This window comes from Onychostruthus taczanowskii, unplaced genomic scaffold (assembly GCF_017590055.1).
Source record: "Onychostruthus taczanowskii isolate IOZ18803 unplaced genomic scaffold, ASM1759005v1 scaffold11, whole genome shotgun sequence".
NCBI classification, from domain to species: domain Eukaryota; kingdom Metazoa; phylum Chordata; class Aves; order Passeriformes; family Passeridae; genus Onychostruthus; species Onychostruthus taczanowskii.
This window is the reverse complement of record NW_024497629.1, coordinates 355,955-500,133: the sequence shown is the minus strand read 5'-3', so window position 1 is coordinate 500,133 and position 144,179 is coordinate 355,955. Positions and strand designations below refer to the sequence as shown.

Genomic DNA, 144,179 nt, shown 5'->3' with positions numbered 1-144,179 from the left:
CTCATCATTTCACAAATTTATGATAAATGAAAAAGCTGTAAGATTCAGATTTTAAACTTTCTTTTCACACATTGTTGTTGACAGCTCTGATGACCTTATTTCCTGCCACCGCCCTGTGATTTCAATTCGAACCTGAGCATTTAGAAAAAAAAAATTCACTTGGATAACTCTGCAAATAACTTTGTATACTTCTCTATGTTTTTTCCATATTTGCATGATTCCACTAATTTCAGTGAGTGCTCACACAGCTTTGCAAACTTAGGCGCAAATTAATTAGGACCAGAGCTCAGCTCATGAAGTGCTCCAAATGACTTATGAAAGTTGATGACAGTGTGATGCAGTTTGACAGAGCAAGATGAAAAACTCAGGAGGCTTGGTGGATGCCTAGACCAGTACCACCCAGTGTAGCTTGATTTAATTCAGCACCCAAACTTGTCTGTTTAAAGACAGCTCAGTTAACAACAGCCTGCTCTGTGCTGCTGGTGAAAGAGGAACAGCAGTATCCTGCAGCATCAGCAAGATTCAAAGAGCAAGAGAAACAAGCAAAGGGACTTTGCTTGAATTGTTAATGAGTTATGGAAATTCTGATGTTACAGAAGGAGCAGAGATAAAATGGATCATTCTCACAACCAAAGAGAGGAGAAAAAGCTGAAGACTCTGCATTTATCAGAAGAGTTGATTCTGCTGCTGAGAACATTTTGCCAATGTAAAAATCAAATGCCCCGAATTATGGAGATTGTTTAATGTATGTGACTGCTCTGAATAGAAGAAGGTACAAAGGCATGTCAAAAGAGTGGGAAAATTAGCAGCTGAATTTGGCAGCTAGAGAGGAAAGAAGGCCATGTGCAAGTCCTCATGACAGCATAAACCAGTAAACAGCCAGGGAGGGCTGAGACATGCTTTGATGCAGTAAGAGAAGACTGGATGTGTATGTGGTGAAAAAGCCTCTCAGAAGAATGAACAGAGAAACTGTGCTCTGAAGAGGCTGGGAGCTGTGGGAGAAGTCTATCAGAAAGCTGCAGGTCTACAAAAAATGGGTCTAGAACAGAGCTCATTCAGCTCATGGCTGAAATTAAAAGATTTGAAGGATTTGGGGTATTGTTCTTACAATGGTTTTGGTGCGAAAACATTACCTTGTTTTATATTTTCCATTAAAAAATTTTAGCACAAATTCTAATACCACCAGATGTTCGCCTCAAAGTTAAGTCTTCTGTGTGAGAAATAATGTTATGCTTCCTCAGAGAAGTAATAATGTGACTGATTTAAATCCTTCTCTCCTTTGTAGGTAGATCTTTTGTTTAAGCTTCATCCCCATGAGCTACCACAATGTTCCTTCTTGCACAAGCTATACCCCCAAGGAATTGTAAGCCAGCCATGTAGCTGAGCTTGGGAAGAGGAACATGAGGCTACTGATGCAATATTCCCATGGGACAGTATAAAAGTAAAATCACTGAGTTCCAGGGCATTCAGGTTTTCAACTTTGCAGACTTATCTTTAAAAGAAACCTTCCCATTTTTATGGGAAAAAAATAGCTCTAATCAGCAATCCAGTCTTGGTGAAAAAAAAATCAGCATAAATTCCACAGATATTTCTGGAAAAGAGTGAGAAATATCAAGACCCAGGTGGTTTGAAATGAGAGGAGGCTGGAGTCACTACCAGAGGCCAGGTGTTGTGGTTGATCAATGAGATGGAAAATGATGAAACCAGGGGCAGTGGGTAAGCAGGGCTGAGCAGAAGAAGAATGAAGATGAGGAGAAGGGGAAAAAACTCAGCATTTCATGTAGTGGATGGGGTTCAAAAGAGAGGGCACAGGGAAAAGAGCTGTGAGCAAACCATTGTAACTTGAACAAAGTCCAAAAGATTTTTCCTTCCTTCTCTCCGCTTTCAGAAGCCAGAAGATCCCATGTCTCCAAGGCACCTAATCAGAGTTAAAAGCAAAACATTTTGAAAAATAAAATAGGGGGAAAAACCCCATAAATTCCATTCATGGATAAACAAAGCTATATCCTCCTGTATCCACAGATTTATTAGTGTAAGTACTTAAATTTAGTTAATGCTTTGGTCATAACTTCTCAGTGTGGCATGAAAGTAATTCAAATAAAGGGGTCTGCTGAGGCATCAAACTCCATTCTCCCAGCTGTGTTGTGAAGTTTAAAGATAGTTACATCCATAGACCAAGCACTGAAGTTTGCTAGACATTTATTTCTTATCTGTATTAAAAAAAAGAAAAAAGTACCTTTTTCTTACCCTCACAGAAAAAAGTCCTTGTGTCTAATTCTGTCAGTGGGATACCTTTGAACCTAAACCCTTATTTTATAGAACCATTTTTATTCATAATTGTAGCTATGGGGCCTGTTCCTATTTTCACACTAGAAAATGCAGTTGATTTCAATCCAGCCAGTCGTGGTCAGACTTCTGTAAATGAGATTAGAATTGAGCCTATGTCAAACACAGTGGAGCCAGAAAAAGATTTATTTCTCTCATTGAACTCTTCGGGTGAGGATTTGTCCAATGAAAATATATTATCTATTATACTTTGGACAGCATGACCATACTAGACTAACACTCAAAATTGGATGTTTGGAAGGGACAGGTTTCTGTTTTTCTTTTTCAACATAAGATCATTTGAGAGTTTTTGATCTGGGAACTTTTTGTAAGAGCCAAAGACACAATTTTTAGGGCAGGAAGATGCGCCCTAGCACCTTTGGCAAAAGGCTTGGGCTGTTTTCTGAAGAAATGAGTGGGTGTTGTTCTGCAGGGTGCTCTGCATTTGAGGCTTCACACCCTTTTGTAGCCATTGGTGCATTGGCTCAAAAATTTATTTCATTCCCATGCCTTCAGGAGATCTGTGTTTGTGCAGTGAGCAGGGGCTGGTTTTTACTTCAGGTTTGGGAAACTGATCTGCCAAAACTTGGCCTGATCCCCACTGAACAGTAATCAAATAATCACCCTTCTCCAGCTCTAATGAACCACGAGATGTAGTCAAAACAGCCAACCTCACCCACAGGAGTGCATCTCCCCACTTTACCAAACACCTGAAACTTACCACAGCAACTATTGCAAACTTCCAGTGCCACCCCCAAAATATCCTTGGGTGAAACCATCTCAGGCATGGTTTTCCATAACTGTGTCTGTGTCTGCCAGCAATTTCCACAGAGGATTCCCTGGAGCCATGCTCCCATTGCCAGGCCAGTCTGTGGATTTTCAAGTTTGACCTTGAAGATTCCCATTCCATCTCTGAGGGAGGTGGCTGCTGTGCATCCCACCATTTATAGGATAGCAATGCCTGGACAACCACAGTAAGGGTCTCAATAGGTGCCTAAATGCCCAGGGAAGTCCAAGAGACATTATTTGTTTCAAGATATTCTAGACATCCAAATATCTTTGAGAATTTGAGAGAGGGTTTTCGTTCTTCATTTTATTTCTGTTGACCTTTGTTATTTTCTCTTGGCTTTTCCTCTGTTCCTTCTATTTCTTGAGGTTTCTGTGATGCTCCACAGAAACCCTGTGGAGTAGGGTTTGGCCCTGTCTCTCAAGAGACACAAAAATGCTGATCCTGTGGTGCTCCCCCATCTTTTGCAGATCTCTTCTGCTTCCACCGAAGCCTTAAAATAAAATTTCTTTTCATTACACTTTGGCATCAGTTTTTGGATATGATATTAGGATAGTGGCAGTATTTATCAAAACTATAAAAAGAACATGAATAGATGATGTGATGAAGGAAGAAAATAAAAAGGAACACAATACTCCTTAAACTAGACCCTTTTGAACTTAGCTATTGCATTCTAAAGGTGCCAGCAGTGCAGATAAAAAGGAATCACATCAAGAAACGTGAACCACAACCCCATTCAAAGGGCTGCTCTGTAATTAGGTTTTTTTCCTCTTGGCAGACTCACTGAATGACTGTTGAAAGAACCACTGATGGCATTGGGAGCATGGATCCAGAGCCCCTGCCACCACAGCACCGTGGTCATCCTGAGACCGTTCTGCAGGGTCCTCAGGTCACATCAATGCACTGATACCCACTCTGAAAGGCAGATTTTGGTGTGAAATCTGTCATTCTTTTGTGGATCTAAGAATAGTTAAAGAGGTCACTGAACCTCAAGCTCTCTGCTACCTATTCTAGCTGAGAAACGATAAGTGATCATTAAAGCAGTCCTAAATCCATGCCAGTGCAAAGTGAAATGGGTTTCATAAAGAAAAGCCCTCAGTCTTTTCAGTCCATATCTCACTCAACTCAATTAAGAACCATTTTTTCAGCACAGGGTAGGAAACAGCTCTGGAGGCTGAAGGGGGTGAGTGGTGACAGTCACCTCATTTACTGCTCACACAGAGCCTGGGATGTACCTCAGGAACTGACAATTGCTGCTGCCAGCTGCCCCTTACAGGGCAATTTCAGGACAGTTAGCATTTGCATAGGCAAATATTAATTATTTATATTTACTGCTGCTTCAATAAGATTAATGGAGCTTTTTAGGCTGTGCACAGTGACTTCCAGATATGAGCTAGAAATGAAGGAAGTCAGGAAATACTGTTGGTTAGAAATATAAATGGACATTAGCTGTGTTTAAATAGGATATATTACAATATTAGTAGGCATTCATTATTAGTCATATGACATATTTTAAGCAGTATTTACAGGGATAATTAGTTTGAGACAGTTTACTTTCACAATTCCATGTTTACCTGAGCAGGCAGTACTGGGAAGAAACCTTAGCTAGTGTACCTGTGTTCAGAGGTGAATTCTGGGAGCTTTCAGGACACCTGGGAAAAGGAGCCAACCTATGACAGGGCCTCAGTTTAATCACAAGCTCAGTACCAGGGAATGGCAGCTCAGCACAGAAACTTTCTATTATTAGTGTATCACCTAGTACACAATCTTCTGTACGAGTACTTCTCTGTACAAGTTTCAGGTGAGTTTTGTATTCAATTATTTTAATTCATATAAAGTAAGTAACTGCAGACATTGGTTTTCTGAACAGTTTAAGCAAGTGCATCTCATTCAAGCTGACTTTCTGATCAGTGTAGGAAAGGACCCAACCCTTTACTTATTTTTTAATATTCTTCCCACATTTTCTCATGCTCTTTATTTCCTAATAGCTCTTCTTTCTTGACATTTTATCAAGCAGTTTTCATACTGTTTTGTTAGACATTATGCAGCTGAAATATTGAAGTATACTAAATGAAAATGTTTAAATGATAGGCTTGATACACTGCATCACAAAATTTACTTGTAGCTAAGTGCATTTTTAAAATGGAAAGCTAAAGCAAAAAACTAGTCAGCTCTTCTCTGCCAGTGAGAAACAGGGTTTCAAAAATACTTTATGTAGAGGCCTGGTTGATGGGAGAGCACGTGGTCCTCCCTGGGCTGAATATGCATCCTGCTTTCATTGCTTGGGGGATGAACAATGTAGATCTCTATTAATCATTATAAGGATTGCAATAAATCATAGCAAGGATTCTGTCCCAACCAAGGAAGGAAACAAATTCTGAATCTGGGGCTGAATGCAGAGACAAGTTAATTCACCAGTGAATTGTCAACAAAGAATGTGCCTTAATCTTAATTACTGGTAGACCACCATGTGGAGCCCTGAACATGTCTCAGTGCTAATACAAAGAGCAAACAAGGTGTCAGCAGGGAGTGATGTGCTAATCTCCCATCCTGAGGTGGTGCTGGATGCAAACAACAATTCTGCCTAAACTTTCAGGCACCTCAGAGCTATCAAACTCTCCTTGATGTGCTTGCCCCAGATGTAACATAGGAGGCAACAGAAAAATACTTCTCTGCCTTCCATATTAGAAGCTTTGGGATTTCAGGATCCCATGGACATGGTATTTTTAAATGTGTCTTTGTGCATGATGGGGAGAACATTCAGTTTCTTGCACTCAGACAAGGTAATCTGGGCAATCTTGTGGTCAGGACTCTGGTGGGATATTAAGACAAATATAGCTGACAATCATCAAATATTGATGATTTTAATATGTGGCAGAGCTGTCCAAATTCCATTTATAATAATGGAGAAAGGATTAGATGCCTCTAAGTTAAATTGCATTTTATCCTAAGACAGACATTACATGATTAATTTCTTTAAAGTCCAGAGGAGGCTCCAAAGATGATCAAGGGGCTGAAGCATCTCTCCTACAAAGACAGGCTGAGCTTTGGCTAATTGAGACAGGAGAGAAGGCTCTGGGAACATCTCATTGCAGCCTTCCAGTTCTTAAAGAGTGAGAGAAATTTTCTACACAGGTAGATAGGGGTAGGACAGGAGGCAATAGCATTAAACTAAAAGTGGAATTATTTAGATTAGATATTAGAAAGAAATAATTTACTCAGAGTGTGGTGAGATCCTGGCACAGGCTGTCCAGAGAAGCTGTGGCTGCCCCATCCCTAGAGTGTTCCAGGCCAGGTTGGACAGGGCTCTGAGTGACCTGGGATAGTGGAAGGTGTCCCTGCCCATGGCAGGGGGGTGGAACAAGATGATTTACAAGACTTCTAACTTAAAGCATGCCATGAGTCTATGACAGTTTTTATTCAAGTGAGAGAATTTCCTTGAACTGTGATGTTGAATAAAGTTTTGCAAGTTATCCCGAGATGAAAAATCCATGAATTTGAGTGTGTTAAGAGCCTGACCTGTCACAGACACCAGCTAGTACTAGTTTCTGGTCACACTTAAGAATGTTTATTTAAGAAAAAGTAAGAAGTAATCAGTCAAAAACATTCTGTGCTTTCTTGCCAAGATCTTTGCCTCTAAATAAGTGCCATCCTCAGCAGTGTATTGTCAATGTCATTTATTTCTTTGTCTAATTCCTATGTCTGAAACTTGTCTATCACTTCAGATTTTCATCTTCAAACATATTCAAGCAATCTGTCTTTTCCTATCAATTTCTGCCATCGTTATTTCCTTCTGTTGGATATTAAAGCCTGGAAGCTCATGCAAAGCAATTATTGCTCTTTTTTCCAACTTGGCAGCTTTTATTTGTAGTTCACAGTGTTTTCCTTTCAAACTTGTTTCCTCCCAAACTTTTTTTCTTCTTACTGCACTTCTTATTTTACTTTTGGTGCCTGTGAGCTTTTCCTTTCTAAGGTGACCTACAAAGGATTTTTTTTTTTTAAATTGGACTTATAGTTTGTCTCTTTATGGAATACAAAGATATTCTTTATTTTTGTTTGTTTATTCATAGCAATTATTTTTTTCTTGGCTATTTCAGGAACGTCAGTGCTGGCCTTTTCTGATTTTTTCTGGATGCTACTTTGAATCTTCCCAAGGACATTTATTATTAGCTCTTACATTGCAGCTGACTGGATATGGGTGTTGAAAGTTTAATCTGTTATCTCCATAAAATATAATTACTTGTACCCACCAACCTTGAAACAAGCCCATATTTATATAAAAAACCCTAACTATTTCTCAGTGAAAGCAAAATTTACTAGCTACCTCATGCCTTCTGGAAATGTTCTCCCAAACTGCTTGCTTCATTAGATATATATCATCATCTTCCCTTTATCTCAGCTCAGTTTTCATATCTATGTACATGTGCCTAATATTAATAAAGTAAAATCTTACAACCTCTCACTCCCTGTCCCAGGAAGAAACATGTACCTGATTTCCTTCAAAACTTCCTGAAGAAGATTTCACTGACACTGTGTACTTCTCTAGTTTTTAGTTTGTTATCCCAACATTAGTACCTGTAACAGGTTCAGGTGAATCAAACCTTAAATGCCTATTTCTGTTCGCTGAGTGTAAAGACCAGAAACTCTTGCAATAATACAAATTGCATCTCAAACACAAATAAAATTGTTAGGCTCCATGTCTTGTTTCCATCCTCTGTTTTCCCTTTCCCTCTCATCCTTCCTGGGCAAGGATTTGTGGTTTGCACCAGACCTCACCCCATGCCAAGCACACCATGGATCTCTGCTCTCAGGAGCAGCAGTCGACTTTGTGTGACCTTGAAAACTGCACACAGTTTATGCCTGGACCTACAGGGACCACATGTAATTTTTGACACTGAAACTCTATAAAACATGTGGCAGTGACTTCTGCCAGCCCTAAGGGGATGCAGCCTGAGCTGGAAGGTACCCCTGCCACCACAACAAAGCCCGCCCAAAAGAAAAGCTCCTTGTGTCCCTTTCGTTTACGTTTTCTACAGCTGATTTTAAAATATTTTTTGTGATTATCAGGACCTTTATGTTTTTTAACTCTTCTTGCTTCCCAGGTTTATTTTTTGGCTAGTGGATTCTCTGTCTCTCTTTTTGCAGTTTTATTACACTGTGTAGACCAAGATCATTTACTCCTCTCTTAAGAGCAAAACCTTTTTCCTTGTAGACCTCAGTAATTTCTCTTCCTTGGTGATGAACAGTCAGGAGAGTATTAGATATAAGTCCTTTACAGTGCCTTTTTGCAGGGCCATTAATAAGAAATCCCTCTAAATGGATACTAATACTTAACAGGTAGGAAACTGCACATCGGGAAATTCACAGAACTATTTCACTCTGTGAAATATCTCTCCTCAAATTTTGCTATTATGGCTTTCATCGTAAAACCATTTGGGTTAAAAAAGACCCATAAGATCATTGAGTCCAACCACTGAGTCTGACTGTTGCCATTTGCTGGAATAAACAGCAATCCTGTGTTAAAATAAAGGGATCTGGGGTTTGAACACCAGTGAAGTAGCTGTTGAATTGTGTCCTCTCCTGCCGTGGCCAACAAGCTCAATGACAGAGATAAATGTGTGCTGGCAGCGTTACTGGATCCATATTTTAAGCAAAAAATTGAAGCCTCCCTTCTAGAAAATGCTGACAAGGCGATCTAGAAAGATGAACCATTAAGTGCAGGATCCATTCTCCCTCCCTTATCTGCTGTGCTGAGTGCTCTGCAAGTTGATATTTCACGTATCAGTGGAAAGATCCATCTGATGAAGTTAGGAAAGTCTTCTGAGTGGAAAAAATTACCCTAAAATGAATCTCAGCCCTGTGCCAGTGTTTTTAGGTGTTCTATTGCATCTCATATATCCCCAGGCACTTATGTGCTGATAAACAAGCTGGTCTCCTAATGCACTGAGCCCCTAAATGTAAACTGTTGGATGCATTTGTCTTCAGCTCAAGCTGAATCCCACCTTCATATTTGGTCAGCTGAATTCCCCCATGTCTCTGTCCTTGCAAGGAAAGGCTGTGGGCAGACCTGAAGGTGTGGGAGCAGGACAGGAAATTAAGACCTCTTTGCTGTCCCCTTGGAGGACATAGACACAGTCCCTGAGACCAAAATAATTGCCATTTATTATTTCTTGGTTACTTAGTCCTAACTGAAAGGAACACATCATTTGTTTCTATATAGCTCAGCAAATATTTGTGAACAAGACTCTGGTTACTTTAATCCTGTCCATTCTAAGAACAGGTTGATGAGAAAATCACTTATTTTGTACTATAATTAATCTCTGTTTTGCCTTAGAGATTCCTCCATCCATCAGGAGCAATTTCCAGATTTGTCCTACATTTCCAGGAAATCCTGTCTGACTTGAAGTAAGTGGTTGACTGCTATGTGACAGCCACTTGTAGATGCCAGCACCTTCAGTCAGATTTCTCAGTGATCAACTATTTTGAAAATCAGGCACATTTTGTCTGAAGAAATAATTCCTGCCTCCTGTGCACAAAATGCAATATCAGGGTAGTCTTTGCAGTCCATGTTTCCTATGTTTTTATCCCTACCCCACCATTTTCATGGAGGATTTGGCCACATTTCATATGTGCTAGCTGTTCAATTGCTTATACTGGTAATGCTGATATTAAATTATTTGGAAAAGGCAAACTTATTTCACTGTTTAATATCACATTTAGGAAAGCCCAGAAGAAAAATTCTGGGGATTAATCTAAAGAAGTATCTTGATTAAGCCTTTGTATTGAATTAGAGTGGATTGGAGCTGTAGGGCTGATACAGCCACGATTTCCCAACATTTCCCAAAGCCAGTGTCCTTTTGTGCTGCCTGCTGGGTGATTCTTCAGGATTATGTATTGCCTTCAGCTCTATTTAATTTGCTCCCATACGAGGGGTGACAACAACAAAAAAGTGTGCTCTTAAAAGCATAGCCATTATAGTATCTTCTTTTATTGTCTGGTGGTTACACTGTGTTCTATTACATTACCTGAAAAATAGAGTGTCTCTTCTCTGATTAGATAAGGAGGAAAGATGGGCACTGTATTTTGTCAGAATTTACAGCAAGTGATAGGGGTAAATGAATAAAATATTCTAAGTCAGTGTTTACTTTGTGTCCTCCTTTGCTGACTATTGAGATCTCTTCATATTTTTTCCTTTTATATAACAACCTTAGCCAGAAGCACATTTTTCTTTTTTTTTTCTTTTTTCCTGATCTTCATAATTTTTTTAGTGAATGCTGGAACTTATGACAGTGATTCCTGGTCGTGCAGCAGACGGCAGTTTTCTGAGAGGGCTGGCAGGAGGATTTTTCTTGCACTCCCTAAAATGTGGCATTTAATAAAAGGGTGAGTGATGTTGACCCCTAAAATCTTCTAAAATTAACACTATGAATTGTTTACTCTTTTGCTCTGTTCATGTGTGTGGAAGTGAAGAAGTTCTGTGATGGATAAATCTAAATCAAAAACCAGAATTGCAGATTTCTCTCCCCAGAAGTTTAGCCTTTAGTGCATGTATTTGTCTCCTTTTTCCCAGCAGGGTGTGGAGATCTTTCACATGAAAGCTGCCATTAGAAAAACCAACCTATGAGTGAAGAATTCCCATCTATTACTTAGTATCTATTGATAGCTCTACAAAAAACTATCCCAGTGGAAGAATATCATGGCTTACATCTCTAAAGGAGGCTGGTAGTTTTGAGGAGCCTAATTTCCAAAGTAATTAAGTTACCAAAAAAGAAGGAAAATCCCCTTAGAGCCGTTCTTGACAATTCACAGTCAAGTCATGAATCTTCCTTTTCTCATGATAGGTTGGTTTGTTGTTTTTTTGCAATCCTGAAAATCAGAGACAACTTTGGAAGTTTGTGTCATTTAGGAGAGAAGGAATTTTATTCATGCAAAGCAAAGAAAAATGAAACACTTCTCTATAAATGAGCTCTAATCCATCTCCCATGCCCAATTAAGATGCCAATACATGTCTTGCCTGACTTATGCTTCCATTCAAACTTGACATTGGTAAAACAACATTCCCAATCTCCACCCCTTCCCTGAAGTTGCATTCTTCTCTCCATTTCAGTCATTCTGAAAAATAACACTATCACGCTCATCAGTCAAGCTTATCATTTGGGCATGATATTTACACAGATGGATTTCTCTCCGCTGCATCAAGCTGTTTCTAAATCTCACTGACACTTCCTGACAAAAAGCTGCAAGTATTCTAATCCATGGAAGGAGTTAAATTGTACCCAGGCTCTTGCCACCTGATGTCTCAAGCTTCAATAAACATAGTTCTTCCCATTTCCTTTTCTCATCTCTTTTGCAATGTCTATAAAAACTCGATAACATTCAGATTAGGTGGGTTTTGCGAACTACTCCCTGTAATATCCTCAGGTTCTTTACAACTGCTATTTTATTTATCTATTAGAAATTATCTGCTTAAAGAGTTTTGAAGGAAACCCTTTTTATTTTATATATGTACAGTAGCTGCAGAAACTTCAGTGAGATTAATAAATATGGCTATTACCTTTAAATAAAATTATTCAAACCATTTCTAAAAGTGAATGGCTTTAAAAAATACATTAAAACATCTAGCTCAATTCTAGCCATATATCTGAGCAATCTTGTGAGAGTCACCCCCATCTTTATTGAAAATAATGACCTGAAATAAAGGTAAATCTGAAAACATTTGGAGCTATCCTTCTCTATATGACTCCAAGGCACACATTTAAATGGGATAAGTGTTTACTTCTCATCTTCACTGAATTGATAATTTACTTTATTCCAGTTTGGTTACTCTACAAAATGAAGCTAATGCCTTCTAATAATGGCTGGCACAGAATGCTGTGCTACTTGGACATGTTTACATGAATTTTACATAAATGAATATGTAAAGTAATGGTGTCTGTCACTACAATATTTATCATTACTTACTGAATTGAAGTGCATAGTTTAAAGGCCACAGCTTGCTAGCAGTGAGAATCTGCACAGGTTGCTCAAGCAACTGCAATTTTTTCTGTGATTTTAGTTTCAGCTGCAACCTAGTGGCCAGCTGTATTAGCTGTGATTCAGCTGTCAGCAAAACAGAGCTGTGCCAGTGTAAAGCACCTGCAGCCTCACTGCTCCTCTGGGCTGTGTTACTGTGAGCTGTGCCAGCCCCATTCAGACAGGTACAACTGACCAGGGACTTTTGGGGAGCTCCAGGAGGGAGGTGCAGGAAGGCACAGGTGTCCCACAGGATCCCTGTCCCCTCTGCCAGAGCCAGGAGGGAATTTCAGATGTTCTGGTGCATCTCTAAAGGATTAAAGTCTGATGTGAGAGCTGTGATGAGTCCCTGGGTCATGTATAAACGTTCCTGTTTAAACAGCCTGCCATAGCTGTGAATCGAGACTGAAATACCATTCAAGGTGTCTGTGTAGCAGACAGACTGACAGACAGACAGAGGTGAAAGGGACATTCCCTGAAAGTCAATCAGCTCAGCTTAAGACACAGAGAATTAAATGACCCCTGAATATGCCTTGAAGACTATTTCGTCCAATTGGCCAGGCTAAAGAAATGTCATAACATTAGACTTATAAAGTTTGTGGAAATGATTCCTGTCCCAAAATGAAAAATAAGGAAATAACAAGGAATTGGAGCTCAGGATTTTTACTTAATGTAAATCTGTCTGCTGACAGAGAACACGAGTTGAAGAGGGTGGTTTATCAGCACTGAAAGCACATGACCCTGTCACACAAGCTGCAGAAATAGTTCCTAAGGGTTGGTAGACATCAACCTGAATAGTCTGAGGTTGTGCTTTAGAAACATCCCTGCTTGTGCCAAACCCCAACATAATATTCCTGTATTTAGTTCTTATTGTTACCATGTACTTGCAGAGATTGAAAAGAAATCAGAATCACCTCACAATCCAGTCCTGATAGACTGAAAAGGTGAAAAATCAACCTTAAGGAGTTTATTTCTGAATCTACATGTGCAGAATTCGAGGATGAGCGAAATACCGGAACAAGCCCAGCAAGAGGCGGCAGGAATTGGCAGCTGAACCAAACCCAAGCTCCAGGAAGGCAGTTAAACTCACTCCAGAGGAAAATGTTCTTACTAAGGATAGCCAACTCTCCCCAGCTTTTTGTTTCTTTATTTTCAGTTTGCCTGTTTGCTGCTTTGTAGCCAGTATAAGAGAGGTGGCACATTCCCCAGATCCCAGAGGGCTTTCAGGACATGGTTCATAGGAATATGGATAGATTCACAGGAATAAGATTTCCTTTGGCATATTTCCAAAGTGCACAGGCTAACATGGATTCCAGCCTTATGAGGGGAAGAAAGTGGTTTTTTTTGGTTACATTTCAGCTTCCCAACATCCTGTGCAACACCCCTACATCTGCATTCAGCCTTATTGCTCAGGTTTAAATTGGCTTAATTAGCAGCATTGATTGAAGTGAGAGTCGTGGGAGTGGGGCGAACTTCCATAACAATTTTTCAGTACTTTTTGCTAATTTAATTCTGAGTTGTCAAACACTGGAACAATTGTCAAGGGTTGCCAGCCGTGGAGTGGATATTGTATTGGAGCTTGGGCCAAGTTCTTCCCTACCCCAAGCTACTTCTAATATTAACTGAGGTAGTTAGGAGAGCAGAAACAGTGTTTTAAACCAGTTTTATCTGAACAGCTCGTTATGACTGATGCCTGAGAGCAATTCCTGATGGCTGCCTGAGCTGGAGCCACCCTGGATGCAAGTCAGTGCCACGCTGGGTGCTGAGCTGGTCTCAGCTGGCCACTGAGAGGATGTTTGCAGCCATTCAGAGCTTACATCCTCCTAAGATTTCGACTTGGCGAGGTTTTAGCAGATGATTCCCTCATATCAATAGATTTCACAGTGTCATTTTTTAACCTATGGACAAAATCACCATGATTGTAAGTTTTTTGAGCTCTAGCTTCAATTCACACATGAAATGTGCCTGGGGCAGGTTGACCACAATTCTCAAAGAGAAGAGGAGATAAAAAGACCTGGCCCATCAACAGACTCTCTTTAATTTCCTTTGCATTTAAAGTGATCTGTTCCAAGTTATTTTAGCTGAGAGATCACATTCAACATGCAGAGCTGAGATTTCATTACACAGTTTATCACACCCCTGAGTTTAAATCAGGAGTAACACTCCCTAGCGCTTATCATGGCCACTGTGCTGCATATAAAACCTACCAAAGCCCCTCCTCCATGAAGTGAAGGGGATCCACACAAACATCAGCAATCAAGGTGGCAGACCCTTCTGTGCCTCAGTGCCCAGATTATATATATAATTATAGCTGTAATATAGTTATAATTATATAAATATAACATTACATATCAATTAAATGCACTGTAATTATAGATGTATAATAGAGCTGTATTGCATGTATGATTTTATCTGTGCAAGAAAGGGTATAAATATAAATATATATAAATGAAAATCATACCTTATGCTCTTTCATGCATAGGTAAGTACTGAATCAGGTCTTGCTGTGTATCTAATGCAATGCAAATAATGTCTCCACCAGCTTTTTTATCAACTTACCTACACACTTCCTGTGTGCTCTGTTCCTGGAGGGACAACCATGTGAGTGTGGGTGTAATCTCCACAAGGTGTATGGCCTGCACTGCAGTGTGCAGCAGTTCCCTCCCCCAGAGATTGCATTTTGGTTATGATTTTCTCTCTGGATAACACAGGAAGCATCCTATTTGAGATTCTCTGACTACTGCTTCCACAAGGAGCAGGATTGCAATGTCTCTATTTCTCCCAGTGATCCCTCAGGCAGCTGCATTCCCTTAAACACCTGGATGTTCCACATTATGCAGGCTGTTTTCTGTAAAGGGCTGGGATAAATGATGAGATTCAACTGCTGGGGGAGTAACCTAATCAACATACAAGGTCACATTCAAAAGCTTGAATGTTGCTTCCCAATTAGAGCTATGTATCAGATGGAAGGCAAGGGATGAAATATTGATGAATTTTCACTGGGTTAGTGATTTTTTTCAGGGAAGCAGTTGCAGTTTCTCAGCCTATATCCATGTGCCAGATGCATACTTCCACTAGGGTTTTGGGATTTTTTTTTCCTTAAATCAGAAGAATAAATCTGAAATAAAAATTGAAAAAATACCCTGCAGTGAAGACAAATTCAGAGGTGTTTTGTTTGGTTTTTTCCCCCCGTTATTCTTTCACATTCTGGATAGAAATGGCAAAGGTAATTAGCCATATTCCATTTCCAATTACTCCAGTTTCCTGATCCAAATTCTACTCTGTATCATTAGGGACTGCATAGATACTGCAGAGCAGATTTAAGTTCACACATGTTCAAGGCAGTGGGTGCTCCCAGGTGATGGGTAGGGTCTCCAACAGGAGATGCTTCTGGATGAGATCCAGAGTGCACTGGTGCAGATCCTTGGTGCACTGAAACAGCTGAATCTGACCACTGTGAGAGATGTTCAGGACAAGGGACTTGGATCACTGGCACTGACTAGGTCTTCTTCCCTCTTCTGCTTGTAAAAAGTGACGTAGCAAAATATTTCAGTGACCAGAAGAGATTTTCAGCTGCGTCTTTCACAATGACAGTTCCAGGGCTGTAGCTGTCACCACACTGCGCAGCCAGAGCTCTCTGTGCACCATTTCCTTATTTACTGAATCACACAGAGGCTGGGCTTGGAAGGGATCTTTAGAGCTCCTCTGGTCATGAGCAGGGACATCTTCAGCTACATCAGGTTGCTCCATGCCCTGTCCTACCTGACCTTAATTGTTCCTTACCTTTTTTACCAATGATTCATTGCCTCCACAGCATCACACATTTGTGCTGTGGAAGAACTGGGTGCAATTTTTCAGTGATTTGTAGATTTGCACAAAGGCTCCAGAGCAGTTAGAAAGTTGTTCTCCAACAACTTGAGTAAATACTGACATTTACTCAGAAGTGTTTATTTTCAAACTGAAATATTCACTTCCTCCCCCAATTAAAAAAAAAAAAAAAAAAAGTCCCACATCACCTGGTCTTATCACAGAATTACAGAATATTTCTGTTGGAAAGGACCCTTAAAGGTCATCCAGCTCAACTCCCCTGCAATGAGCAGGGTCATCTTCAACTGGACCAGTCTGGACAGTGCTCAAATGAATGTTTCCAGGAATGTGACATCCACCGCCTCTCTGGGCACCTGCTCCAATGCTTTACCACCCTCATTGTCTAAAAATTCTATTTTATGCCTAATCTAAATCAAATGTCTTTCAGTTTAAAAGCACTACCCCTTGTTCTATTGCAACAGACCCTGACAAAATCTTTCTTCTAGGCCCCCTGAAAGTCAAAAAGGCCATGATAAAGTTTCTCTGGAGCCTTCTCCTCTCCAGGCTGAACAACTCCTTATAAAATGATCTGAAGATAATGGAAGGGGGAAAAAAAAACCCCAAACAAACACTTTCATTTCAAGGTCATGAAGTCCATCATATCCTGAAAATACTTTTTTTGTCAGCTCCCTCTGCTTAGACTCTTAACCTTCCTTGATCACTGGATATTTTTGCTGTAATAACTGCCTCATTGTATAATTAATTTCACTGGAGAATTCATTTGTAAAGTCATTGCTTTGCATTTCTCAATAATTAATTCCCTGCAAGCAGGTTCATATTTTTTGTATACTCCCTGTAATATTCCTGACTTGTCTTTAAGGTCACTGAACCAATCTTCTCCCCAGATATTCTCTCTGTCTTTTTCTTGTCTCCCTTCCTCTGTCCGTGAGTCCTGCAGCACCCTGCAGTCCTCCCACAGCAATGACAATCTTTGTTCCTTTCTTTGAGAGCAAATGAACCCGGTTGCAGGATACACACAAAAATAAAATAAATTGTGGATGGATGAGGCAGTTACAAGGCTTTTTGGAGAACAATTCAAACTAATGCCTGGCTAGCTCTGACCTTGGCAGTGTTAGGGTAATGCCAGGGCCAGCAGGGTGGGCTGGAAGTGGCCAGTGAGGGTTTCTGAGGTCTCGTGTTGAGGACTTGGGGGACTTTAAAGGACTTTATGAGGTTCCAAAAACTTGGAGTGAGTAAAAGAACCCAAGAGGAGATTTCAAGGTGCCTAGGGAGAGAAACATGTGATGAGGCCATTTAAGGGTGTTTTGGAGGGCTTTTGGTAAAAGGAGGGGTTTTTTTCTCTCTTCTTATGGGGAATAATAAATAGAGCAAGTTTGGCAACTCTTGGGAGTTTCAGGAAATATTCTGTGTATTTCTGGATCACAGTGCTCAAGCCTTTCTCATTTTTGCTTCATTTCAGATGCTGTCATTCACAAAGTTTGTGTTTCTTCCCAGGATGGTTGTTTCCAAAAAAACTGTTGATCTCAATACCTCTTTCACAATTTCACAGAAAGTGATTTTTTTACTAGTTTGTGTCCCCACATTTGAGTTTTCTGATGAAACAAATCAGTGTTAGGGTAACAGTGCTTTGGGGTTTTTTTATCTGTATGATACAAGGTACTGATCACTGTTAATAAGTAAATGGCTTCTTGTAACAACTTTGTTTTTGCAAAACTGATCCTGACTCCAGACTTTTTAATCTTATACTGGAGTGATGTCACTGTTACACAGTGTTATACCCCTTAATTAAATACAGTCAGTGAGATGGATCCCTCACATAGTTTCTAAGAAGTATTTAAGTGAATTTTTATTCTTCCAGGTTTGTAAATTTGGAAATATTTAAATTATTGGAAATATTCTCTATTTTCTTCTTTATTTTTTTTTCTTCCAAGTAAAATTTCTGCCACAAAACTTAATTACTCTCTAAAGGAGGTGAAAAAAAGAAAACTCAAAAAAATTAAAGCAACATATTATCTGGCTCCTTTGCTCAGTCCAGAGGATGCAATCCAAACTTTCCTGATGACTTTGTTTGACTTTGGATTAAGTTCTGGCTGCAAAGTTTGGGTTTTAGGCACATTTCTAAAGCACAAAATACTGTTCAAATCATCAGCCCCAAAGGGATCTGTGCTTCAGGGGAAAGCAGGCAGAGGACAATTAAATGATGATATCTGCACTTGTCAGGCTTATCGAGACTTTTTGTATCAGAGCAGAACTCACATCTTAATATGTCAGGGCTCATCTACCTTAAATAGTCCATGATGTTCCAAATATTAGGTTCTAAGTTGCATCTGAAATATTATCAGCAACCATTGTTAGAAAAGTGATACACTCTTTAGGGATTAATCCAAATATCACCAGAGTTGATAGCTTTACTTTAAATACATTGGATTGGAGATACACCTGACTTTTTTTTTTTAATCCACTTTTAATCTGCTGATTTCATGGCCTTTTGCAGCCTGGTATGAGTTCACTCAACCCACAATCTGCAGTGGCTAGAAGCTATTCATAATGGCAGCATAACACTGACTTTGAATTATGAAATCCTTTTTCCCAGTGCAGCATCAGAGCTGGCTTTTCACCACTTGTGACTCCTCAACTCCTCCTCATCTTGGACACTGGAGGAGCTCAGGTGTGCACACAGACCCTGAGATTGGCTCAGCTGGTCACAGCCTGGTGCTAAAATCCCCAAAGCTGTGGCTTTAATCCCCGTATGGGCCGTTTACCTAAGAGCTGGACATGGTGATCCTTGTGTGTCCCTTCCAATTCAGAATATTCCATGAATTTGTGAATAGATCAGATCCTTGGCCCTACTAGAAGCACAAAACCTTTGCTGTTGGAGCTCCTTATGCAGGCACAGCACATCAGGATTAGCACATTAGATGGACTCAAGATGCTCAGGAACTGTGCCCTTGCTTATCCCTCATTAAAACAAGATTTAATATGAACTTTATTTGAATACATTAGCATACATATATTACCATTATTTCTTAATATTTCATTGTGAAAACATATTAAGATGGCTATATATGGGAAATGAGTCTCTGCTGGATGACATTTGCCTGCATAATACGCTCACACAGGATTCAAGCTTTCCCTCAAGACTGCCAGAAGAAGGTATTGTTAATAACATTAAAATAAAATTTTAAAAACTGTGAAGACAGAGGTGTACATGGTTCATTGCCATGGAAAAGGAAATTAAATTTACAGATCAGAAAATTTAAATTATAAAAAAAATTTTAAAAAGAGAAAATAATTTAGATTTAACATTTCACTGTGAAATGTCAATTCCAAATTGAAAAAGTTATGAGTTATGTGATATATTTGTTAAAATTTTCATTCTAGTTGAGAATGGAAACATTTTGGAAAATTGTTTCCAGTTGTGCAAAACTCAGTGTTTCCCTCAGGGCCGAACCTCTCATTTGCTATTGAGTTGCAGACACCACAAATATTATGTACAAATTGTGGCAAAGACCATGTCCTTCACTGGAGAAAAGAGAAAATATTCTCACTTGGCTCAAGGTCTCCCCACACTCAGTGAATGCCTGCAGCAGATCTCCAGTGCCCCAGCATTTCTTGCTTCTTCCTGCAATGAGCTGTGTCCATGATCCATGTGCCCTGTAACCCTGACCAGGGTTTCTCCCATGAGCCTAATCTGTGAACCAATAATGGTGTTAATTTTGATCATTAAAATGAGAATGCAGTTTTCTGGTAGCATCCTAATCACAAAGAGTAAATATTTGTAACTATGATTTTCTTGTCATTTCAAGGAGATTTTTCAATGAGATTGAAACTCTGAATTAATGCACTTCACAAACTCATATCAGCTTTAATCTGAGAGGACTGCAGAGCGTTTATGCTCAGCCATCTCTTGTCACCAGTTGCTGCTGCAGAATTTACAGGCTCCATAGGTTCTAACTTTCTAATATAGAGGTAAGTGTAGGCTCTATAAAGCTGACAAACTTTGGATGAAGTTTTCTCCTATTGGGGAAACTTGTGGTTTCTTCAGCAATTTTGAACCTCTGCTATTTTCAATAAAGAACTCTTTTCTTCACAGAAATTGATTCCTGGGACAATCTGCATTAAGATTAATTCCATTTGGTCATATGTTATTTTTACAAAGCCACATATTAAAAAAAAAATCTTTTAATCTCTGTATATCTTTCAGATCTAATTGTTAATTCACCCTACCACCCAATCACACTGAAGCTAGGAAGAGCTGTTGTGACCTCCAAGAATATCAACACGTGTTGCAGCTTAGTTATTAAAATAACCCAAACAAGCACCTTCCCTCCTCCTCAAAAAAACCCACAGCTATTTACTTCTTGCTTTAATTCCCTTTAATTTTAGTGGTAGCTTAATAAGATATTTTTTTAGATGTAAAGAAAAAATACATTTTACACTCTTTGAGGCATTCTCCAACATTTATTTCAAGCAGTCATATTCCCTTTCCTCCGTTTTCTTTCTGTCTTACATCTTTGTGCTCTTCATTTGCTGTCACACGACAAACTCATGGGATTTGTTACAGTTATGATCAGCACCAAGTTATAAGGACAGATCATGTTTACATTTTTGGCTAAAATACCCACGAAATTTTAAATCTGATGTTTTTTGACATGTACGGATCTGTGAAACTTGTTAATGCAATCATGCCAAAAAACTTAAAACAGAAACTGGTGACTGAAAGTTAAATTATTTTCTTCCCCACCCTCCTCCATCAGATATATCTTTTATTATGTATTGGGGTTTTTTTTAAATGCACATACTCTTTAATGTTACTGGAAAGTTAGGGAAGAAGCAAAAGGGAATGTGTTTCAATGTTGAATTCCAGCCAAACTTTCTTTGGCAGGTCTGAGTGAACAAAGAAACAGCGAAGTTTTCAGAAATCTCCTTTAAAGAGAGATCTTTACCAGAGAAAAAGGGAAAAAAATTAAATTGCCTTAGCATATTAAAAAACACTAAAAATTTTAGGAGTGAAATCCTGACTTCATTGAAATCCCTGGCAAAACTCCAGCTTGTTTCAATGAGACAAAAGTATTTGTTGTAAACTCTCTGAACTTGGAAGATTTTGGCTGACGGAAGTAATTGCAGATGATGTAATTTGGACAAGGAACAATCAATTAAATGATGAGGGATGCCACAATGTTTAGCAGCCCACTGAAGAAAACAATCTTATCCTGAAAGGTCAAATATCAAGTCAGGCAGGGTTTACCATAAAGAACAAAATTAGGCTCACCCAACATTTGTTCTCCTAACTCTGCTTCTTCTCTGAGCTTGTGGAGGCTGAGACTCAGCTCCAGCTTCAGACATCTCCATGCTGACACCCACAACTAGGTGGATTCCTGAAAGTGTTTAAATTGCTAATAGGATCAGAGAGAAGCTGGTCAAGCAACCTGCAAAGCAATTTGACTCATGCTACACTCAGCGTCACGATTCTGTTCCCATTCACTCAGGGAGGAAAGCTGCTCCTCTGGAAGGAAATTTATCTCACTGATTTTCAGACAAGATGGACTGTGCTCCCCTACAGGCCATTTGACTCCTCATTGACCACAGAGAGGGCCCAGAAAATGAAAATAATTGAGCTTAGACCTCTGAATTGTCTTTCAAATAAAAGAATCTTGTAACAGGAGGGCTTTTGCAAATATTTGTGGCAGGCTGGCGTGTCAATCAAATTGATCCCTAATCATTACAGACATCTACTTGACTCCAGGAGCTTCTTGGCAGACAGAGGATGCGGATGGGATAATAACCCAGGGAGAAATTTCTGGCTAGGAAAATAAAAGTCAGCAAACTAGTGGCAATGAAACTTTGGGATCAATAAGGTGCTTAAAATTTCTGTGGAGGAAATACACATGAATGTTTATACCAGCCCTGAGCAGCACCATCACCATGTAACATCATAATTTCTGCATAAAAAGATGTTTATTTTTAAATAAAAATAAAGAGGAGCATTTAAATAAAAATAAGGGGGAGAATTTACCCCTCTTGGCATGAAGCTTTTTTTGACATCTGACTCCTTCTTAGGCATGAATCCTTAGTGTGCTTCAGAAGGGAAGGTGGCTGAAAATAGAATCATTGCTGTTTTAAAAATAGGAAAGCTATTAAAAATAGGACACTACAGTTTGAAAAAAAAAATTTATAAGTAAAAGCTACTGTGAAAAAGGCAATTCCAGGAGTCTAGCATTCACAAACTAGAAAATGACAGGGATGTAGTGTAAAAAAGCTATGCATTTGGAACTGGAGATAAGGAAAAAATGTAAATTAGATAAATACATACCTGTCATTGGAAAACAGGACAGATATTCATGTCTCTTTTGGTGGCTCTACACAAGTGTTGTCTGATATCCATCAGGAGCTGTGCACACTTGCCAGAGTCAGGCAGGACCACAATGCCCTTCGTGCCAAACTTTCCCCTTCTGTACAGTTAAGCAATTTGGAAGTTGTCAAATACCCTGAGGAACTGGAAAGTGGAAATTATGGAGGCAACATGGCAAGATCGGCATCCCTGCAAGCAGGAAGCAGCATGAAACCCGAAAGAGAAGAGACTGTAAAGCTGCCAAATTAATATCCACAGCCTCCTTACCAGGGCTGCACATCTCACACTAGAAACTTAGTCCCTCAGTGGGAAGGGAAGTCTTCTTTTAAAACTAAAAATATTGCCTCTGCTTCTAATGAACATCAAAATCCTAAAGGTAGAGCTCATGTTCTCTGGGTGAAGGCTGCAAGGAAGCCTCTGTGAGGGGTAACAGAAGCAGGAAACTTAGGCTGAAGGCAAAACATAAGTGAAAGTGGTCAAACTGGAGAAAGAACAGCTTTGCAAAGGTTTATATCAGATGATGAAGGAGGAAGGAATTTCTGTACAGGCACTACCATGCATTTTATAAATGAAATTAACCTAGATGGTCAAAATGCTGCTACAGACTCTCAACACCCAAAAAGTCTGTGAATGTTATTAATTAGCTACAAATGGCTATGTTCTCTGCTTTTTATGGATTCCTGCTTATTACAACATGAGAAATCATCAGTGAAGCTAATAAGAGGGATGGTTTTCAGGGGTCTCATGACAGAGATGTCAATTCTTATAAAACTATACATCCTTGAGATACTGGAAAATTTCCGTATTTTTGGTATTGGAAACACTACAAATCCTTATGGCAAGAATGAGCATAATTTGCCTGTTGCACTGGGTCAGTTTTGTCAGGAACCATGTCTGGCCAATCTCAGAATCTTTTACCTTCATGCAGAAGTAAATTGATGCAAATTAACAATGTGGGTTTTTTACATTCTATTTTAAAATTTCATTACTGGGCACGTGGTTAGGGTGATAATTCCCCATAAGAAACCTGGTACTACCAGGTTCCTCTCTCGTTTGTTCCCAGCACAGCAGATGAATTACTGGCATCCATGGAGAGGTTGTAATTCTGCAGTGACATCTTGCTCCATGCCCTTCATGCATGTAGGGGGCCCTGCTCCAGAGAAAAGAAGGAAATAGGTCCCCTGTCCATCCAGCTGCCAGGACTTTTCCCACGTCTTTACCCACTCTGATCCATCCATGAGCCTTGATGCAGCCCATCAGCTGTGTGCTCTGACCTGCCCTACTTTGCTTGGAGCCTTCGGTGGTGTGAGACTGGGAATGCCCACAGAACTGTAAATTCTGTACCAAAATTTGCCTAAGGGATAATGTCAGTGCAATACAGTGCTGTGACAGGATAATGGTCTCCTGGCACAATAAAACTGCCAAAAAGAAGCCAAGCAGTTTATGGATAATAAATGTCAAACGGAGGTAGATGTTTATTTTCAGAACATCACAAGCCTATTATCCTGTCAGACCCTCCTGTTTCGATTTCTTTATTTCTGTTACAGTAAATGAATAAAGAAAAATAAGGAATGAGGTGTCCTGCAGGCCAATCACAAGCTGGTTCAGCCTGAAAGCTCCAGTAAGGCATTAGTTTACTTCGACATACATTTTTTTGAGCAGCTGCCTTGCTCTGGTTCACTGACACATGAGCTTCAGACAGACAGGAATCCCCCCACCTCTTCCAGGAGGTGTTTGTGTTCCAGTCTTGTAGTTCTTGCTTCTCTTAAAACTTTTAGTCCTGTTAATTTTCATTCCAGTGAAGGGGGATACAAAGAGGGGAAACAAGGAGAAAACATTTGTTCCTGCATCACTGCTGGCATCTGAATCAGCTTGGCAGGGATGAGCACTACTGGTCTTTAGAGGGGGTCAATGAGGGTTGTGTTTATGGGGGTATGATCACCCTGAGCTTCTAGAAGTGGCTAACAGGTATCTCCATTTATGTCTGTATTGCAAATAGATGTGGGTTGAGTAAATCCAAAGTCATCTTTTATCATAGAATCACAGAAATCTCAGAATGGTTTGAGTTGGAGGAGTGCTTAAAGTTCCAAATCCCCTACCATGGGCAGGGACACCTTCCACGGATCCAGGTTGCTCCAATCACCATGCAACCTTGGACATTTCCAGGGAAGGGGCATCCACAACCTGTGAAACCTGTGCCAGTGCTTCACCATGCTCATAATAAGGAATTTTTTTTACATATGTTCCTTCAGATGAGTATTTTGCACTCTTTACTTTTTTAGTTGTTGTTTTTATTGGTGGTGACAGTATTTATTAATTTTTCATTATCTGTATTTTAATATTTTATATTGGTGTTTACCAGTTAAATAATCACTACATTACTATTAATTTTTGTTAGTATTAATCAATAAGTATGGTAAAAATAATCTGTGCCCCAAAGTAAAACACCAGTAAAAATAACTAGTAAAAAAACAATCTGTGCCCCAATAGATGGCACAGTCTGTTGCTGAACAAAAAAAGGAAGTAGAAGAGGAGGAGCTGGTTGTGCTTTTATTTGCTCCTGCATATAACAAAACTCAGAGCTGCTGTAGTGGGCAGGGTGTCATGGGTCTGGAGAGTGGATATAAAGGGAAGCAAGCAGGAGTACCTGAAATGGGGTGAAAAAGGTGTTTCCAATGGAAAATACACTGAAGTAAAGACCATCATGCAAGAAGAATGCTGTGGTGACATTTGATCTCACAAACATTATTTATTTTGTGTGCAGCTTTCCATTCACCGTCTAAGTAATGTCAAAAGGCCTCCAGAAAAAAAGCAGCATGACTAAGGGAACTCTTGGCAGCTTTCCTGTGCAGAGAATGCCAAGGACACAATATTAACATTCAGACTTCACTCTGGTCCCTTTCTCTTCCTTCACTGCTTTTCTGAGATTGCTCCACCTTCTCCTGGGGGAATGGTACTGCATTAAGATTTTTTTTACTCACCTTTTTTCTTTATGGCTGAAATAAAGACACCCAAGACAAAAGCTCTCCACAGAGGAGTGATCTGGGCATAAGCTCTAATATTCCATGGAGGAATATTCAGTCAGGACTTCAGCACATGTATTGCCTAGGAATGACTGAACATCCAAGGATCAGCATTTGAAAACAGCATTTCCAGGGGGAAGAGGGATCTGGGCACCAAGGGAAAGGCAGGAGCGTCGTGATAAGGCTGTTGCAGGATTATCTCATGGTAGATGGATGCAATTCTTTGAGCTTGCTGTGATTCTTAATTGCATCTGTCCACAGAGACTTATTCATTAACATTGATACGTGTTAAAGGGAATAGAATTACTGAAACATTCCACAATTTCTGCCCATTGGGGTCCTTCCATGCCCTTTCTCACTGGGTTTTTCTTCCCAGTTGCAAGGAGTGATGTCTTGGGTAAACAGCCTGGATGGCTGATGGCACCTGGAAGCACAAGTGACACTTGGACTCTCTAAGAGCGAGGTCATCTCACCTGATTCAACCACCTAACACAGGCAGGTAGTGACAGGACAAGAGGGAACAGCTTTAAGATAAGAGGCAGGTTTAGATTAGATTTTAGAAAAAACCTTTTACTGTAGAGGATGGTGAGGCTGTCACACAGGCTGCCCAGAGAAGTTGTGGCTGCCCCTGGATCCCTGGAAGTGTCCAAGGCCAGGATGGATCGGGCTTGGAGCAACCTGGGATAGTGGAAGATGTCCCTGCCCAAGGCAGGGGGTGGAATGAGATAAGCTCTAAGGTCCTTTCCAACCCAAACCACTCTGTGATTCTCTGATCTGAATGTCAGGGGTCTGGTCTGAACACGCCATCAAGGAGCCATCAATAGTACCTGGGGGCAGACAGTCACATCCAAAGGCTGTTTCATCCCCATCTAAAAAGAGTTAAAAGTCTAAGATGAACCCTCTGGTGAAGATGTATTTTTGATGATTATTAAGGGACCTACCTAAACTGATAAGACTAGGCACATATTTTCAACAGCCAAAGTTATGTGAGCTGTAGCCCATCCCAAAATAAATTTCATTACTTCTTATTGCGTATTATTTAAATATTGCAATACAAAATGAGCTCTGCAAACTGAAATCAGAGGAAAAATGAATAGGTGATAAAATTATGAAAGTTAATTATATCAGATGAAATGATGGGATTTTCAATTATGTTTTTATTTCAATATTAACAGTCCTTAATATTTAATTTTAAATTCTGACACCTCTGTTAATCTCCTTAAAATAAGCTGGGACTGAGATATTACTTCCATTTATATAAATAATTTAAACTAATTTCAAGAAGTTTGGGATTCTTACCAACGTTATAAAAACGTGAAATCATTTAAACTGTGAAAAGCACTGAGCAAGTAGCAAGAAGCTGGAATTTAGGAATCAAAAAGGTGGGAAATTCTTTATTTCTGTCTGGAAGGATGGCATTTGCTATAGTGATATTATGATAAAATCTTATGGAGTTCTAAAACTATCTGTTCAATTTATTTGTACATATTAAAGTTTAGCTTCATCACAGATGCAAATCATGTCATTAAAAGCTCTCCAACCCTGTTTATGCATCTAGGACATATAAGATAATTTTATTTAACTAATAAAAATGATTTTTAAAACCCTTGGTTTCTGTACTTTAATTAAATTCCTGGATCCATGTGCAAGTCATTTGGCACCTATTATGCAGGGGGAGGGGAAGTTAATTACATCTTTAGAAAATAAGAAATTTATCATTCACACTTTTTTCAGCAAAAGAGACACAAAATCCAGAGAACCCAAACAAGGATATTCTGTGTTATTCTATATATTTTGTTATGTAAATGCATGCAGATAAAATATCCAATATTTGAAAAAGTATGTCCCAGATTCTGCCAGCCATGGAAGGTGAACATAAGAATAGATAGATAGATAGATAGATAGATAGATAGATAGATAGATATGTTAAAAGTATTTATTCCTTTCTCTTTTTGCTTTAGGAAAATAAACCCCACCGTTCATGTTTTCACTTTTTTTCAACTCTGATGAGGGTAAGGTTGGAGAAATATGATCTGCTCCAAAGCTGATGAGTTTTGCATCTGCAGTTCTTTGCATCTGCAAGACAATGAATATTAAGAAATTCATAGCAGGCTCCTAAAACCTTCTGATGATGGAGGTTGGGCCCTTCTCCACTTGGCTGGTGCCAGCACTTACCTGTCCTGTGTTAGAAGGTCTTGGTGCAATGTCCGACAACCTGCTTAAAGAAGTTTCCTGTTATCCCAGTCGCCAAGGTCATGCAAAACACACTAATTCTTTCTTCTTTTATATCTGCTTTCCATATATTTGGAAAAGACCATTGTGTCCTCTTTGTTCTTTGCATTTGCATCCACGTTCTGCAAGAAATATCCTCAGAGAGCTGGTGCTGTCCCAAGAAGATAGAAAATAGGTAAAGCATGAAGAACTGAAAAGTTTGCAGAGGGGAGATGGTTTTGGATTAGGGACAAGTCTCATAAACACTTGGGAAGGGCAGGGAGTGTGATATTGGGGGTGAGACACTGGCACAGGCTGCCCAGGGAAGCTGGGGATGCCCCATCCCTGGGAATGCTCAAGGCCAGGCTGAGCAGGGCTTGAAGCAGCCTGGGATAGTGGAAGGTGCCCATGGCAGGAAGGTGATCTGGGTGATCTTTAAGGTCACTTCCTACCTAAACCTTTCATGGTTCTATGATGATTCCGTGATTCTCAGGGTATCACATCATGTTCAATAACTTGGTCCTAATATGCAAAGTGCTTCATGATCTTGGCATGGCATTCCTCAAAGACAAATTAATTCATCTCCTCTTGGCAGGACAGAGCCATTCACAAAAAAGACAGGGCAATCAGGTTGACTTATAGCAGAGCTCTGTGTAATTAGTTTACTGAAATTCTACTTCATAATCCCTCCCCATGGGAGAGTGTGTCACTGAAATCAGCTCAGCAAAGATAAAAGAGGTTCTTCATGGGTTTCATAACCAATTCAGCAGGGCAACAACTTTATGGGAGATAGAAACAGAAATATTTGAACAGAGGTAAATTTGCTTTTGAAAAGTTTTGTTTATCTTTTTATTGCAATTTAATTAAAAGCCACTGATAGCAAATCATGAGATTTCTGCTGCAAGAAGTTGCTCAGACAATCGTTTTCATGTTGATGATAAAATATTGGAGTCAAATCCAATAATTAAGCTCAGCAAAGAATGTCAGAGGAAAATTATTTACTGAGGCATCAATTCATGATTTGTTGAGGTATGGCATCTCATGACAGAGCCTGCTTGTTGTGAAGTTGGTCTGATGCATTTTGAGGCTGTTTCTTGGATAAATGGCATGAGGCAAGTGGGCACTGATTCCTGAAACTTGCTCTCATGCAGATACAATTTTGCAAAGAAGATAGAAAGAGAACTGCAATGACAGAGTTCTCTCCACCTCAGGGAAAGTTCAGAGGCTGTGATTATTTATGCCCCCTTTGGGATGGGAGTAGAAGATGACAGTCACATTATACCAACCCTGACTTATCTTGTCTCCTTTTGGCTTCTCATGAAGAAGCAATGGAAATGGTCCTTCAACAAATGAAGCAGAGGTGACCTTTTTAGTCCAAAAATAGAAATCAAAGTTTAGAGTACGCTGTAACACAGCATTGAGACAGGATCTTTCAAACAGCAATTTATTCTTGAGCCATTCATTCAGAATTAAAATTTCAACTCTGGACCACACTTGCCCAAATCAAGTCTGTTTCTGGCTCATCTCTTTACAACTTCCAGCAGCACTGATGTTAAACCAAATCAGGCCTTAAGGTGTAAGCAACAGGATAAAGTGACATGACTTGGAGACACATTCCATGTGATGTTGGACTATTTTGGGGTTTTGGGGTTTTTTTGGAAGCATGCTCAGGTTGTAAAGAAGTGAAAACTCATTCTCCCTGTTTGATCTTAATCATAATTCAAACTACTTTGTGATAGTAGACCAAAGAAAGAGTCTTGACAAATCTGCCACAGTACATCCATTTGGAAAATGAACCCATGCATGATAATTACTTTCAGACAGTCATTTTCTAACCAGTTTTCCATCCATCTTACTTTAGAATTAGAATGATCATCTTTCTCCAGTTTGTTATTCGTGATAAAGCAACATTAAACAATATTAGCAGACACCCTACAGTCTAATAGTTAGCAACTGCTTTTAGCTATACTGAAGCCTGCTGCAGAAGCAGCTGACACTTTTTTCTTTACAAAACAACATTTCTGCTCATTTCCTTCGGTGAGCTTTCAGATAGTTTTTGTTTCATTTCCTCTGGTTGAATGGTCAGTGGCCTTTGCCTTACTATTACTCCTTTATCTTTCTAAAAATTTCCACTTTAGTTGCTTTATCCTCTCTTATGGGACCTTGACATCTTGGAGTTCACAGACATCAGACAAAAATTCCATGATATTTTTTGATTTATCTGGGAATCTGATTTAACTTCATCAAAGTGTTCTCAGAACCTCTTCTACTTTTGTTCTGCTTTAATTTGCATTCCTCTGTATCTGGCATCACTTTTTTAGCCATGTGATTTGATCACACCTCAACCTCTTGTTGAAAATAGAATCAAAAATGTTATCAAATATTTATATTGCCCTGATTAAGAGTCAAGACGATCCAGTCTAAAAAAAATGTTAATGTGATGTACCACATTGTCCATTCCCTCATGGAATGATCTAAAACATCACGCACCTGAGGTCTTTGGTGGGGGATAAGATCCATCAAAGGCAAAAGAAATTGCTTAAAGGAGAGAGTTTTAGAGAACCACTAAATGCAAATGGAGAAGGAGGGGGGAAAGCAGAGGGGGATGCATTTGGGTAATGGGGGAGGCTGTAGTGACAGTGTCAAACTTTCAAGGAACAGGTGGGGTTTGTGTCAGGTCAGAATTTCCTGTTTATCTCTCTGTTCTGTACTAATTCCGACATTTCAAGATTAACAGGTTCATTTGGGACTGGGGTTTTTTATGCTGCAGTTGCTACCTCTCTCCTTTCCTCTGTATTCCTCCCATTCCTCCCATTAAAGTTGTCTGAAATTACACCTCTGACAGAGTTACTGAACACAATCACAAAAAAAAGAGAGGCTCTGAAAACACAGGAAGATTTACATACAGGCCAAAGTATCTTGAGTTTCTAGAGGAATGTATTCCAAAAACCCAGAATCCAGAGCATGTTCCAAATATGTGTCAATAATATGTGTCAATAATAAACAACAAATGATATCTCCTTGGAAAGCCACAGCAGCATCAATAACTGAACTGACTGGGGGGGTGGGGGTGGGGAGGGGAAAGGCAAAATTAATGAAGACTAAATAAGTAAGAGGGAATGTAATTAATTAATACAAGTCACCAAAATTTTACAGAAAACATCTCATAAAACAAATGCAATTTAAATTTTTGATGATTTTCCAAGGGTAGCTAATTAAGGTAATAACAAAGCTATAATCTATTTAGAGTTCCATCTGATGTTTGGCTTTTTGCTGCATAACATTTAGATTAAAAAATTGGCTCCACATCATATTTATAAGGCAAATCATAGGATATTAAGGAGAGGGTAATGCACAAACCTGCAAGAGGATTTGTCAAGATGGGAAACTGATGGAGAGAAGATGCTCTTAGTAGGGCTCTGCACAAGCTGTTACTTGGTCTGATGCTGTCCCATGTTTCTGGAAGGCTGGTTACAATTGCCATTGCTTGGACTCAATGATCTTAGTGGTTTTTCAGTTTTAATGATTCTCTGATTGTTCTTACATATCTTTTCCTTAGGAGGGATGCAGTTTTCCTGGGTTGTTTCTCTAACCAGCAGCTGTATTTTTGGCTCCTATCAGAGCAGTTCTATGGTAAGCACCCAAGCTCCCAGGCAAGAAGTGATGACAGGTGACTTGAAACCCTTGTAACAATCCACTTTGTCTAATTTAGGTGATTGAATTTAGGCAGGCAAGATTTCTCCTTGGAGGCCTCCAGAGCACCCTGTCTATTTCCACTGACCCTGTTGGGAATACAGCTCTTCTTTTGGGAGGAGCTTGACACTGAGTCAGATAAACTGGATCAGGTCCCCTTGGATCACTTGGCCTATATAAATCTACAGTCTCAATTGATAGGGAAATCTGTATCATTCACCCAGCCCTTCTTGCTTTTAAATTCATTAAATTAGTCCAGTGTGACAAAAACCTGATGCCACACGTGGGAATCACCTTTACTCTCTGTAGTGCATGTGCTGTGTCAAGAGTTAAGAGTATCCAGGGTTTTCATTAAGGACAAAATATGACCTGAATGAAATTCATGCTTTGCCAGGAATTTAGGGCATGAAAATTGAATATCCAGCTGGTGTAAGTGGAGACAAATTCACCAAGTTCCTGGTTTTATGAAGAAATAACAGTCTCTCCTTTTTCTAACACTCTGTTTTTCTTTTCTCTTTGCCTATGTCTTAGTTCCAGTCATTCATAATCCACTCTTCTATTTTTCTATTTTACAGCCATCCCACAGGGATAATGTGAAATATAACCAATCAGTATTTGTAAAGCACTTTGAGGCTATCAGGTGGAAGGAAGTGTATAAATGCAAATTGTTACTATTGCTCTTACATTGCTGCCAAGGGACCTGCAAACAGAATCAGGTCCCCATATATTCAGATATGCACAGGCTTAGTCACATCTGTGAAAGCCTCAGAAGATACAAGCTGCAGAAGCATAAGAGGATAGAAGTTTAATAAAATATAGGAAAAGGTCGTTCAGGGATTGTTTATGAGTTCAAGACTGAATCACTGTTCTATCACAGATTTTTGCTCCATTTTGCTCCTAGCATTGTCCTCAATACCTGCTTTTGGAATATGATTACTGTGTTGTTTATACTGGTGTAATCTCATACAGCTTTTATGAAGCAATCCTCGTGACTGTGGTTAGACATTCACTTAGTGACAAGTAGATCTCATATGATGAGAAATTATGGCCAAGTGCTTCTTGTCACTGACTATACATTGTCGGGGGCAGACCCAGACAAATGTCCCAGATGTTGGCATCTACATTTGATTAGGCAAATCCCATCCTATAATTACCTCTGTCAGTAGATTAAACACTGCCAGGGAACATTCCCAAGCACTGGAATGAAATCATGTATATTCTTCAGTTTCAGAATGGCGCCTGGAACTGTTCTGGCCTGAAAGAACAAGCACTTTCCCAATGCATTCCTGAGAGTGGCTCAGGATCCAGCACCAGCCAGGGACCATTCCAAGTGGCTGGTTTGGCTGCAGCTGCCCTATTCCAGAAATATCCAGGGATATTTCATGTCTATAGACACTGACAGGCTGTGCCAGCTGGACCCAGAGCTAGAAACTGGACCCTGGCACTTCTTGGTTTACTGGGGGAGTCATACCCACAGCTCGACACCCATCACAAGTGTGACTGGGAACATTCAGTGGTTCACAAAAATGTGTCCTGATGTCCAAGGCTGACAGAACATTTAGTGCCCTAATGGATCAGAGCCTTTTCAGTACCACTCCATGGGAACAATGTGGCAAAGGCGGGAAAAAGACCATATTCCCTGCAGGCAGATTTCAAATGCTTCACACTCCTGAAGCCACAGTCACGCAGGGTTTGGATTTTTGATTGTTTTTTTTCTCCTGTTTGTGTTTCTGGGGGATTGTTTGTTGTTGGTTTCAGATTGTTCATTTGTTTGCTCTTTGTTAGTTTTGGTGTGGTTCTGTATTTTTAGTTTTGGTATGGGTTTTTTGATCTGGGATTTTTTCAAATGCTGCATTACTCTGTAAAGGATAGAAAGAAAGAAGCTGAGCTGATACATTTTGCATGGACTCATGACCATGCAGGTTTGTTATTCATGAAACAATTTTTCTGGCTCCCCATTATAAATATCTTAAAGCAATGCAGCTTTTAGGAGTAATAAAGTACTTTAACTTCAGCCTCCTTTCCTAGGTAATAAATTAATTAGTTAATTCTTTTTTACTTCTTATTGAAACCACCATGTCTTCATGATATCACAAGGAGAGTTATTGTATATCTCTTGATTTCATGACAGTCCAAAGGAGTAAATTCCTGGATCTGGCTGCTCTTGCTCTTCCTGATCTGTTTCTCTCACCACACTCACCTCTGTCCTCACAGGATTCACAGCAAAGGCCATCTCAGGCCACCTCCAAAACAGCAGACTGAGGGGGACAGAATTAGCAGAGGCAGCTGCAATGAAGGAGAAGCAAGAAGCCTCTTGGGAGGATGTTTTATGAAGGTGGTCTCTTCTGCAAGATCTATGGTATTGCCTTTCAATCCTGAACCCACTGTTGTAAACAGAAAATAACATTGCTGTGATCAGAGCATCACCCTCTGATTTGGGCTAAGGACAACACTGCCCTCCATCCTCCATAAGGAGGTGAAATAGCACAAGGCAAGAATCCAAGATGTTGTCAGACCAAGAATTAAAACCATCTATTTTCTTACTGGGATCCTTGTGCTTAGGAGAGGATTTCCACCTTCCTCTGGAGCCACAACATTAAAAATACATTGCAGTACTTTCCCCAGTCAGTTTGAAAACTCACAGCACAGATTTGGTGTCTGTGTAAAACCCTTATGGAGGACGTGGGGAGCAGGAGTAATTGACAGTGCCACAGATCTCCATCTAGGGATGGGTTGTAGCAGACACCTTTGTTTCAAAGTACTTTTCTAAATAGCCAGAGACATGAGAATCAAGTCATATGGTGACAGAAGAAATGAATATTCATTGTTTGCCTTTTATGATAGTAGGAAGCACAGCAGCAAGAGCTGAAAAGATGGGGTTTAATTGTTGCAGAAATGATAAGGAACGCACGTGGGAATGCATTCATTTGATTTTTTTCATTCCTATGAGGTAGCTCCCTCAGTCATTTCCATTTTCTCCAGATGAATCAATATTTTCTCTCTAACAAAAGAAAACAAAGCCACAACTTAACCTCCCACCCACACAGAACATATTACTTAACTGCCTGCTGCTCCTAGCTATCTTCACAAGCTGTGTTCTTGCAGCATTTTAATTTTTCAGTCCTCTCAAGAAATATAATAACATTAACATTATGCATTTTATGATGCTCTTACTTCTTACAGATCTTGTAGCTCTTTTCTAACATTGGAGCTTTTATCAGGTTACAGTGTAAATTAGCTGTAAAAGATTAGAAAATGGCAAGAATGGATTTGCAACCAAAAAAATCCCCATAAACAGCAGAAAAACCTGTCTATATCTTTCTAATAAATGTCCAAGAAAGCTTCTAATTTTTTTAAAAAACCCTCACATTTAATAGCATTTTCAGAATTAATCAGGGGGGAAAAAATAAAACCTGCTCTCAAAAGCTGGATTGGCAAATTTCAAAACTAAACTTGTTGTAGGAAAGACAAAACAATCTTCTCAATGTGGAATAAAGCACCTTGTTTACACAAAATATTTTTCAAAATCTGCTTTTCATATGTGAAAGAATGGGCCATGTTTATCCAACAAACATTAACTCTTTGAAAACCCTGTCTTGTCATTCTTTACTTATGTTAGCAGTATTTTAGCAACTTCCCCAACAGCTCTGCAGCTCCTTAAGGAAATAAAACCCAACTGCAGGAATAAAACTTCCACAAAAAATCTAAATACTTGAAAATATATCAATATATAATCCAATACTTGTTTCTTCCCATACCAGAGATTCAAAGGCTCTTCAGCTTTTACCTATTACCACTACAGCCTCCTGTGCCTCTTCTGACAGCCTGGCTGTCCAGACTTTTCAGCGGTGTTTCTGTATAAAATCTCCAAAGCCAATGGGTGCAGGTTTCTGGTCCTGCAGGGCCTGACATTCTCCCTAAAAGGCACCTCAGTGTTTCATTCCCTTCCCTTCAGCTGGAAGGGTTTTCTCAACTATTTTCAAGACCACCACATAGCACAGAAACAAAACAGCCAATTCAAACACAGTAACCACAGGTTTTGCTTTGGATTATTTTCCCTGAAGGGTCACCCCAGTTCTTACATCCTTTCTCCACTGCACACATCCCCCAGTAGGATAAACAAACCTCCTCTGTCTCCCCCTTCCCATCCCTGCTCTCCCTGTGCAGTGCTGGCCCTGCTGTTCGGTAAAGTTCAGAACTGAATCAAGTCCAGGGATTTTTTTCTTATGATCCATATTTCTAAAACTAAACTCTATAGCACATAAGAGTGTTTCTTTCCCAGTTTGAGGTAGAAAATCATAAAAGTGTATGAACATGAACTAGTTGGTCTGAAGTTTGTTTTATTTGCTTCAATGTACACAGCCTCTGTTGCTATTCTGAATTATCCCTCCACATTATTTCTTCACTCTTTAATGTCTTTTTACACCATTAATTTTTACTATATCCACCCAGCTATTAAACCACAACAACTTAAAATCACTATGTCAGTAGGCCTTTTGTGCCTTTACTCATTTTTGAATCTCCATATGTCAATCTGGCTCCTGGGCACCCAACATGCCTTTTTTCAGTATCTAATCGGTGCACTTATGCCAACCCCTCAAGCCTGTTCATAATTCTTATTCAAACTATTGTGTCTCAGTAGCTCTTTGATCTGAACACAGTCCACCAGTGCGGCCTCATCAGAGAATCAGAGGGACTGTTCCAGACCTCCTTGCTTTAGGTTGCTCTGCAAGTAAATTTGGTTTGCTTTGACTTTCTGCTCTTTTCCAAAGCTTTTTCCAAAACCATGTCTACTTTGCCTTGTGCTGTAATCCCATTATTTTCTTTGTGCTGAATCATTTGTTTCCAAAGTTGTCTCCTTTCTGGGAATAGGCAACTTCAATTATTTTCCTCAGACAGACCTGCACTTTTTCCAAGCTGAATAGTCTCAAATATTTTGGAGTGTTTTTAGTTTCTCTCTATGGTTTGCTGTTTCTCTGAGCTCCAGACTCTGTGAACCATCACTCAGCTCCCCCAGCTAACATCCCTGACATGTCTGTTATTCCACTTTAAAGAGGATTCATTTGGATGACACCAGGGAGGATATAAATATCAGCATATCCCAGCACTGTTCTCAGAAAAGGTGCTGATGCCCTGCTTGTTTCTGAGACGTACTTCAAGCTGACTTTTTAGATCCTCCATCGATTTTGCCATTTGGGATGACCAATATAATGCACTGCTCACTTTTTCAACCACGTTACCTGCAGGGTAACCCTTGCAGGCACCTTCAGATCAGCAGTATCTGGGCTTAAAACCATCCTGAATTTGAAAGGCACAATGTGCTTGCAGCACCCATTCAAGCATCTAAGAATTAAGCCAGTTTTACCTGCACTAATGCTGGGTTACACGTTGTTACTGTGTACTCCCAGGGACAGGCAGGACCAGCTGGCAGTGCCCCTTGGCACTATTCTTTACCTTCCTTCTCAGGAAGAAATCAGCACAGTCCCACCTGTCACTGCACAGCTTTCATTGCCCCCTCTTTGTCTGCTCCATGTTTCAGCCATGCCGTGCAGGAATGCTCCACTGCAGCATCCTGACGGTTATTGTCCTGGTGTTGTCCTGGTGTGTACCAAGACCTCGAGAAGCTGCAGTAAAAAATCATCCTTTGCCATATCTTATTCAGGCACTAGAGGGACATGCCTGTCCCAGGGTGGTCCAGTCAGTTTGTGCTGTGTTCCTGGACTGTTCCTGTGGTCACTGGCTGTAATGAATCATCTCAACTACTGTCTGCAACCTAACAGGTCAATGGAGAATGGCTTTCAGCTTAAAAATGTGCAGGTTTAGATTAGATATTAGGAAGGAATTCTTTACTGTGAGGGTGATGAGTCACTGGATCAAGTTGTTCAGAGACATTGTGGACCCCCATCCCTGGAAGTCCAAGGCCAGGTTCGATGGGACTTTGAGCAACCTGATCTAGAGGAAGGTGTCCTTACCCATGGCAAGGAGTTGGAATTGGATGTTCTTTAAGGTCCTTTAGAACCCAAACCATTCTGTCATTTTATGATCTGGCCAAGCTCCTGAGCTCCTCTGCTCTGTGAAGGACACACTGGACAAGGCCACAGCAACCAAGAGAAGTGATTCCTAGTTTCTCCCTGCCAGACCAGCTCCCAACACCATCTCAGTCACAGGAGCAATAAGTGCCAAGGATCCAAAGGCTCCAGGCCCACAGCATCCAGGTATCTCTGCCACCTACAGCTTAGACATGGTCACAGTACTTTGTCAAGGGCTGTTACAAGCCTGCACGTGTAGAAATTAGGAATCAGGCTCTGGCTTCCCACTCAAGGTCTCCCTTCTGTGTGTAAGTACAAAGGCTCAGTAAAGCCGCTACATTTAGACTTTATACTCTGGGAGCACTCAACCACTGGCATAAGTACATCATAAAATAGACAAAGAGCTGTACTAGGTACCAATGGAGCTTAGCATTTCTGGAGGTTATTGAGGAAGGCAGTACCTTAAGATGTGAAGAGTGATGGCTGACAGGGTCTTTTCTGCAGAACTTCTCACCTTAGACCTCTCCTTGTTGCCTGTAAGAATTCCAATCTGCATTTGCAGATCAACTATATCTAGGCCACTGAATAAAAACAGCCTGAATTTGAAAGCCATGATGTGCTGGCAGCACCCAATCAAATACCTAAACATTAGACAGCTTTACCAATGCAGTTGTTTCCACACTTCTGAAAGGCTTCTAGCTCCCAAACTGAATCACTGCCTCTACAACCTAGCACAGGCCCTCCAAAGCCATCTCAGTTTGGCTCCTTCTCCACCAGTCCTGTTCATCCACACACAGTCATAGAGCCACAGGATGGTTAAATTGGAAAAGACTTCAAAGGTCACCAAGTCCAACTGCTAGTAGCAGCAGAAGCATGTGTAGAAGGAGTGTAGAAGCATGAAAGGGATTGCTGAATATGCTGTTTCTTCTCCAAAACACTGATAAATACTTCAAGCTGAGTGCAGATTGCTGTTTGTCTAGTACTGAATCTCACAGAGGCTACTAATATTTTTTTAGCTCCTCCATTTCCACTCACTCTCTTGTTCTCTCAGACTTTTCAGTGTCCTTGGTCCCATCTTAAAATCAATAATTTCTGCTTGACAAAACTCACTAAATCATAGCAGAAATTTGGTGAAAGGGGAGACACCAAGCAAAGAGCTGCATTTTGGGGGGTTTGCTTTTTAATTACGCTTCTGTGATTTAAAATTACAAACTAAGTACAAAGCTCCGGAAAAGCCAGCCTGCCTTTCCTCCTGCCTTTCCTGCAATGGGCTGTCAGCTCTGCTGGGGCTGGACCTGCTGTCCCAGGCAGTCCTGGCTTAGGCTCCCAGAGGAGCAGAGCTTTCTGTCTGGAGAGTTGGTGGGCAGCTCGCCTGCTGCAAATGCATTTCTCTGCTGCTCTCCTTTGGTCCGAAGGAGCTGCAGAATTCTCCTCCTCTTATGTAATGGCCTGCTGGTGTCTTTGCTTGGAAAGCCTCTTTTCAGCTGGAGGTTGTCAGGAGCTGTGTCCTACCTCTCTTGGGTCACTGCTGAGAGAGCAGCTGGCTGAGGGAGATGTGCCAGGGTGTGGGCAGAAAGGAGCAGCTCCTCTCCCCTTCCTCCCCTTGTGTCCAGCACTTCCCGGGGTCGCCCTGTTCCTCACAGGAGCATGGGGCAGCTCCGTCTGGGCCACCCGGGGCAGCAAATGGGGGAAAGGGGAAATTTGGGCTGGGAGCTTTGCCTGGAGCACTGTGTACTTTGTGTCGCGTTACCCCCGCCCCCGAGAGCCACAGCGCGGATGGGGCAGAGCCGGGAGCGGGGGGGATGCGGTGGGACAGCGGGATGAGAGCGGAGCGCTGCGGGGGATGCGGTGGGACAGCGGGATGAGAGCGGAGCGCTGCGGGGGATGAGGTGGGACAGCGGGATGAGAGCGGAGCGCGGCCAGGAGACGCAGCAGCCGCGGGACCGGAGGATGGAGAGAGGAGTGCGGCGCGGGGATGCTGCTGCTGCTGCTGTGGGAAGCGGATCGCCAAGTCTCCGGGCCGAGCTCTCCCTCCTCCGGCAACCGGCGGGGTTGGGGAGGGGGAGCGAGGGAGGGGCACGGAGGGGTCGGGGGACGTTAAAATGCAGCATCATCCTCCGGCCCCGGCGAATTCCGCGTGTGTGTGTGTGTGTGTGTGTGTGTGTAAAGGGGCGGAGGGGGGAAAGCGGCAGCTCTGCCCGCAGCTCCCGGAGCAGCGGGGCCGGGCGCGGGGCTGCGCGGGGCGCGGAGCGGAGCGGGCACTGCGGAGCCGGCAGCGCTCCCGGCGCAACGCCCGAGCCTCGCCGGAGAAAGGGGGGCACCGGGCGGGAGGGGAGGGACGGGAAGGGGGGCGGCGATGCTGCCTGGCTTGGGGGAGGGAGGAGAGCGGGGGGGAAAAAAAGGAGAGAAAGAGGGAAAAAAAGGCAAGGAACCCCCCCCTTTCCTCCCTCCCCTGCCCGGTCCCTTCCATCTCCGGCACACACACACACCCGCACGCACACACACACCCCATTGATCAATATTTGGCTGTCTTGCTGCAACTTGCTGCAGTCTTTTAAAGGAGTAGTAGAGAGAGAGGGAGAGAGAAAGGGAAACTGGCAGGAAGGGGTAAGGAGCTACACATGTCACATGTGCTTTCTAAGACGGCCAGGAGCATCTGCAGGCTGGATCTGGTGGAGGATGCTGCGGCAGGTGATACACAGAGGGCTCCAGTCGTTTTTCTACAAGCTGGGCTTATTCGTGAGCAGGCATCCGGTGTTTTTCCTCACTGTGCCCGCAGTCCTGACCATCATCTTCGGCTTCAGCCTGCTCAACCGCTTCCAGCCTGACACTGACCTGGAGAGCCTGGTAGCCCCCAGCCACAGCCTGGCCAAGATCGAGAGGAGCTTAGCCAGCAGCCTTTTCTCCCTCGATCAATCCAAAAGCCAGCTGTATTCGGACTTGCACACCCCGGGGAGGTATGGCAGGGTGATTCTCCTCTCCAAACCCGGAGGCAATATTTTGCATCAGGCTGATGTGATCCTGCAGATACACCGAGCCGTGCTGGAAATGAAGGTGAACTACAAAGGCTATAATTATACTTTTTCCCATCTGTGTGTGTTGAGAAATCAGGATAAGAAATGCGTGCTGGATGATATTATTTCAGTGCTAGAGGATCTGAGGCAGGCTGCCCTCTCCAATAAGACAACAGCCAGGGTGCAAGTGAGCTATCCCAACACTAAATTAAAGGTATGCTCTTACTGCATGCTTTTGCCAATTAAAGAGGCAGCACTTCATTTCTTGTCCTAAACAGCAAAGAGAAATATAATCATATCTATCTCTCTCTATCGAAATGTGTGTGATCTGGGCTTTCCTCGTGAAGCAGCTGAATCCGGTGCCTTGCTTTTGCTCTGGGCGAGGAGGGAGGGTGGGGAACAGGACGCTGCTGCCGGAGCAGGAGAAGAAGGGAGCGGAGAAGAGCCTGAGCACCGGGAGACCTTGCAATGCCTTCAAGGTTCAATTCATGGGGGGAAAGGGACAGGAGGTCGGTGGGAGGTTGAGAGCTGGTTTGCACTATCACCTTTTCCAGCCTCTCTGCTGTGGTGGGATAATTTGTCTTTAATGTGGCCAGGAAAATCTTTCTTCAAAGGCACAGTGAGGTCCTGTGTCTCCCTGCCCCTGCCAGGGCTGTAAGAGCAGCAGAAGCAGGCCAGAAGCAATTTCAGGTGTCCTGCCTTCTTTACCTGCATGCAAAGAAGGTGAAGGGAGGTGGGATTTTTTTTTTCCTCTCTCAGTGTAAAAATTATTAACTCTGTCACTGATGGATGGGCTGGAGTTTTGGGATGGATCCCATCAACTAGAGGCTTCCAGCAAAGTTGAAACAAGGTAAAAGGTGAAAGAAGTTTCAGTCCTCCTGATTAAAAGAACAAACAATTTGGCACAAATTATCTCAGGACTATTTCCCTGGCACACAAGCACCCATCTGCTTTCCCTCCCATCTGGAGAAATTCTGCTCATCAGGACTAATCTGCTGTGAGTAAATAAGGTACAAAGTTTGCAGGTAGCTCATGAAAGAAGTTTTTTGTGGATTACAGTACCTCTGCATGCTCCCCTGGGCATTGCACCAGAGGCAGGATTTATTTAACATAGTGTAACAAACTCCCTAAGACACTATTTACTCATGGCTCAGGTCATAGGGGAGAGGACATGCTCCTCCTTGTAAACCAGAGATCTCTGGGATTACCTCTCCCCCTTTTTCCAAGAGTTCCTTGGGGATAAGGGACATGCTCTTGCAAGTACCAGCACTAAGATCCTGAAGTTATAATTTGTTTCTTACTGTACATTTACCAGAAAAAGATCCCATAAAGTCAGTCCCTGTTCTGAAATCTGAAGCAGAGACACAGATTGATTTTATTTTATTGTCTTTTTCCTTCAATAAAAGTGCCAGGTGGAGCAGCTTGGATTTGGTCCCGTGGCTGTAGATGTTACAGTAATTGCTTTGTACAGAGTTGTGGCTGCCTGAGTGGAGTATGTGGAAATGAAAAGGTGTCCTTGCTACTGCTGGAAAGTCCTGAGTGCAAAGAGTGCTCGGAAAAACAAGTTATTCTGGATTAAATATCCCTGAACAAATTTTATTTTCTAGTGTGCTGCAAAGACAATCCCGCTACTGCAGAATTAAAGTGAATCCTTTACATTTTGCTTATTTTTAGAATTAAAATTTAGGTAGTTCAGTGGAGAACATTGATAATCTAGACTAACAGTGTTATAAAGCAGCTTTATACAGAAATAGTCACCCTACTCTCTCAATCCAGGTTAATTTTCTTCTCTAGACAAACCCTAACTGATCTTATCAAAACTAGGATGCAGTCACTTGCAATGTGTTTTTTTCATTAGAAGATTGCCTACAGCTCCTCCTTTTTTTTTTTTTTTTTTAAAGATAAAAGCAAAGGAAAAGATAATGTGGTCTGGATTAACTACATATTGGATTGCCAGATAATGCACACACAGAGAAAGGTTTTCCCAAAACATAGAAGTCTAACTCTGAGCACTGCCAAATACTATCCCAGTACCTTCAATCCCCCAAGGAGTTGTTGTGTTTCATCTTCTGGGTGAGGTAATAAACACCCTTAAGTAACTCAAGTTTAAAGCTGGACAGAGCAGGGAGCTTTCTGTCCTCTTGCCAGTGGGAGAAGGTAAAGCCACCAAAGCCTGTGACTGCACTTCAGAGAAAAGCCAGCAATTACAACCCATTTCTGTAGGTCCTGCTTTTACTGAGAAAGAGAAACACACTTTGCCACAATTTTCCTTCTTCTTGTGTATTGAGGACTCTATCATGGATCTGTGGTCAGCCCTGAACCTGGGTTGGTCTTCAGCAGTGGTGTGTCTGCAGAGACTCAGCTTCTCTGGTCTCTTTGGCTCCAGCTGCTGGGATTAAATTACTGTTTTGTATGAAATAATTCCCTAGTTTATCTCTGTCATCTTTGTTGTCCCATCTACCAAGGGTTAGGAAATTGTGAGCAACATCTTGTGAACTCCTTCAAACCATGGGCAAGATCTTGGTTTAATCCTGGCTCTCAGGCTGTTTACTGTCCTTCCTCTCTTTGCACCTCTGAGCAAAGGCTGTGGAAACTCAGGTCTGTATTTCTTGTTTTGAGGTGTCTCATTGTGTTTAAACAGGAACATTTCATGCCGCACCCATTTGGGTAGATGAGTTTCTGGATGTTCAGCAAAGGGAAACCTCTGTGGCTGTGTCTGTGAGGTTTTGTATTTCTTCACACTTGAGTTGTGACATTAAGGAAAAGTTGTGGCTAAACCTCATGGGGCTGCAAACAAGAGAACAAAATCTGCCTGCTCTTATTCAGTGTGGGCCAGTGTTCATCACCTTCACTGGTCCATGCCCTTAGGATCCTTCTCAGCTAAACTTTCCTGCACCACTAGGACCCACTAGGATCTTCTAGGCTGCCTCACTTTCCCAAAGGTCATATTGCTTGGTTAATACTGGTAGGTTTTGCTCTTTTCATAGTGACCTCAAATTAAAAAAAATTCTTCTAAAAACAATATGGAGATTTACAAACCATGAAGGTACCCCATATGTGTTCAGTTTACAACACAGTTTAGTTTACTTAGCATGGATCAAGTGTCAAACTGTGCTGGTCTGGGACACAATGACAGTGTTGAGCTGTTCCACTCCTGCTCCATCTGGGAGCTGCAAAAACATCTTGTAGTTTTTTATTTCCCTCAAGCCTTTTGAGAAGCTTTCGCTTTGTCTCTCTTCTCATCTCCTGATGGAGGCCAAATAAGTTCAAACCTCTCAGGTGAGGCTGGCTGAAGGCTGACAGGGGGTGAGTTCTTGGCAGGTTTCCCACAGGACTTTGTGGGAACCACTCAAGCAGGTTTCAGCAAACTGCTCCAGTTTTGAAGCAGCTGTTATCGGGCTGCAAAATCTGATGAAACTGCTTGGCTTTTCCTGAGGAAATCTGGATGTGAAGGATAATTGTTTAACCCTTACTTGCTGTAGTGTTGGAAGAATTTATAGCCCTAAATACTTCTACTTTCATTACACCAACATAAATCAGGAACTTGGTCTCTCCACTCACCAGAGAAGGAGCAGACACAGCATTCACATTCAGAGCACAGACTGCAGGGTGGTTTCAAGTGCCTGAGATGGGTTTAAAATCCAGTCTGGCTACTTAGGGGTGATTGTAGGCAAGTGCAGGTGAACCAGGCTGAAGGAAAATACCAGCTCCCATTGCTTTGGGGACAGAGTAGCCTGCTCACTGCAGTCTGCAGCCCAGCCAGAGAGTGACTTGCCCAAGGTCATGCAGATAGACCATGGCAGAGCAGGAAAACAAAGCTGGATATATGAAGTCTTGATGAAGATTTTTGAGACACTTCCTAGAGAAACATTGCTCATGCTTTCCTCAGTTCAGGACATAAAAAAGATGTTCCTATGCTTGGGGTCTGGACTGTGCCCTAACTTGCACAAACTGGGCAAATCTATGCCGAGCACTCACTGTCAGTCATCAAACTGTTAAATCTCAAGTTTTGGCAAATATTAGCTTTGTTTTTGTCAGTTGAGACTTCCAGAACAGTGACTGGGCATGACTTGGGAGACAGCATGGGAAAGAATCCACTCCGGCTTGGTAAATCCACTCCATCCTGCTGATAACAGTGTGTGGTGTTCTTAGAAGTAAGCACATTGTGCCCCTGCCTCCAGGGCTAAAATGTGGTCTGAGGCACAGTTCATTTGTTGGTATAAACAGAATTATTGATTACCTGAGGATTACTGTTTGTGTACTATGAAATATGAGGGAAGAGATTGCTTTTTGACCCTGATTCGCCTATAACCACAGAAAATTTGCTGTCCTGTTCCAGAAAAAGCCCAAATAAAACCCAAATAAAAGTAATGAAAGCTATTTCTAACATAGTTTTTATATGGAAGGAAAAAAAAAAAACATAAAAACATTTTTTCAGGTATTTCATCTTTATTGTTTCTTTGTTGCTTTTCATGTTTATTTGGTACTTTGTCTGAGAAAAGATAGTAGCTGAGAACTTGCCTGTCTGAGATCAAAATAAATATGACAACTGCTGGTTTAAATAAACCTTTTCAGCAGATTGGTTCCTGTAATATTGCCTTCAATTAATTAAGTATCAGTCATTTATGAACACTAGGCGAAATAGGAGCCAATAAACCAGAAATCTCTATTACCACATTTGTGATAAACACATCAGCTGGATATTGAATCTGCTTTTGCTTAGGCTGAAGCATTACTTGCATTCACTTAACATCTTGAAACCTCTAATTGCAGTTTTGCTACTGGCCAGATTCTCAATTTTTCTCACATTAACAGCTGTACTTTTAAACGAGTCTCGCTCCATTTGCATTTGTGGAGTCTTTCTGGCTGCTCTAAGATTAATCCATCCTCAGATGCCCCTGAGGGGGACACCTCTATGGGACAGAGAAGATTTGAAACCAGAGCCCATCTCCATCAGAGTAGGAATCTATGCACTGATAATATCCACAAAGTGATTATCCCTTCATAAAACCACTTAAGAGTGTAAGATTGCCCTAACTCCAACGAGCAGATGCTTCCTCAGAAGCAGTGTGGCTCTGCACCCATTTGTGCCACCACCTGTCCCAATCCAAGCATGTGCTTCAGGATTTTGTGAAGTGCTCTGTGGCTGGAAAAAGCTACCAAGTCAAAGCAAAATAATAAAACATGTGCAGGGAGAAGATCAGAAGAGGGAGGCTGGAGGCTGCAGATAGTTTTAATCTCGCAGATGAAGACAGGATGGGGCAGACTGAGCTCAGAATAGCTGCTCAGTAGCATGAAAGCAAGTGGAAAATGTTTGAAGCCTAGAAGCATCTTCTGGCTCACAGATTAGGAAAGTAATTTGGGGGGAAAAACACACTTTTACCCTTCCAACTGTGTTTCCATACTGTCCAGCAGCACTGGGGATGGCTCCTGACCCTCCTCACCTGGATGGGCTGCTGGAGCTGTGCCTTTGCTGGGAGATGTCTCTGCGGATATCAGCTTTTGAGGATGTGATCAGGCACCTGTCTGTTCAGTTTGGGCAAGAAAATAAGTGTTTCCTTGCATTTTTAGGAGAATTCTCCATTCCTCCCTTTGCTTAAGTATATTAGGAAAGGTCTCTGCCTTGCCTCTGATAGACCAAGTATTAAGATAACTCTCCTCCTGTAAAGGAAGGCCAGACTATGAGCCCTGACTGCACTGGGAGCATGAAACTGGGTTAACATGTACCAGGACAAGCCACTCCAAGGAAACAAACAGCAGAAAGGCAGCAGAGACCTAACAAAACGAGTGTTTGGGTGTTCTTTTTCAGTTGCCATTCCTCAGTTCAGAACTTAGTTCCTTGTCAGTCTCTGAGGGACATTCCACCTTCAGCTGACAGGGGTGTAGAGAGCAAGTTCCTTGGCTGTGGGGCTCATTCCTTCCCATCCAGCAGCTGAGAGCTCTGACCATGTAGAAGACTGCAAAGAAAGTATTCTCCATTGACCTTTTGGATGACCTTGGTTGTCTGCTTCCTGCCTTTCCCTCCCAGATATTCCACTTTTAGTTTTGTCAGCACTTGCAGGGGGACATGGCCTTTTGTGCAGTGCCAGGCCTTGATGTGAATAATAATAAAGAAGCAATTGGAAGGTTGTTTAGGAGGAGAGAAGAGCAAGATGCAATTACAAACCCCTTCTGCTAGTGATAATGGCTCATCCCTGGGGATATGGGATGGATGTCATCTGCTTGACAAAGGGAGAAAGCCCAGCAGAACTTTGCCATTTTCCTAAAAAAGACAGTTCTCTGTGGACATAAAAACCCATTTATTTCCTTTACTAAATATTTGGTTAAGGCTTGTCAATGTTTCTGCACTGACATGGTATCTTCTTCTAACAGTCATCCCTATGTTTTTCCAAAAGGTCTTTGTAGCCCCTTACTGCACTGGCTGTGTGAGCTCTTGGAGGGATCTGAACTTCTGTCTTCAGATTACAGCAGATGGGTATTCTTGGTATCTGTAACAAGAATTAAACAAATTCACCCAGCAAGCCAGGAGAATAAAATTTATTAACGTTTGTAAAGAAGGCATAACATATTCTCAGAGAAGGAGAGGAGAGGAGAGGAGAGGAGAGGAGAGGAGATCCTTATATGCGGTAGAAGTGACAGGAACCTTGTAAGGACAAAATTAGATTGATAAATACGGCCAAGAAGAAGTTCTTAGATTATTTGTCATCCTTTTTATATATGTGGGTATGCATTTACAGGAATATCTTAGCTGGTAAACAATGATGTAGGTAAGGCTGGGGTAGGCATTTGGAAAACAGTAATCTCAGAGCAAAACCCATATTAAACCTTTTCAGACATTGAGATAAAAGACCTCTATGCATTGGTTGTTACAAAAGGACCTGCTGGCTGGTTTTCTAAGAGAAGTGAATTGAGTTGGGAAAATCGTGATCTTGCATTTGTATTGAAAGCTTTTAATTTATGCAGGCCCCACATCCACTGCCCCTTCATACTGCAAACAGTGAGACGTAGCTGGAACTTGAGCTGTAAAACAGCTTTAAATACAAATGAAAATCTTCAACAATGTAGGAAAGCAGATACTCTGAGTGATGGAGAGGGGAAGAAAACTAGAGGCCGAAGGAGCAAGCTATGAAGTCTCCTATACCTCTTTTTCTCACTGTATGTGTCCTGTTCTCTGTTTTCCCACCTGCCAAGGGGTGAGGTGCTCGTGTGGGGAACAGGCAGAAAAAGAAGTTCTTGGAAGTGAGGCTGTGAAGCATCCTACAAAGGGAGAGAGCAGTGACCAAGCTCCTGAGCATTGCAGAGATGATCACATGTCACTGCCCTAGCCCTGGACCCAGTGGGAGTGAATTGGCCTCACTTTTACACTGGTCAGGCCACTCAAGAGCAGGAGCTTAAGGTGACGTGCTGGAGATCTCTGATGACACTCACAAAGGTGAACTGGTGGCAGTGGGAAGATTTCCATCTAAAAAGGTTCACTGTGGGATCAGCTCAAGGGCAAACTGGCAATCGCTTTTTTGGTGGCAGCTCTGGTATGAAATTTTGCTGAAGTTCTTTTTCTTCTCCTTAGCACTGCTCATACATTGGTAGGCAATTCCAACTCAACAATATTCCTGCATGCCCAGCAGCAGCTCTGCAAGACACCAGACAGCCTTCACAGCTGTGAGCTGGCCAGATCAGCTTTTCTCCCCGGTTTTATGTTTTGCCACCAAGCACACCCTCCTCCAGTCCACTCTTGCCAGCAAACTGGCATCACAGACAGGGTGAGCATGAGCTGTGAGACTGGCATGTCACTACCTGGCTAATTTGCAGAAAGTTTTGGTCTGATAATGATCTCTAGCTAAAAAATTAGTTGGCACTACATGCATGTGACATTTCCTGAGTATGCATGATGGCAAATATTTTGGTGTCTTGCAGACCAATTAGTCTTTAAAAATTACACAAGCCCTTAAAGCTGGCTTGCCTGTCCAGAGGGCATCTGAAAAGGTAAAGGGCAGTCCTGCCTTCCTGCCCCCACACCTTTGAAGGCAACAGACACCACTGAGACTCCTAGTGCAATGCAGTGTAAGCAAAGAGGATTAAAGATCCATCTCCGCCCTGCCACAGTTATTTCCTTGTGCTAATTGTGGGACACCTTGGAGGGCCCATTAAATACTTCCACAGGGAAGCCCAAACACCTGACACGTATCTCCCACAACATGTAAGGATTAACACCACCTACATGGCCGGTTCTGGGGCACCAAAGCCTTGTGCCCAAGTTTGGCCCTGAAACAAGAAAGAAAAGCTTCTGTTACACTTTGTGTAATTGCTTCCCTCAGCATTACACGGGCGTTGTCATCCTGATGGGCCGGTGTTATTCTTGCCACATGCATGGTGCATTTTTGCACATGTGCCAACATCTTCCTAAAGGGTGTTATGATTCAGCAGTGGCCATGGAGGGTTTTGGTGCTTCTGTTCTAAATGCTGAATTACCTGGACTAAATTATGCATTACCTGGATGGCCCAAAAATCTTCAGCTGCATCGTTTTCTATCTGAACTTACAGTACTCTTGAAACCAAAAGCATTTTTGAAACAATGTCCACCCTGCCCCTAATTTTGTTTCAAAGCACGGAAAGATAAAAGCAGGTTCCTACAGTCTCTTTTTGACATGCCTCTAACAAAATGTTCCCAGTTTTTTGTATTAAAAGGGGTCATTCTAGGTAGTCTTCAAAATTATTTCAAAAATATTTTTCTGTCACGTTATGCTTTAGATTAGAAAATAAAGGAGGAAAAAAACCAAAGTCACTTTAAGAGGAAATTTTTCCTATATTCAAACTCTAGGGAAGGAAAATCACAGCAAAATAAATTCAGCTGGCTGGCTGAGGACACAGCCCAGTGCCCCTGCACATGAATTTACCCACCAGGAGGGTGCTCTGGCTCTCATTAATGCAGTTTTACACTGAAGACCAAGGCGCTGTATCTATGAGACAAGTGATCCTGGCTTCCAGTTTTCCAAGCCCGTCTAGTTTGTAAAAAATTGTGCCGTTCATTAGGAAGAAAGATGTTGTTAGCAGTATTTCATTATGCAATTCCATCTCTTTGACAGAATCTGTGACTTAAATATAAATCAAGCCATTTTTCAGGATGATTTCATAGTGCAGATTTAAATACATTAAATAAATACATTAACAAAGTTGGTGCTGAGTAGATGCAACATGGAAATATTCATGCGCGTTTTTCCCTTAAAATTCACAGTTTGGTTTGTTCATGTTCTTGACTCTTTGAGTGAGGTTTTATTCACAGATAAGCACAAAACACCCCCCAAAAGAGATTTTACCATATAAACTTTTGCATCCAGATGACAAACCCGCTTCTCTTCAGGAATGCCTGGAATACGTGATAATAAATATTCTTACAGTGGTGTTTCTTTGTTAACTAACCTTAATTGTCCTGTCCATAACTGATTTTCCCGCTGTAGAAAACATTGGTCACCCTGTTGGTGCACAACAGATTTGTCATTGTAAATGGCATAGAAATTTGAGACAACCGCAGAGAAATGTGAACATTTCTGAAGACTTACAAATGACTCTCCACTCTTTTCTATCCCCAGGCTTCAAGATTAGCACGAGCATTAGGTTTTAGGTAGATACCCTAAAATAAATTTCACAAGCTTGACAAGCTTAAGAGCTCCCCTGGTCTCATAAAGCATTTCATTCTTGGTTTTGGGAATTCAATTTTAAAGAAAAGGGTGGCTTTCTTTTTTTTTTTTTTAATACTCCTAAAAGAATAAAGCCTGTATCCGTACAACTTTTACAATCTTCTTGCCTTAATGATTAGATTTTGGAAGTGGGAGAAGGAGGACATCCTTGAAGGGAAATTTGTCTCATATAAATGTCAAATGCTGTAATTGCATATGATCCATGTTTTTTTCATCACAACATTCACCTCAAAAGGCAAGTTAAAACAGATCATTTGTCACTACTTAACAGATCTGAACAAAGCTCCTTTAGGAGCTATTCTGATACTTCCATTGTGGAAAACCCGACTGCATTTTAAAACAGTAAAAATAACAAAGAAAAATAAGGAAGAATGGGTTATGTTTTCATTTCCTTTACAGCAGCTAAAGAAAAGATAACCAGCATAGGGAATAGTCCAGGATGAAGCTCAAAAAACTCAGGTTCATGCCTAAACTATTTGAACTGTCTTTTCCCACAGCCTCTTCAATGAGGATATAACAAACACAAAGGAGAAAATTCCAGATGTTTGGTAAAGGAGCAGTTTGGTGTGTGGAATGGCGATTTTGGTGCAGGGCATTCAGGAATTCATATTCTGCTGTGACTTCTCCTTTACAATGATTTTTCCCATCATAAAGGAGGGCTGTGGTGCTGCTGGAGAAATTCAAAGAGCTGTTGGAGTTTTATGAGACTCTTCCATGTAACATCAAGAGGTCAAATACATAAAAGGTTTATAAGGTCAGTCTAAACCATTCCCTGGCCTGTGCAGGATTATGAGGAAACCCTAATAGAGAAATTAATTCAGATTGGCTTGGATGGGAAATCAGTCATGTGGGTTGGAAACTGGCTGAAAGATTGTAAACGAGGAATCATGATAAATGATAATGTAATAAGTTTATGGAAGGTATCTTGCAGGGTATCTGGAGAATTTGTGTTAGGTCTGGTCTCATCTAACATCTCTATTAATTATCAGGAAATGGAATTGAATTGCACAGGAATGAAGTTCACAGATAATATAAGGCAAGGAGGACATGTCAGCAGCAACTGAATCACAGAATTTACACAGACAGATCCAGAGCAGTTAGAAAGCTGAGCAGAAAATAATACCATTTGCTGAAGAGCTTTGTTTGCATTCTGGTGCCTAAAGGGCAACATAGGGTCTTCCTTTGGAACTGATTCATGTTAGCTGAGTTCTGCCAATCTCCAAGTGAAGCTGCAGCACTTAAATGACATGACCAAGGTCAAACACAAAGTTGATGTTGAAGTTGGAGTTTTGCAGCCCCCAGAGAAAAGGCGCTTGCTTTTACCTTTGACTCTGACACTGCTTTGCAAGTACAGACATTTCAGTACTCTATGTTCTCCTTCCTCCTTCACCTTCTTGCAGATCAAGCCCAGCAGGACACACACAGCTCCCTGTGTAGAGCTTGAACAGTGCTTTGGAGGCTGCAGAGGATGTGTGAAATCATCAGGGAAGCCTTGATGGAATTTTGCTTCTCTTTGTTCCTTTTGTTTTGTTCCTTTCTAGAATGAAACAAGTCCTCTTCTGGAGTTTTGTGCTGACTGTGGATTTTTAATGCGTGATTTGATTTGGATTTGGATGATTTGTAAAAGTCCTTTTGCCATGTTCTGCATTGTTTGATTGTTCCCCAGCACTTCAAATTTGAAAATCCTCATACCCCTAATGTCATAAATTGGCTTCATTTTGTCCCTGTTGAATTTTGCAATTTCTTAATTGTATTCTGGTTGTGCCAGTGGAAAATTATGGTAGCAGACAGTCCCAAAACTTAGTTGAACAGGATAGTTATGAAGTATTCAGCTGGATCATATCCTGTTTCTTGTCCAACTTGAGTGTGATTGCAGAACGATTGTCTAGGAAATGGCTGCAGATGTTTGTGAAAAGAATTGTGGGGTCAGGCCATTTCTTCTCCTCTTTTTGTCCACAATGTCAGGGCGTTTGCTGCAGAGGATGGGGCCTGGTCTGGTCTTCAGGGTCAGGCTGGGACCCTTCCAATGAGGGTCTGTGGTGGAGCAATTTGTGGGTGCTCATGCAGAGAGTCACAATAGCAACACATCTGTTTCCTCTAATATGAGCCCTTTCCTATCCAGCATCTCATCTAAACTGAGCCCAGTGTTCAATCAGAGGATAGAAGGGTGAACTTCCAGGAATAATTAATTTCAGTTTTTCTAAACGTCTACATCAGGACAGGAGAAACTCACCACTCGAAGACATTATGGACCAGAGAAATAATAGTCATATTATGTATTAATCTTTCAGATGGTTAAAATTAGGTGAGGTGAATGCCACTATACTTTTATTTCAAATCACCCAAAAAAAAAAAGTTCTGTGATTTCTGTAAGCATGAGGATATGCTAAATCTAGAGATCTTTACAGAAAAGGCTCATGTCAGATGAAGATTTTCCAAAAAATCCAAGGGAATAATCTGTATTTGCACTAACATGAGAAAAAACCTACCAGAATAATTTCACAAGGAAAATCAAGGCTCCTTCTCAAGTCCATTGCAACTTTTTCTCACTCTAAATCTCTGATAGGGCTTTGAAAAACTCTTTTTGGAAATTATTATTAGACAGTTGCAAAAGAACTAAAATACATTAATCTGAATAAGGAATTAGCTCCCATTGAAGGAACTGGAATTAAATGCCATCCTCATCCAAAATAGATTGCCAGATATTGGCAGTTTATTGCAGCAGGGAGACAGAGATTTTGCAGAGTACTAAGAAGACAAATGCTGAAATTCCATCATCTGGAAGTGCTTTACCATCTGATTACTCTTTGGCTTACACTACCAGAATTTTTCCCTAAATATTTGCTTGAAATCCAAAGGTGGTTAGATACCACAAGGTCCCACTATCTGCAACATTTTTGTTTTAGAATTAAAAGTCCAATCCTTCCTGTTCTGCCAGAACCAAAACCTTTCCAAATAGACTATATTAATATAAGATTGAAAAATCACTTTGCACAGCAGGTGATTTTGAAAAAAACTTTTTTGTTTTTTAATAGATATGGCATTACAGTAACTGTAAAATGTATATTTTTTTTTTGAGAAAAGCTTTGATGTATTCTAAGGAAACATCTGAAATAAGTTGAAAATATGTTTATTAATACTAATATTATTTACAGAGAATTTCTGCATTTCTCCAGAAGTGCTTATACACAGTAATTAAATATTAATCTCACTTTGTATCTTGAGCTCATTCTTAACAGCAGCACTACATTAATGTATACATCTAGGAATACACATAAACTAACTTCAAGTATTTTATGAAGGTACATAAACTAAGCTTTGGGGCATTGTAGGCTTTAGGAGGACTAAAATCCCTAACAATGAGATTCAGTCCATTTAAGATAAAAATTGCCCTCCAGAGGTGCCCTGTTTTCCTGCAGCAGCCAGTGAAGTAGTCCTGACATTTTCACAGTAGTCCTGACATTCCCAACCTGGTGCCTTGGTCAGGCAGCCTCGCTCAGGAACTCAGAGCCTCAGTTGTGGCTTCTCATGCTTTGTTCTGGCTGAAGAGGCACATCCAAATCAGAAACTCTCCTTGAAGATAACAGGGATTGTGTATCCAGAGTAAGGACAAATACTCAGCTGTAAAATATAGCCACCTTCAGGTGTGGCACAGCTGATATCACCACCAGACTGGGGGGTCTGAGCAGAGAAAATTAAAGAAACCTTCTGCCAGATGGCAGCAAGGAGGGCACGAGGGGATTAAATGTTTGGTTTTCCATTTTTTGGGTTTTTTCTCTTTTTCACCTCCTGTTCAGTTTGCATAAACCTGGATTATTTTTCCAATCCATTTCACCACACACCACATGAGCAGCTGCTCCCAGGCTTGGCAGGGAGGAGATGCAAGCTTAGGACAGAGAGGAAAGGGCCGTCTCCTTTGGCAGCAACACCAGTTCACACTGAGAAATACAGCTACTAAAGAAAGTCCAGCACCAGAATGGGAAGATTTGTGGAGCACAGGCAGATTCTCCAGCTGTGTGTTTGCACACCTTGCACAGCAGAGTCCTGGGCCAGAACCTCACTGGTGACCAATGATTATGGTCTGAACCAAGACCTCGGCATCTGCTGGACTTTTGTTGTGTCATCCCAGTCCTCCACAGCACAGAGGCTGCATTGAGATAATTTTCCAGGCATGCAGACCTTGTTCAGTGGCACCCCCTGCAATCTCTAGGTGAAGGGTTTGGGGTGATGTAAAATTTCCTGATTGTCTCACACTGTTGTGTATCACGGGCATATCACTGCAATGTACCCTGTGCTGAGATGGTGCAGGTAACCCTCTTCCACAGAGTATGACTGAGAAAATACAGAAATCCAACCCTCCTAATGTCAGTGAACTTCCAGTGGAAGAGCTCTGCAGTCATCAGAGGCAATGGGAAGCCTAAAGTGGAGAATCATAGAATTATTTGGGTTGGAAAGAACAACAAGTCCAACAATTAACCCAACACTGCCACGTCCACCACTAAACCATGTCCTCAGATAGCACACCTACAATTCCACATTGATGCCATGGCATGATGTGGCATTCCATGCCATGATGCTGTGGGCTTTACTTTTTTAACTGGGATAGGAATTAAAGAAGACCTGCTAGAGGATTGCACGACACCACCTTCATCTCTATGGGCTACTAAGAACACAAGATTTTACCATGAAGGTACACATTACAAGGTGATCTTGAGACAGAATTTACAAATATAAAAGCCACCTGCTGATGTTCAAATGTGGGTGTCAAAAATCTCTATGAATGTACTGAGTTAAAAAGTACCCTGGGTGGGAGTTAGCAGAACCCCAGCTTTAGTTAGATTTTAATGCATAAACACAGGCTTACTTAAATGCCTCATTCCCACTCCCCCTTCCCAGATCCTTGTCCAGCACCATGAAAAAAGAAAAAAGAATAAAAAGGAAAGCATCTGAAAGTAGACATTTTTTTGGCTCTCTCCAGCTAACAAATGGCCAAACTCATTAAAACCCAGTGTGTGCTGGAGAGAAGGGAGGGATGCTTCACGGTAGAGAAATTGCTGCACAATGCCAAATTTGAGAATAATAAAAAAAGAGGGGAAACTGATTAATTATCTCTTAGAAAAGAGGAATTTTCAGTTAGAAGTGTTAAGTGTCCTCAGCTGTATCTGCTTTGTGCAGTGCCTTGTTATATCTTACTGAGCATTGTGAGAGTAGAAGTCCCTGCTAGGACTTGGATAAGAGCACAGCAGCATCTTGTATTCAAAGGCTGGTTTTAGCTAATCCAGTTACCTGTAAATTAACCTCAAAACCATTCTAACCTCAAAATCTTTCCACATCATACTTGGCTCTGTCTGATTCTCAGTTACTCCTTTTCTTCCTGCCTTTGATAGAACATTTTTGCAGTGTTTCAGTACTTTGGCTGCTGGTCCCTGGAGAAAAGAGGATGAGCAGAGACAGATAAAATTAAAGAGATGTTTGCCAACATAAAACATAATTTAAAAAGAAAAAAGCACTCTTTTTGATGTCATTATTGAAACTTCAGATTGTAAAAGCTTAAATGATTCCTGTGGATCTACTTTACTGCTCACTTTTTATTCTCTGCTATTTGTTTTTTAACATTTCCTTTAAATGGAGTAATAAAACCAGGCAAATCCAATCCCTTTCACTTTCTGGCAGGTTTCCTTCCTATTTCTTCTGTGTATTGGACTTCAAGTGATGTAAAGAAAGCAATTAGAAGAGGCACACAGTGGGATGCTCACAATGCAAGAGGGCCCACAAATATGTCAGTGAAAATCTGTATCCTCTCTTTAGAATCTCCTGTTAGGGACAGTCACTGGATCCCATTCTCATCCCCCCAGATCTCTTTAGCTTGGGCTTATGGAGTATAGGATGAAGTTTTTCATGCTATTTTATGTCTTTTGCTTTTGCTGATATGGAAAGAAGGCAAGAAAGAAGGCTTTCTGGTGTATTCTGCTGTCTTTTTTAATTTAGTAATTAGGATCTTGTTTAATCTATATCTACATGGACCTGAAGAAATCTTAAGATTAAATATTCCCAAGAGATGGAAAGAATTTTGGTCAAATGTCCTGTTTACTCCATTTGGAGAAATGCGAGAGTCTCTTGAGATAACAAAACTGTTGAATTTCACTGGGGTACAAAGATAGCTTTAATTCATTAATTCCCTTACTTTTTGTTGCTAATATCTTTCAAATCACTGCACATTTATGAGAAGAATTTATCTATTAAAAAATCGAACCATTCTATTTTTCCTCTTCCTTCCAAGCAGCTTATTTCATTCCTTTTTTTTTTGTTGAAAAGCTGGAAAATCAACAATACTCTGAAACTCCCAAAGGCATCTTCCATCTGCGCCATGGAAGACACTGTCTTGGTGCACCATAGTTTAGAAATGGACAGAGAGTGAAAATTGGGCTAGATGGAGCACTGGTTTGTAGTGAAAAAACACTTTTTTTTAACACTCATTGCAATTTTCTTCCTTTCCTTTGAACATTTTTAATATTGCGCTTAAGCTGTGGAGGAAATTAGAGTTAATATAGAGCATTCATTGATTAAAAGTACTCACTATATAGATTCATAGAGTCTGCCAAACATGACAAACAGTAAATGCATTCTTCAGACACATTCCTGCATATGTCAGTGAGAGTGTTTAACTGTATATATCCAAATATTGGTGTTTTATGCAATTCCCTCGAGGCACTGCTGTCAATGACTCATTCCTATGTTTCTCCTTGGCACAAAAAAATCCTTTTGGGATGAAGAGCAGCTGTGGGCAAGACCTCAGAGACAAGCACCTTTTTCTTTTTTTAATTGTACCTGGGCAGTTTTAATGGCTTAGCAACTTGGCAGAGGCTTAAATGTTTTCTCAGTTTACATAGGCGGAGAGTCACAGCTCTACCAGGCAATGCAGGAGCTTGGATTTCCCCTCACCTGGCATCTCCTTGCAAAAGTTCTGATCTGCACTGGCTACTTTTACCATCATCTTTGATTCTGGAGGATTTAGGGGCCAGATGCAGCCATACCTTTGCTCGGTGATTCCTCCACTGGCAGGGACAGGCTGTGAAAAGCAGAGGCTGGTCCCAAGGTTCTGCCTTGAGGGCTTGTGATCCTGGGCAGGGCAGAGCACAGACTCCAAGGTCAGTGAATGGTGAGGGGGGAGCAGGAGCTCTGTGCCTGTTGGAAACAAGAGGACACTCATGTTTTAATATCTGACCTGGGTGCCTTCTAATACCTTATCCAGGGTAACCTATGACTTCAGAGGTCCTGCTGACACAGATATCCTGTGAAAGGTGAACTTGTGTCACCTACAAACCTTTCTGAGTCACCCATCTTCCTCCTGAGCAAGCCATCCCAGTGTCCCCAGGCTGCTGGGCATCCAAAGAGAGCTGTGACCTTCACCCCTGCACCCATCTCATGAGACTGGGGTGCTGACACCAGCTCACCTGCCTGACCAGTCTGTGCCAAAGCTGTCTCACTGCTGTGCCTGTGTCCTGCTCCTGATGGAGGGCAGAGAAGAAAAAGGGAGAGAGATCAGCTGTAGCCCAAAATTATTCCCCAGCGCTTGCAGTTCTCCTTGTGCTGTCTGTGACCACACACCTCCCCTCCCCCCCCCCCATCTCCCAGCACCCTTCCCACCTAGGGAGATGAATGATCACAGCCCACGTGGGTATTGCTCATCAGCTTCAAGGACACCACAGTGTCCTTGGGTGCACGGGTGCTGTTCAGGACAGCTGGGGACAAAGCTCTGCTGGGCAGTTAATCTATTCCTCTTTTCCAAAAGGATCTGGGATGGGATCTGAGATGGACTGAATGGGAATCTGACCTTGTTGATGAAGGGATCAGTTGAGCAACGAAGAGCTTGATGATAGGACAAAGAATGATGGGGGGTTGCAAAGGATGTAAAGATGAAATACAGCTAGGAGGGAAGTGGAGTGAAGCTGGTGTAGGAGGGAGAGAGCTTATCTCGTATTTTCTTCCCAGAGGGATGTGCAAGGGAAGAAGAAGGTGATGTTAGAGCCTTTTTTCTTTCCCTTCTGTCCTTCCCTTGCCTTGAGAGATGCCAGTTGAGGGTGATGTGACACAGGGACAGCTTGTCCAAAGAGATGGTGGATGCCTCATTCCTAGAAAGATTCATGCCCAGGCTGGACGTGGCTGAGCAATGTGACCTAGATGAAGATGTTCCTGCTCATTGCAGGGGGTTCATCCACGTGACCTTCAAAGGTCCCTTCAAACCCTGATCACACTGTGATTCTCAGAAAACCTGACAGGGTGACACTGAAGGAACAAGGTGAGGAGCACCACTCAGAAACAACCTGAAGCTCTTCCAAAGAGAAAAGCTCTCTAATGGCAATCACACTTTGCTATTGCACACTTATGAATTCTTCCATAATTTGATTTACTTCTAGGGATATTTCTCTTATTCTCTGTTATTAAACTACAATATATGCCTCTTTAAACACTTTTCATCTGTTCTTGCTTCTTTTATGCTCCCTTTTGGGTGCTCTCACTTAAAAATCACCCTAGAAGTCCATGATTTCCCTGGGAAGGGGCTGAAGGGCTGTGGGTTTGTTAACCAGCAGGACATGTCTTTGAAGGGGCTGGCATGAACCATGTCTGCCATTGTCATTACAAGGCAGGTCAGGCAGTTTTTAGCATAATAAAATCTGGGGCCAAGTCTCCAGTAATCTCATGCCTCTGCTTTAAGGAGAGAGAGACAGGCAACTGCAGAGAACAAATATGCTTCTGACCTGTACCTCAGGACGCAGCAGTTCATCCTTTAGATGTGCTTGATTCTTTACAGTGACTATAAACCAAATTTTCTTGGCCAGCTGGTGAGCTGAGCCTCATCATTGCTGGGTAGCCAGAAATAAATGAATTCTTCTTTATTGCAGCAGGGACAATTACTTCCTGGATAACGTCTCATGGCCACTTTCATACAATTCATTTTTGCTGTGTGAACAGACCCCTTGGCCATGGCTCTGTCCCTGTTCCCAGCCAGACAAGGTGCAGCTCCACCTCAAATGTGCTGCCCTCAGTGTTCACCTGCTCTGGATACTCCCTCCATCCTTCATCCATACAGAACAGCTGCACAGCAAACAGTGCAGGAGCACCTACACAGCTGCAAGGGCAGGAAAACTGCTACATGAAAATGTGGGAAAATGCTGACATGAATCAGCATTACGTGCTTTGTTCTGGAAAGGAATGCTGCAAGAATTTTTGGTAATGGGTGGCTGTGTAACAAGGATCGACTGGTACAAGATCTCCATGCATAACTGTACTACTGTGCTAGGGACAGGGACAGAAAAATCTGTTTGATTGAGGAGAAAAAACCTTCCTCCAAAGTTTTACAGTGAGGCTGAAAGGAACATGAGCAGCCCAATATGTTAAACCCTAAATGAAAGGGGATTTAAATTTTTTATTACTTTTTTTTTTTTACTTTGAAAATTGGCAGCTGGTTGAAAAGCAACTTGCTTCTGTGGTTTTTAGCATAATACTTTCTGTGACCTACAGTAGAGTAGGAATGTCCTTATCAGAGGGAGAAACAACTGCATTGGTTTCATTAGGATGTTTATCACACAATGTATTTCAGCAGACATTCCTGGTTGCCCTCTGTCGAAGAGTTTAAGCTTTTAAGATAAAATAGCATGCAAGCAGGATGGCATGCTTTATCCTAACATTTCTATAATGTACCTTGATAATGATCTATCACTCCAGCTGATGAGAGGAAGCAGTTAAAGAAAAATAAAAATAGAGATAGGTTTGCTGGCTAAGGTCCTGCAGGTGTACATGAATGAGAGTGAACAAGCAGTAAGGAACAAGGGCTCCTTTCCTCATTGACAGAGATCTGAAAAGAGTTTTAAAACCCTCACCAGCCCAACCTCTGCTAATCAAGGTGCTAAGGAGGTAGAAGCCATGCCCTCTCAAAAATAGCTCAAACCCTCCCTTTTTCCTGTGAGAGGAAAGCCAGAGGAGTCTGATGCCATTTGGAGCAGAGATCAACGATAGAATAATTTGTTTTCAAAAAGACCTCTAAGATCACCAAGTCCAACCATTGAGTTGCCACCACTAGGCCCACCACTAAACCCTATCCCTCAGGGTTTTGGAGTGCCAATCCCCACAGCTGGCCCTCCCTGCCATTCTCTGCACTGACTACAACCCCTTTCTTCCTAACTTAGAGTAATTTTGGACAAAGAAAACCCCCCAGCAGAGGGCAAGGCCCTGCCCAGGGCTGGTGCTGCGGTGACCACATGGAACCCCCAGGTGGGAGCTGGGCCTGCAGCAGCTACACTGAAATTATCAAGGAAACAAAAAAATGGCCACAGGTAATTTTAGTATTGGGAGAGTATTTCTAGTGTCCCTCTGGGCTGCGTGCTGAGAGGATCTGTGCCTACTACTATTATCACTAGCAGAAGATATTTAGCTCAGTAGGAGCAGCTGGTTTCCTTTAACCTGAGAGGCCCTCAGCTCTGGAGCAAGTCGAACTTCCCATGCCACTTGTTAGCAAATTAAGGGTCCAAGCATCCTTTACAGATAAGTTTCCAGCCTAAAACATAGTAGGGGTTTATTCTGTACCCATTCATTCACAATTAGTGAATCATGCTGCTGAACAAACAAGGAGTTTGGATTTTCAACCACAAGCAAGGTCAGGTCTGCATCGACACAGGTGGCAAAGTCCATCATGCTGGGGGAAAAGGAAGGTGAAGCTGTTCATGTCTCTCATCTTAGCTCTCATTCTCCTCCCTTTCAGAGTCTAAATATATCAAATGGCTTTGAGGCAACTAGAAAAAGAGAAGAGAGAACACAAAAAACAATTTAATAATGTCCATTGAAGCAAAGAATTTTGCTTGCCCCCTGTTTTAGATGAAATATCACATGCCCCAGCAGGTGATCTATATTTCATTGCATCTTTAAAGATACTCAGGTCTGGAGAGAATTATCTGCCATCAGAATCTGGAAGAATAGACACTGTTAAGACTTCATCAGATATTTTTTTTAAATTAAAAAAGAAAAGAAAGAGAAAGACACGTAGACACAGCCTGAGAATTTGAAACAAGATTCCAAGCATGCAAATGACCTTGCTAAAGCCAATTAGCATCTTCTGTTGTACGTCCTCTGGAGATACATGGGTATAAAATAATGTACAACCAATAACTATTATTATTACCTATTTTGGGGGGTTTCTTCTTCTGTATATAGTATCAAAGAGTAGCAGCAGACGTAGGTAAACAGTGTAAGGGGTCTGTAGTCTAAAACATCAAAACATGTTATGAAAAAAACAGCAGCATGTAGGTATATACCAGGAAGGATGCACTAATTATCAGCAGAAAGCACCTTTTTTTCTATTAAGAACTATGTGGAATCTTATTCAAAACCTGCCTGGCTCTTCAGGCATCACTTACACAAGTCGTTTTGGGAACATTTTGTCTCCCAGACCCTAGGCTTAGTTCAGGAGCTTAGCCCTGCATGCCTTGTTCTTTCACTCAGTTGGTCCTGGAGGACAACGGAGAACTTGGGGCAGTGGATAACTCCTCTGAAGCTCCCATGGGACACCAAGAACAGGTAGGTCCCTGCCTTGGACTCTGGGAGGTGCTGAAATTCATGTTAGCAGCACTGGGTCTCTATTTTCCTACACATCAGTTGTTATTCATAAAATGGGGTGAACAAAAGACTGTGTTCCTCCTAATTTCTTCTCTAGGATTGTAACCACTGCAGAGAAGCTGTGGCTGCCCCAACCCTGGACCTTTTCAAGGACAGGTTGGACAAGGTCTTTAACAATCTGGACTAGTAGAAGGTGTCCCTGCCCATGGCAAGGGGCTTGGAAAGAGATGATTTTTAAGGTCCCTTCCAATCCAAGCTGTTCTATGATTCTGTTATTCTCCAAGAGCTGTATCAGAGAAAAGCCCCATTTGCCCAAGTACTGTGGTGCCATGTTCATGGTTAACTGCAGCAAAGGCAAAACCCTTGCTTAGATAGGAAACAGTTTGCCTCCAGAAAGAAGGAAACAGACAATATGTTCTCACAGCAATCCGGCGCCTGTGATTTCCTCAATTCCATCTGAAAGCTTACTCTCTATTTTGCTGACATATGAGCTGGGTGCCCTATTGTACATCAGTGTAAAAAATCGCTGTTATCTGCTGTTTCACAGGAGATACAGCAGAACATGACTTATTTGTGCCTGCTCTGCTGCCTCCTTTGAAATGTTGCCGTCGCTCGCTGCACCCTCTGCAGGGGAAGGCAGATGGTCATCACAAAGTTTCCCATAACCTTGCCGTGCCTGCTGCATAGTGAATCAATGAAACCTGAATTACAGTGCTCTGCCTGGGCTGGGAGCTGTGCTGCTAGAGAATCCTGCAGCGCCTGCAAGCCTCTGAATGTCAGCTCTGCCCAGACACTGAGGAAATGGGAAATTTCTCTCCAAAATTTCAAAGCGGTGCCAAGTGGGGATTTTTAGCTGCAAAGTTGCATCCAGTGTGAGCCAGGACTGCATTGCTCAAGCCTTAATTACCAGCTTGGAAATGCACTTTTTGTGAGTGTTTGAGCGTTAGGTGTGACCTCTCCTTAGAGAGAGTAGGAATAAAAAATCCTAACAGGATTCGAGCATGAAATGCTGGGGGTGAGGATTTTTTGGAGTCTGAACAGCAGCAGCTGCCCCTCTGTGCTAGCTGTTTCTGCTTATGTGACATTTGCAATGAGGCTCCAGGTGATTTGGGAAGCTGGCACTAGACTGCAGTTCACCTTTTGTGTCAGCTCGTGCCAGGATACCCTTGCCAGAAGCCGCTATTTTGGTGGGAAATAACAACTGGGAATAGGGAAAAAAATGAACTTCTGAAAAGCACTTTGTCACATTCCCTGGGCTGTGTCAGGCAAAGCTGGGAACAGCATGAGCTCCTGCCATGAAAGTAGGCATAGGGAGAAATTTCTCAGTGGGAGGATTACCTCCTTTACATACCTGATTGAAGGCAAGGTGAGTACATAAAACATTTTAAACAGTCTCCCAATTTCTGCTATTTATTTGCTCTGAGTCAACATGCTGGAAGACATCTAAATTTTATAAAGCCTCATTTTGCTGATTTTTCCTTAGGATGGGGATCATTGCTATGAGCAGGTGTGGCAATTTCAGATAATAACATGCATGCAGCACAGGTGCTTCTACAAATGGGTAAAGCTGGATGCAGTACATGTTAAAGTGTCTCTCCCAAATGGTTCTGGCCTTTTGCAGATGACTGCTTCCATGTGTGCGTGTGGAGGGCAGAGCCTCTCCCAAATTCAAGCTTTCAGCTTATTCCAGTAGTGTGTCTAGGCAAAGAATGTTATCTCATATAAGAAAGCACTGCTGCAAGGTACTTTAGATATCAATGTCTTGATAATTTTGTTTTTATTAAATACTAGAGGAATAAATCTGAAAACTTATAATTTATGTTGAGGAGAAAGCAAAACATTACTTGGTGTGCAAAAGACAATCCCTGGATTTATAATTTTTGATCAAAGAGATTACTTGTGCTGGGACAGTTTTATCATTGAGTCTGATTCCTCAGTTTGCAACTGGATTTCATCTTCTAAACCAACACAGGCTTCCTCTGTCTTGGAATGGGCACATACATCCTGCAACCAGTGGCTTCACAGAGAGGACCTTTCTTACAGGACCTTTCTTATTAAATCCTTCCAACAATAAAAGAAAAAAAAATAATGGAGCCAGATAAATTTACAGAAAACAATGGCCTGCTCTTTATAACAGACAGAGGCTGAGTGGACTTGTGTCCTTTACTGATTGTCACAGAGTTTGATATGTCCTAGCATTTACTGAAATAAGTGAGACCAGAGTAAGGTTTATACTCTTGAAATGTATAAAAAACACAAATCCTGGTTAAATTTAGGCTTAAGGTAGGTTATTTTCTCTGTGCCACTGATATAAATCCATGAAATCTCAAGTTAACAATTCAAAACATCTGACTTTAATTATATTTTTCTGGAGACAGAATAGCTATTAAACTTTGTGGATCTGTCTGTATCCTGAGGAATCAGAATTAATTTGCTGTACATTTCCAACTTCTAAAAATCATTTCCAATGTGTCAAGAAATCACAAATCATGCAGAAATTATTTTTCATCTCAAACTTTTTGTAGTAATTGGAGATTTGTCATTGTCCATCAGTTAAATGTGGAAGGTCATCCTCTCCCATGGGGTGAGGAGCTTGCATGCAACAATTTGGTCCTGGATATCTGGGAATTCCTGACACTGCAATGAACTGGGAATTCCTGAACTGCAGCACAGAAATGCAGATGAGCCTACAATGAGTAAGACAGAGTTGTGGCAGGGAGCAGGGACAGATCCCAAAGCCCAGGGAGGTGAATGGCAGGGCTCTTGTTGAGTGCAGTAGTGTCTGAGCAGAGCTCTTGGCATGTCTGTGAGAGGAGACAGAGTCTATCTCTGCATCACATCATAAGCACGATAACCACACGCTCATCTTTTCTGCTTTCTCTCCCAGGATGGAAGGAGCAGTTTCATTGGCCACCAGCTTGGAGGGGTAATGGAAGTGCCAAACAGCAAGGACCAGAGAGTCAAATCAGCCAGAGCCATCCAAATCACTTACTACCTCCAAACGTATGGCTCTGTCACCCAGGACCTGATTGGGGAGAAGTGGGAGAGCGAATTCTGTAAACTGATGCACAAGATGCAGCTGGATCACCAGGATCTGCAGCTCTACTCATTAGCATCCTTTAGCCTCTGGAAGGACTTTCACCAGACCAGTCTCTTGGCCAGGGGCAAGATTTTGGTGAGCCTGATGCTGATTCTCCTGACTGCTACCCTCTCAAGCTCCATGAAGGACTGTCTGCGTAGCAAACCTTTCCTGGGACTCCTGGGAGTGCTCACTATCTGTATTTCCAGTGTCACTGCGGCAGGGATATTTTTCATTACTGATGGAAAATATAATTCTACTCTGTTGGGAATCCCTTTCTTCGCTATGGGTAATTATTTATCTTCATAATAATAGGATTAACATAGTTTAATGACAGAATTGTAAATTACATCCTGGGTTATAAAGTGCAGATTTTACTTTGAGTGAAAGTCTAAGTCATTTTCATCTTTCTAAATTGACCTGTGCCTTGCCAAAAAAAAAAGAAAAAAAAAAAAAAAAAGAAAAATTGAAACAAAACAAAGCAGTAGCAATAATAAAAAGCAAATTGCATTCTTGGAATCTCAGCCAACATGAGAGAGGGGTAGTTCTATTGATCTCTGTTACAGAATGAAGGAGAAATTGTTATTGAAAACTAGTCAGCTCAGCAGACAAATGGATATGTGTTGACCCAACTTTGATGGGAGGCCAGCCAAAAGAGTAAGTTAAACAGGAGGGTACCAAGGAAGGGCAGATTTTAACATCCTTCCCAAGAAGGGCTTTTCTTCGAGCTCTGCCTCAAGAGGGAGAGGTTGGTGTAAGAATAAGATTGATGGACTTTATCTCAGAGAGGAGATTACAGTTGTGGTACTTGCCAGGCTGTGAGCACAGGGGCCTGTCAGGATCCGTGGCGCATAATCCCTTGGTTTGTGAAATCCCAGATCAGCTGCACAGATTTCCTCTGCGTGGCACCCAGACAGGGGAAGGTGTGGAAGAAGAACAAATGTAATACCCAGATCTTTAGGCAGAAGAATTACTTTCAATCAGTTGCTTTCTGGTACTGTTTGGTTCCAAGCACTTCCGGTACATCCATGTGGTTGATGAGTTTGCTGAGAAGTTGCATTGGAAAGGCAGAAGGAAAGGTGCCCAGCTCAGCCATGAAGGCAGCATTTTTTAGTGCCCTCACATCCAAGTTTGTTAAAGTTTTGCCATACCATGAGTCTGAACCCCAGTGACAACTCTGTGCAAAATCTCAGTGGTGGCAGCCCAGAACTAAACGTCTTCATGCTTGATTTCAGGTGGCAGAGAATCTTCCCTGTGGCCAGAGCTCTGCATTTTAACAGCTAATTTCTTAAGTGCCATTCATGATTCTAGTCCTCAAATCAAGTACTGTGTTATGGTAAGAGTCAACTAAATATGCAAAGTCACAAGCCAGAGTCAAGGTTTAAAAAAAGGTCTTATACTTTCCTTAAAACCTCAGTCTCCCAAAAGACCATATTTTCTTATCTTCCCTTAAGAAAACTCCTGTGGGTGTATGCATCCCCAGTCCCAACCTCCTATTTAATCTAGCCCCTAATAATGCATATGTGTCACTAAACAAAAGGGCAGAGCTGCGGAGTCATCAGTCCTGCTCTCAGAATCTCTGGAGCAGCTACATAAGGTGGGAAGGACTGGAATGGAGGAATTGGTCAACATTCCAGAAGGGAAAGAGAGGAGTGGTTCAAAAGACCCCAAGGAATTGCACGTTTGGTTCAGCCTCATTAACAGTGATAAACAAGGCTGTGCTAAAGCCTCTTGTTCAGTCGTCTGCACTGTGGCAATGCCCCTGACATGGACTGCCCTGTGCCAGCTCTTCAGATGTTGTGCATGGCTCTGTGGTACCAGAGGAGTTGATGGAAAGAAAGTGCTGAGATGGGGAAAGGGAAGGAAGCCAGCAGAGAACGTGCCAGGTTGTGAGGGATGGATCCTGACCTGTGCGAGGGGGGTGGGTTTAGGAAACAAAGAATGGAGAAAGGGATGAAGTGAAGGGAGGGGTCATGCTTGTTATCAGATTTTGGCAACCTTTTCTTTGTGTGCCAGGAGGTGCATATCAAAGGAGGAACCAAAAGACACTGCCTTGCTTATGCAGCAAATTGAAGTCATGGTGAAAAAACCCTAAAGCAATGAAAAGCACCTTCCTTAAATTGCATATTCCTCTGCCAGTGTCCCTTTTTAGATGGCTGGAGAGATGAGTAGAACATTCTCTTTGCTTGATAGGTCCCAGACTTGTCACTCCCAAAGGATCTCCTCAATTTAAACCTTCTCTGTAGCCCCAGGGTGAGACACAGGTCAGAGTTTCTGAAAGCAGAGTACCTCAGTTTTCCACCTTGGTAGTCCATGACTTTGTTTGCTGTCTTAGGAAAAGCAGCATTTATAACTTTGTGTTGTGTTTTGCTCTGTCATTCTTGTCACAGCCACTGCCAAGAGCAAAAGGAAAAGAAAAAACAACCTTTCTTGAAGTGAGATGTTTACAAGGATTGTTTCTATAATATTATATTGAATGCAATTCAGGTTAAAAAAGAAAGCATTTATGTAACTTCTTCAGAAATTTCATTCAGGAGTCTCAGACTGAATTGAAAATATCATTACAGAACAGCTTGCAATGCTTGGGAACTGCTGCTTATAAATATTAGACAACACTTTTACAGTTTAGTGGAGGAAAAGACAGGCAGAATGTCTTACCAAATTCTAACTGGGTTATAATCTGCAAAGTGCCATGTGCCTTTAGTCCCTTAAGGGACACTGCCCCCTAATGAGACTTTGCTCTGCCCAGAATACACCCAGGACCTCACTCACCTGGGCCTTACTGGGCAGGGTTTTCTGCTGCACTGGCTGTCAGGGACTGATCTGACAGCCCAGAGCAGAAACAGTGCAGACCCCAAGACTGTTGATTCTGTGGGTCAATAAACAACCCTGGCCCACGCTGTACCAGTGTCCCTTGCTGCTGGCACAGCAGAAAGCAAACAGCACATCAAATAGTAATTGAGTGAATATAGAACAAAAGGTGTGCAAGGTGGGTTTTCCCTGAACTGCAAATGCCAGATTTGCAAGTCAAACTTTCAAAGTCAAGTTACTTAGATTAAAAAAAAAAAGGCAAAAAAACAACCAGGCAATAACAGTGACAAAGACCCTGCAAGTACAATGCAGAGTACACAGGCAGCATTAATTCTGGCAGCTCCCAACTTTGGAACACTTCAACCTGACATTTGCAAACCATCCATTTAAAGTACATTTGTTTGGTCACAAATATGCAGTTTCTTCTAGCATTCATTTTTCCAAGGATTAATTTTAATGGAAATTGTGTGATATTCTGGGCTTGTCCTTTTCCCTGCAAGGGTGGCAGGATGTTGCCATCTGAATAAGCCTGGATGTCTAGGCCCACATCTCCTCTTTTAGTGCAGAGCTTCTGTAGGTTTCAGTAGGTGACAGAAGCCTATAGAAAAGTGGAATGTTTAATATTTTTCTAAATTTAGACGGAGTGTCCTCCACCATAATTATTTACTGTAGTCCTGCTGTGAGGGAATGGTCTGCTGGGATAAAGCACATCTCTGCTCTAGTGGGGGAAGAGTGTTAGCTCAGATTGGCTTTTCTTTATCCTTGAAGGTGAAAAATTTCAATCTTAAGTTAGACATGAGGACAGTGGTGGAAAATCCTGTTTTCTCTGACTCCCTCTTCCCAACCATAGTTTCCTCAGACAGCTGCCTTGGAAGTTTTCTCAGTACAGTGTCTCCCACCACTTTTGTGCAGTCATTCAGGAAATTCTCCTGCAGATAATTCTCTGGCTGTCAGGATCTCCTGCAAACAGGAGCAAGGGAGGCTGATTTTTAGCTGGTCATACTCCAGATAAATGGATAAATGTTGTGAGTTAATGCAAAGGTGCTTCTTTAGTTTCAGAGCTTCCTTGTTTATTAGCTGAATTGGGTCAAAGTGGTTTGTCTTTTTTTCAGTCAGAATTTAATAACCTGCATGTGAAATCAGGATATAAGACTATTCTACCTTGCATTTCTCTTCTGGGACAAATAAAACTTGCAGTTTCTTCTACAAATTTAACATCAGCACAACTGTCATGACTGGCTGTGTTTCAGACACAGATAGAGGGTCATATAATTAAGTTTCAGATTTGTTCTAGCCTTGGTTAGATGTTCACATCTGCCTTCTGTGTTTAGAGTCATATGCAATTTCAAAAGGGTGTTATGTATGTGACATAATTATGGTTTCCCATGCCTAATCATCACTAATTAATATAACCAGAAGGTTAACTACATAATTGAGATATTATTGCTCCCATGATCTGCTTTTTAATGCACAGGAACCAGACTGATATCATCAGGGAGATAATGATTTAACTCAGCTGAGGTCCCGACTGTGTATTTTTAAATGCAGGTGTACCAATTACATCATTTTACATTGCAATTATTTTTGGCCAGTCCATGAAGTCCTTCATTATATAGATTAGTGAAAACCTTATGATAAAAAAACCCACCTACAATATAATTATAGTGTAATTACGCTTTTTGTACTGTAAAATATACGTGTTTCTTAGAAGGCTGAATCCACAGTGGATGTGAGAAATATTTCCTGTCATTTGTAAGGCCAGACAATGAAGTCCATAAGATATTTGTAGGAGCAGCTATTTGTGTGACACTTTAGGGAACATTAATCTCACTGAGTGCCCTACCACACACTGCAGTATTGCTGCCACTCCTGCCAGTAACCACATTGCTGGTAGAGATGTAGTAAAGAGATACAAAAGCTTTAAGAACCAGTGGGTTGCCTGTATCCAGCAGTAGCCCCATGCCTGTTTTACGAGCTCAAGATGGATGGCAGAGATTGTACTTTCAGTGCAGAATTCTGTTAAAATTTCCCGTTATTCCTTCCCCAAGTTGTTAAAATGGAAGGAGGAATCAAGGCAATAGCAGACAAGACTCCAAGCAGTTATTAGCATTTCAGATAGAAGCCATCTAACCTCTTTCAGATGGCAGTTGTTGAAATAATGATTGGTGATCATCTTTCAGTAAATTTGAGATGTCACAGTATTATATTAGCAGCAGAGTCATGGAAAATTGCAGAAAAAAAGTCCTAGTTCAGATGAGAAATTATTTTTTTCAAACCTCAGAAGACAAATGTGAGAGCCAAAGTACAGGCTGTCACTAGTTTACCTGAAGTATCACAGTATTCTAACCTTTGCTTCAAGCAATGGACTTTCTGATTACAAATGTGACAGAAACATTTCAAGAGTGACTCAGACTACAGGTTTGTCATTTTGATGCAGCAGTAAAGCAAATCCCATATGAATCTCATGTTGCACCATCACCTCCTATCTGGATGAGGAGCAAAAGAACAACCCCTCCTGACATAAATTCCCACCCTCCATGCCTTAGAAATTGAGCGAATCTGCTGTTTAGAAGTTACAGCAGTTCATTTCTCCACTCATTCAGCAGATCTTTAAGGGCTTGGAAGCACCTTGTCCTTAATTATAAAGTTTCTGTATTGACTTTTACAGAAGAAAATGGGAATAAAAAAACAAAAACAAACAAAAAAATCAACAGGGGAAAAAATTGCAAAATTTAAAATTTTTTAAGATTACCTATTTCGATGGACATCTAACAGAAATAATTCATATGAATGGGTTTAGAAATTCTCCATATTTGTATATTTGTAAAGTTGATTTCCCCATAACATGGCATATTTCCTGACAAGTCTATTTCCTGTTGCAGTTGGTGGGATTTTTTTCATTTCTATAGGAAAGAAATTTCACCCAAGAACAATCTTTCCTGGAATTTGAGTAGAAGACTAAAGCCTTTCTGGGATAGTCTGCTGCACTTTCACCATGCAACCTTGTCCTGCAACTATGTCCTGAAGTGGTGATGGTTAGGGAGAAGCAACTGGACTGGGACTGTCCTCTCCTCAATGAGGGGAGATTATCTCTGAGCCAATCCTTTGGGCCTTCACACCCAGCAGAAAGGATGCACCAGGCAGCCCAGGCAGCCTCAGTCCCAGCAGCAGGGTTTGTAGCACCCAGTCCAGGTGTCCCAAATGTTCCCCCCTTAATCTCAATTTCCTTTGCAGGCAATAGAGAGAAATGGGAATGCTCAGAGCTATTTGGAAAACTGCTTAGTAGATGTTTGGGATGAGCTGTGTTAATCTCTGGAAGGTTTTATCCATCTCTGAAAAAGGGTGACTTCTTAGGCTTTTGCACCTGAGATTTTGTGGGTTTTGGGTGCAAAATAAGCTCATTCCTAGACTGGGTTATTTAAGGTTCTTCATTGGATGCACTTTTTCTGTGTGTTGATCTCATTTAGGTTGGCTATTTGGTTTGGACACAAGAACAAATTTCTTCACAAAAAGGTTGATCAAACATTGGAACAGGCTGCACAGGGAGGTGGTAGATTCACCATCCTGGAGGTGTTTAAGGAATGAGGCACTCAGGTCTACTCAGCATGGTGGGGTTGAGTCACAGGCTGGACCCAATAACCTCAGAGGTCTTTTCCAAACTAATTGACTCTTCTGTGATTCTGTGATATACATAAGTTCTAAGACATAGACACATGGATACAGCAGATAAGCACAGACTGCCTTGAATCCCTTAGAGGTGGAATTCTAGCCCTTCTTTTCCTGTAGAGACTCTTCAGAAGGTGTCTTATCAACCCAAATGTCATCATCCAGGGATGGTGGGGCTGCAGAGCTGCAGGGATGCAGGTCAGTGGTTCTGAGGCTCAGCACAGGTTGAAGCATTCACCTGTGGACCACAGCCCAAGCACAGACCATTACTGCCAGATCTGTAATGACAGAGCAAATACAAAATACATTTTCTGTGTTTGTTGCTTGAGAAAAGGCAGGTAAAGTCTGGCTTCTGTCTCTAGTTGGAACTCAAGAGAAGTCTCCAAAAATGTTGTCTGCTATTGTTGTTAATATTATTAAAACATCTTCCTCAGCTCTCCACCTGCAGCTAAAAGGCTGGTAGCTGTCATTTGAACTGCTTCTAGTTTGCTGCAAGTATTTCTAAAATCTTTTGTAAAAAGTGAGTTGATAAAAGAAGAGACCGTGATTTAAGCTTGAAAAGTCACGGGCTGAAAAGAATTATTTGCTTTTGCACTTCAAATATATGATTATTTCTCAATCAATACATCAGTTCTGATAGAAAAAGATATTTCCTCTTCAGATGCTTCACATATTTGTCTGAACAGTTCTTGCTTTCATTTTTCTACTTTTCCATGGCAATGTTTATTCCTGAGACTGGGTTATTTAAGGTTTTTTTTTGATGCACAATTTCTGTGTGTTGATCTCATTAAAGCAGGAGTTTCATTCCTTGTGCTTAGTATGTATCGATGCACATCACATTTGCCTTTGGCTAATTTGGGCTGGAAAGGAGCTGCCTCGTGGCAAAAACTATTTAGCTCCATGTATATCATCCTTAATGGAGCACTGACAAATCCAGCCTTGAATAGTACCAATAGCAATTCCTAACCTCAATAGTTTGTTCCAGGGCTCAAAAAGTCATGCCTTTATAAAGGTATTTCTTAAGATTTCCACTGCTGCAGTTTGCACCTATAAACTCCAGGGTTTGTCTGGCTGAACTGTGGAGTGTAATTTTTCACAGTAACTATGTATATGCAAACACTTTTATGATATTTTATATGTAGGGCTGTGCTTATTTCAATTTGGATATAATTTCCTGCCAGATATTTTTCTCACTGATATTTTACTATTAATTCACACTTTCCTGTGGGCTCCATACACACAGGAAGATTGATGATGGTTTCTGGTCTCTGCAGGAGAACGGTGGATTTGCAGGAAAGAGCAGATGTGGGGTAGGCTGAGGATATGTCCTGTGTTCTTTGGTGTGTTGTGGAAATATTCAGCCTTGCCCTGCTGCTTCTTTTGATCTGGGAAGGAAAAGTGGGCTCTTACTCAAGGCAGCACAGAGTGAATGTTGTAGGCTCCATCAAGCAGGCTGTCTGCTTGCCTTAGATACCATGATCCTCTGCAGGGAAATCCAAAATTGTGCCTCTGGGTTTTGAGCAAAAACTAAAGCCAGCAAATATATTTGTTTTTCTCCTGTAATACATTTTGTGTGCAAATCATCCCTGGAATTCACTCCTGTGAGATATGGTTGTAGCTCAAAATTCAGTGTGATGAAGAAAAGGTTGGATTTTTATACAGCTAGCTAAAACTTCTTCATTATTTTGAATAATATTGCAACATTAAACCATAACCATAAGGCAGACGCATAAAAATTAATGACCATGCTAAAAATCTGGTTCAAAAATTGGTACAAAGAAATTTCACTTGTGAAGAAATTTTCCCATGGCTGCCTTCTTTTAGCCTGGTGATTTTCCCCTAAAGAGTTAGAAAAAGGATACTAAATAGACCACTTGCCAAATGTTCTAAATCAATATCTATCTGCTATATTCATCTGCAATGTTAAAAACTTTGCACAGAATCAAAGGCTTAAGGAGTCTATTGCAAATACCAAATGAACTAAAAAGACTTTACTCAGTATTGTATCATTTATATGTCCTTTGTGCAGCCACTAGCTAGTTCAGCTTTTAATAATTCAGTTTTATCTTTCCATTCCTGATCCTTTTTCACTCCATTTCCTTCCCACGAAGTGACTTCTCTTCTTTGGTGGGATAATTGCCTGTAGTCACATCCAGCATGCAGGACCCACACTAGCTCAGGGTTCACTGCTCCATGAACTGCAACAAACGACAGCAGCAGCCCGTGTTATTCATGCCACCATCATGTGCCTGTGTTCCTGGCCTTCAGGAAGAGGTACTGCCAGGTATAACAGCTGAATTTTCATGTGTTAGTCCTGCTGGATGTGTACAAACAGGTCATGTTTCATCCACACTCATCTGATGGTGAGATGAAGAAGAAGATGCTATTTTGGATGCCCAAAGTGGCATGGAGAGCTGCAGCAGCTAAAGATGCAGGCACAGGGCTGAACAGGGTGAAAACCTCAGGCCTTTGCAGCTGTGGATCACTAAAAATGCTCTTTGGTTTTTGTTCTGCAAGAGGGAGCACACTGTCCTCACTGTCTTGGCTGGTTTTCAGTGAGGATAATTGCATCTGTCTCTTCCTCCAGTTCCTGCTGCTGTGCAGGTCAGATGCAGTGCTGGTGAGCACTGCCTGGCTCCAAGCACTGTGCAGGTGCTGCTCTGGGAAGCAGGTGCTGGTTTTTACCCAGACGTGGCTGAATTTCACTGGTGAATGCAATGGCCACATTACATGTCTCTAAATCATAGCAGTCTCTAAAATCATTCTGAATTCCCTGAGAACACATAACTGTGCCTCAGCATGTTGTCCTTGCATTTTCCTGCAGTCATCCCTGGCATTTCAGCACTAGGAAATTTTTTGCTCATACTCTGTATTCCTAAAGTCCAAGGAAGAAAAGTATTTCTCTACAGCCTGGTATGACACTTAGACCTGCCCTACACACATATCCCAATTTATATTCAAATGCAAATTTGCCCTGGAAATGTTAAATATCATAGCTTTTCCTAGTGTTATGAACTCCATTGCTGTTGATATCCTGCTTTTAAAGAAAACTATTGTGCTAGCATTGCAATGAAACCATTCAGTATTACAGCATTTTGCAAACTTTGCAGAAACTCAGAAACCACAGGCGCAACCTACTAGAGGGAGCCCCTGCATTGTTTTATAAATGGGGACCTAGTGGCAGATTAATGCACCTGGTGATGCCCTAGAGGGTGAAAAATTCTATATTTCCTTAAGTTTCTAGCTGATATTTTTGCTGTTACTCTCGAGAAATTATTATCCTGCAGGGAAGACATAGCGTTGCAAGAAGCTGAGGGCGGGGAGGTGCCCTGCATACTGAGTGCCGAGCAATGAAACCTTCTGTCCTTCCACCATAACTGGAAACTGTTTAACAGAAAGATCTCTGCTAATGCAATTTAAACCTTCTAAAGCTAGGCTGGGAGACTTGGGAATAAAAAGCCTGTTTGTGCTTAGACTAGATATCACTGGAAAAGGAAACGGCAAAGAGCAAAACCCAAACCCATCTAAAGCACAATCTTCTTATGGGAGCAGCTGAAAGAGAAGGCTTCAAAGGAGAGATGCTGGCTGCTCTCTTGAAAGCATTACCAGAAAATGCCATGTTGGAGCTGTACAAAAGCTGAGTATTTTGGAAAACAACCCACCAGTGCAAATATCCCTCCTATCACACTCCCAGTCAATTTCTAGATGCCATTTTTTAGAGTGGTAACTGCTGGGCTCACCTCATCTTCTGCTGCAAAAGTAGAATCATAGAATCACAGAATGGCTTGGAAGGAATCTTAAGCATTATCCAGTTCAAATTCCTCTTCCATGGACAGGGACATCTTCCACTAAACCAGGCTGCTCAAGCCCTGTCCAACCCATCCTTAACACTTGCAGGGATGGGACATCTCCAGCTTCTCTGGGCAACCTGTTCCAGGCCCTCACCTCCTTCACAGGGAAGAATTTCTTTCTACCATCTAAGCTAACCCCACCCTGTTCCAGTTTAAAGCCATTCCCCCTTGTCCTGTTACTACATGCCCTTGTCAAAGTCCCTGTCTGAGCTTTATTTGGACTTGCAATGTCTCTCTCAACAGAGCTGAGAAACAGCAAGGACTTTATCGTGCAGTTAGCCTGCTTTTAAATGAATAACCTTGGTAGGATATTGAAGCAGGGCAGGCTTTAATAATCATAGATGGAGATGTTCTTAGGTTATGCTTTCTTAGGTTATTTGGAGTCAGACAACGCAGTTAATGAAGCAAGTTTCAAAAGATCTCTCTTACGTGGATTTTGACCTCTAATATACTGATTCTTTCCCTGAAGAGAAAGTAATGGAATCCCTTTATGGACTATTTTTTAAAAAAAGGTATAGAAATTTATGATTATTTTAAAATTCATCAGGAGGTGTTAAAGTAATTGGTGGTTAAGGATGGACAAACAAGACCAAATTCATAAACTGGGCAAAACAAGGCAAGAACATCAATCAATTTATTTAATATTTTTAAAAACAAAAAACTGTATATGTGGTTCAGTTTTATAGCAATGAAATTGATAACCACTTGGGAATTTTGTTCACAAGCTGAAAAAGACACTTGTCAGCTCTTAAATTTTCAGTGATCCAGGAGACTTTTTCTTGTCTTTTGTGACCTCCTCTACCTGACCCTGTCACATTGGCATTCCACTTCCCTAGGACTTGCCACTGTATTGCCAAATGCATAGCAAATAATCCTTTCCTTAGGAAATTTTATATTTTAGCTATTGAGAAAGTCTCCATGGACTTTACTCGAAGTTTATTTGAAAAGACAAACATACTTTTAATTTCTTCAATCAGTGACACAAATATCAATTTCAGTGTCTTTTCCTGGATCACATTGCAAGGCTTTTAATTCCCAGAGGGGATTGTTTTATTTGACATGAGTAAGGAAAAGTGAAAGCATTAGGGAAATTGTTGAAAAATGGAGACTAATTTTAACCTGCAGATCAGGTTTTTTCACTTTTCCCTCCACAGTGTGGAACAGTGAACTGTTCCCCTATTTGCTTAAACAGGCAAATGGAGTACACTGCTCATATTGGCAAACCCTCAGCCTCAGGTGCTCCTCAAAAGAGGTGCCTTCCAGCTTTTCCATGAGCTTTTTCCACCATCTGCCCTGAATTAATTCAAGTACCTTAAAGTTTTCAATTCAAATATCACCAAGGTCCAGCAAAATTAGACAGTTATTTCTCACAAATTCAATTGAAAAGAAATGGTGAAGAATTATGTCAGTAGTTCACGAGCAGGAAACCTTTTATTTCCTGAGGGGAAAAAAATGATAACTTTCTAGTTTTTCTAATTTTCAAGTTATTTATGTTCCAATCTAAAACCTCATTTTATTTTTCCTCTGAGGAAAATAAAAATCAGAGAAAAAAGGGCAAAAAAAAATCAGGTTGCCAGGAAATAAATAAAGGGAAATATCCAGTAATTTATTTCATTTTTTAAATTGTAAACACAAAAAAAAAATACATTTTGTTAGATAAAAGATTTAAGAACAAAAATTCCAACAACTTTATTTTCAAGAAACCTAATGTAAAATATGATGGTAAAAGATCTTTTAACACCATAAATCAAGCATCTATCTCAAAAAAAACCCCAGCGTCTTCTATGCCATAAAATGATTTTTAAATGTGCATGATATTATGGAAAATACATCTTATTAGATAAACCTGATTTTTAAAAATTAATCTCCATGCTTACAGGAGAAAAGAAACCATGATGGTATAGTCTATTTAAATAATGGCAATTTGATTCACTCTTGCACAACATTTTGATACATGCATGTATTTGTACTACATTAAATCATTGTAGCTTATACTAAATATAATAATGAAATATTAAATCATAAATGCACACTCTTCCTGCTGGAAAGACATAAATAACTGGAAAAAAAATATTCTATGGTATTCAACATCTTTCCCCATGTTCTGGAATGAAAAAGAAATCAATAGTAGTAAACTTCTTGGATAATGCAAGGTTTGGCAGATAAAAAATAATGAAAACACAGCCCAAGCACATCGTTAAGCAGCTCATTTTGTCAACATGTGCTCCATCACAGTTAAGTGCTGGATTATGCATTTAGAAACAAAGACTGTATTCACATTTGCAAGATGAGCAATTGCATCCCCAGAACAAAAAACAATGAGATCACAGTAGATAACACAATGAATATGAATTCCCAGTGTGCTGCTGCTGTTAACACGGGAGGAAGAAATGGGAAAAGTCTGTTAGGGAAAGAACGGGAAGGTGACATCAGTCAGCAGAGCGACTTTAGGAAGATGTTGGTTGGCATATGGGGTGGACTCAGTCAATAAAATGCAGATGTCTATCACGTATGCAGCATCTCTGTGGCACTGTTGAGCTGTTCCTAGTGTACATTTCAAACCAGACTGGAAAACTGGAGTCCACTGGGAGGAATGGGATGTTCATGGAGCACTCAACAACTGTGCAGGGCAGGTGGAGATGGCATAACAGGACACCCATGTCTGGAATCTGCAGGAAAACCATTTGATATGAGAATAAAGACACAATTTTTTCACATGGAAAGCAATTCATCACTGGGCCAGTTCTTCAGGGCTTGATGGATCCTATGATTTAAAAAAATAAGACTGAGACTTCATTTTTTAGTGTGCAGGTTAGACCTCAGAACTGTGATTTTGATGCAGAAATGAATGGTTACAGTGATTTGGCATGTGATGGAAACAGTTTCCCTAGGCTCAAAATGCATGAAGTTTCTGTTACAGAACATAAATTTTGTCTTCTGTCTGTGTAACAAATCAGATTTGCTAATGCTCAACCTAAATTTTCAGCTTCTCAACTTTATCACACTATTCCCATTTTATGCCCACCTTTAGGGAACTTTGGATAATTGTCTTTAGTCACCAGACTCCTACAAATATTCTTTCAGAATAATCTTATGCTCATATCTCTGTTGCATATCCATTATTCTGCAAGACTGATAATAAAAACCACTCTGCTATTTAATGGTATTTTGTAAGACTGTCACATTGCAACCAAAATCCAAATTAACTTCCAAAACCTTTCTTAGAAAGTTTTGATATGTGCACAAGGTCATCTGGCTATTTAATATACAAAAATGTTTTGGTGTTTTGTTTCATTTGTTCTCAAAGATTTCTAGCTTTTAGGCTCTTCAGAGCAGCTGTGACTCACACAACAAACTCTTCAAGGCCTATATCTTTTTTGCTCATATGAATTCAACACGTGCAGAAAATACTGGAAAGCTGTTGTTGTTCATATGGCTCTGTGTCTTTTGATCACATTTTGCCTGAACTCATACAACAGTAGGACTCCATGAGAGGTTGCATCACAAGGATTTTCTCTAATGAAGGCATACTCTTCTATTGGTTTCTGTTTTCATATCACTTCCTTAAAACTTTGCTCTTCCATAAACCCTTCCAGTGTTTCCACCTTGTGGCTGTCCCAACAGAGTGCTGGTGAATGCTCATGTGTCTAATAGACCATGTGTTGCCTCTCAACACAGAAATTAATTTCAGCTACTTCCCTTAACTGGTACCTTGCTAATGATATTGCTCTTTAGTAATATTTGCTTTTTCCTAGGCATGAAAGCTGGTTTTTGTGGTTAGTAATTGCTGCATTTTATCTCTTAGGGTCAGCAGCAGGATTAGCTCTTCACATCTTCAGTCCTTTTTTTGTCTTTCCAGTACAAACTGGCAGTGATTCAGTGAAGCTGGGAAGAGCATTGCCTTCACACTGCTATGGTACCTGAGAAGGCTGAGTATTTTGGATTTATGAAACACAGTGAAGGAATAAGCCTCAGTAAGAGTTCAAATTCAAACTCTTCTTCATGGGAATTGTAGCATTTGTTTCTTAACACACTTGCTGGTTCTATGATCATCGCAACCTGGATTTCACAACAGATTAGAGCCTGTATACAAAGGCTGAGATTCTAACATGGTAGGAATAGGCTGCTAAAAGTTTTCTCTCGTCACAGCTCTCCCTTTAGGGCTTTATTTTGGTAGCTTGCATTCCTCAGATCAATGCTGGGTACTGGATTTACAGGATAACAGATTAAGTCAATATCCAAACCATTTGGAAACCTAGTACTTTCTGGAAATCAGAAACTGCTTCGTAGTGCAGTCTATCTTTAGAACTACTAGCAGCAGGGAGCAATTGTAAAGGGAAATAGAAATAAAGCAGTAATATTGCTTTCTTTTTTTTACTTTTTATCCCTGTTATGGCAATTTTACTTGCTGATGATTGCTTCCTAGAGATATAGTCATATTATTTTCCTCCTTCCACAGATTCCTCTAGTCATACCTTTTTTTCCACACTTTATTTTTGCCTTCTGTCCTCCAGGCTTCCCCTGGTCATTGTAGTTCATCAAATATTCTTCCTTTATCCTTTCTTCTCAGAACCTTATAAACCCTTGGCTCTTCAGAATGAAACTGTGGTCTTTCTTTTTTCTCTGTTTTCAGTTACAGCATTTAATTCCTATTTGCATCAAGTGTATGGCATGTGACCGTGAGCCTGCTCGAATTGCTCTGCAAATCTCTTCATTGGTTCCTAAGGAATTCAGGATAACAGTGTTTCCCCACTTCTTACAGGCAGCATCCTTGTAAATCCCTCTGTGCCAGATGCCTGCTGCCTGCACAGTAATCCCCACATGAGGTGACATTGTCAAACCATAATCCACTGTCTCCTTGTTGCCTCTTCCTATTTGCTAAAACTGTTCTTTTAATAGTCAAACACAATTATCTTCTAAGTGACAACTAAGGCCTCAGTTTATCTGTGTGGAACAGCAAAGGATCCTAGCAGTCAGTAAGGCTGGAAAGGGAATTTGCTTCCAGCCCTATCCCAGCAATCCTGGGATATGTGCTGCTTGCTCACCCAGGGGCTGGTTTGTGGTGTCTGCCCACACCAGTTCCCAGGGTCTGGGAAAACTCAGTTTCGTGTGAGAAGTGGAAGTAGGACCATTGTGAGGAGCACTGAAGGACCTGACTGGCCAGAAGGTACCTGCCTCTCAACATCCTGACTCCCTTTCCTACATCTTTTGAAATTTCCTTATTGATCTTCAGATGATGTAGTTGGCAAACTGAGCCTGGCTATGCCATTCATCTTCAATATAGTTTTTGGGTCTTGAGGGGTGAAAACCTGCCATGGGCTGCAGTAGTTGTGTTCCTGATTTCCCAAGTGGTGTCTCTTCCTGCTCCTTCAGGCAAAGTCCAGCTCATAGGTTTAACCTGTCTTTTAGACCCCCATCCCATCTGATCACAGGTAAGTAAGTGTCTAAAGGAAGGTGCTCTGTTGGCTGGACTGAGCTCTGAAGAGCTCCATGATGGCTGAGTCAGAAAAGACTTGCTAGTTTGGTCCTGGTAAGAGCAGAGAAATGGGAGCATCATGAAATAGGAGAGCTCCTTGTACAAGAGACTTTCAAAATACTTGATTAAAATGTATCTGTATTTTTTGTGTTAGAAAAAAAATATATATTACTGGCTTTGTAGTCAGGCAAATATGTATATGGTGCCCCTGAGAAGGGGCTCCTGTACTTCACCCTTCATCAATCTTCCACCTTCCCACAACTCTTTTCAATAAATCAGTGTGGAAATGGCAGAAATCATGCCATTTTTGCTCTGGCTCCTCATTGTTATGGTTGAGTTCACAGGATAAGTTCATCAAAGTCAGTTGAATTGCCTCAGAAATTAATTTGTCTGGGATATCTTGCAACAGATGTGCTGTTAGCTTCTGCTTTCATAATTGCTGTGCTTGTAGCACGGCCCTATTGTGTGAGATCCTTTCCAGGCTCTGGACCCTGCAACATAAAATCATTCCAGGTCTGAGAGAAAGGAAAACAGAAAGATTTCATCAATGCCACAGAGGAGACCAGGCTTTAGAAATTTAACATGTCCCTTGTGGCTCCCTTGCATGGTCTGGATTGGGACCACATCACCCAAGTGTTACAGAACCCAGTGGGAGTAGCCATGGAGGAGGCCAGATGTGTGCTGGGGAAGGTGCCCAGGGCCTGCCACCACTCATAAAATGAGAGACGAAGCCACTAAAACTACTTCCTAATTTGATTTACTTTTAGATGAAAGTACTTTCTCTCACTACACTGTGTTTGTTTGCAACAGATGCAGCTGAATCAGGCTGTAATGAGGCCATGGGTTACTTGGCTGAGGAGGGTGCTGCTGCAGAGGTGGAGGTGCATTGCACCACTGAGGTAGAGCTCTTTCCTTCATGTCTGGCCATAAGCCACCACCACAATTCTGTCAGGAGGACTGAGACAGCTGCTCTAATGCTATATATGTGTATACTATGCACTCTGGGACCTCCATTCAAGGGCAGATTAACATTTAAAGAGGATAACGAAAGGTAGCAGCTGGCTCATCTGCTCATCTGCACCCAGACACGCTCAACCAAAGAGTTACAAGCACAAAGAATAACCATATTCACTTTGGAGAGCCATAATGATATTGGGAAGGTCAGAGTCTTGCTGGAAATACCTCAGACACACTAGACATTGGCTGATAAAGGGAAGTAGAGGAAAATTCTTTTGCTCAGGGAAAAGATAAATGAGCGAGAGATAGCCCTGGTGCCAGCAGAACTGCTACAGGCGCCAGCTTCACCAGAAAAGTATCAACAACAATGGCAAATAGTTTAAAAATCCCTAGCTGATATCAGCATCCTTCTGCTCAAGTCTCTAACTGAAGTCACAGAATAATTAACCTTGGCTGGGTTATAAGATCAGCAATGTCCTGAAGAGACTTGCACTGAAGGAATATTTACTGCCACATATGTGGGCAGGAAAATCACATCAAATTCTTACTAGAAAGTTGACATAAGGCATTTCACAAATACACGAGCATTTATTGGAATGAAATATGCTAAAGGTGAGATAAAAGGACCGAGCCCTTGTAAGAGAACTCTCTTTATCATCTCTGGGATAGATGCAAAGTGCATCCAGAGTCACCAGTGGGATGAGGTCCCCAAGGGAATAGCATTCTGTGGAACTCTGTCTATACAGGGACCACAGATTTGTAGTATTTTACCTTAAAATACACAGTTCCACTGCCCTGTGTCTTCACACCAGGCAGGGCACTGCTCCCCCAGGAAACACCAGCAGGCAGTTTTGCACAGCTATTCCTGCCTCATGGAGTGATTTTATGAAGTGACTCTCATTTTTTGGCTTAGTGGCTGCCAGCACATCTGGGACAGGCAAACAGCAGCCATCATCACAAGACCATTGATAAGGCTTTATCCTGTTTCATCCTCCAGCATTGCAAAATATTTAAGTAAGAAAAGCCTCAAAAGTTACCACTTTAATATGGATTAAATCCAGATTTTCTCCTTTAAGCATGTTTTTTTGAGTAGATAAGGAGGTTAAATCTTCTGGGGTTTTGATCTGAGAACTGAGCCTGACACAGAGCAAGAAACTAGAAGGTCCTTTATGCTCCTATGACAGTAAAACCTCCTTGTATGAAAATGAAGTATCTACCTAATAGGGAGAAAGTGTGGTGAAAAATAGTTTAGTTGAAATTGTGTCCTTGAATGGGTGGAGATATTCAAGATGAAGCTCAGGATAGGGAAGAAAAAAAAAAAAAAAAAAAAAAAAGAAAAACAAATCATTCTGATGAACTTTTAATGTCTTAAACTTCTTCTTTGTGTAAGGGAAAAAAAAAAAAAAAAAAAAAAAAGGAAAAACAAATCATCCCAAAAGAGACAACTTGAAACTTTTATCTATTCTGATGAACTTTTAATGTCTTAAATTTCTTCTTTGTGATAGCTAAAAAATGTTTTAAATATCTTTCTATAGAAATTAATTCCTACTCTGGCAGAAGAAAAGGCAAAAGTGATATATTCTCAGAAGCAGCTACTATGGTGACACTGTAGTTATGATGAGACAATAACATTGCAGTTAACTTTAAAACAATTTTCATGTCCATTTTTCACATAACTGGCAGTTCACCTACATGATGGAGTTACCACATTTTTTATTATTTATTTCTTGCTTAATAAGCCCAGTTTGTGGCATAGAAGAAGTAACAAAAGCATTTTAGTCTAAAATAGAAGTACATGGAAACAGCTTAAAAATTACAACATAATTGAAATGCTATTACCCTCTACAAGCAGTTTTATATAATGAAGTGTACAACTATGAAGGTATATTTGGAAAATTTTGAAGTGATCATGGTTATAAAGTGGTCACATATACTGGCAGATCTGATGGGAAACCAAAGCTAGATATCTAGTATTAGTGGGTCTTCCTTCAGATGGAATTTCAGCTCCATGGCAGGGCCTGTGCTCAAAAGCTGCAGTTCATTCATTCTTATTTATTCTAAATAAAATATTAAAAAATTCGATTATTATATGGCATCTTGCTGCTTTGCTCATCTGAGGGTTTATTATAATTTCAGCTTTAGCTTTCTGTCCTTCCAATATACACTTAACTCCAGTATAAAAAGGAACAAGTTGAAAGTAGGAATCTTTGACTTATGATTTAAAATGTGAGTCTGATAATTAATGAATTACAATAGAAACATTGCTGTCTATTTTAAGCCAAATGAAATAAAGAGACTAGGGAGATCCTTTAATAACAATAAACATGGAACTCTAATTTCTTTTTATGCTCTGTGATCACATACAAAAGATTCAATATAAATAATTGCATTAGATGTCCTATTTTTGGAAAAATGCATAGCTAGTATTTAGGAAGACTCTTATTTCTCTGATTTATCTATTAATGAAGCAAAATCCAGTTAATTACCTAATTTGCATGATATTTTGTATCCACATATATGCTGGGATGAGCACTGGGGAGAGGTTTTGCATCAATCCATTTTTAATAAGCTAATGAAGCTGGCTGGGCTGACACTGCAGATCAAATCACTGGATGTTTTTTCTCTGGCTGGACTGAGAATTTGTGATCAAGGTACACATCAAATGAGCTTGTGAGCTGAGGAAGGCAAGACCTTTCCTCCTCCAGGTCACAGATCCTGTTACTGCACTGGATCTATGAATCAGGAACCTGTTTGATGTCCCACTCTCTTGTCCCAAGGCCTTGAGTGAGGAGAATGTTGTAGCTTGTAGGTTCCTGTCCCTCACCTTCTTCCCTTCCTACTCCTCTGCCCCACTGCTGAGGCAGGACAGAACCTGAAAATGTCAGCCAGAGTCACTCAAATCAAGGTAGAAAGTGGCAGGTCTGCAGTTGCTTTTGCAGCCTTTTTACATCCAACCTTCATGCTCTGGGGTGTTTCTCCCCACTCTTTGTCTGTCTCTTTTCCAACCCATCTGTCCCCCTGATCATGTGCTTGTTGTTGCTGCATCCCATGTGTCTGTCAGGAGCTGCTGCCTCAAGGAAAAAGAGACTTACACAGTTTTCCCTGAGGCCTTGCCCTGTGCAGCAGAGGGTCTGATTTGCCATGTAAAGCAGACTTGTACAAGAATGCATCTTCTCTGAAATTAACTATTTAAAAGCAAAGCATTTGGTTCTAAACCAGCTGCTTGTCCAGGCTGAGCCTGCCATGGCCGGGCAGAGCAATACCCCGGGAGTGAGGGCTTCTTCCCATATCCAGGTGAGAGCTGGAAATGGTTTTGAATCCCCATTGATGTTCTTTTCTCTGTGTTTTGGACAAGAGAGGGAGTTAAGGACAAGAAGTTTTGTGTACAAACTAAACTCTTCATGGCTAAAGTTGAGAGAGATTAATTTCATCCTCAGGGCTTCTGAAATACTCTCACATGCTCTGTGAGATAAAGTGCTCATTCTGGAGACTCAGCTACAGCATAAAAGTTACAACCAGCTTAAAAAAAAATATCATCCTAATTACATTGGGTCATATATCAAAATATGGTAATTTGAGTGCTGAGTCACTAAGACTGCTGAGGAAAAAGAAGTTTTCACTATTAAAAAAAATATGGTGAGGTCTGTGTTTTCTGGTTTTAAAGCAATCACTGGGAATAAGAAAAATAAAACTACACTGGCTTTTGGTCAAATCAATGCAATTTTGCTTGATTTTAATCCAACATTTTAAAAATACTTTTGGAGTTTTAGTCAGATTTTTTTACCTTTGTGTCTAAGTGAATTTCAACTACTAACATGAGGACTGAAGCTCAAAGAGCAATTTGAGCTCCTTATTATTCAGGACAGAAAGATTGTAGACCCAGTGGAGAGTGGTAAATGCCTTCATAAAAGTTCATATTAGCTATTCAAAAGTTAGTTTTATAGACCAGTTAATTGCCTTAACTCTTTTTATAATTGCTAGTGACAATCGAAAGTGATAAATCCCATGTATTTTGCCTACCTAGTGTTATGGTGAGGTGCCTGTCTCTATCAACTGACTGTAGTTAGACTGTGACAACTGATCTAGACCAGATGTAAAATTTTCAGATCTCTAAAATCAGTGAAATTAATTCTACCTAGATTGATGCAATAGATGCATTCCCACATGCTCCTAAATTTAAAACTGCATTGTGTTTAGAGCTGGCAAAGAATATCTTTTCACTCCAATATTCTAAAGCACTCCATTCAAAGCTGAGGGGAGAAAGGGAAGGGTGATTTGTTGAAATATTGTAGAGGAAGAATTATGAAATCACAGGTTGACAAGGCATTGACATTTCTATCTTGGTGACATTAAACACAAATGTCATTTAAAGATAACACCTGCCTGAAAAATCTTGCAAATGGTGTTGTTTAATACCAGTGGAAGCAAGCAGAAAACCTATTAACTTCAATTAGTATTTACATCAGGACACCCATAGTTCAGTGAAATGCCTCCCCTAATGAAAGTCTCTACTACTCATGTTAAATATGAATGACAAAAGTCTCCTGAAAAAGAATGGGCTCAGCACATTAAAATGGTTGTGCTGAATTAAGGTGTTTTGGACAACACTAGAGGACATAAGAACAATGATATAACCATTTTCATCAAAAGCTCATTTAACAGACCAAGCATATGCCTGAAATGCCCACATGGAGACTTGGTTTTGCAGTCAGTGGGGAGAAGGACACAGCTACAAAGGTCAGTCATCCCTTTACAGTCTCAAGAGGATGGAGAGCATCTGCTGCTCCTTTGCTGCAAAGGAGAAGGCTGTGCTCAGCTTGGACATCTCACCCAGGGGCACCTGGAGGACGGAGTGTCACTTCCACATGCAAGTGTTTGTGCTAACATCCCTATCATAAACATTTGGCCTCACTTTGCTGTTTGGGTGGAGAGATCCTCCAATATTTTTACCTGAGCATCTTTTCTAGGTTTTACCTCCAGCAGTGTGTGGCCTGAATAACCTGGTTTGTACCAGGTCGTTGTTCTGCAACTGCTCTGAGAATAATGAGAGGTCTGTGTAGCTTTCATGCTCATGATACCATCCTCTTATGTCATGCCATGTACACATTTTGAGAGACAAAGATACTTCCAAATACAGGCTTTAAATAGATCTTGGTTGCATTGAAAAATGTTCTGCCAGCCTTGGTCTCCCTTGCACTTCACAAGGGAGGACAATGCCAGCTGACAACAAAGAAAGAATACAAGATTATAAAAGTCTCAGTTCTAAGAGTAATTGCAAACTTCCTCTATTTTCTAAATGCCTTCCTGAGTTTAGTCAAATTATTGCTTGTGGGCACTTTTGATATTTTGATCCAAATTTCCTAGTTGCCAGACAAACAATGAAGCAGGGCTAGATCATGACAAAAAGGAAAATGTAATCCAAAGGATTTCACTATCAGCTTAACTACTATTATAATAGCCTAGAATGAATAACACAACATAGAGACATAAAATTCTGCAGTAATGCTTCCATACTCTCCTTCTTATTTTAAATTCCAATGCTGTTGAGGAGCAACACAAAAATTTCCAGTTCTATTAGCCTGGAATTTCCAGCTCAAAGTAGTACAGAAATGTGTAGGGGAGTTAGCATCAATCACTCTTGATTTGACAAAGGTTACCATGAATTCATCTCTGCTGTTTTACCTAAGTATTTTTCCTTGAGCATTATTTTCAGCCCTGGGAGATGCTCTGATAAAACACATTGCCTTACAAAGCACAGGCTCATGGATCTGATCACATATATCATCACTGTGTCCATGTATGCACCAGGATAGCATCACTACCAAGTATGGTGGGCTCAGTTTTCTAACCACTAAATTACACTGAGAAAAACAGGTTATAGAGAAACTGTTCTAGAATTTAATAAGGAATCAGCTGGTGATTTAAGAAACTTACTTTCAGGAAACAGATTTATAAGAACAGAAATTAATCCCTTAAACCCCCTCTCCTACGTGCAAGACACCGACGGCAAAATACTAATAATCAAAACGGTGGGAAAACCTCCTCTCCTCTCCTCTCCTCTCCTCTCCTCATTTTTTTCCCAAACGTCTTTCTGTGTGGTCTTAGAAATTACTGTAAAAATCACCTCTAGGAATAACAGCCCAGGCATTCCAGAGCTTAAGCTCTGATCAAGAGCAAAACAATGGAATTCATCTTTAATTTCATGGACAGCACCCTTACTAGAACCAGATGTCAAAATGTTTAATTCCCTAATCAGACTGGCATTTAGTTACTTTATCCAGTGAGATGGAAAAAACAATCTTAAAATAAAACTAACTATCCAAATACATATTTGTATTTCTGAGGATAGAATTAAAGATTTTTTTTTGCTGCAGCTGAATCTGAGCTGTGACAAATCAGGAACCTGCTCTCTGGGCTGATTAAACCCAGCTAATTTCACAACATTGGCAGAGTGGGGCTGAAGGTCTCCTGATGCAGTAATAGTGCTTGCTCCACTCCCAAGAGGTGGAAGAGTATTGTTTCAGGTTTGCTGGAGGCTGGGTGTTTTATGAAGGTTTTTAATGCCACATTGCATTGTTGTGTGCTGAGAGATCCTTCCTCCATGAGGAAAAGCAGCTGACACTGGCAGTTTTCAAGAAAAACTCTTTGTAGGGCAGAATACCAAAAGCACCATTGTGTTTTTCTGATGTGACCTCCGTATAAGGACTGATGAATTCTTGAATTTCTGGAACCAAGTGAATAAAGCAGGAAAAGAATGAAAGACAGAATTTTCTCATCCTCCTTGTACCATTTTTTACCTTAACTCTATTGAATTTGGTGTGAGCCCTTAATTCACAGGCCTTTCCAAAAGCACAGATGAAGATTTTTTTCAAGATGGTACCCAAAAATAAGTGAAAACATCTGAAAATGGAGATTGCAATCTTATTATTCCCCAAGGACATTGCATTGGGTCCAAGAGATGAAAAACAGTAAACAGGCAGATAGTAGCTGGGAAGGAATGTGACCATGAGGAATAAACACACTCATGAGGAGGGGATGGGAGCAAGGAGAAGCCCTGGCAGCAAGTAGAGTTCCTCTGAGTTTGTCAGAAATGACACTCCAAAGGAAAATTGTCTCTTGCAAAGAGGGAGAAAAACCAAAACTAAACAAAACAGAGAAGGAACTTGCATAAAGAGGGGAAGCACTAAGCCAAGGGGACAGGAAGAGTGAGTTTATTTAAGAACAGGCTATGGTGCTTGAACAGATAGAGGTGGAGGTGATGACAACGAGGAAAACACATTCCAGGCTTCTCACCACCTCGGAGCCTGTAACACTGACGATCAGCAGGCACATGCTGAAAACCAGAACCCCACTGTTGTCATCACTGCTTGGATGCTTTCCCACTTCCAGCACCTGTTGGTACAACCAATCCCCCTGCAGACCTTGGGCTGCAGGGCATGGTCAGGCTGCAGGACATCCCAGTCATTGCTGGGAAATGCATTTCTTCTTTCTGCTCTGTGGTCATTTCTCATTCACTCTTACTTGTACAGCATTACACCCCATCCCTCTGATGATTACACAGTCCTTACTCAAACAGAAAGGCAGCTCTTAAGTATTCCATCCTTGCACAGGAAAAAAAAAAAAAAAAAAAAAAAGAGGATACAGTTGGTGTGACAAAATAATGTTCCTTTCCTGATGCACATGGTCTTCTGATATTTGATATTGCATTCCCTTTGCCTCATTTTATTATTTTCCTCAGAGCATGATATAAAAATTTCCTCCTTCACTGGGTTTTGAAGACAGAAACTCAGCAGGAGCACCCTCCAAGTCAGACCCCTCTTTGCAGCTCATGGCTGCTTTCCACGAGATGGAAATGTATCATATGTATTCAACACCTTCCTCTGGTGCACCCTGAGGCTCCACCTGCTCTCTCCTACCTTCAGACATTCATCTGAGATTCCAACTAAGCCAAAAGCAAAGAGGGATCCCCAGCAGGTGTTCCTGATCTCAGTAACCACTCTTCCCAGTGACTACAAGGAAGACCAGTGCAAAAAACTACTAATATAGGTGGCTCTTAATTGCCTAAAATGGTGTGGGATGAAGCCAGAAAGCAGCCTGCAAACTGAATTCACACTCCATGCAGAGGTTGTATAGATACTGCTGCCTCCCCATCTCTGGGCTGGTGCTGACCTAAACTGGATGAGCCTTTCTTTGAACCAGTGAAACACAACAATCACCTGCTAGATCAGGTCTCTTTCAACATTAACCATCACTTGTTACTCCATCACTAGTCACACAAGTGTCTGGATCTTTTCTTCCTTTTTGCTATTGTATTGCTATTTTCATAACTATTTCCACTGTGACTTCTTCTGTCCATGAAAATAATTCCGTTGAGTTTTGCTGGTGGCATTTTTGAGAGACAGTCAGCTCAGGCTTGGAGAAAACAGGCAGAAAAGAGATGATCTCCTTCGCAGTGAGACAGAGCCCCTAATACTCCTGGCAAACTGAAGGTGACTTATTATTCTTTGGTCTCTCTAAAATGTTTTTCCTCTACTTTTGAATTAATGAATTGTGTACAACTCGGTGCAATGAAGCCGGAACCTGCGAGACTAAAGTATGAGAGAAAAGTCTCATCAAAGCTTTTCTGTAGAATTTTGTGATAATTGTACTCAAAATCATTCACCACTACCAGGGAATATTCCATAATTTATCACTTTAATCTATTTCTTTGTCGACAGTTTTTTGCCAAAAGTGAAAAAAAAAAAACAAAAACAGTGGATTATTTATTTGACTGGCTTAATAGGAATACTTCTAGTTAACTCTGTAGGGTCCAGTTCTCAAACACCCTGTGAGGCATCTGGCGCTCTTTATCCATCATGGAAGAGCATGTAAATACAATGGACTAAAAAATACCTCGAGACATCTGTGGTCTTGCAAAACAACTGTTATTTGACTACCATATAGTCAAGTAACAATATCAGTACAATCCTTTACGTAGTTGGTAATATTTATATTTCTTTCTTTTTCTTTTTTCTTTTTTCTTTTAATTTTTATTTATTTATACCATACTTTGAGGGGCCAGGCAAAAATTTTACTTTTGTTGAGCTGAAAATTGCAATGGGAGTAATCACATAACCTTAGCTGGCCTCACAAGGGAAATTATCTTCCCTCTATTTAGTGCTAGTGAGAACTTGCCTCACATGGTCGTATTGTGCTAATTGAGGAAACCTAATTTAAGAAAGCTGGTCTGTATAATCCTGCTATTATCCTTTAACTTCAAGGTGTTGATGTTTCTCCTAAGAATGAAGCAGGCACATAAATTTATGCTGTTGTAATTTTATAACGGATGTCTCTGGCAGGTGGCACATTTTAACAAGGTTGAAATATCCCCATGGGCTCAAAAGAAGAACTGAGAACATAACAAACATTTCATAAGGAAACTAAATTCAATATATTTAAAAACAGAGGAGGACCTTTTCCAGTAGCCAACCTATATACTAAATGCTTTTATTCTCAGAGGTTTTTAAAACAAAACAAATCCCAACCATTTTAAATGTGCTTGAAAATAATTTTGCTCTCCTCTGTGTTGTTTTTCATCAATGTTTTTACCTCTGGTTTCCACCACAGACATACTCGAAGAGTTCTGTACAGAATTACTAAAAATGGCACTGTATTTATATTGCCTAAGGGATGTGACAGAAGAAAATCACCCCTTCCCTAATTTCCATCAGGACAGGCTCACCCTTGGTGCAACTTCTTATATGACTGGAGACCAACTTTGAATAAAATGAAGCTGAACCAGTGGAGGTCTTTTGCACAGGAGCGAATCCAAAGTAATTTAAGAAATTGTAGCAGATGTACTTGGGTTTAAGACAATATAATTGAAATGACAATTCAGAAAAGTATTTAAGCACAGACATAACTCCATCTCTGTTCATGCTTAGCTTTAAACATGCATTAAAATTCAATCACTTAAACACATGCTTAAATATTTCCCTCCACGATTCTTTCTTGAATCACATCCTAGACTCTGAAGCAACGTTCATGGTTTATGATGTGCAGTATATTTAAGTAATGTCACACTTCAGAGGCATTCAGAATGGGAAACTTAAACTGGTTAGTGATATTTTAGAACAACCTTCCTGTTTATTATGCAGACTTGACTTGTGTCTCTGTGATTAAGACCATTTAAACTTTTCTACTAAAATATAATTCAACTTCCTTATTTTCTCTCGGACAGCTTCAGTTACTTCACCACTGTGTTTTGAACTTTTAAGTCAGTAGGTCTGAACTGCACCATGAAAGATGGTGAGGAAAATCAGGGACTATAAAAAAGATGGGGGCAGATATTTTATGATTGGAAAAGGAGTAATGGTTTTGAACAGAAAGAGGGCAGATTTAGATTAGATATAACAAAGATGTTGTATTACGGTGAGTGTGGTAAAACACTAGAACTGGTTGCACAGAGAGGTGGTGGATGCTCCATTCCTAAAAACATTCAAGGTCAGGCTGGACAGGGCTCTGAAGGTCTTGATGGAGTTGAAGATATCCCTGCTCATGGCAGGGGGGTGGATTAGACAGCCCTTAAAGATCCCATCCAACCCAAATGATGCTGCATGGCAAACAATGTACATGGAATTTCAAAGCTCTTGGAATACCTTTTCTATTCCAAAGTGTTATTTCTTGAGGTTAGCCACTTTTGTTCCACATCCAAACATTTACAACGGTCTCTCTTGAAATGCACACTATGTCAATTTATTTTTTCTCAGACTCTGAACCACAAGATTTGTGATACTTTTGGATTTTATATCTTGCCTACACACCAGTCTCCACAAAATCTCTTTTAAGAGATTGAGGTCTTTAAGATCACCCACTACAGGAAAGACAATGTGAAAAAATAATCTATACCCTGTGTACTGTCTAGCATGATTAAGGCTTTAGATATTATTTTGAAGTTACTAAGACATAATAATTATAAAATCACTTCCTAATATTTCTCAATATAAAGATATCCTTATATCTGCAGTTTGGAGGGTCTCTTTTTTTCTCCAGTGCCCAAAGAGAGCAGAGGTGATCATTTGAAACTAGATTCTTCTTTCCTTGACTGAAGATAGGGATGATGACCCAACACCCCTGATGTTATCTTTGCTGTGGACTGATCCATTACTGCAGTAGAGGCATCTCCATTTCCAGCTGAGAAAGTGTGACATGAAGTCAGTCTTCACTATAGCACTTATGCAAGGCACTTTGGGGGATTTATGTTCCCTCACTTTTTTCTTTCAAAAACCTCACTGGTCAAAAAATAATTTGTTCAAGGCATTCCCAGCTAAAGAATTTCTACATGAAAGCACAGACTTTTCTCCCAAGGGTAACGCTTGTTTGACAAAAACTAAAGAAAACAATTGACTCTGCTTTTCAGCAAACACTTGATTTTGCACAAACAAAAAAAAAAAAACAACTCCATTTTGATTGCTAGACGTCTGAAATCTTAACCAATCTGAGATTAGTTAAAAGTTCCAGCTACCTGAAACTTCAAATCATAAGAGAATTAAGGTTTCCCTTGAAAATCTTAAACCAAAATAAGAATTTTCTGATGGAAAGTATCTTTTTTTTTTTCTTATTGACTCTGATAGTCAGAGCTGTTATTTTTAAGCACGGCTTCTTGAAATACTGCGCAGTTTTATTCTGAATGAGATTTGCTGTGGGTGTGCAACTGATTTTGTGGAAACACATCTACTGTGTTCACCTACACAGTTTTAGAGATAAGTTGCGTAAGAAAAGAAAGTGGGATGATATTTTTTCATGCTTCAGGCTCTTCTACACCCTCACATTTCTGAACTGATGGCACTGCTGGTGCCACTACCACAACACTGCAGCTGAATACTCCTGGCTATTTTTGCAAATTAGATTTTTGTTTAGCTTAACATCAGAGAAGAGAATTTCTTCCTTCCCCTGCATTTGAATCTCTTCAGAAAATATATATTATAGTCTTTGAGCTATAAAGAACCTATGCTAATGTATCTCTAATCCTGACAGATGTCTTGGGACAATATTTCAGTAAAATATATTTACTGCCAAATGGCTTTTCAAAGGTAATGGTCCATTGTTAAAAATGGTATTTCATGGTAATTTGAGTTCTTTCTGAATTTAGGACACTTCACCATGCAAGAATATAACCTCATCAGAAAGAAAAATGAATTGCTGTGAGTGGTATCCTGCTTTAGTTTCCATTTTCCACCTTCTTGCTCAATAGAGCTTGATCTGTTTTGCAGGAGAAACCTACAGTGAAACACATGTTGATTAAATCTGAGTGTTTCCCAAATCCATTTTTATTAAAACTTGCAATGTGTTTTACTGGCATTATATCTGAAAGAGAAAAGCTTTGGGGTTTCTCTGTCTCCTCTTTTAAAAACAAATTTTGGCAATCTCATCCAAGAGAGTGGGAAAAAGGAAAAGCACAAGAGAGGCCCAAAGGTTTGCCTCATGTGACACCAGGCATACAGGATTTGTACCTGGGTATTAGCAGGATGTCCTTTGTCACCTCTGCTTCTCTCAGATGCCAAACCCTCTAGTAAATATGTGACCTTTTATTATTTAAATACATCTTAAGTGCACAACCACTCTAAGATGCTGTAAATTTTTCTCCAAGATAAAATTCAGGTTTAGATCAAAGTAAAGACTTGTAGAAAATATGAAAAATTATGTTCCTTCACATCTCCACCTCATCTTTGGAAAGACTGAAAAGAGAAAAAAAAACATTCTTTGATCTCTTCTTTTCCACAGCTACAAATCAAGCAAAGTCTGAGTTTTCTGAATTAAACTTTTCAATTTATATTTACTTTTTTTTGTTCTTCCTGATATATACAAAATTCTGCCAATGTTTGCTGACCTGACAGAAATGCTTTGCTGAATACTGATTGAAAACTTGACTTCCAGACACTTTAGTTAAGATGGATGTTTCTTTTATTATAAGGCATACAATACTTTAGAAAAAAATTCACCTTGGGGCAGTGTCATCTTGAACAAAAATTTTCTATTGTGACGACAGCTTGGTCTTCCTAAGGATGTGTTGCAGTAAGAAAATAAATTAGGCAATGTGATGTGCAAGATGCAGGAGGAAAGAGGTGGAGAATCTTCTTGCCTTTTGAGGAAACAGGCTGAATGTGTTAATTTTCTCTGAACTGCAATCAACATGATGAATAACCCAACCACATTTACTTGTATTTCCTACTAGACAACTACTGCTGTCAATATTAACTTCTTATCTACTTTATCTGTTTCTGCTCCTGCTTTCTCTAGTCATTGTCAAATATGCATTTTGCATATTTTCCTCTTCCTAAGTAGTAAATCTACACATGGAGAGCACCTGAGTCCCTCTCCTCCGTCAGGTCTGTCATGGTAGCCCTGACAAGGAAGCTCAAAGTCCAAGCTGGCTCTTCCAAGAAGAAAGCTTTTGTTTCTCTGAATGGTTTCCAATGGTTGAACAATTCAAACAGTTCATCAGTTTGAAACTGTTCAGCCTGGTGTCAGGCCTGGGAATGAAAACATTCCAGGGCTCTTAACGCCAAGCTGATTGTTGGCATGCATCGGTGTGAGATGGGAATTTCACCTGACAGGGAGAGAACTTCATATGGGGCTTCTGCTCCAGAAGAGTACCTGATGATGGGGGGCTGGAGAGGGCCCAGGGAGTTCTCTGGCACCCCATGCAAGAGCTGCACAGGACAGCATTGCCGGACCCTGACATCTGTATGAAGCAATTGAAAATTGACAAAGTTCATTTGCAGTCAAGGAAAGACAATCATGACTGACAAGGGAAGAGAAAAAGGTGAGAAAACCAGATTAATGAACCAGAGGAAAGAAAGTGGGGTATTAAATGAGATTTGCATCTCCCCCCTCTATTTTAAAGGATAACAGACAACACCATCCATTGCAGGATATTGCAGCCTCCCTGAAGAAGGGTTCATTTTTCTTCTTTTAAATTCTGAGAAGGAGTAGTGTATTATCAAAGAAATTTATGCTTACACCATTCTGATGGAAAGTATCAAAAAAAAAAAACAAAAAAAAAAAAAAAAAAAAAAAAAACCAAACAAACAAACAAAAAAAAAAAAAACAACAAAAAAAAAAAAACCAAAAAAAACCCCACCACTTTAACAAAACAAGCATCTTAGGCCTTCATGTCAGAGAAGAAATGACTCTCAGCCGAGGAAAGGTAACTGTACATAACAAAAACATAAAACCTCAAATGCATTTGGATATTTTAGGCCACTGATAGGTGAGGGTTAATTTTCTCTATACCTTAGAAGATTTAGGAAAAAAATTGGAGCTTTTATATTCATAACACAGCTCTACCAATCAGTTACAGGGAGGGAAAAGCACAGGACCATTGAACTGCATTAATTATTTATTCTGACAGTCTGAACAAGTAATTGAATTGAGATAGCTTGGGTGTCTCTGTTGACTAATAGGGGAGAAATCCAGAGTTTAAAGGCAAGGAGTGAATTGAGAGTGAGTGTTTATTAATACATGGTTGAATTTACTACTCCAAGGAGAAGCTTATGTTATAGCTCTTTGGTTCTTATTTACAGAAAAGAATAATCTGGGAAGGCCATAGCATTGATATGCAGGCTCTGAAACATAAAAACGTTAAGATAGTAAAAAGTTAGTGGGAAGCTCCTGAAGCTCCTGAAGGAACAGCTAAGAGGTACATTGATCATAATTCCTATAAAAAGTACAAACTAGAAAAAAACAGGAAAGAAATAAGATAACTGGATAAAGGTACTTTTTTTTAATGAAGACTAAAAATAATTACACAGCATAAATAATTTATTATCACAGAAAACCTGAAAGACAACAGAATTATCCTGAGCTCCTTTTATTCTGGTTTTGTCTCTTAGTTTTGGTATTATGATGCCAACTAATTCTTGTTGAGCAGCAAAAGCTTTGTTAAAAAAAACCAAACTAATAGACAAAATTGAAATTCTGTAATTCACAGAAGCCCAAAGAAATAAAGGATGAGCTACACACAGTACAGCAGTCTGAGGTGGTTCCCTCAGCAGGTCATTGTAGGTTCTGTCTGTAGTCAAAGGGGTGAAATATCCCCTGTGGAGTTATAGCTCTTCTGTCCTCATTTAGAAGCCCTACTGCACTGAAATGGAAGCATTCCTCTTTTGTGGATAAAAAGCGTCTAAACAGCTCACAGTTCATCTGTGTTTAGATTACCTCACTCCACATGTTTTGTAAATGCATGAAATTCCAGGGAAGAAAATTGAGTCAATTCAATCCTAAGTAGAACCTATATGTAGCAAGGAAGCAAAAAGAAAATAGCAATAATTTGTAGCTTGGATTCCCATTCTCTTAGTTTTATTTATCTTCTATCTCTGGAAGCAATGGCTGTATCCATAGCAGTTAGCAAGACTGTGCCACTGTTTATTCTTTATCTTGGAGGCCAGCTGGCATTATCTGACAACATCCATAGGTTTCAATTCTCCTAGCCTTCAAAAGAGAGGGGCCATATCCAAATTTCCTATTGGGAACAGTTCCTGGCCTATAATACATCCTCAGCTGTGCCTGGGAATGATTTATGAGGATGTTACTAGGCCCAGATGAAACCTCTCTGCCAATCAGAAATATGGCAAATAGTCTTGGGATGTCCATTCCAGGGCATTTTTTAATGTAATGATATAAAGGTACCCACTGAAAGTGACTGCATAGCACAGCTTTGGAAACCTGGGCTACAATGACCTGCAGCACATTTCAGTAGAGACAGTGGCAAAAAATACCTCGGTGCATGTTGGATTCAGCTCTGTGTTATCTTGTCTCCATTTTCAATAAAATATAAGAAGATAGTTGGGAGCTACAAGGAAGCTGATAATATAGTGAGAATGACTGACAGCTGGTGCTGATAAAGGGGAATATGTGCTGGATAACCCTAGTATATATGAATATAGGAGATAGAATCAATGGGAAATGGGCATTAAAGTGATCACTGTCAAAAAACTGAAATCAAAGCAGGCTGGAAGAACAGAAAATGACTATATGATTTATTTCTGATCTCTTTATATAAGACATGAATCAATCACAACAACACAGAGCTACATTTATAGTTTATTTTTTATGTCAAGAAGAGGATAAATCTGGAGTTCTACAGTATTGCATATTGGTAGATGAGCAGTGAGGGGTCCAGTCTAGCAATGGGTGTATCCTGACAACTCAGGCCCAGCCTCACTGGGAACAGGTGGAATAAGAATGTCACCAACAATAACACAAACTAAATATCTTGATCAATCTGGAAAAATAGACTTTCAAGGAGAGTGCCAAAGAGATTAAAATCCAGACTGGGGAACAATGGACAAGACCTGCATTGTTATCACCCATCTTTCCCTAACATCATCAAGATTTTTAATCCTACATTAGGATTATTGCAAAAATATAAGCTTTCTTTATAGAGGAATATCATTAGAGTAGAAATTACATTTGAAAATTACAAAAAAAAAGAGGAAAAATTAGTCTTACTCTGGAACTCTAGATGTGTGTATATCTTTTGTGACAGAATTTGATTCAGCTTCTTAAAAAACTTGATTCAAGATAAGGCTTTCTTGGTTCCCATTGAATCAACAGAGGTCAAAGCTGGGATTCAGCTGCTTACTGCAGATATCTTGTGCAGTTTAAGAAGCCCTGGGATATATTCTGTCTGACCTTCAGCTGCCAAAAGAAAAGGACATAAAGAAACGTATCAAAGTATATAAAGTATTAGTGACCATCTGCATTTCCACTACTGGATTTCATCACTAGTAAACACAGCAAACACAGCTTTTCATTTGATCCAATGTATTTTGCTTTTCCACAAATGCATTACACTTTCAGGAGTCAGGACAATTTTCCAAGAGTATGAATTTTCAAAGAGTATGAATCTAAGAGTCATGTTTGGGTACCCTGAATACTCCAGTCCTGGACACCTATGGTTGGCCATATGAATGGAGTCCCTGCTGATTTTGTGTAACCATATGTTGCCAAGCAAGAAAATGTCTCCAACCCAGCAGAGCCTGCTGAAAAATAATTTCCAAATGTTTGAGAGACTACCCCAAATAATCTTGTAAACATTAGCAATTATTTGCTTAGAACTTGTGGAGGCAGGGCCCAGAGGATGGGACTAAGAAAACATAATATACCTTTAAATAGCAGCATAAGCAGAAGGATCCAGAAACTTATAGACTGACCAGCCTAACTGTGAAAGCCACAATGACAGAGAGGAAGGTTGTTGAACAATCAGTTTGCAACCACTGGCCAGATAATAAAGTAATAAGAAAGAGTTAACGTGAATTTTTCAAGAACAGGTCACATCCAAAACATTTGGTATCCTTCCCTGATGAAAAATGCTCGACTGTAAAGACACCCAAGGTGATTTATTTTGGTAATTCACATCTTTTAGTTTTCCCATAAATAATAGATGCCAGATCATTAGTCCATCTTCATGTGTTTTTATGTCTTGCATGTGTCAGGTGACTGTTTAGTTGTGGCACGTTTCCTGGGAAAATGTCATATTTTTAATGGACACCCTGTAGTAATTGCCATACCTTGGCAAGAACAAAACAAGACAATCATATCAGAACTTGTGATGGAAGTATTGCCACCATAAGAAATTGCTCACATCCTTGAGGCATTCCCCCTTCTGGAATCACAGTTCTACATCTATGTCTATCATGGGTAATAATTCCCATTGTAATAAAAAGCTGCTGCAGTCAATCACTGATGTTATCAGCCAGATTTCCACAACACCTAGACTGGTATTCAGAATGCTGTGATCATTAAACTACACTTATGTCAGAGGTGTAGAATTAAAAAACAAATATTCTTTATTTACAGAAAAAACCCACAACATTCAAAAGCCCCATTTAGAGCAAAAAGATCTGTTCAGTAAAATGACTCGTGAAGAACAAAAATCCTGAGAATTTAATATGAAAGTTATTGACTAGAAATTGTGAAAGCCCAAAGCCTCACTCTTAGTGCTTTTCTCTTAGAGGTATTATAAGATAAATATCTACAATGTTCAGTGGTTTTTCCCACCTCAGAATTATCATGGTGGACTTTTCAGTATGGGCTTCTAAACTTATTCTGTTACATGAAACCTGCAGCAAATTATATGTCGGCTTGCAGTGAATTTTTAAGCAGATAAAAAGATGCTTAAATATTAAATTAGCTTGATGCACTCATCTTTCTCTGCATATATCCTGCCAGTGCTTCTTCAGTGGTTTTAGTTTAAAGAAATTCTCAAGAAAACTGTTAAGGTGACATTTGTGAAGTTGAGTGTAATAAATTTTCAAAAGTTTCTGAGGGAAAAGTGTCAAATGTCAATATGTCTTCCCATGCATACATAGTGGAATTTTCAAAATTGTCTTTGAGGTAGAAGGAGAAATTACTCAGATGTCTATCAGTCAGTTTAGATGTCTACATACATTTTTAATTACCTCTTTAATATTAAGAGTACTAAAATATCATCTCACCTAGAGTTACTAGCCTGAAAATTAAACTTCTAGACTCCCTCAACAGTCAGTGATGTGAAGTGGGTGTTCCCAGAGAATCCATCCCACCTATTTTAAGATCCAGTTAATCATTTCTTTGTCTAAAGAGGAAGCTCAGGTGCCTATCATTGTCTCGGTGACTTTGAAGACTAAACAACAAATATCAGGACATACCATGTTCAGCCTTGCAGAGAAATCAGCTGGGGGTAGGAACTGAGGGACCATTGAGCTGGGTCCTTCCTGTTTTACTTAATTATGGACTGAAAAATTAACATGAACAAGCTGAGCATTTCAAATGTTGGGGAAAGAGTGGGTGTATTAAAGTACCTAGAATTCATTTGGAAGGGTTTACTGAAGCTGTTCTCTTACAGAGAAATGTCTAGGTTCTTCTCACCACTCTCTCAATATTTCTTTGAAGTTGTTTTCAGTTTTTAAAGTCTACCAACTTACATTTAATCACCCAAGGATTTTTGTAAAATTCCACCTCAAACTCGAGTGTCTCAAGCTTGAAAAAACTTGCATCCCACTCTCCCTCCTTTTCTTGCCCGAAAAAAAAAAAAAAAAAAAAAAAAAAAAAAAAGAGAATGGCTTTGACAGAAAATGTTCAATTTGGCCTGAATCCCTTTTTTAGAGTCTTGGGGAAAAAAACAGCAAAGGAAATGAGAATAAAGTCTACAATAACAAATGATGAAAAGTATTTCCTTCCTGTCAGTAGATCAATGGAAAGAGCACCTACACTTGCTTAGATCCAGTTCCAGTGTTAATTCCCTGTCTCCCTGAGAGAATTAGTGCCCACTTGGTTCACAGTCCAGCACAGTCCCTTCATCACCATGCAGCAGAAGCATTCTGGGGGAGGCTGTACCTATCCAGGCACTGTTATTCTGTCCTGGCAATATTCCTTAAATCAGTGATTGATTTGAGATGTCACTGGATTTAGTCCCAGATGAGTGACATAGTCCTCAAATGAGACATTCTCTGCTCTCTTACTTTGTCTCATCTGCCTTGATTTAGGATTTAAAGGCACTTTTAAAGCCAACTCCTAAGATCGAGAAAGTTATGTGTTTCTATAAGAAAAAAAAAAAACAAAACAAAACAAAACAAAAATTACCTGGCATATTTGAACTCTGTAAATTTATTGCAAAGCAAATTTTATGGTGCAAGACAGAAACTTGCACCAGCAATAGCATGGCCAGCATGACCAGGGCAATGACTGTCCCCTGTGCTCAGCACTGGTGAGGCCACACCTCAAATCCTGCCTTCGGTTTTGGGCTCTTCATGACAAGAAAGACATTGAGGGGCTGGAGCGTGTCCAGGGAAGGGAACGGAGCTGGGGAAGGGTCTGGAGCCCAGGTCAGATGAAGAGCAGCTGAGGGAGCTGGGAAAGAGGCTCAGCCTGGAGAAAAGGAGGCTCAGGGAGGATCTTCTCCACAACTCCCTGACAGGAGGGTGGAGCCAGCTGGGTGTCAGCAATAAGGCAAGAGAAAACAGCTTCAAGTTTCACCAGGAGAAGTTTAGATCGGATGTTAGGAAAAACTTCTTCATTGAAAGGATGGTCAGGTGTTGGAACTGGCTACCAAGGTAAATTATAGGGTCACATTCCCCAGAAGTGTACAAAATGTGTGGATGCAGAGTTAGAGACATGGTTTAATGGTAGACATTGCAGTGCTGATTTAATGGTTGGACAATCTGAGATGTCTTTCCCAACCTCAACAATCCTGTTATTCCAGATCAGATATAAAGGCAACAATTCAGTCCTGAAAGAACTAAGATAAAAGAAAATCCCCCCAGGATTTTTCATTGTTCTGTATCTACTCTTAAATAATACAAAGACACTCTTTTTAATGCTGAATACTTACCAACAAGTCTAAACAAATTCTTTCACTTTAATATAAAAAAAGAAGTAGGTGGAAAGGAGACGTGAACAGCAGTGATAGAAATTGATGCATATAACTACAATAAAAAGGTTTGCAGTTACATAATTTTGATTATCTACTTCTTTAGTTAATATTCAAGTCAAATTGTACCTGTGCAGGTTAGAGTCTCTCCAAAGTCCTTTCTCAAGGGATGGTGTGAAAGTGTTTGTGGTGTGAAAGTGTGAATAAGTAGTCTGGCTAAGTAACCTGAGAGAACAGGATCTTTGACTTAAGTATCTTGTATACCCTTTTGTATTAGTTTAGATTCTTCATTCTTGCAGTCCAAGAGCTTAAAATCACTGCTTTCTTTGAACAAAAACTTGTGATTTCCATCAGAAGTTTGCCTTCTGTTGAAAGTAAGCTCTGGGCTAACTGACCGGTATTAATTATTTTGCTCTTGGAGACAAATAGAGGTCACAGAAGAAGTAAGATCATTCACAGCAAGGCTGGATTGGGTTTTCTGGTTTTCCCCTGCAAGAACCAGGGGAAGTCACCAAGTGCCAGGGGACACCCTTCAACTAGGGATTGGACCCTGGAGAAGAAGAAAATTTCACCTGAACAAACAAATCTGAAAACGAATTGAGAAAGGTCTGTCAACCAGCTGTGCTAGAAGCAAAAAAGTCAATATAGGAGAATGAGCATTTTGGGTCTTGTTCTACTTAATTCATACCTAAGATCTCAGAAAACAGACAAAGTTGAGATATATTAACCCATCCTGCCTACATCTGGGCTGACAAGGCTGACAAGTCTGCTTGGACACACCACCTCCCAGCCTGCTGTTCCAGAAGTGATAAAATCTGCCATCATCATCGTTCTGTTACTGATAAAGGCAAAGAAAAATTTTCTGCAGAATTGTTTGTGAGAAAATTAATTGACAGCAGACTTCTTGGCAGTTTGCAACCATAACATTTGTATGATCTGCTGATGCCACAGTTTTATTCCCTGCTAATCAGATATTGCTCTCTTTACTGTGCAAGGGCATCTCTTGTAGCTGTTGTTGGCATGCAGAAGGCAGACCTCGTAATGGCAATAATTCCACAACATCTTTCCATCTATATGGGCACATATTGTCTCAGAACACTCCATGGAGACAACCTCCACACACTGCAGCCAAAATGTGACCATCTGCTTGATCACTTCATGATGTGAAAATTCAGCTTTGCCAACCATTTCCTTGGATCCAGTACAAATCCCTACCTCACCAAAGGAGCCAGATCCTCGGAGATAATTGTGGTCTTTATTTGCATGCACCTGGATTGATTCCACCTGGCATAAATGTGTTGTTGACATCTGAAGCTCTGTCTCCTTGAGCTTCCTCTGGGTCAGTGGAAGGAGACAGACGCCTGTAGATTTCCAGATAGACAAGCTATCTAAGGTTGTCCTAGATTTGAAGGGCAAGAGGGATAATATCTGCCCTGCACAAGACAAGCTGTGGGATGGTACACCAGGATTAGAGGGATTCATTGCTATCCAGGACCCTCAGCTTGTGGCTCCAAGCTGAGTACACTGGAGAACACTTGCAGAAAATCTGAAATCTTACAGAAATAAGCCAGAGTTCCCTGAGGTAACAGAAGCCAAAAGGAAAATATCAGGGAATATCTCTAAGGAATTAAGAGGTGTTATTTAAGGAAACCCAGCTGAAGTGCCTCTACATGAATGCCTTTACAGCCAGCATAAGTAACAAAATGGAGGAATTGGAAGCCACCATAGTGTTAGAAAGCTGTGACTAAAAGCCATTCCTGAAACTTGTTTGGATGAATCCCATGACCAGAGCATGGCTATCAGTGACTAAAGGCTGTTCAGGAGAGACAGGAGAGGAAGCAGAGATGGAGGAGATGTGGGTCAGGTGAAGAGTCAAGATAAGCCCCTGATGTTTAGGCAAATAAACTTCCAGCTCTTCAAGAAGCTCATCCATACAACCCCACAGGAAACTGTCCTTAGGGAGCAGAACAGAGCTAGAGATCTTTAGGATATCTTCCAGAGAGCACAAGACCTGGCAATCCCCAGGAGCAAGAAACTAGGAAAGGAAGGCAAGAGACCAGCATGGCTGACTAGGGTCAAACTAAAGGCAAGAAGGAAATGTATGGGCAGTGGGACAGTGGGAGCAGGGACAGGCGTCCTGGAAAGATTATAGGACACACTCAGTTGTGTAAGGGTGGGGTGAGGAAGACCAAGGGACACCTGGAGCTGAACTTGGCTAGTGACACAAAGCCTAACAGGAAGGGCTTCCACAGACATGTTGGCCAGAAGAAGAAGGTTAAAGAAGGCATAAGCCCCTGACAAAAAATGCTGGCAAACTGGTAACACCAGACCAGGAGAAGGCTGAGGTACTCAGCAGCATTTCTGCCTGAGAAAACAGCATAGGACTGCAGTGATGTGGTACTAGAACAGCAGAACTCCATGTCCATAGCTATGTGAAGCTTTCATCTTCCCATTTAAAATGAAAAGATACTTATCATTAGCATTTCATATGAAATAACAATGTTAAGTCTAAAATGAGGTTACAAACGTGCAAATTGTACAGCAATTTTTCAGTGGGAACATTTTATGGGAACATTTTCTGTTTTCATTACTCCTTTTCTTGAAAAAATAAATTTCAAAATCATAGAAACAGAAAACAGTTTGGGTTGGAAGGGACCTTAAAGATCAGCTAGTTCCAACCCTGTGCCATGGCCAGGGGCACCTTCTACTTTCCACAAATGGGATATTTTACAGACCACAGCTAAAACTGTTTTAAGAAAAAGAATTTTAATATTCTTTGCTGAAACATTTTTGTATTTTGCCAGAGCGTTCTGCTTTGTATTTAGCAATCTTTTAAGTTTGTACTGTGCAGTTGGATCCTTATGAATGAAAACACCATTATAACAACCATTTATCAGCTTGAGAGATATAGACTGAAACGGTACAAATTTCTGGCTCAGTCTTATAATGATAACTCATGACAATATCTAAAATCATTTTTAGTTCTTTAAAACTGAAGGGAAAGAGCAATTTGCTATGTCATCGCTGGGATGAATGGGCCACATTCTCAGAAGAAATCAACTAAAATAAACTGATGTATAGGTTCCTGTAGGAGGCAAGCAATCTTAAAATCTCTTTCTAAAACAAGGCATAACTTTCCCTTCCGTCCCACACTTAAATTGCAGTGATGTACAAATATAGTTCATTTTATATTTATTGTTATTTGCCTTTCTGAGTAAATTCAGGGTAGTGAGAGCACATAGTGAAGTGCTTCTCACAATGCTTTGCTGACATAAAATTAATAAAACTAAGCATTCCATAAAATCAGTGATTCATTGGGAACAGCCAGCACCTTGCTCCTGGCATAGATTATAATTTTCTTTTTTCTGAGCTTTGCAAGCAAAAACTTCTTTTGGTAACAGACTTATGAGGCTGCTTCTTTCCAGATTTTTTATATCTCTCAATTACACGTACCAAGCTATTAAATGGGATTTGTGGACTGGGTTTGGGGTATCTCTGCTTTACTCCCATTGCAGTGACTGACAATGCAACTTTTTAAAATGTATCAAAAGCACTTAAAACAAAGAGTTTGAAGTAGTTTGATCCAGCAGTTTCCTCATTCGCCCTTTCTCTTTCACAGTGTTGAGCTTCCTTTAAGCGGTAATCAGACTTTTTAGAGAGGAAGAACGGCTGGAGCAGTGTATCAGATGGAGAGACAGGCAGAGATCAACTCCCCAGTTCCTGTTGCCATGCTGCTTTTAATGGTCAGAGAAATTAATGAATGCACACAGTAAAGGCAAGTGGGAATGATGGGCTCAAAACAGCAGAGGGTTTGGTCCTAAAGCAGTAGGGACTCAATGTTGAGTCAGTCACCCTGTAAAGTAAAGCAGCCCCTGGCCCTACCACCAGCTGAGGGCACTTTCAACCAGTGAAGCCATTGCTGTAAAAATCAGATAAACTGAATTAGCACACTGTGATTTTCTCTCATGTCCATGGCTATGTGAAACTTTCATCTTCCCATTTAAAATGAAAATATACTTATCATTACCATTTCATATGAAATAACAATGTTGAATCTAAAATTTAACTTTATAGACCAACCCCTCCCAAGTTTATAGATATAAACATGGTACCTCAACAGAACTTAGAAATTCAACATCAATGTGATTTTTTGCACTTGCAGTGGCAGAACAGCATCATCCTTTGGCCACAGCCTTTACTAGAAAACAGAAGAGAGCCATGGCTGTGACTTTCTATACAATACTAAATTTTTTGCATGCTCCCTGGCATGCTCTTACTCTGCCCATGGCACTTTCCCAAATAATTCCCAGGTGCAAATTAAGGTTTGTGCATGGCCACTCTGTTCTAAAGGCTAAAGGAGTAACATATCACAGTTTACATGCTTAGATTGCAGCAGCTGGCTCCTGTGACAGAAAATTAACCCTAGAAATAATTAATTCATTAGAATGGGTGCAGATTAGGAATCTCCAGTGACCTCCTTAGGGATGTATGTGCAACAAAAGATCAATGAAAGCACTTCTTCTCCAGACTCCTTGATGTGCTAGGAGAACACATGTTCAAACTATTTTCATGTCCAAAATTTTTCCCATCTGAAAATATGGATATTCAAAATAATAATGGGAAAAGGGAGGGCAGCCAGCTGACTCACTGCTCCTAGTATTCCAAGCAAAAACAACTCTCCCCAAAACAGAAAGGTGTCTCATATATTGTTCCAAGACTAAAGTTTAGCCTTAAATTTTCAGACCTAGTTTAGCCAGAATAATAATTAAGTGAAAAGCTTAATGATCCTCCCACTGGGATGGACTGCTAAAGGTCAGGTTTCAGATACTTAATGAGCTGCTAAATGCTGCTAACTGGAAGAGGCTTTTTTTAAAGTCCTGTACAAGCCAAGCCATTCATGTTTTTGATGGCAACACTGAGCATATCAAATGTCTGTGGGAGTTTTGCCATGAAATGAAAGCTCCTCTTGTGCTTTATTTACAACCATTTCAGCAGAGTTTATGAGAGGCAGCTTGGAGGTGAGGCCATGCCCTACAAAACTGAAAAAGAGCTTTTTGGTCTAATTCCATGTCATCATGGAGTCCTCTGGTCAGTGATTTAGGGAATGAATCAGAGCCAGGTAGGGTAGGAATCCTCCACTGGTGACAGCCCTGACTCTTGGAAAGGCTGAAAAACAACATGGGAAGGACTCAAGAGCTCAGAGGAAAAGCAGAAGTCATGATATCTTAAAAATTGGGAAAGCAACATATTTTAATAAATGTCTGAGTTTGCATGGTTTACTTCTTCTGTGTCTTGGTCCAATACTCAAGGTGTGAATTCCCAAAGTAGAACATATACATGGATGGATGGATGGATGGATGGATGGATGGATGGATGGATGGATGGATGGATGGATATCAGGTTTTAATCATATAAATAGCAATAAAAATCCTGTGCTACATGAGAACAGCAAGGCTGAGCAATGCCATGGGCTTGCTGGTGAATCCTTCTGATGGTTTAAAACTAGACAGTTTAAAGCTAGATAGATTAAAACCAGATTTCTTTTTGCCTCAATTTCCCTGTCGTAGAACTGGTGTAATACCCACAACAATCTCACAGAGGTCATGGTATTCATTTATATATATAGTGCATGAGGCAATCAATGCATGAACTGCTATATCATCCTACAGCAAAATAATCAATTTTTAATCACTGCTGTGCACAGGTGCCAAGGGTAAATGGGACCTGAGACCATGCATTGAAAGAGGCAGGTATTTGTATCAATTCAAAGCTAGGCTTCTAAATGTATTGCTACAATACTAAAATTAATAAAGTAAACAACTTAAATGCCAGATTTAAGGGCCTGATGAGCTGCGCAACTTTAAGTCACACTTCTCATGCATCTGGATTTTAATGTAGTCAGCCCCATGAATACAAAAGAACATAAAATCATTCAGACTGACTCAGGTCAAAGGGTTTATCTAGCTCAGCATCCTATTTCTAATAGCAACCTATGGCAAGTACTTTAAAAATGGGGATTTCAACAGATCAAGCATCAAGTCATACTCTCCCAAAACACTCCCCAAGGCTCCTGCTGCTTCTTGGCTCATTGACTTGTGTGTCCAAATAAGTTATCTCTGACTTTAATGACCTTTTCTGTGCAATTTTCCTCCATGAATGTGTGCAAGTTCTTTTAACCTGCTGAATGGTTCATATTAGTGTTTCAGGGGTTTGAACCAATTTGATACAAATGTAGCTGCAAGCTGTGGAGCAGCAGGCAGAGCATCAATGTGAGTTGCAGTTTTCATTTTTCAATAAAACTGCATAAAGAAATTTAAGGACAATGATTTTATTCCAGTCATCAGATAAGTAATTTCTTCTCTCTTTGCTTCATTTTGCTTTTAACCCCTTGTCTAATGAGAGGAAACCCTTAGGTCCAAGGAAAGGTTTTTGGCTGTGAAGAGATGTGCTCAGAACTTTTATAACCATTTGGTAGCTTGTCTGAATGAATTCCTGCATCTGCAGCATTGCCTGTCGCTGCTGTCTGATAAATATTATATATATAACTTACCCATCCTGCCAGGCATTGGCAACCTGGCTAAATTTATAGGGAAACTGGGAATATGGGACAGGGCTGCTGCTCCCCCAGAGCGTTGCTGCATGAGCAGCTCAGTTTGTGTTTCACAGAGCAGGGCAGCACCACGTTGCTGCATCAACTGCTTGGCAGCTGTCTGAGATCTGGAGCAGCCAGATGTGAGGATGTGAGAAAGTGGGGATGTGAGGATGTGAGGATGTGAGGATGTGAGGTTGTGGGGATGTGAGGATGCTTCCCAGCCTGAGCAGTCCCACGGATGGGACAGCCTGAGCCAGAGCTCTGGTGCTGCAGTGATCCCAATGCTGTCACAGCTTGGCAAGGGCAGTGGAGCAGCCTTCTCCCATGCTTCTGTGCAGTGCAGGAATGGGGCTTTTTAGGAAGGGAAAGGGAGATTTAATACCTATTTTTCAAGTTGCTGAGTCAGTCCCTCTATTTCCTTCACTCCCAGCAAACAGAAGCAAAAGGCCCATGTTGCCTCCCACTCTGCCTTCCCATCCCTTTTCTGAAGTAAACAAATGTCAGCAAATCCTGCACTAACAACACTGTTAAAAATATCACCCTGTCAGCAGACAGGTTCGTTCCCTTTGTCTGAAGCTCTCTCCTCATTGCAGTAAAGGTGTGCTGTTACATCAAGATAAGCAGTCTAGGTGGAAATCTCAGTGTCCAGGGGAGGAACAGAGACATTTTGCTCTGCACCACAGTGTCACCAGCTGGAGTAATTTCCAAGTAGGAATTATTAGTGTAGGAATTTGACAGGATTTGACCTGGTAACTATCAAAGTAGAGGCTAGCCCTGCTTTACTCAGCTGGAACTTGTCCCTAGGGTAGCAACTGAAAATGAGCTACTTCAGCCAAGATGCAGCACTCACTCTCTTTAGTGTGTTTCAAACCAAGTTAACCCCAGCACCAGCTCCACACTCAGTGAAAAGATGGTGCCCCATTAGATTTTGGGGATGTATAGAAAATATTTGTGATCAGAGTGATATTCCTTTCAAAGGGAGAGAAATCCCCACAAAGTTTTTCCCAGGTGATTTTCTGTCTGTTCCAGGAAGGGAATGTTAGTTGTTACAATGAATAATTTCACTGGGGAAAGTTGAAGAATGAATGTTTCCTGCTCATTTTGTCTGTTTTCTGCTTGTTATGTCTGGAATCTTGCCGTTCAGAGACTTCAGACTGGGCAGACAAATGGATCTTGTCACTGAAAGGTAAAAGTTTCCTCCTTTCACAATTGAGTCCCACCACTGATAACATTCTACACTTGCCTCATGGCTAAAACTCCAGGAATTTGTCCCACTCCCTTCAAACAGCGCTTCACTCTCTTCATTTGCTCAAACTTACAAGGGCACTGGTCATTTTTTGGACATGTATTCTTTCACATCTATTTACTTCTTCAAATATTTAACCATTTTTCTTTGAAGAAGTTATTATTGCTCTGTCTTTGTCAGAAAGCAGAAAACGACCAAACATTGTTTCTATAATGATTCAAGTACAGATTATTTTTGCTGGATACCAGAATCTACAATTGATTGAACTATTTTCTTTTCTTGAGTCTCACTGTTATCTTATTCTTTTGGATGTTAGTGGATTATCAAATATAGGTGACAAAATGTTCCGATCAGTGTCACAAATTCATCCTATGCTTTTAGACTAAATTAGTGTATAATAAATTCATATAAGACTTGATCTAAATTCATTACCTTGTCTTCTATATGTCACTTAAACTCTCATCAATAAATAGCAGTTTCCACATGTGCAGTTCTTGCTTACAATGTTCATTAAAAGGCTTAAATGAAAAACAGCAAAAGCATTTTAATTCACTGCTAAGCACAGCAGAAAACTAAGCAAGATTCCAATTTTATGTACAATTTGCAAGCCGTGTACATTAGCTCAAACGTAAATCTCCCTTAATGAGGTGTGCAGCCCGATTATTAATCACATCCATTGAAACATTCCCCATGTTCAGCTCTATTTCAGTGCAGGGGGGTGCTATTTAATATTTCTCTTCCTTCGAAAAAGAAGAGTCTAGGCATGAAAAATTGTAAAATTCTGCCTTAAAATGAACTGTTGCAACCTTGAATACAAAGAGGTGTCATTACAGTTTATTTAGAAACATGTTTGTGTCTGGACTAGCAGGTCTTTGGCTTATCTCCAGGGCTCATCCTGGGCTTCTACCCAGGGATGCTTATGCAGAAGCTCTGGAAAGGTCTTTTGAATAAGAAAGATCCAAAACTGGATAAGATTCAAAATCAGAGATGCCAAATTCTTGTTAGCATTAATTATTCCTAATTTGAATCAAGATCAAGGTCCCACTATGGTGGTCTCCGTGTAAACAGGGATAACAGTGTTTGCCTCCAAAATGAGAGACAGAAACTGATGAAAGATCAAGGATGTGCCAGAGGGATGTGATGTGTAAGTAAATGATCTCCATGTGATTTAGCTCAGTTCCTGTAGTTGCTTGCTTATGTTTGGGCTTCTGTGCGTAGTCCAGGACATTTATTTTGAGTTGGATTGGAAAGGGTAGAATGAGGGGGCTGTCAAGGTCTGTGGAATGAATTACCTGAAGAGGGAACATATAAGAAAGGAGACTAAAAGAGAATGAACCACCACTTGTAATCTGTGTTTCCAACAGATTGGTGTTAATCTAATTTATATCTTGGTGTTTCTTAGGAGGTTGGAAGGCAAGGGAGGAACTGCTGTGACTGGTACATCCTTACACCATTTTCTTCCTGTACAGGTGTCCACAGCGGCAGCTGTAGTTGAGAAGTTGGCAGAATTTCATGGGGGCAGTGTTAGGCTGATACTGATCTTTTCTGAAATGCAATTATACAGCCAACTGCAGACAGAGTCAAATGTTTGCCTCTCTCCTCACTGCTCCTCAGCCTCAAACAATCATGGAGTTGCTGTCTGCCGGGCTCCCCCAAAATGCCCATGGGGAGACCAAAGCTTTTATTGGAAATTCTCATTGGAAATTCTCAGAATTATTTAAAAGGCTTTCAAAAGTGCTCATGCAGAAATAAATACAATTACTCAGAGTACACATGAAGGAATAGTCTGTATATTTAACAGGAGTGCCCCCTGATGCGCTGCTACTTTTTAAATGAGGTTCATATTTTAATGGGGATACATCAAAATTTGGAAGCTGGAAGAATTGACGTGTTCAGGCATATGGCAAAGTTGGCATAGTCTGGCAGAAATATTTTTAAGGAAATGAAAATATCTATTATATAAAACTGACTTTGCTGCTGATATTTGTGGTGGATTTAAGTGCATTTTCTGTGTTTATCAGAAGTGCTAAAATCTAGCAATAATGAAATCTCTTGTGCAGCACTGGAGATTTCCCTGAGGTCCCTGTCACTAAAGATGAGGGCTCAGCTGGCTGAGGTTTCATTGCACTTGGTTAAATATTCTTTCTATAAAACCCAGCTTTTTAAATTAGTCAATTTATTATGATAGAGATCTGTTACTTAAAAAAAGAATTCTACCCAGAATACTTTTCAAGACAGAAAGGCACAGCAGGGTATAAAACCCCTCTGTCAGCATTTCTACATAATCTGATTAGAGAAGAAATTGTGCGTGTAGTGACCTCACAGGAGAATGGACCTTGAAAGGATTTAATTTCTCTGTTTAAATGTTTTTAAATATCATCAAATGCCATGTAACAAATGAAATAAAGAAGTATAGGTTTAGTGAAAACAAAATTTCTGCAGGAGTTTCAGCAGATCTTGACTGAACTTCACTTTTTGCTGCAGTTGCTGTAAACTCTGTGACATTCAGAAGATGAAAACACTGTGATACCACTGAAAATTCCTGTAGCTCAAGGAGACTCCTCCCTTTGGACAATGCTACTCATCAGTGCATCACTGCCACAGTTAGACCCTCTATCCCCAAAGTCTGAGCCATCCCAGGCATTTTACTGGCAGGATAAGTTCTGACTTCCCCTCTAGTAGAAGATTGTGGAGAAAGGGTAAACCAGTAACCACCATGAGAGTGGTTTTGTTCCTCAGCAGCCTCATCAGACCCTCCCAGTTACCACTAGAGTAGGACAACGGGCAAGGCAAAACTAAGAAGAAATGGTCAACAACCCAACTGTGTGAACAACTCAATTACAATCACTTTGCAAGTACCTAGAGAAATGTAAAATTAAAACCATTTTTTTCCTACCTACATTTTAGTTTAGTTTGAAAACATATTTTCTATCTTTTCCTTCTCCTTAATCAAGCTGGGAATTACTTTACTCAGGGTTGTGGTTAGGGTCCACTTGTTAGCTGGATGCATTGTGCTGAGATTTACATTTATGGAATGGCATCTAGATTAAGGTACACATTTCCTACTGCTACTTAAAGTATGACCAAGCTTCACATTTTCTCTGCCTTCTACATCAAAATCCTTAAGGATTTACTGACTCTTCATAAAGAAGTGGTTTAATAATTTTTTTCTTTTGCTTGTTCCCTCCCTGAGATTCAGAGAGTCCTTAGTGGCTGTGATTAATTTTCTTAATCTCTATGCTTCAGTTTTTAAATGTAAGTGGGGATACCAATATTAATGATACTAACATTAGTGATTTAGCAGAAGAACAAATGCATCCTACACTGCAGTATGTTGAGTTGCAAAGTTGTTCCTCTGTAAAAAAAGTAACAATGTGAACCTAAACTTTCTAAAATGGGGTGTATTTTCAAATCTATAAACCTGGATAAGAGAGTCCAAAGAGCCCAACCTAGTCTAGTAGAAGGCATCCCTGTCTGTGGTATAAAGTTGGAATCAAATGGTATTTAATGTCCTTTTCAACCCAAACCATTCAAAGACTCAATGATTCTGCACTTCAATATGTTCCTAATGATCATGGCCCCTGCTGTTATGGGGAATTGATTAGATAAAACTATACAAGTTTTTCTAGGACATTAATTGCCTATCCCCTGGGAAAAGAAAGGGGAAAAAAAAAAAAAAAAAAAAAAAAAAAAAAAAAAAAAAGGTGTTTTCCCTCTAGGTAAAATAATGTAAAGTTTATTTCCATGGGATCACAGCAAAGAATTATAATGTAAAAGTTTACTTTCTGCCCACCACTATGATTGAAAAGAAAGCTGCCTCCTTATCCTTTGTATACATTACAAGTTACATGTGTGGTTGTTAATGAAAACTGAGTACAATACTTGGATTTCTCAGTGCAGATATGCTGAGTAATCTGTGCTATGGCACTTCTAAGACTTTTGTTTGTTTGTTTGAAATATAATGTAGACACCAAGGTTATCATCACATTGACTGCTGTCACCCACTGCAGCAAATAATCTTCTTTATGCCTTGATTTTAAAAAAAGTGCAGAGTCATCCTGATCTCCCTTCCTAGAAATTTTAAGAAAGCTGGCAGCAGCCAGCATCTGTCCTTCCAGCAGAGCCTCATGGCTTCACACTGGGGTCTCAGTGATAAATGCAGATCAAACTCCTGTCCAAAGAAGCTGACTGATTGTGGCAGAAACAACAGCTAAATGCTGAATGGGCATGCTTTGGTTAAGAAAACACTGAAGACTGATGGTTTTTCATGCTTAAAAAATCCTAAGTATTCTAAGCAGAGACAGGTTTGATGGTACAAAAGTAAGAGACCTCAGAAATGTGAAAAGAATCTGCCTCCCAGCACAGACAAGATGTACTCAGCACCTACATTAACATTTATTAATCTAACCTTTAGTCTTGCAATGAAGAAGACTTTATCACCTCCTTAGATTGTGTGTTCCAGAGTTTAATGAAGCTTAAAGAAAGAAAGAAAGCTTTGTTTTTTCTGATATCCAATTTAATGGTTTTGGGGGATTTTTTTTCCAAATGAAACCAATGACTTCTTCTTCTCCAAGTAGAAATGAGAAAGACTTGATTGCTGTCCTTATTATACCTTTTTTTTTATGTTGAATGTTGTTAAGTCCTCACCAGCGTTCCAGTCTATGAGGGGAAAAAAATCCAACTCACTAAGTTTGTCTTTGATTTTCATGTACGAATAACAGGCTATTGTTTGCTGGTTTTATTCCCCAGGACATTCAGCCTATTGTGTCCAATTTTTTTTAAATGTCATCCGCAGCAGAGGTCTAGAACTAGGTGAATTTAAAGGTCCTTTCCAAACCAAATCTTTCTATGGTTCAGTAAAATATCATGCCCCATTTCAAAACAGTGCTCCAGTCCCTCTTTTTGAAGATGGATACTTTGCTGCGTCTTTCCATTCTTCTTGGACCATCCCATCTACATTTATCCCGAGATGATTTCTAATTGTTTAGAGATTGCTTTGGCTTAACTTTTAATTGATTCCTTTCTCCAAGTTGATTGAATTTAACTCAACCACGTTGTCTTTAATCTCTCATTTCACTCTTTTTGTTTCTATCCCTATTCTCTTCCAACTTATTTTAAACACCTGCTCATAATTAATCTTTTGCTCTTAAATTTGAGGCAGAAAATGCATTCTTTATTTTTGTCTTCTCTGTGGCCTCCCTTTCTTGCTCTCCTACCCTCACAAATAATGGACTAAAAATTTCTTGTCTCCTTTCCTTTAAAGTAGTCATAGGCCATTGCCTGTCCAGCAAATAAAAAATTGCTGTACTTCATTCATGTCATGTTAGTACCAGAGAAACTTGGCAGTTTTGACCCAGAGCCAAAGACCCCCTGAACCTTCCTGGAACTGCTCAGTGAACTCAACTCCACTGTCAGTGTTTTTGTGGCATTAAGAATGAAGCTGAAGGAACAGAATTTTATAGAGTGACTATGTTGTCTGAATCTTGAGAACTGTCAGAAAACGTTCAGGAAAAATGTATTTGTATCCTCGTTGGGAAAAGGGAATAAACCTGCTTATCTGGGGAGAGCAACAGAGGCTGACTGGAAAACTTGGTATCAGAGCAATGACATGGGCAAACCAGTCAGGCAAAGATTTCCTCTTTGTTTCAGCAAGGGAATTACTGCTCTGTATTCCCCAATACCTGTGTTTGTGTGATAGAACTGAAGATACTTGTAATAGGGGAATAAGTGGAAATTTAACTTTTGTATAATAACAATCATAAGAAAATCAGTGCCAATTTTGATACTCAAAAAAGCTACAAATATAAATACTTTTTTCCTTAAGATAATATTTGGGAAAAAAAAAAAAAAAAAAAAAAAAACCCAAACAAACAAACAAAAAAAAACAAACAAAAAAAAAAAAAACACAAAACAAAAAAAAACCCTAGAGTTTAATTACAGCATTTTAATTTTGAACATTATCACAAGTTTAGGCACACACACTAGTGCATACTCTTGCATAGTTCTTCACACATATGTTTGACAATAAAGCCCCTCTCTATTATTTATTGTGTAGCTACCCCAAGGTTAAATGCACCCAGGTACTCCTCACTGAGAATGTGATATGTTAACGCTTATAAATTAATAACAATAAAAACATGGCAAAGAAGCAACTGTGAACACAAACTTGCAGGAGGTCAGATAAGTGAGATTTTGGAATAAGGAGAGAAATGTCCATATTATTGTTACTTGCTGATAGAGCTGGTAGGGCATTGCTTCACCCATTCCAGTGCTGGAGTGCATCCAGAGAAGTGCAGTGGAGCTGGGGAAGGGTCTGGAGCACAGGTCTGATGAGGAGGAGCTGAGGGAGCTGGGAAAAGGGCTCAGCCTGGAGAAAAGGATGCTCAGGGAGAATATTCTGGCTCTGCACAGCTCCCTGACAGGAGCAGAAAACCAGGTGGGGGTTTGTCTCTTCTCTCATGTGATAAGAAATAGGACCAGGGGAAATGGCCTGGAGTTGCTCCAGGGGACATTTAGGTTGAATATTGGGAAAATTTTCTTCACTGAAAGGGTTGTCAAGCATTGGAACAGACTGCCCAGGGAAGTGGTGGAATCACTGTCCCTGAAGGCAACTAGAAGATGCGCAGATGTGGCACTGAGGGCCATTGTGTAGTGCTGGGCTTGGCAGTGCTGGGTTCATGGTTGGACTCGATGATCTCAAAGGTCACCTCCAACCTTAATGGTTCTGTGGTTTCTGTACCATTAAGTTAAGCCGTGCCAGGACATGTGCCCTTGAAGTAGTGATCAGCCAGCCTGGTCCACAACTCACAGGAAACTTAAACACTTGCTACAGTCATATAAACATTGCATTCAAGTCACTTGATTCTGCAGATTTATTCAGCTGAAGGAGACAATCCTTTCTGCTTGATGGCTCAAAAATGACAGTGTGCAAGGCAGCTGTGCCTTGAGAATTTGAACAACTCACCCTAAACTTTCCAGGGAATTCAACATCCCTCCTGAGCTGAGATGCTGGTTCATAAGAGAGCAGCATTTCCACACAGGATTTTTGCTAACTGCAGGACTTCTGTACTACTTACTGTATGTTTATCTTTCACTGGGGACACTGATCTGCAGTAGAGCAGGTAACATTCACAGAACCTGACAGTTTATGCTGTAATTTTCCCTGTCTAGAACAGCTGTCAGGAGTCTGCTTGGGGCAACATAAGCAGCTGTATGAAACCAAACAATTTAAATCTAAAGACAAACTCAACAGACCTTTCATTGCACACACTTGGTTATTTGCAAATCTCCTGTTGTCATATTTCTGGATTTGATCCGAGAAAATTTGCTTTGTGCTTGCTTTGTTTCATGCAATTCTTCTACTTTAGAGAGTGAAGGCCCACAAACAGAGGCAGAAACATCTGCAATCTACTCCTGCTTCTTTTTCTGCTCAGTAATGTGTCTCCTTACACTGGCCAGAATTTTCTCATGGCTAGATCCAAAGTGAAGAGAGCTTTCCACTTTCTAATCCAAATTCAAATTTGTGGTTGTAATTGTTTTAATTATTATTTGAAAGCCAAACCATTTCAGATGAGTTTTTTAAATGTTGGCTTTTCTATTTTCCCTCAAGTTGAAATTCTCTAATGGTAAAAAAAAAAAAAAAAAAAAAAAAAAAAGAATGTGCATGTGTGTATATATTTTTTCAACATACACATTATATGAATATGTATACATGATACATAATTTATCTGTTAAATTTTTCCAGTAAGATCAGCTTCAGCTTTATCATTCTGTCACAAAATTTAACAGCTGTAGACTTCCTAGACTGTGACTGTGACAAGTAAAATTAAAGTAAGTCTGTATTAAATTTTAGTTTATTAAAATATCATACCCCTAAAATACTTAGAAATGGAATACAAAGTCAGAACCTGTCATGGAATACTGACCACATCTGACTTTTCCGAATGTCCTCTCACATGAGCTAAGAGAACTCCTTGTCACCAGGAGGAGCTCCGGATAGCAGAAAGAGACACAGATATAATAATAGAAAATAAACCCATACATTTTCTAGACAATTAATGTGGACCAATGGCTTACCCAGTGTACTACTCTCCATCATCACCACTAGCATGTACATTTTCATACTGTGCAAACTGTGTGCTATCATTGAGAGTTCCAATTTCATTCAGTAGGCAGAGAATCATGGTACAAATTGCTCTGATTATTTGTACTCACAGCATAATTTTTCCTTTATCATGTACAAAGAAACAAGATGTCCCATTCTTGGTCACAATCACTCATTTCTCAAATAATCCCTTTAATTTATACTTTTGGAAGAAAATGTTACTTGTATTTTTAAGTTTTTCAGGTTGAATCCCTTAAACCTTGAAAAATTAAATAGGATGACAAACGGAATTTTTAGAATGAACCCCAGACTTGAACCAAACTTCACATTCTCCCGTATTTGCAGTCTATTTGGGAAGTAATTCAATGTCCATTAAAATCAATTAGTGTCTTCATTTTTTTTTCTGAGCATGGAGAGTCTTAGAATGTCAGGGCTGTTAATTTAAGTACCTACAGGTGTACATAGTATTTAGCTTTAGACAGACATTTAAGAGTTTTCCATTTGTTTAGCTGGTGACAAAAACATGGCAAAATTTAGCTGACAAAATTGTTTTACTGCTGGAGAATGAAACACCTGGGGGATGATTGGACCCCCTATATTTATGCACGAATACAAACTTTGTTTTCTCATTTCAGGTCACGGAACCAAAGGAGTGTTTGAACTTCTTTCAGGATGGCGTCGCACCAGGGAGAATCTGCCATTCAAGGACCGAGTAGCAGATGCCTACTCGGATGTCATGGTCTCCTACACGATGACAAGCTCCTTGTATTTCATAGCCTTTGGCATGGGGGCAAGCCCCTTCACCAACATCGAAGCTGTAAAAGTCTTCTGCCAGAACATGTGTGTCTCCATCCTGTTGAACTACTTCTACATCTTCTCTTTCTTTGGCTCCTGCCTGGTTTTTGCTGGCCAGCTGGAGCAGAACCGGTACCACAGCATCTTCTGCTGTAAAATCCCCTCGGCAGAGTACCTGGACCGGAAACCTGTGTGGTTCCAGACCATGATGAACGACGGCCATCAGCACACTTCCCACCATGAGACCAACCCATACCAGCACCACTTTATCCAGCATTTCCTCCGAGAGCACTACAATGAGTGGATTACCAACATCTACGTCAAGCCATTTGTGGTGATACTGTATCTCATCTATGCCTCTTTCTCCTTTATGGGGTGCTTACAGATTAATGATGGAGCCAACATCATCAATCTTCTTGCCAGTGAGTCCCCAAGCGTCTCCTATGCCCTCATACAGCAAAAGTATTTCAGCAACTACAGCCCTGTGATAGGCTTCTACATCTATGAACCTCTGGAGTACTGGAATGGTACTGTGCAAGAAGACCTAAAAACACTCAGCCAGGGGTTCAACACCGTGTCCTGGATTGAACAGTATTACCAATACCTTCGAGTGGGTAACATCAGTGCAACCAACAAAAGTGACTTTATCAGCATACTCCAGAGCTCCTTTTTAAAAAAGCCAGAATTCCAGCACTTCAAAAATGACATCATTTTCTCCAAAGCTGGAGATGAGAACAACATAATTGCTTCTCGTCTGTACCTTGTGGCCAGGACTAGTGAAAACACACAGAGGGAAGCAGTGGAATTGCTGGAGAAGCTGAGGCCACTTTCTCTTATACAGAGCATCAAGTTCATTGTGTTCAACCCTACTTTTGTTTTCATGGACCACTATGGTTTATCAGTAACTATGCCTGTCCTGATTTCTGGTTTTGGCATCCTGCTGGTGTTAATACTGACCTTTTTCCTGGTTATCCACCCTCTGGGAAATTTCTGGTTAATCCTAAGTGTCACCTCAATAGAGCTGGGTGTCCTTGGCTTGATGACCTTATGGAATGTAGACATGGATTGCATTTCTATACTGTGCCTTATCTACACTTTGAATTTTGCCATAGATCACTGTGCACCCCTGCTTTATACATTTGTATTAGCTACTGAGCACACCCGAACTCAGTGTATAAAGAACTCCCTCCAAGAGCATGGGACAGCCATTTTGCAGAATGTTTCTTCCTTTCTTATCGGGTTGGTCCCCCTTCTCTTTGTGCCTTCAAACTTGACCTTCACACTGTTCAAATGCTTGCTGCTTGCCGGCAGTTGCACACTTCTGCACTGTTTTGTTATTTTGCCCGTCTTTCTAACCTTTTTCCCACCTTCCAAAAAGCACCACAAGAAAAAGAAACGGGCCAAAAGGAAGGAACGAGAAGAGATCGAATGCATAGAGATTCAGGAGAATCCTGATCATGTTACAGCAGTCTGAAAGGTTTAGAAAAATATAATAGTATATTCTCTTTTTAAGAAAGCGTTGCACAGAGATGCAGGGAAAATAGAGCAAAGATCTCAGCTGCTTGTGCTGGCCAGGTCTGACAAGGCAAAGGAAGATCAAGAAGGGGTATTCATGACACCTCAAGGTGCAAACTTTTTTTAACAAAAATAACGAAAGTGAAATAATCTCAAATGTTTCCTTTGAATCCTCATTCTCCACCAGGAAAGAGTCTGTTTGCCATTAAGTGTCCCTGAGTCTCAAACTGCAGCTCTAATGGGAATTGCTTAATATGTCATATGTAGGACAAAAGCTAAGGTGAAAAAAAGAGTTACCATTAAGTAAACACTAGGAGGAAAAGCAGATTTCTTTGAAAAAATTGTCCATGGAAAAGAATTAAACAATATCTCAAATGAGAAAAGGCTACAAGACCAAGAGAGATTGAAAATGCCATGGTAATTTTTTATTTTCTTGAGCAAGTAAGTTAAGATGAAACCTATGCACTTGGGAAGTAAATGTTTAAAACTATCTAAGCCAAAGTACTTCCCAAATCCAGTATACCTTGTATATCTGTAACACCACAATTAGAGCATTATTGCAAATATGGATGGCAAAGGGATAGGAGAAAAAATAATCATAGCCATTTGGAAATCTAACTCGTAGTTCCTTTAAATGTGACATATCACTGTTATCCCAAGAGGTCACAGCTGGTACTAAATACCATACACCTATTTTGGTAATTATGAATTTCCCCTTGAATTAACAGGTCTCACAAAACTAACCCAGGCCATCGTCTCTGCAGCACTGTTTGCAGTTCCTGCAGTGTAACACTTCTGAATCCTAATTTATCAGTGTTGACATTAAATACTGAATATTAATCAAGCAGGCGCTACAAACGTAATGATGGATTGCATTTCACAGGCACAATGTGACCGTGTAGCAGCTGAGTCAGCTGTGGAGCACCTGCACAGTCTAGCATCATATATTTGGTCCAAGGCATGAAGGGATATGTTTGCTGGTCTCTGCAATATGCTGCAGGAAGTGGGATATTCCCCTTCTTTAAGCAAAACATTATATAAAAATCTTGCCATACTAAAAAAAACCACCTTGTAAATGTTTGCATGGGGCCGGATCAACCCCTCATTGAAAGAAGACAGATTGGTCCCCTGTGGGAAGGGGAGGGGAGGGTGAAATGTGCTTCTTACTGTCATTATTATACCTAAATATTTGAGTGTTGATCATCTGCAACATAAAGCTTTGTTATTGCAGTTGAAATTTCACAGGAGAGCGCAGTAAATCCTCAGTGACTATGTGGCACTAGAAATTGTACTGTAAAGGACTACGAATTACTTTCTCTGCTTTGTAAACTATTCAGCTTAGTAGCCCAAGGGAAGGGATGAAAACAGATCTAGCCATTTCAGTTTGCTCTCGACCCAGTTCTGCACTGAAGCTTGCCATGTTGATCTCTCCTTTCAGTATTTTAAAAGGGCTTGCTTTCTACCTTCTGGAATACGGTACAGCATCACCTCCATGAGCAATATCTTCCTGAACCTATAGTATCCATGAGGACACTATGTAAAGATATCACTATATGAAGTGTCTATGTCTACTTTGTATTACTTGTGGATACCTTTAAAAGAAAATCTGGAAGCTGTTTGCCTTCCAAAATGTGTATACATGTCTATGTGTGGCTGATAACTCAGTCTCAAAACTGCAGAGTTTGCTGACGAGGAAGTGTACATATGTCTTACTAAAAAGCTCTCTGCAAGATGTTAATTCTTTGCTATGTGACATGTCTCACCTCTTCCTAATGTTTTGTGGTTACGGAGAGACAGAAAAAAATCACCTGCAGTACAAAAAAAAAAGCCATTTGAATGCCAGTTCTAATGTTCATGAGCTGCTTCTTCTTCCAAGGAATGCAATTTCACCTCTTCTCTATATTTTTTGTACTTTGCCATTATCATTTGCCAAAAATGACCTCTGTGTTTTAGGAGTGGTCAAAGCTCTTGATTATTTGAGGAAAATTTTGAGTGTAACATGTCTTAGAGAGGGAGAAACTTTCTAGACAGGCAAAGTTTCCAAAGTTTGAATCTACATCAAAACTTCAGGGGTAGCTAGATCAAGGTTACTGGTTTGAGCCAAAATATTCAAGGGCCAGATACAGAACTGAGATCTAAATATTTCAGTAAAGTTTAGAAGCAGGGGATGTTTTAGTGTTGGGTTATGGGTCAGATGTGTCTCTAGTTGGAAAGTTTTTACTGACCTTGTTTTGCATCCTGATGACACTGTGCAACATCCATCCTATTTTGATCAGTCCATTGTGAATGTCAAGCTTCCCAATCTTTTTAGATTTCCTCCACTGCCCACACAAAACCTGGATTGTTGCAGCACTGTGACCCTTGGTTATCACTTCTGGAGGTGCCACCTGGGAAATTCCTGGTCTTCTCTTGTACTGCCCAGACATATCCCAGGGATGTCTGTCATGCATTGAGTTGAGGGAATAGCACTTTCCAAAGCCATCAAAGATAGGATTCATCTCATCTAACTTCAGATATTACCAATGTAAATATTTATGTCTGAACTTCCTTTATGGCCATAAAGAGGCACTTCTGATCCATTCTACAGTTGTATATTACAAGTAAATTAATCATATTTTTTAAAATGCAGATTTCTGTCCATCAGTGATCAAGGACGTTCAGCAATCAGCAGACTCATCCAGGCTTGGGAAGATTAACCCCACTTAAAATGACAAAATAAGTAGAGAGAGAAAAAATATTATGCCTCCTAAGCTTAAATTTTAGGGATAAATCCCAGGAATAACTCAGCCCAAATTTTATGTTTTGCTTATGAAGTTTTATGCACAACAAATTGTTTAAAAACCTGGAATTCCCATAGTAGAGTACAGTAAGCCAAGACATCAGAAAATATCAATATTAAAGGTGGGCTCACAAAAACGAGCAAGAATTTGATGAGGTGTCAAACCAACTTCTCTCAGTGTCATGCATGTGCAGTAGCACTTAACACCTACCATAACAGGTACAAAATATATAGATCACACACTGGGACTAGAAGGTTTTTATTTCTCTGTCCATGCAGGAATGAAGCAGAAAACAAACCACATCTTTCATGGATGTAATTTTGTTATTTTTTTCAAACAATTTCCACATCCACCAAAAAGGGACCAGTGCAGCCTTTACTTCTGCAAATACATTCATGTCTGTGGAACAAGGAAAATTGGAATAATTTTGGGATTCAGAGTCCTTTTTTTTTTTTTTTATTCTTTCTACTTGTTTTTGTTTATTTTTCTTGCAATTTTTTTCAGTATATTATACCTTTTTCTACAGCACATTTTCAGCTTAACTGGAGCTGCATAGCACCTGTGAAAAAAGCACATAGCTCATGCCAAGCAATTTGACACTCTGATAACATGCTGCATACTGGATCTTCATTACACACCTCTTTTCCCAGTTACCATAAATCCCCTGCAATGCTGTGCATATTCCTTTAATGTCTGATTTTATATATGGTCTAGATAATCTTCCAAGAACTCTGTGTGCATCTCCTGCTTGGTTAGGTTTCATTCCCTTAAAGTATATTGCTTTGAATTCGTTGTTGAGATAACTCTGTTGAAGTCAACAGATTTATTGCCATGATATATTTGACTTTGCATGTCTTCTATCTGGTAAGAAGTGACACCATGACAAATGAGCCTCTTACATTGTTGGTGTGCTTGTTGAACAATATATCTGTCTATATTCTATAGCCATAGTTGCATGCTGCAGTGAAGATCTATTTCCTTACTCTTTGTTCTGTGGGCTATTTTAACTTCAGTCTCTTTTTTTTTTCTTTTTTTCTTTTTTTTTTTCTCTTTTTAATTAGAGTTAAGTCTTCACCTTTGTAGTCCAGTACTTGAGGTAGGTTTAAATTAGATTTTAGGAAGAAATTCATTACTGTGAGGGTAGGGAGGCCATGGCACAGGTTGCCCAGAGAAGCTGTGGCTGCCCCTTCCCTGGTTGTGTCCCAGGCCAAGTTGGGCTTGGAGCAGTGCAAAGTGTGCTGCCCATGGCAGGTATTTGGAGCTAGATGGTCTTTAAGGTCCCTTCCAACTTAAACAATTCTATGTTTCATAAATTTATTGTCTAACAAAGCAAAGCACTCTTTAAGGTCAAGGTAGATATGGATGCATGACACCTTGCATGCATAATTTAAAGAGATTATCTTCAGGGTTATCACTCTTAACTTTTTACTTCAAACAATTCCTATTTAGAATGTAACCTGCCACAATTAATGTCTGTTCAAGTTCCTCGAACAACTCTAGTTTTGAAATTTTCTCTGATGGGAAGGAAAAGAACCAGGGGGGAAGGAAGAATATGCAGTTAAGTGGTTGTGTAATCAGCTTTCTTTTTTTCCCCAAAGGCTTTCACTGCTCTACTCCTAATTAAGTCACACTGAGTAGCAACTCTAGCATAATTAAGATTTATTTCAACGTAGTTATTCCATATTTCACTATGACAAGAGCTTGGCTTATTGTCTTTATGCAAGTACCATGCTAAGTCTCTGATTAATTTTTCAGTAATTATAAACTTTAATAAGTTATTTTTCATTGCAACACTAGGTTTTTGAGTACTTCAAGCTCCCATTTGATCTCCTAGGAAACACTGTAAGGAAGCAAAGTTAGGCAGTCAGTGAGCAAGAGAGGTGTTGTAGTGTTGGGGAAATTGGATTCTTCACAAAGAGGCAGTGTCTCTTCCAATAGGCTTTAAACAGTGATACTCAGGATATCTGAGAAAATTAAGGTGAAGTGGAAACCAAGTGAAACATTGTTTGGAGTGCAACCAAATTATTATAGACAGATAAATCTTTGATTCTTCTTTCATAACTTCTTACACAGGCAAAAGGCATTTGAACAGGAAAGGAAACTGGATATGGAAAGCACCTCATCCATTACCTAAAATGATTGTTCTCACTGTAGTCTTGCATAAACAATGTCACACACCAGGTTAGTACTGGTTGCTCCACCTCAGCACAGGCCTCCCCATGGCCTGTTTTCCATGGAAACAAGGAAGGGATTCCATGTTTGTTTTCACGAACCCTTGGGGAGGAGATTGAGAACTGCTTCCTTGCCTGGCAGGACTGTGTGTGGGTGAGAGCTGAAAGATGCAAGTACAGGTTATTTCATGCCCCACTTGCTCTCTCTGCCTCCTCAAGAGCAGCAGTACCATCAACCCCTGGTACCAACCCCATGCTGAGTGCAGGAATTCAAAACTTCCCCAGGAGTAACTTGGAATTTGTGACCACAGCAGCTCACAGGCTGACACAAGCTGGTTCATCTCTGACCAAGAAGACTTTAAGGGCATTTTTTAGAGATGTTCTTTGAGAGATTCCCACTTCTCACTACAGAGCCCCACACAACACCTCACCTGCCCAACACTGGAGTGGTTGTAAATCCTTCCTCTGATATGGCAGTCAGGTAAAAGAATTTTCTGGAAGCTTTTATTTTTAATCCTAGAGACTTTGAGGCTTTTCCCAAATGTAGTCTTTGGTGGTTTTTTGTTTTGTTTTTTTTTTTTTTTTTCCCTCAATCATTTCTTCATCTCTTTCTACCCCTTTCATAGTTTAAAAGCAAAGGATCCAATGTGAAACTTGGATGCTCATCCTACCCATAGCCACAAAAAACATCATTATCCACAAATTTGAGGTGGGTTATGGATATTCAGGCCAAACACAAGGATCAGGCTTTCTTGCCCACACTGGCAATTGAAACCCTGCTGAAAACAAGTAAATGTGAAGTAGTTCATCTTTCCTAGCTCTGTTTGTTTCCTCTCTGACATACCAGTATGTCCACAAAACTATTCTCTTTTTTTCTTGCTTCCTCATTAAAACAGGGTTTCTTTTTCCTTCTCCCTGAGGCTATCTTCTTTTTGCAGCTCAACTTATTTCACACTTTATTCTTCTCTGAGTGCTCTCAACCCCTTCAAAATTTCTGTATTTATATTTGAAAATTCTGAGAGCATAACTCTGTTGAAATAAATAGAAGATGTTTCTATGCTTCAAAGTACAGCCTGTGGTACAGACCTAACTAATTTATAACAAATCCCAAATAGCAAAATACTTTCTTCAGACAGAAAAGTGTCTGTAAGAAAACTTGGAAAAAAATTAAGCCTAAATTTCCATTTTTATGAGATTTTTATCTCATAAACTTCTACTTTTATTCCTTTACTTTAGGCATTCATTTTTCAGCACACTTTTATCATAGGAATGGCTAGTTTTTCTCTGCTTTTCTGTCTCAGCAAGAAAAATAAGTGGATATTTCTTCATGACCTCCAGAAGAAATCATTGCCCCTGCATGGAACAATTTTTTCATCAAATTTCTGTCCAGGGCACATTTTCCAGCACATTAATTGTACAAACCACTGGAAACAAGTATTCCAATGGAAATGCTGATGCAGCCTTAACTACAGAAAAATGATTGGTACTTCAACAGTGTCCTGTTTAGTTCCAACCCCTCTGCATCAGCCTGCTGCATACTCCAGGCAGTATTCCCTACATGGATTGATAATCATCTCCTTTACCACGTGGGCAATATCAGCACGTCACAGTCTACCCTGCTCACACAGCAAAATCATGAACAGATAAGCCCAGCTTTGCTGGAGAGGGGAAATATCCCAGGGTAAGGCAGAGTGGCAGCCCTCTCCTCTGAGACTGTTTCTCAGTTTCCCATCTGTGTGTTGGATTTTGCACTGAGCTGCTCCGCAAAGGACAAGAAGCATCGCTTTTCTTTCCATAAACCATTTGAGAATAGGACGTAAAATATTTTAGATTTAGTCATGGATAGACATTTTTTACATGGGAATTTGAAAAGAGATGTCAATCAAATAGAGTAAAAGTCTCCATGAATAGAGAAATCTTAGTCTGCAACATCTTGCAATTCTGACTTGATACTTCTCTGATCTTATTTTCTTTCATCAATAAGGACTGAACTTTTTTCCCACTTCCCACATTGAAAATAATCCCTGACCTACAAAAACATCCTGTTTGCCAGAAGCAGACATTCTCTTGGAAGAAATCACATTGGTTTCAGCTCCATGTCAAGGGAGATTTTGCAGGATTTGGACAGCAGTGGTTAGTATGTACCTCCCCAGGCATAAGTCCTCATTCCCAACATGCAGACCCAAATACTAAATATGTGGGATTAGTAGGATGTGTGATTTTGCCTCTACAGAAAAAGAAGGGATCATTGCAAAATCCAGTTCTGAATTCACAATAGGTGGAAAGAGTGGTCAAGGAGTCAGCCTTGCTATTATTGTACCTGTGTGAGAATTTCAGAGAGCTCATCCACCTGTGAAAGCTTAAACAGGGACAGCATCATGCCCTGAACAAGAATTTGTTCTTTACTCACTACCTCAGAGAGCCACACTGCTCCTGAACAGCATCATGGAGCCTGTCCTAAGTCCCAGGTATGATAAAGTTGAAGCACAGAACTCAGGGTGCAACTTCTTAACACCAGGTTTTGTAATGAAACAGGTATTGGAATTCAAACTTCAAAGCCATTAAATATCTAGAGAAGTCTCTGGCACAGCTTTGCTCCAGAAAACCACCTCTCTCCTCAGCAGCCCTGGCACAGTCTGGGTGCTGGCATGGCCCAGGGACAATTCCCACCAGACAATTTAGTTACAGTCACCCAATTTTTAGACTACAGGACTGTTTTACAGTGTGGGCACTGAGAGACCACATCAGCCTCCTTCAGGGCTACAGAGCAATCCTGATGTGGCTTGATTTATTCTCAAAGTTATAACTTTAGACAGCAATGCAGCCTATGTTCATAGTGGTATTTTACATCTGAAGATCTTCATCTGGCAAAATACTCAAGTAAATGATTTAGTTTAATCAAATTCTAAAATCTCATGGACTGGGACATCTTTAAATTTAAACATGTGTTTAAATACTGAGCTAGATAAGGATGCACTTATCTCTGTGCTTCAAGTTAAATAAGAGCTTTGCAGAAATAGAGGCCTTAAAAGAAAAGGCGTTTTTTCTCATAACATACTAAATTCTACAATTATAGAGGCAATTTCACAATATGTAGAAAAACCGTGCCAAGCACATATATTTTTCAGGGTTTCAATTTCCCTGATGTAAGACATCTCAGGGACATTTTAGTGATTTGTTACAGTCATACAACACTCAGGCAAGAACAAAGCCTCGCTGAGCACTTTTTCTGGAAAAAAAAATAGCAAGATATTTGATTCAGAATGAGAATACAGTATCTTGTGATGTTAAAGCTCATTTCTAAAAGAAAAAATGAAACTTTTCATTTAATGTAATTCATTGTTTATTTCAAGTGACACACTAGAGAAGTGCTGGATATGTCTTTATTATGAATAAGACAGGGATTGCTCAATTAAGTTAAATTCAGCTTTGCCAATAAAACGATAATTATGCCCCCCATAAAAAGCAAAAGAAAAATGGAAGAAAAAAAAAAGTCTGGCTTTGTGCCTAGTGTAAAATTTGTCATGGCATCATCTATTGCTTTTTAATTAAATTAAATATGGATGGTGACATAAATAGGACAGAAGTGGAGAATCCCATGTCCTGGGGCTGCATCTGGTAAGGAATACTTATATACTCTGAGAAGAGAAATCAAGTCCCCACTTGTGCAAAAACAAATGCAGCTGCCAAGCCATAAACATGGTGAATAATCCCATTGGCTTCAGTGGAGCCATCAGGATGCATATAAAGATATGCACATCAATCTTTGAGGACTGGGGAAAACTGATATTCTAATCTGAAAAGGAAACAGAATTTCTTAAGCCAAACATTTCCTCAAAACCCTTAAAAAGGTTCAGTGTAACTAATCTCTGTCTCTTCCAAGAGCAAAGCTTTTTGGAAAACTTTGCCTGAAAACATAAACTTGGTAGGTACACAGGCTCCATAAGCATTTAAGTGTGCAATGAAAACCATGAAGTAACTCCTCCCCTGGGATGCCTGTAGACAGTGCTTTGTGGAAGGATGTGACCAGGTGGAAAGGAACGTGCGAAAATCAGATATTAGAGGTGTCCCCTCCCTGGCTACAGTCAAAGGAGAGAAACAGGCACTGCAATTCCTTGAGCTCAGATGGATCCTTTAGGATGAGGGCCCTTGCATGAGTCTGGCAGCAGCTGCCAGAACTGGGGAATAGTCTGGGATAACCAGTTCTTAAACTTGAGGGCATGTACATAAAATGGGGTCAGGCTAATGCCTCTGAGGCATCTCTGCTCATTGTAACTGCAATGAAAAAGCTGAGAAGTGGCTCTGGGGTGATGGGCAGTGGCCAGTTTGCCTGTTCTCCTTGGCTGGGCCATTAGGGCTCCATGAGGGCAGCTCAGTGACTGGAGCAGCACAAACAAGGCAGCTCTGAGCAGCCAAGAGTTACTAAAACTGGGGCTGAATTAAGCAGGTTCTGTAAGGAAAATACAGGTAATTTTTTCCATTGTTTATTTCCATTTGGCCCTTCTTTCAACACAATGCTTGTTTTTTGGGATTTTTTAAGCCCATAATGGTCAGATTTTCTACCTTCCTTTAAGTTGCAGAATTTGCTTGACCCTTTTTTTTTTTTTTTTTTTGTATGAATGTAAATTAGATGCTTAATTACTGGGATTTCTCAGGTCTAGGCAACTTTACTATGCTACGGATAAATAGCATAAGTCAATATTGATTTTCCTCCCTTGTAAAGCTCCCTTGTTGCCAAAAACTGTTAACATTTTTCAACATTCAACCATGACCATATTTGTATAACAGCCTTTTACTGAGCTTGAAATTATATACCAAATACTTATGTCTTTTAAAGACTGAAATATTCAATAAAATACGTTACTCCTAAATATTAGAATTTCCCCTTTCTTCACTAGAAAGATATTCAGTATTAATCCATATTACAGTACCGTTTTGCCAGGTGCCTGTTGCCTTACATTTAGATTTACAGGAAATGAACAGGGCTTTTTTAAGAGCAAATGTGGAGCTAAGATGTTGGGCAGCAGCAGGAACTGGCACCTCCATCCTCACAAGAGGTACAGGGCATTTCAGGACTTGGGAAGAGTGGGTCAGAGCCAGAGAATTGGCAACCCTGAGCTGGCATATGGTCCCTCACTGATTATCTGCAGATAGGCAATTTACAGGTGCCCTGAAGCTGTGTGAAATGCAACCAAATGTTTCAATTTCCCAGACAGAGCTGGCTACACAATGGCCTCCACAGAAGCCAGTTCCATTCCTCACCTCCAGTGAGAAATGGAACACTCCTGCCAGTGGATCTTTTCTCCCCAGGTTTCCTCCTGGTTTCTTATTCAACCTTCTCCCCACTCCTCACAACCCCAGCAGCTCTCAGCTCCTCTTCCCACAGTGGTAGAGTTGGAATTTCAAGCCCTTCCAAGTCAAAGGCATGGAGCAATTCTTCCCAGGATTTCTTGCCATCTCTGGGAAGACCAAGGAGATCTGCCCACATTGCACCCAGGGCTGCCCCATGGCTCAGAGCTCTGTCCCTGCCTCTGTGCTACATCTTCTCTTGCTCTCAGTAGTGCAGGTACCAGCACGAGCATCCCTCAGACCCTGCAGTTCACAGTGAGCTTCTAAGGACACCTTAAATCATTCACACATTCACTCACATTCCTCCATCCAGTGCAAATGGGAATATTTGTGCTTTTCCTTCAAGTCTCTGTCTGCATCCTGCAGTTCTGGTCTGTGGCACCCTGTCTTGAGGGAATGTACTGGACTAAGATTATGTGCCTCATTTCCTCTCAAATGAAAACAGACAGAAAACACAACACAGCAATTTTCACCTGAATGTGAAGAAGAACTTATTAGCTGTAAGGGTGATGGGACACTGGAACAGATTGCCAAGAGAAGTTTTGAAATCTCTTTGTCTGGAGGTACTCCAAAGTCTTCTGAACACGATCCTGATTGATACATTTGAAGGGATCCTGATTGAGGGTCAGTGTCCTCCAGCTGTCCTTTCCAACCTGAACCATTTTTGTTTCATTTAACTAGGTGGGTAAAAAGTAGAAAATCTCTATTCTTCTTCTAATAGATTGATCTCAAGGGGAAAAAGGATTTTCCTCTATTGCATCATAGTTACTAACACAGCTTTTTTTGGGAGAAGGTGTTGACACCTGCCAAGGTGGATGAAGCAGAGAGCCAGTGATGCCTCAAAGCCAGGTTGGATGGGGTTTGAAGCAACCTGGTCTAGTGAAAGGTATCCCTGCCCCTGGCAGGGAGGATGGAACTAGGTGATTTTTAGGGTCTCTCCCACCCAAACCATTCCATGATTCCATAATTCTTTCTTCTTGCCTGAGCTAGGTCCTGCTGTTTCTGCTTGTGTTGATTCTGTGCTAGTTTCATTTTCATGAGGGACATTGCAGATTTGACCCAAAGTTACAGAATACCCTAGAGAACAAAAAGGGTTTTTTCACTGCATTCCAAGGAATAGTTCAGAAACTCCCTAAATTGTTATGAATAAGAAAAGATAGCCGAGAACTGTGGCATGAATTTCTCCTCTTCATTGCCAAGGACACAGGAAACGTTGACCAAGTTTTCTGTGCATGTTGCAAATAAAATAATTAGAAACTCATTTCAACCAGCAAGGCCCTAAATCTGCTGAGCTCCTAGAAACAGGGTAATCTATGTCTGCCTAAAAGAGAGAGATCCCAAAGGGTTGAGACTGCAGGTTTGATAGTAGCCATAATATGATGAGAGCTTTGGCAAAAATATTTGCTATTAAAATTAGGGGGGGGGGGGAAATTTTAATATGAGTTTTGCAAAAAAATTTCAGTTCTCCCCCAACCTGGGTTTGGTCTGGGAAATTACAACAATAAAGTAAAATTAGTGACAAAATTAAAGACAAATCTGTCTTTCAGAGGCTGGTCAGACCCGCTGGGTGCAGCATCTCATTTGTAGCTGGCCACTATAAAGAAGCAGCAATTGCTGTTCTGGCATATAAAGTAACAGCTGAAAATACTGGGGTTTTGCTGTTTTAGCTTATATTGGTACTTATGCTGCCCTCCAGTGATAAAGACAGTTGTTCCAACCTGTATTCTAGACTTCTGTAGTATTTTATTTCTGGTCTGCTCCACTTGCACTGAAAACTGCAGTTCTCATTCCAGAATTTTAGCAAGTTCTTGTCTAAAAGTAGTAACAATAGTTCTGGTTAATTTTATTTGTAGGTTTTTAAAACTAAAAGCAAATTTAGATCAATTTAATGTGAGAAATAAAATAAGTAGCAGGGATTTCAATATGAAAAAAACACACAAATACATAACTTTGGACCTACTAAATTACCACAGTTAATAAGAGTTTCAATTAAGGATTTTTTTTTATACAGATTGACATTTTAGTCTTAGTTCTGCCAGAAAAAAAGTCCATGTTCATTGCTGTTATGCAAACAGTTCCCTTGTACTTTCAGTACTGAATTTTGGTGGTGTTTTGATGGACAGATCTTAGATCTCTTCTGAGTTCCTGGTTCTCTCCCATGCACCTCTGAGATCCATGAAGAGTGGGAAAGTCAGGTGGCACCTTCCTGGCAGCACACAGACAGACAAAGGATTGGTAGCATTGAAGTTTCTGCGAGCTCATGGTGCAACAAAAGAGATTTATATGTTCCTCAGCTCAAAGGATTAGCACAGCTTCTCGCAGCAAATTGAGTGTTCCAGAGGTATTATTGGTGCTGTAAGAACCCATCACCTGCCAAGAGCTGACCTGTATTTTGGCTGATTGCAGTACCTGTAGAAGTATAAGAGTAGAAAAGTTTGAGCCTATTTTACTCTGCCATTTCATTCATGACCACTTTTTGATTTCTAGCTGTAATTTACATTTCACTTGGGAATGATGCAGTTGTGCTGGTTGCTTTTTCTGTTTCTCCTTTACTTAGTGCTTTTTCTAGCATGTATCTCAAATATATGGCTGCAGCTCACACAGACATTTCTGAGTTTTAGAGTATGAGATACAAACAAAATATTTATGAGAAGCTGAGTAAGTGCCTGGGTGAATGGCTTGTGCAGAAATCCCTGTTACCCTCATTTTTAATGGCAACTTATCTATTGCTCTTAAAACTAAATGAACCTTTGGCTCCCACCCCCACTGCAGCACCCTGGGTTTACACAGTGATCAGCAAGACAGGTCAGAACAGAATTCTGTTCTGGACCTGAAGGAGTTTGCATGATCTTCCCTTGACAATTGAATTTAACCACCACTGGCAGTTTAAAGACCATTCACTTCTCCCATGAGAAGCAGCCACAGAATTTTGTAGGTGTGGGATCAGTCCAGGCTGAGCAGTTTTGATGCTACAATGACCAGAGCCCCACTGTGAGGTGGTGTGTCCACAAGACTCCCCTATATAGAAAGAAATGGTTTCTTGCTTTTTATTAGTTTGGGGTAGTAATTTTACCAACACTTCTGGTCTAAATTTCCCCAAATAGTATTGAACAATGGCTTGAATGGGTGTGTGCAGCATCCAGGCAGAAAGCTTGCTGAACAGATAATACTCACTGAAAGAGTTAATAACCAAAAGGGTTTGCAGAGTATCCTCAGGGCTTGCTGGATGTAGGTCTGGTTTTCAGCAGCCAGCTCAGGAAACAATTTTATGTAAACAGATGATGTGCCTGAAGGTATCACTGAAGAACAGGCCCAGGGATGGAAAAATACAAGAACTCATACCACACCAGAAGTTTTTCATTCTTTACACAATTGGAGCTGCCCTCTTAATTATCTCAATCTGGGCCAGGTTAATTGGAGCCTTCCCTGACGTGAGTCAGTCTCACACATTTTCTGCATCTTTGCTAATTAAGACAATTTTCACCTTTTATAGTTGGTTTAGTATTCAGAGCAGTTTGCCATAGGCTAATTATGATTATTGAGTGATGGCTTTAAAATTTCATGTTTGTGATGACATTTTATCACATTAAATTGGAATCCCATAATCCTTCTTGCTCTATGATAGACAAGGAGGTCATCTCTATTCTGGAAGTTATCCACTGTGTGATACAGTGGTGACATTGGCCATTTTCCTTCAGAACCACTGCAGTCTCTTCCACTCTTCAACTGAAGACATTCAGCATCCAGCTGATTCTAAAGGAATACAAAAATACTGAGTTCAGGATCCAGGGCACAATCCTTTTGCTTTCATCCTATAGATGCTCTTGCTCTGTGTGGTTTGGGAGAACTGGATATGCAAGAACTGAGGCGCAGAAAGGAAGAAGCCAAGGCAACACATTCCTCTCATCATTGCTCCTCTGTGTCCAAATCCATGGCATTTTAAGAGCATAATCAGTGATGCAGAGTGGAAAGTCTTCCCCTGAGATTTTCAAGGTTCCCTTGAGCTGGAGGAGCAAGAAGAAGAGCTCAGTCTCGTCACGCAGCCATTGCTGCCTGCAGTCAGTGCTGTACCACAGCCCACGGCAGCTTTTCCCCGCTGCTTTGTGAAGGTGAAGGCTCCTGCAGATGTTCTCAGGGGCTTTCCAGAACTGACATTTCCCTGGAGAAACTCTGAACAGTTCAAGGCTTGACAGCAAAGTCTCAAAACATCCTCTTTGCTTCATGGCCACGGGTTTGCTACTTATCACTCTAGCTGCAGTCCCTTGGCTTTTGGTGCAAGTTTGAAAATGCTGTAAATAGAAAAATCAGGGCATAAAGTGGAAGAAACTTCACTGATTGACATAAGCATAGTTTACTTGGATTCATCCTATAGTGTGCAAGGGAATTTGCTTACTGAATTGCAAATCTGTGCCAACCTAGAGCCTTGCAGAGGGGTTTTCTACACTGAGTAGTGCTGGTGAGGTGACAGAGCAGTTGGCAAGCACAAATGCAGAGCTGTGTCAGCACAGCCCTGTGCTGGAGCTCGTCCCTCCTGTGTTGAAACAAGGCTGTCCTGTGAGTAACAGACACCATTTTCAAAATCACACCAGTACCTTTGCTCAGATCCTCTACAGCTAACCCTGGTATCCATAGCCTGGAACTGCTTTACAAACACAGATATTCCCACTTTCACCCAAAACTTCCAAGCACACACTCCCATGCCACTGGTGTCTGTGGAGAGAGCATGTGCTTATGAGCTTTGTTCATTTTGTTCACACAGGATTTGAAGACTTTATTGAACTGTGTAAGTAGCTGGGTGTTTAATTCCTTCTAAGGCAGGAATAAAGACAAGTTCAAATGGGATTTCTTTGTTCTTGGTTGAGGAAAAGAAGCTACAAAACTAAAAACTAAATTTGGTTGTGCAGAGAAGCTGCCATATCATAACCATGCTGTTACTTCTGCTTGACTTCTTGTTAGAAGTGTAAATGTTACTGTTTGTTAAAGTTCTGTCTTTTCAGCCCACGTGATGCTGTAGCCTTTTTTACCAGAATTTTAAATAGACTTGAAAATTTGTATTTATGGTGGGGTTTTTGCCAAAGAAATAATGTCAGATATAATTAATGAGTCATGATGATTGCAAATTTGAAGTTTATGATTTGTGACTGATTATATAGATAAGGCTGTTATTTCTTCAGATGAGGTAAATATGGCTCATATCTCTCTGTTCTGTTGTGCTGTGCAGATCACAGTCTCTTCTAAGTAGCCAACAAAATATAATCCCTTCAGTGTGTGTAGACCACCTCAAATTTTACCTGATTTCTTCAGTTCTTGGCCAAAGCACCATGAGATTTTGGAAAGGTAATGGTGTCAGCAGAGATAACCAGAAACAGCTTTGAAACACAGCCATGAAAAATACTGCTAAACATCTGGTTTTTTAGGACTACCCAATAAACTGTGCACCTGTGGAAATACAGAATTCTATTCTAGAAAGCCTCTCCAGGCTCTTATGTTATCAGAATAGATTAGAGTTATGCAGAATTTTCGTTCAAAGATGCTTGCATTTATTTCTTAACAAAGGGTTGAAAGTTCACAGTCCTAATAACTTTCTCAGAGTACATCTTAAAAGAGAGCATCTCTGAAGGAGTCCACAGTCCTTGGAGTATAAGTAAATCTGCAGCAGCAGAAGGCAAGGGAAAATTCACTCCCCTACTACATTTATAATGTCTAGCACCAGTCAAAAAAAAAAAAAAAAAGTTAATAGAAATTGAGATAGGAGTAGATCTATTTTTAGAGCTTTTTTTTTTTTTCCTTTCCCTTCCTGGCAAATATCCATATTTTGGAGGTTGCAGTCATTTCTGTTGGCAGGAGAAATCAATAATGGATTCAGCTATTTCTTCAGCATCCTTCTCTTTCACCTACAAAGCATGTGAAAGGCACAGCCTCCAGGCAGGAGGGAGCAGCTTCTCTGGCTCCAAGAAAGTCCCCTCTGCCCTCCAGATTGAAGCCAAAAGTCTCCCACAGGAATTTTCAGAACCATATTCCCACTCTGGCTGTACTGTGGATTTTTTTATCTCCACTTTCCTGGTGTCTTCTACATCCTTCTTACCAGTCCTTCTGACTCAGAGGTTCAAGCACCCCAAACTTGTTGAGTCACCCTTTCTCACACAGACCCCACACGCTCTGGATAACACCACAGGCCTGTGATGGATGGAGACGTGAAGCTCCTGCCTCCAGGGGTGAGCTGCATATTTCATTTACCTCTCTCAGCCTTCTGTTTCCCTTTCTCCAAGGCATCTCCTGGAGTCACAGAACGGTTTGGGTTGGAAGGGGCCTTAAGGATGATCCAGTTCCAGCCCCTGCCATGGGCAGGGACACCTTCCACTATCCCAGGTTGCTCCAAGCCCCATCCAACCCATCCTTGAACATTCCAGGGATGGGGCAGCCACAGCTTCTCTGGGCAGCCTGTGCCAGGGCCTCACCACCCTCCCTGCCAAGAATTCTTTCCTAATGACAGTTCTGAAATATGACTGGGGGTAAGAAAGGCAGCAGCAGCAGATCCAATGGTAGAGAGCAGTTCTAATGCTGACATTGGTGATGCTCGTGCTCAACCACACTGCCCTTGACTTTTAGATCAATGGACTGCAGGGTTTGACCTCTGAGAGCTCCAAATGGAGCTAAATTCATGTTTTTATGTTTGCAGGCAGTTCAGACCAGGTATTATGCTATATCCACCAAGTAAAATAATTAGTCATTCACTGAAATCCTTTTTCCTGCTATCAGCAATGCTTCAACCTTTGCTGTAAATTAAGATTATAACTGTGATCATAAAAATGCAGCTACACTGGCACAAATTCTCTATCCACATTCAGCCACAGAGATGACAGACACCTTTCTAAATAGAAATGTATCCATATCTGCACTGTAACATTAAAACTCTTCCCCAGATGAATTAGTACACGGATGGAATACAAATTAGGTTATCTCATCATCACTTTTTTTGACATTCCTATAATGGAAAAGCCTCAGTTTAGAGAAATGTAGTTGGTAGCAACTGACAGCTTTGCAGCATATAAATTTTGTGTATTTCTGTATGTTATTATTCTCTCATTTTTCAAGCATTTAATTTAATCCCTGATATTCAAACAACGGTGTTTTTCCCTAAGACTTCATTGTGACATTATACAACAAGTTCCCTAAATAGTTTTACCACATCATTTTGGCCATCATGTTATAAATAGCTCCTTAGCATAAATTTGCACTTATGTTCTCAATCAGGCAACTTTCTGTTTTTAATTCTTCAGAGGAATTCCCAGAGGAATAGCTCTTTTAAGACCACAGAACTGTAAGGGATCTCCTGCTCATAAAATCTAACAAGAAGTCCCTTGACAGCTGGTTCCTGAAAAATGTGATTCATGTGCTGACTTGCTAAAAATAGATGTGGCTGAACCAAAATAAAAGTTCCAATGTAACAGAAACCCCCTTGAAAGTCTGCCAGAAGCATAAGCAGCCTCCACAAAGCATTAATGACCCATGGTGGCCAATGTCTACAAAAGTCAGGAAACAAGGTAGAATTTTTAAGAGATTCCTAAAGCTGGTGCCTGGCTCCCATTGAAGCTCAGTGCTCAGGAGTTTTTTTAAATCTGGTAGAAATGTACTTTTATCATTGCAAGGGCTTTGAAAAGCCTGGCTGTACAGCAGCTTTGAGATTGCCTTGTTAGTGGAGCTCCCCAGACAGAGAACTTTAAGAAACCCATTTTTCTGAGCTTGTACTTTCATAACTTTTGTACCCAGTAAGAGATATCTAATCAAGGACTCAAAAATCCTTAGGTGTGATCAAATGTCCTGGCCATCCTAGTGTTAATGGGAGAACCCAAAAAATGTGAAATTGCCTAGAAATAAAACTGAAACAGAGCAAATAAATTTCACTGCTTTTGAAGAGTGTATTGCAGAAGGAAATGGGAGCCAAAGCCAGTTAAAAATGCATTAATCTTTTAAAAAGTCATTCATTTTTAATAATATAAGGTATAGTTTCCATTATTCATGCAGGTAAAGCAAACTTAAAGCAGCTTTTGCTAAAATCCTGACAGAATCCCTTTGATGTCTCAACCCTCAACTTTTATCAACAGGAAGGAAAAGCTCAATTCTGTTCCCTAGATCCAGACAGAGACTCAGTGAAATCAGTCACATTGCATAGAGCCCTCCCCAAGCTGACCCACTTGCATGATCAGCTCCTCAAAAACAATAAGTCTGTATTCTGGGAGATAAGTCCAAGCAAAAAATAAATCCTGATTACGTTACAGTTTAAGTGCTCAAAAAGAAAGCACTTTAGGAAAAGTGCTGGACATTTCTGTGGAATTGGATGTAGGTGGGGCAGAAGCAAAGGACAATGCACAGCTGTGAATGAAGCAGAGAACCTTTACAGACAAGAGGTTTTTAATATTGAGGCAGCAAATTGCCCTCCTTCCCTCTGTTCTGCAGGTGGCCAGCACTGTCCTGATGTGTCTCAGCTCATCTGGAATTGTTTCAGAGATCTCACTGCTGACTGGAGAGCATTCAGCATGAGCCACAATCTTTGGATTACACCTTGAAGTGACAGAGTTCGTTATCCGAGAAATTATTTGTGCACATACTGTCACTTTAGGTCATTCCCAAGTGGACACAATCTGGACCTGGGAACTTAGTTTCACTCTCTACAGAATTTGGGATTTGATATAAAACCATACCCTGATATGGTTTGTACCTCTGCCTTCTGTTTGGAGGTTTGGGAACAGCTGTACCTGAAGACATAAATAAGAGCAGAACAAAGATTGTCAAGTCACTGAGTACCTTTTAGCTGAGTAAGCCAAGAAATAGAGCAAGTTTTTCACTGTGACCCAAAACTCAATAAACTTTATGTAGAGCAAAGAAAAATGTGAACTTTTTAATAGATAAAGCAGGCAGAAGAAACAAAATCACCCCTTACAGCAAGGGCTACTGTCAAGAAGATATTTTTATTGGCATGTCTGGTATAATTAACATCCTAAATTAAAGCCTTTGAAATTGAGGGGACTGTGCAGACTACATGGAACGGAGAAACTTGATGCCACGATAAATACATCCATGGTGTCGTCAGGAATGGCAGAGAGAGAACTTGCTATGTGGTGTATTACTCTTGGATTATTATGTCCAGACACCATTAATTTCTATAACATCAATAGGAACAAAAGATTTAAAAATTTCTAGAGTGTGTCAGGAGGCAGATCTGAGGCTTTAGACAACGGCATATCAGAAATTCCTTTTTATGTCATCTTAGTAGCTGACAGACTGATATTCCTAGAAACATAATTCCTTCACAAGAGAGAGAGAGATAGTGTGAAATGCAAGATAACACAGTGAAGAGTGTATTGAGGAGGTGAAGGGAGATAGAGTAGATAAGAGCAGGATAAGAGGACATTGTTAATGTGTTAATCTGCATGAGCATCTTCTTGAAGGCACTGCAAAGTGCTGTGCTGAAGCACATGGAAATATTTTGTCCTGTCAGAGATTATGTCTCTGAAAGATATTCATGTGCTCCTCAGAGTGCACATCCCCCTGCTCTTACACCTTGCTCATGGTGTTACCTTTGTGTGAAAGCTTTTGCATGGCTGCAAGTACATGAATATTCTGCCTAACTCTGAAACAAGCTTCTCCTGGACAAAGCAGGTTTGCTTTGGTACTCACTGAAAATTCTTTTCCTGCATAGAAGGATGCAGTTATTTACCTGCTGACAGTGTGGATATCTCTTGTCCTGAGAGGGGCATGTAAAGGTTTTGTGTGTGTGTTTGCACATCATCAAAGTCAGTTCTTTGTGTAAAGAGGTGCTGAGAGCTGAGGGTTTTGTGTATGATAAGTTTATTATCATGTCACTTCCAGCCTCAGCCATTCTAGGATCCTATTGTACCCAGCAACAAAACCTATTAAGTTTTCTCTATGTAAGTTTTGAAAAAAATATTTCAAGCAACTGAGTAGCCAAAGGTGGGAAAACTTGGTTGAGATTTGTCAAGTTCTCAAGGCAGCAATGGAATTTCTGCCTCCCTCGAGGCTGTTAACCATGGGAGGATTTCCCAAGTCATCTGCCATGAACTGACTCCTCAGCATCAGCTCGGTAAACCCCAGCTGCTGATGACTTCCAGTGCCCTGAGGAGCTGTTGTACAAAGTTCTGTCTCTCCACCTTGTATTGGTCAGCCAAATAGCTCCTCCCCTGGGCTGCCAAGGTGGGGGATCTGTAAATCTCCCTAAGAAAGGGGCCGTGGGAGCATTGAATCCCAAGGGAATTGTGTTGATATTGAGAGGTATCCCAGCTTTGAGCCAGCTGGAATGCTGAAACTCTAATGCCTAAAAGGAGACAGTGAAGCAATGACAGGGAAATATAATTTTGTGTCCCAAGGACAAGGACTGAAGGAATTTAAGTTCAACAAACAAAGCATGATATTTTCAGGAAAAATATTGAAATACTTGATTCCACTTCAAACACAAGAAAATGAATAATTTATAAATCCATCTCTTTCAGGATTTAGGAATAAAATTAATAATAAATTATAATAATTACTAAATAGCCAAAACCAATAGTAAAACCTAACTTTTCATGCCATTTGTAAGAAAAGCAAGTGTTGATAAAACAGCACTTTCCAAGGACAAGGATGAGGCAGAACTCTGATATCTAGGATCTCTTGAAACAAAAATACTCAAAGATTGCACCAAGTCAGCTAAAACTCTTGGGAGGAGAGGTGGGAAAAGACACACAAATTTAGGTCCAAAAACCAATGAGAAAGTCCTGGTAACAGCTGCCTGTGAAAATTCCTACACTATCTTACTTATGTAATATTGCTCACTATTGGTAAAATTTAACAGTTTTGGATTTAAGAGCAATGGATTTATTGTACCAAAAACAAGCAGAGATTCAGCCTATTCGCATGTTCCTATTACTTTCATAATTATCTTAGGTTTTCTCTTGTGGCAGGTGAAATTAGATTATTCTCAACAAAAACAAAACAAAGAACACCTGAAAAGATAGCAAAAATAAAGGAGCAAGATGCTATTTCTTCTCTGCTTGAAAGCCTGGGCAAGTAGTACCATGTGTTTCCCCATCTGTGCAGAAGTTTTGCTTATTGCTCTGGATCCAAATTTAAGGGAGAAGGGACTCAAGGGATTTTAGTTCAGAACAAAATGTTGTACAGCACAAGCAAGAAAAGTTTCAGTGAAATTTTGTATCCCCATTCTTGTTTTCCACTGCAGGGATAAATAATGGATGAGCAACCTCATGTTTTGTTGCCAAATGTAAATAAATGATTCATTTATATGTGTGTATATATGCATATTTTTTTAAGTTGTTAGTAGTCAAATGATAAATTTTACTAGCTCATGACCCAGAGTTTAGTTCATGGTCTGTGAGGATGAAAATTTACAGTATGAATCAGCAAAAGGTTCTGCTTTCTCAGCACATGCATTGCAAAGGGTGATGTCTTGTGTACATTTCAAACAGAAAATTCTTCATTTTCTGTTCATGTGCCCCAGCATTTCCCCATATCAGTTACCAATGAACATTAAATTGTCCAGCATTTTAGTGAAATCATTTAGATTGTGCTCTCCTAGGGGCAGTGTGTCTGGTGTTTGCTGAAGAGCTCTTTGCAATCTGTGCGCCATGGCCTTCACCAGAGTGGATTAACACCAAATGTTTTGAGTCCTGTGAAAGTTTAAGAGAGGATTTGTTACCTGTCAGCTTTTGAGATTTGAGTCTCAAAAAGGAGACAGAGGCTTTTGGAGCCTCTTTTGGATAGAGGCTCCCACTTGGGCTCATCTTGTATTTCACTTCTTTGCACTGAGGATTGTTTCACAGCCTCCTGGAAATGTTGGAAATGCTCCCTTTGACTTCTGCAGGGTTTTGCATCAGTTTGTAGAGGGACAAGAGAAGGCTGTGTCCAAAAAAAATTGTTGGTATAACTTGACTGGAACACAGGAGAATGCAGCCTTTTATAGAGAGGTCAATGGACTGAGCAGTAATACAAGAGCAGATGCTAAAATAACACCCAGGGTAGCATCAATCTTATATTTTTAGTCCAAATATCTCCCAGGATCCATTCAGTTATTAATGATATTTTCAGGACAAAAAGGAGGTAATGCCATGCTTTCCAAGCTGTTTCATTTTGACCTTTCCTTCATGTTTTTGAATTTCAGGACATAAATTAGGAAGGGACACTGTGTTGCATTTGTTACACAAAGTTACCTTCTGAACTTAATTTCATGTTTGAAACTGAGCATCAGATCAATGAAGTCCAAACTTAAGTCTCATTAACATCAGAAGTTTGAATATGTAATTTTTTTTTATACAGTACTTGCAGTTATGAAACCTCCAGCATTTTGAAACATGTGGAAGAGCTTGAAATGCATCCATGTGTTCAGCCAAACCACCTGCACATCATAATGATGTTTCTTTTGATGATGATTAGTGACAAAAAATAAAGATAACTCAATTCCATTCTATTTTTTTGATAGAAGCTCTGATCCAGCTGTGTTTTCTTAACTAAGACAAATTCATCCTCCAGCAAAACACATGGTTAGGAACCTCTATGCAATTTCAAGGTGGCAGTTTCCTGTAAAGTGTCAAAATCAGATTTTTCAGTATGCTTGAGATAAACAACCTCATGGCTTCTGCAGTTAAATTTTGTCTGACCTTGGTCAGTGCTGACAAGTAAATGATTACTGCTTTTAAAACCTCCAAGCCAAGCATACAAGCATGAGCCAAGATTCCAGCATGAGACCCTGGATTTTTCTGTCCAAAATAGGGACATTTCTAGAGTCCATATTTGGCCATGAGACGGAAGGCAGGCATTTCCTGGGCACAGTCCATTGTGTCATGACAAAGGTGAAAAAAAAAACCAGGAGAAATGAATTGTGCCCTAAAAATACCTACTTCTTTCTGCTGAAGAGGAAGAAAACTTGGGTGCTCTAGTTTGCGTGCAGATAAATTCTCAGATGTTCTAGTTATCTGTAGCTGTAGAGCAGAGGTGAGATGAGTGCAGTTCTGAAGGGATTTCTTCTGGAGTAAACCTCCTCTGATGACAGCCAACAGTGGGAGCCACGGGTACAGCCAAATATCAGCAAACTAATTCCAGGGAATAACAGGAAAACTACAAACACCAAATAAGGCACATCCTGAGACTTGCCTGAAGCCTAGAAACAAGAGTATTTCTATGACCATTAGTGGGCTTTAGAACAAGCCTGCCGGGAGAACAGTCTGGGAACATGTTGACAAATGCATCTCAGAAGAGGTCTGGATACGTACAGGGGAATCAGCAGTGAGGTGTCTACCAAGAAAAGCTGCATTATTGCTATGTTCATTGCTGGTCCCAACCTTGGGATGACAACAAATTATTTTCAGTGGAGCTTCCATTACAACCCAGACTTAAAACCGTATGTGTATTTGTAGCCTGGGGGGAGGAGGGTAAAATAATGGAAAATTATCTAGACAGTGTCTAAAAGTTGGTAATTTAACAGTGACTATTTCAGACAGTGCAATATACTTGCTCAGTGTAGTAATAAATTATGTGCAGTTTGCCAAGTAATTTACCCAGTCCTCTTTTCATCATTTCAGCTTCAAAATGCTTTAAATAAACTGTGACATTATGTAAATGACTGTGTATTTATTTAACTGTTTCTCTTAGAATCTAATCATGCAAGTGAGAAAATACCGGGTATTAAATGGACTATGCAAAATAGATACAAAATCCCAGACTTTAGATTCTGTTCTATTAATTAGATATGAATGATAAACTGTTCATCATTTTAATGAGGAACATAAGGCGATGTATATATTGTATA

At 40.4% G+C, this 144,179-nt stretch overlaps 1 protein-coding gene across 2 annotated transcripts; it reads left to right on the top strand.

The window, feature by feature from the left end:
- The first annotated feature begins 39,727 nt into the window (after positions 1-39,727).
- PTCHD4 (patched domain containing 4) lies at positions 39,728-120,022 on the top strand. 2 transcript variants are annotated; one of them, XM_041421481.1, is made up of 3 exons: positions 39,728-40,314; positions 64,467-64,947; positions 118,389-120,022. In XM_041421481.1, the coding sequence occupies exons 1-3, from the start codon at positions 39,889-39,891 to the stop codon at positions 120,020-120,022; spliced, it is 2,541 nt and encodes an 846-aa protein (XP_041277415.1). In that variant the 5' UTR covers positions 39,728-39,888. The 2 variants fall into 2 exon arrangements, with proteins under 2 accessions (XP_041277415.1, XP_041277404.1); XM_041421470.1 differs by having other exon boundaries at positions 39,940-40,488.
- The last annotated feature ends 24,157 nt before the right edge of the window (positions 120,023-144,179 follow it).

Bases quoted from the DNA above. Each gene is read 5' to 3' on its own strand.
- PTCHD4 (XM_041421470.1), top strand. From the start codon at position 39,940: ATGCTGCGGCAGGTGATACACAGAGGGCTCCAGTCGTTTTTCTACAAG. The intron at 40,489-64,466 runs GTATGCTCTTAC...TTTCTCTCCCAG, and splicing joins ATCCCAACACTAAATTAAAG to GATGGAAGGAGCAGTTTCAT. The intron at 64,948-118,388 runs GTAATTATTTAT...TTCTCATTTCAG, and splicing joins AATCCCTTTCTTCGCTATGG to GTCACGGAACCAAAGGAGTG.